The 132,979-nt window shown below is 57.0% G+C and overlaps 4 protein-coding genes across 4 annotated transcripts; all 4 read right to left on the minus strand.

Moving 5' to 3' along the window:
• Nucleotides 1–20,612: 20,612 nt before the first annotated feature.
• Nucleotides 20,613–30,078, minus strand: Crybb2 (crystallin beta B2). Its single transcript, XM_048342755.1, has 5 exons — nucleotides 30,018–30,078; nucleotides 26,836–26,954; nucleotides 24,258–24,390; nucleotides 22,684–22,826; nucleotides 20,613–20,804 (listed from the first exon to the last, which is right to left on the minus strand). The coding sequence occupies exons 1-5, from the start codon at nucleotides 30,069–30,071 to the stop codon at nucleotides 20,636–20,638; spliced, it is 618 nt and encodes a 205-aa protein (XP_048198712.1). The 5' UTR covers nucleotides 30,072–30,078; the 3' UTR covers nucleotides 20,613–20,635.
• Nucleotides 30,079–37,466: 7,388 nt separating this feature from the next.
• On the minus strand, nucleotides 37,467–40,940 carry Crybb3 (crystallin beta B3). The gene is made up of 5 exons (XM_048342754.1): nucleotides 40,858–40,940; nucleotides 40,080–40,198; nucleotides 39,345–39,477; nucleotides 38,749–38,891; nucleotides 37,467–37,686 (listed from the first exon to the last, which is right to left on the minus strand). The coding sequence occupies exons 1-5, from the start codon at nucleotides 40,933–40,935 to the stop codon at nucleotides 37,521–37,523; spliced, it is 639 nt and encodes a 212-aa protein (XP_048198711.1). The 5' UTR covers nucleotides 40,936–40,940; the 3' UTR covers nucleotides 37,467–37,520.
• A 5,291-nt stretch (nucleotides 40,941–46,231) lies between these two features.
• On the minus strand, nucleotides 46,232–101,098 carry Kiaa1671 (KIAA1671 ortholog). Its single transcript, XM_048342753.1, has 11 exons — nucleotides 100,548–101,098; nucleotides 98,993–99,080; nucleotides 94,443–97,052; nucleotides 91,873–92,007; nucleotides 54,563–54,681; nucleotides 51,669–51,903; nucleotides 50,737–50,911; nucleotides 50,455–50,579; nucleotides 49,669–49,805; nucleotides 49,001–49,083; nucleotides 46,232–47,956 (listed from the first exon to the last, which is right to left on the minus strand). Exons 1-10 carry the CDS (start codon nucleotides 101,015–101,017, stop codon nucleotides 49,005–49,007), a joined length of 4,173 nt encoding a protein of 1,390 aa, XP_048198710.1. The 5' UTR covers nucleotides 101,018–101,098; the 3' UTR covers nucleotides 46,232–47,956; nucleotides 49,001–49,004.
• Nucleotides 101,099–101,110: 12 nt separating this feature from the next.
• On the minus strand, nucleotides 101,111–119,634 carry LOC125347728 (uncharacterized protein KIAA1671-like; the record flags this gene model as incomplete). Its single annotated transcript, XM_048340701.1, has 2 exons — nucleotides 119,166–119,634; nucleotides 101,111–102,062 (listed from the first exon to the last, which is right to left on the minus strand). Coding segments are annotated over exons 1-2 (1,275 nt in total), but the record flags the coding sequence as incomplete, so codon positions are not given.
• Between the last annotated feature and the right edge of the window lie 13,345 nt (nucleotides 119,635–132,979).

The raw sequence follows: 132,979 nt of genomic DNA on the forward strand, positions 1-132,979 counted from the left end.
TCTCTCTCTCTCTCTCTCTGCAAGGTGTCTCTGGACCCTTGCTGGGTGTGCAAAGGGAGCAGCATAGCTAACTAGATGCTTCCAGCAGCCTTTTCTCATGACACCCACTGAGCTCAGGGAGCCCAGTTACACAGGCAGCTGCCTTGCAGAGCCCACCATGGGGTTGGAGTGCTTGGAAGTATGGCCTGCTGGGACTCGCCTCACTGGGGTGTTCTGAGAAGCTAAGAAGGGGGGGATAAGTGTTCTGCTGTGCCCATGGGGATGCATTATTTGTATCATGCTGGGGTGTTAACTGTTTTCTCTCAGGTTGAGAAGACATGCTCTGGTTCCTGGACCTTGCTTCTTTTCCTTTTCATCTCCCTCTCCCTTCCCCCTCCCCCTTGCACATAAGCTAGGCATGTGCTCCTCTGAGCCTTACCCCAACCCTGGCTTCCCTAAAATTTTAACTCACTCACTTTCCCTGCTTTGTCTCTGAAGGCATTCAATGTCCACCCATCATATCCTGTGCATATATGTGTGTATGTGTGTATACATATAATACACACACACACATACACACACTACTAGGGTTGAACTCAGTGCCTTGAACTTCCCAGGCAGATTGCTTCACCACTTGAGCCATGCCCCGACCACCACCCCCACAGCCCTCTTTCTGCTTTAGTTAATTTTCAAATAAATTCTTACTTTTTCCCCCTGACCAACCTGGACTTCAATCCTCCTATTTATACTTCCTGAGTAGCTGGAATGGGGCATGCCACCACATGCCACCACACCTGGCTTATTGATTGAGATGGGTGGGAGAGGGGGGGTGGCTTGTGGTCTTTTTTGCTTAGGCTGGCCTGAACTGCAATCCTCCTGATCTATGCCTCCTGAGTAGTTGGGACTACAGGCAGGGATGGTGAATGGGTGGGCTGAGGTTTGCAGACATGCCTCTGATGTGATCTATGCCTCCTGAGTAGCTGGGACTACAGGCAGGGATGGTGAATGGGTGGGCTGAGGTTTGCAGACATGCCTATGATATGGATTGGGATGGGCCCAACAGGAAGTTCACAGCAGGAGCAGATGATGAGATGTCTGAATAGCAGAATTTTTTTTTCCAGAGCCGGTTACTCATGTTCGCAAGATCACGGTGAGAGTTCACACTGAACAGGATGCTACGCAGAGGATTTGGTGAGCTCCTGTCTGTGAGGCATCTTGTTGTTATCGTGTGGACCCCAGAACAGGTGGGTACACAGTAGACATGTCTGGATATGTCACCAAGAGCTGGAACACATGCGAGAGCATCGATCATTAAAGGCTCACCCCACTCTTCTGGATACTTGTGGGGGAAACAGAAGTGGGGAGAGATGCCATCTTTGTTTTCAAAGAGCTCATATAGTCTTGACGCAGCCAAGAAAGAAGAAAGCCCACACAGACAGTGATCCAAAGAACCATCTAGAGCTGTATGAGTCAGCTTGCTTGCAGCCCAGGAAATAACATCCATTCAAATAATTTTTGAACAGTGTACTTACGGGCCCAAGAGGTGGAGTAGTTTGTTTGATTTCCATTTGAAAATTCCCATCTAAAAAGCTTGGGTCATAGTGAAATATGCACACATCTAACCAGCGCCATCTTGGCTACATGGTGGATGATAGGGAATTGGGTTTAACTGGAGCCATCTTGTCTTCCTGGTAGAGGCAGGGAAGTCCCACCCCCAAGTAATGGGCATGCCTGAATTCCTAGAGGCAGGAGCAGAGGATGCTAGGTCCTGTCAGTCCTGTGCTTTGAACTCGTGAGTCTGTCAAGTTTCCTGTGACTCTACCCCCTTATCCTGGCTCTATTTAGGCCTGGATCAGCTCGGTGGTCATTACACCATGCCTTGTGTCTCTGTCTCCCGGCTCTCCTCAGGTCACCATGTGACCTTCAGCTCTTCATTGAAGCTGATCTGGTTTACTGGCATTGTTTTTCTGCTTTGTCTTTGCTTTACTACTGACATGGCTCAGTTTTCTAACAATGTCAAGTGTATTTGAGAGGCTGCAGGTCTTTGAGACAGGAGTCCACCTACAGACGCCAGCTCTCCAAGAAACACTACCAATTCCACTTCTTAAAATGTGACTTCTTTGCTTCTCATCATACAACAATAGTAGAGGCTAAGCGTTTGGGATAAATACATCCTCAAAACTGGTTTGATGGGGGTGATCTTAATAGCAAAAGGTATCCCATCTTTCAAAAATAAATGACTCATTGTGCTGCCTTTATAATTCCGAAATGAACTTCACAGAGAATATAATCTACCAGCCCTGCAGTTTAATGGGACCCTAGACTAATGCCTTCTCTGTGATGAAGAGAGAATTTTTTTTTATAATGAAAATATATATCTCAATATATAAATAATTCACATACAGCTGCACTGTAGTGAAATAAGCAACACTTGCATTTGGAGAGATGTGTTAATGGTTTTACTTTAGAACTAACCAGAATAAAGATGGGGTGACTTGCTCTCTCACACACACAGCAAACTTCCCCCAAGAGGCCTTCTGGCTTTGCATTTCCTGCTACAACGCCTCCTGGTTTTTTCCATACTCAAATTTTGTGAACACATGCATCTCTCCGCAGATGTTTACGTAGGAAAATACATTTTGCAGCTCTCTCAAACATTCAACCCAACATTATGAACAAAACCCTCTCCAGGATCATTCTGTGGCTACATTCCAAGTGTAATTGGCAGAACACGAGATTCCCAGTGTGCAAAGCGTTCTGATGCCAGCACAAGATGCAGGGACGTCCTGCCACTGCTGTCACGGAAGAGAACTAAAGTACAATTCACAGACAACAACCTGCAGTCTCCCAAAGCACACAGGTCAATTCGTTCTGACTGCACCTGGGAAGTCCCTGCCACAGGAGCACATCTGTCATCTCCAGTCCTTGTGCCGCCACTCCACACCCAGCCCCAGGCAGCCACCAAACCCACACCTGTCACTGATGGTGACAGTGACTGGGAGCCATCTCGAACACTTCACCTCCTCCATGGTGGCCTGTCTTTACGGAGTCTGTCTTTATCTTATAAGGTTTGTTGGGAGTGTAGTTGAGGAGATAACCTATTATAAGGTTCCCACCGTGTGTGTGTGTGTGTGTGTGTGTGTGTGCACGTGCAAGTGAGCGAGCCAGAGAGAGAGAGAGCTGTCTGTCAGCAGTTCTAGGACCTCCTCTTTCTGACACCAAGCCTAGTGGATTTTTTTCCTCTTTCCAGCTGTCTCCAGGCTACCATGAAGAATTCTCAGTGTTCACCATGCATCTATCAGTTAGCCAATCAGGGATGGAGACAGGTCCTACCTACCTCTTGCCAATCAGAGGAGCATAGGTCTTGTGTCTGATTGGTCATTATTAGTGATGTTTATCAGGTCTTTTGTCCCTAAGCCAATCAGAGTTGGAGAGTGGGTGTCACCTCTGACTTAACCAGAATCAGTCATGTTTATCAGATGCCTGTCTATAAGCCAATCAGAGCTTGAAGATGGTTCCTGTATCCGATTGGCTAGCTCTTGGTCCCATGCTTATTCTGGGATGGAGATCCAGTCAACCCATCTGAATTTCTTGGGTAGAGAAAGGAGTGAAGACTTTTGAGAGAAAAGTCATTAGGAGGAGAATAAAAGAGCCTGCATTGAGTTTGCAAGAAAAATCTTGTATTCAAAGGTCACATGCTCAATTCTGTCACAGAAGCAGAGTGCTCTACCAGACTGAAAACGTGAGCTGGGATTCAAGCAGGAGCTCGAAGGCAATCTTAGCAGATAACATTTACCTGGGATAAATAGAAAGCTTTACATGTAACTCGGGTCTTCACATTGGCACATGCATACCACGGGTTTATAATGGAGGTGGAATTTGGAATCTCACTGGGAGGAAAGTGACACAAGTGGCACAGAGCAGTGCCTTTCCAGGCCACACTAGGGGTGGGAGGGAGGGAGGGAGGGAGGGAGGCCATGGCGTCATCCTTGGAATGCTGAACTGGTTCTGATGATAAAGAAGAGCAATGGTAGCTATCCAGGCAAAAGGTGAGAGCGGGTGACTAGGCAGGTGAGGGGTGGCTGCAGAAATCTGGAATGCCTTAATGCTTAAAGGCACCTGCAGACCAGAGGGAGACCCCACAGTCATCTCCAGATCCTGGGTATGAGTCCTGCAAGCCAAGAAGGGGCATCGGCTTAGGGATCCAGCTGTGAATAACAGGATGGAAGTCCCACCTGCTGTCTAGCAGACATTTCTCAGCTCTGGGTCAAGGTGGCCTGAATACCTGTTTTGTTTGGAACAACACAGAGGCTGTGTACAGTGGTACATGCCTTTGACTCCCAAATACTCAGAGATGAGGAATTCAAAGCCAGCTTGGGCAAGGAAAAAAAAAAGTAACGAAGACACCCATCTCAACCCTCAACCAACACCAGCATCCCTGGTCTCCACAGCCACGTGTTATTTTCTCAGGGCCATCTCTCCCTGACTCTGCCATAAATCTCACTCTATCTCTTTGCCATAAGGCATAATTAATTCCTTCAAGGCACAGAGAGCTGGCTCTGCTGGCTGGGAGCCAGGTGGCACACAGAGGAGCATTTTGCCACCATGGACCACTGCCTGGCTGCTGAGTCCTACCGACAGCCCTCCCCACCCCCACCCCCAGTGGTGCCTGGAGCCCCAGCCCCAGTCCCCAGAGTAGCATCTGCTACCAGCTGGGCAGTGATGTGCTCCCACAGCGACACTCCAGCCTTCAGACGCCAGGGCTGCCTGCACCCATCGCCCACATCCATCAACTGGGCCTCCACCTTGGCCAGTTATCTCCGACAGGCACCGTGGTGTTCACAGTCCACCTGCTCCGCCAGCACTGTTTATGCTCATTCCCAGATCTTTGCAAACAAATTGGAGCCGGTGGGGACGAGCATGGAATCGGAGCACCTGAGCCCCGTTCTTGAGGAGCCGTGAGGTGGAGCGGGTCCTGCCCCTGCTTTCAGACCACTGACTCTGCCAGCCAGGGCTGCAGGAGGACTCGGCCTCACCCATCTGGGTCAAATTATAGGATGGGCTGAGGCGTGAGCCTGTGAGCCCGGCTGGCTTCTGTGGTACTCATCCCCAGGGTTGATGAAGCCCAAAGCACGAGTAGGTGGTGCGTGTCTGCGATCCCAGTTACATAGAAGGCAGAGAGAGGAGGATCATTGTCTAAGGGCAGCATGGGTAAAAATGCAGTGTGGCGAGGGCATGGCACAAGTAGAACAGCACCTGCCCAGCAAGTGCATGCTATGACTTCACACCCAAGTGCCCCACCCCCCAAAATAAGAGGAAGGAATGAAGGAAAGAAGAAGGGGGGGGATGCACACGGTGCTATAAGAATGTCAGGTGAGCTGGGTGCCAGTGGCTCATGCCTGTGGTCCTAGATACTCAGGAGACTGAGATCTGAGGATCATGGTTGGAAGGCAGCCTGGGCAGGAAAGGCCATGAGATTCTTATCTCCAGTAAACTACTCAAAAAGCCAGAAGTGATGTGTGGCTCAATTGGTAGAGCACTAGCCTTGAGTGAAACTCAGGGTCAGTGCCCAGGCCAAGAGTTCAAGCCCCAGGACTGGCAAAAACAACAACAAACAGAAAGAAAGAAAAAGAGAATGTCAGGTGTCAGACTGCCCTAGAGTTGCCTGGGAACTCAAAGGGTGGTCAGAGCCTAATTAGGTGACAGGGCAGAATCCAGCACGTGGACAAGGCCCTGATGGGGCAGCTTGGTGGGGAGGAGAGTGTGTGGAAGGTATCATGGAGGACAAGCTCTAGGAGGTCAGGGTTGGACCCAGGCAGGGCCTGGCGGGGGGGCACCATGGGCTTTGAGACTGAACAGAGGGAGGCAGGGAGGTTCAGATCCATGAGCCGTGAGAGCCAGGCACAGGACCTGGATCCAGCCGTACCAGCAGGTCTCCTGATAGGGAACAGGGAGAGTTCCTGGTGAGTGGGAGCCACCTGCTCAGCTGTCCAGTCCTCAGCTCATGAACCTGGTGTTTCCTGGGCAGGCAGCAGCCCCTTCCTTGAACTTCATTCTCACCCAGGCCTGTCCTGAAGAGCCCAGCCACTCTTCCTGGTCCCCTTTTGTTCTCAGTGAAGTGTCCGTGGTCTAAGTCACAGCCGCTCTTGCGGCCCCTCTTTCCAAAACACTGCCCCACTTCCTCTTGTACAAAGATCCGGATGACCCCATGCACCATGAAAACTTGAACCCAAGTCACTGCGACAAACACCCACTCCTTACCCCACCCAGCACTCCTTCCCCATGCCTCCCTGAGCCTGGGGAGGCCCAGGAGCCAGGCCTGGGGAGGGGCCATTCCACAGGACAGGTGGGGGGCCTTCCCCACGGGACAGTGTCCCCATCACAACCCAATCCTGGACCCCCTTGTCCCCAGCCCCCTACAGCCCCGTCCCCCATTCAATCCTTCAGTGACCCTTGTGTGAAGGTGGCCTTTGTGATTCTCTTTTTCTTGCCACAAAACAAGGTGGCCCTAAAATAGGACAGGGCCTGGGCCTGAGGCCAAATGTGTGGGTAAAGTGGGTCAGTCGGGGAGGGAGCTGCAGACTGTGCCCCCAAAATGAGCCAGCTCCTGCCCACGGGCATACGGGTTCTCTGTGCTAGGGCCTGCAGCAACGAGCTGAACACTGGGCAGGCCCCACCTGCCTGTCTCAGGCAGGAGAGATGGGGGCCCACAGGTTACTGAGAAGAAACTGAGGCCGGGCACTTCAGGACAGTTGGGCAAGCTTCCCAACTTGGAAGGGGAGCTGGAGGCTTAGGCCATCTGGCATCTCCAGGCCTAGCCTGGCCCAAATTGTAGCTCGTGGACACACACACACACACACACACACACACACACACACACACACACATCTGCTGTTTCCTTTGCCCATTTGTCAATGACTTTAAGAGGTGAAAAAAAAAATATCAGCCACCAACCATTGGTTCAACTCAGATGGGTTGTGTCACGTGGGGGAAGGTGTATTTTGCTCCAGGCATGGCTGGATCTAGGTGCTCATGTGAGGTCTGTCTGTCTGCCAACAAGCAGTTCCACGCTAGGCAGGCCCTGCATCCTCATAGGAAGGCTCTTGCCCCCTGCGCGCTGTGGGGAGTGGGGGAGACCAGGCTGGGGGTTGGGGGAGTGGGGGAGACCAGGGCCTGCCCAGGTGGGGAGATCTGCATTTGGACTTGGACATGGTCTTGAGCCTTGTTGGCTCTTAGGGCCTGGAGCTTTTTCCAGCCATCTTCCCGGTTCTAAGACCCTCAGGCTTGAAGCAGAAAGTGTTGCACTGGATTTCTCAAACTCCATCTTCCTGCGAGTCTCCACAATTTACTCTGTGTGCGAGCGTGTGTGTTGCTATTTCTCTGAAGAAAGCTTACTAGGATAAACTGGGCACTTCAGGCATGGATGTATCCAGGAGCATCCTGAGACTGTCACCTCTTTGCCAGGTGTTACACAGGATTTCTTCAGCGTCAAGCACAGTGGTGCCTCCTGCAATCGCAGCATTTGAAACAGGAAGATTATAAACTTGAGGCTAGCGTGGGCTACATAGCAAGATCCTGTCTCAGATATCCAAGGAGGGCATGTGTGTGTGTGTGTGTGTGTGTGTGTGTGTGTGTGTGTGTGTGTGTGTGTGTGTGTGTGTGTCTCAGTCGGGGAGTACTTGCCCAAACTAGGCAAGGCCCTGGGTCACACACCACCAGTGCTGGGCCCCACCAGGCCCGGTGTGCTGCGCCTCCCTCCCCTGTTTCTGGCAGACAGCAGAGGTCGCAGGCCTCGTGTGGCCGGGCCCTGGGCCTCCGAGCCTGTCATTCTTCCCAGCCCACACTCCAACCTCCTCGGGGAATTCTTCCCCCCTGCTTCGGCCTGAGCAGAGACCTGAGCGGGCAGCGGGCGCGCGGCTGCACCATCTGCGGATGCGCTGCTCCGGATGCGGTGGGCGGTGGACAGGAAGGGCGGGGAGCCTGGGGTCCCGGCGGTTCTGACTCTCAGCTGGGGCTGCAGTTTCAGCCGAGTCCTCACTTAGGTTCTGAGGCTCACGTGCGTGTCTTAGGCTTGCACACCTGTGCTGTGGGGCACAGTGGGTAAGTGGCAGAGGCGGCTGTAGGTGAGGCCCCACAAGGAAGGATGCCCGCAGATCCATTCCCGTGGCAGTGCCGTGTGATCTGCAGGAAGCGTCTCCACCTCTCTGAGCCCCCTCTCCTTACCTGCTCAAGATGGCAGTCATACATACCCGACCACCCTCATAAGGGCAACAGTGTCTGCCGCCTGCCATCCATCATCTCCTGAAACCCTCACAACCGCTCGTTTCATAGACAAAAAGTGGGAACCAGAGAAGCACAGCGACCTACCCAGAGTCACACAGCCTGCGCCAGTGTGGCTAAGCCCACACACAGACCTTCTGCCACACTCAGCTTACATCGTAAATAACACACTCATCATGTCTTGGGCCACAGAGGTGGCTCCGTGGTGGAGTGCTGGGGGCGGGGGCGAGTCACGCACAAAGCCAGGCTTGCTGCACGCCTGTCACCGTGGAAGGTGGGTGTCATAAGGGGCCTTTCGCTCTAACAAGAAAACCAGCGTCACATTAAAACAAAACAAAACAAAACAAAACTTGGCAGGTGTGGTAGTGCATGTCTGTAATCCCAGCCACTTGGCAGGTGAAAGGAGGAGGTTCAGGGTCCAGGGCGTGCCCAGCCAAACCTGAGGCCCTGCCTGAAAAATAAGGAAAGCAAAAGCAGGGCGAGCGGCTCCGCACACGTGGCTCTGGGATCAAAGGATGGTGCCACCTGAGGTTTAGCTGGGGTGGTGATTGCTGCTGCCTAAGGCAGGTAGCTCTACCATTTGAGCTACACCCCCAGCTCTAGGTTTGTTTGGGTTTTTTTTTTTTTAAGATAAGTAATGTTTTTATTGTCAGGATGATGTACAGAGGGGTCACAATTACATTTCTAATGTAGTGAATACATTTCCTGTCATACTTGTTACCCCCTTCCTCATTTTTCTCCCACCTTCCCTCCCCCCCCCAACCCCTTGCTTTCATCACTTTTTTAAAACCTTCCCAAGGATTGACATCATCATTCTAGTCTACAAAGCTTATGAACTCTATGGTTATTAACAATAAAACAATTTCTTCCAGGTCGGCAGGTGATATGTGCATTTCTTTCCTTTTACTTAGTGTCATCTCTTCCTTCCTTTTTCTCTCATTTTTCCTCCTCCCCCTTGAGTTGCTTAGTTTTCTTTCATCAGTGTCCATTGCAGCTGTTGGGCCCCCCTCTCTGTATTTTTTTCCCCATTTCCCACTCATTCTGTGCCCTCCTCCCAGCTTCCCTCAGATGTTCATGTGTATACACCATATGTGAGGTAGAGAATATAGGGTCCTCGAAACACTATAAGACTAATTCAGGAGTCCTTTGCTTCCTTATCTTTGGAGTTCTTTTCAGTCTGGATATTAATTTAGGTACATATGAAGTAGTGCTGGGGTCTAACTATTTGGTGCATTTCTCCCAAGACTGTCTTTTTTGGTCTTGCTGTGTATTTGTATCTTGGGTCCTGTTTTGGGTCCTGCTTTGTCATATCTCTTTGCAAGTTGATTTTAACACCCGCATATCAGGGAGACCATGTGCCGTTTGTCTCTCTGTTCTTGACATGTCTCACTCAACATGATTTGTTCTAGTCCTGTCAATTTCCCTGTGAATGCCATTATTTTATCATTTCTAGTAGCTGTGTAGGATTCCACTGTGTACAGGTACCACATTTTTGGATGCATTCCTCTGTAGTGGGGCATCTGGGTTGTTTCCATTTGTTGGCTATTGTGAACGTGCAGCAATGACCATGGAAGTGCAAGTGTCCTTGCTGTATCTTGGATCCTGTTGCTTAGGGTAGATGACTAGCAGTGGTATGGCTAGGTCATAGGGCATTTCTATGTTTAGCTTTTTGAGGAACCTCCAGACTGCTCAGAGTGGTTGTACTAGTTTACAATCCCACCAACAGTGCAGTAGGGTTCGTCTTTCTCCACATCCCTTCCAGTATTTGTTGTTGCCTGAGTTCAGAATATATGCCATTCTGACTGGGGTAAGGTGGTATCTCAGGGTTGATTTTCTTTGCATTTCCTTTATGCCAGGGCTAGTGAGCATTTCCTCATGTGTTTCTTTGCCATTTTTACTTCTTCTTCTGAGAAGTTTCTGTTTAGCTCCCTTGCCCATTTAGTGGTTGGTTTATTAGTTTGGGGAGGGATTAGTTTCCTGAACTTCCTATATATGATGGATATTAAGCCTTTCTTTGTCTGATGCATTGCTAGTGAAGATCTTTTCAGCTGCCTTTCTAGTTTTGTAGCTATGTCTTTAGCTGTGCAGGAACTTTTTTTTTTCAAATTTTTATTGTCAAACTGATGTACAGAGAGGTTACAGTTTCATACGTTAGGCATTGGATACATTTCTTGTACTGTTTGTTACCTTGTCCCTCATACCCCTCTCCCTACCCCCTTTTCCCTTCCCCCCCCCGGAGGTGTTCAGTTCACTTACACCAAACAGTTTTGCAAGTATTGCTTTTGTAGTTGTTTCTCTTTTTTTACCCCGTGTCTCTCAAATTTGGTATTACTTTGAATTTCCTACTTCCAATACCAGTAAACACGGTTTCCAATATACTCAGATAAGATTACAGAGATAGTGTAGGTACAACCACAGGAATGTGATACAAGAACATCATCAATATTAGAAGCTACAGATACACATAGGACGTTGAAACTGTGATATAACAATTGTTTCCATAACATGGAGTTCATTTCACTTAGCATCATCTTATGTGATCATAAGGGTATAGCTATTGGGCCTTGTGATGCTCTGCTATGACTTGCCTAAACCTGTACTAATTATTCCCAATAAGGGAGACCATAGAGTCCATGTTTCTTTGGGTCTGGCTCACTTCACTTAGTATAACTTTTTCCAAGTCCTTCCATTTCCTTACAAATGGAACAATGTCATTCTTTCTGATAGAGGCATAAAATTCCATTGTGTATATATACCACATTTTCCTGATCCGTTCGTCTACTGAGGGGCATCTGGGTTGGTTCCAGATTCTCGCTATGACAAATTGTGCTGCAATGAACATTGTTGTGCTGGTGGCATTACTGTGATTTTGTTTGTGGTCTTTTGGATAGATACCCAAAAGTGGGGCTGCTGGGTCATAGGGGAATTCTATATTTAGCCTTCTGAGGAATCTCCATACTGCTTGCCAGAGTGGCTGAACCAGTTTACATTCCCACCAACAATGAAGTAGGGTTCCCTTTTGGCCACATCCCCTCCAACAATTGTTATTATTAGTTTTCTTGATATATGACATTCTTGCTGGGGTGAGATGGAATCTCAATGTTGTTTTGATTTGCATTTCCTTTATGGCCAGTGATGTAGAGCATTTTTTCATATGTCTCTTGGCCATTCTCATTTCCTCATCAGAGAAGTTTCTTTTGTAAGTCTTTAGCCCACTTGATGAGGGGGCTATTGGTTTTTTTGCGGTTTTGTTTTGGAAGAAGGTAATTTTTTTAGTTCTGCATATATTTTAGAGATGAGAGCTGTGCAGGAACTTATTTTAATGTAGTCCCATTTGTCAAGTCTCTCTCCAATCTGCTGTGCCCCTGAGATTCTGTTCAGGAAGTTCCTGCTTGTGCCTATAAGTTCTAGTGTCTCTCCTCCTCTGTCCTGCAGTAATTTCAGAGTTTCAGCTCTGATGCTGAGGTCTTTAATCCATTTTGAGTTGATGTTAGTGCATGGTGACAGGCTGGGATCCATTTTTAGTTTTCTGCATGCAGCTGCCCAGTTTTCCCAGCACCAATAGTTGAAGAGGCTATGCTTCCCTCCCCTCCCCCACCCCACATTGTATGTCTTTGGCTCCTTTGTCAAATATCAGCTGACTGTAAGTATGTGGTTTTATTTCTGGTTCTTCTATTTCATTGATCTTTGGGTCTATTTTTGTGTCAATACCAAGCTGTTTTTGTTATGATGGCTCTGTAATAAAGCTGGAAATCTGGTATTGTGATACCGCCTGGATTGCTTCTTTTGCCTAGAGTTGCTTTGGCTACTCTAGGTCTTTTGTTGTTCTATATGAATTTTGTGGTTGTTTTCTCTATTTCCATAAAGAATGCCATTGGAATTTTGATGGGGATTGCATTAAATTCGCATATTATCTTTGGCCATTTTTGCTATATTGATTCTACCTATCCATGAGTATGGGTGTCCTCTTTGATTTCTCTCTTTAGATTTTTATAGTTTTCACAAAATAGATCTTTTACATCTTTGGTTAGGCTAATTTATATATATTTTATTCTTTTTTAAGCTATTGCAAATGGTGTTGTTTTCATGATTTCCTTTTCTGCTTATACATTATTGGTGTACAGAAAAGCTACTGATTTTTGAGGATTGATTTTGTATCCTACTTTGCCAAACTGGTTTATTAGGTCTAGACATTTGAGAGTGGAGTTTTTTGGGGTCCTTCAGGTATAAGATCATGTCATCTGCAAATAGGGATAGCTTAATTTCTTCTTTCCCTCTGTGGATCCCTTTAGTGTCCTTTTCTTGCCTCATTGCTCTGGCTAAGGATTCCAGAACAATGCTGAAGTGGAGAGAGTGGGCATCCTTACCTTCTTCCTGATTCTAGGGGAAATGGTTTTAGATTTTCCCCATTTAGTATGACATTAGCAGTTTGGTCTGTCATATATGGCTTTTATTGTTTCTTCTATTCCTATTTTCTCCAGAGCTTTTAACATGAATGGATGTTGTATTTTGTCAAGGGCTTTTTGGGCATCAACTGAGATAATGATGTGATTCTTGACCTTGGCTCTGTTAAGTGGTGAATTGCATTTATTGATTTGCGTATGTTAAACAAGCCTTGCATCTGTGGAATGAAGCCTACTTGATCATGATGTATGATTTTTTTATTTGTTTCTGGATTCTGTTATCTAATATTTTATTGAGAAACTTTGCATCTGTGTTCATTAAAGAGACTGGGCTGTAGTTTTCTTTCTTTTTTGGATCCCTGCCGGGTTTGGGATAAGTATGATATTGGCTTCATAGAATGAGTTTGGGGTTACTCCCTCTGCTTCTATTTCACGGAAGAGCTTGAGGAGTGTTGGTATTAGTTCCCCTTTAAAAGTCTTATATAATTTAGTGGAGAATCCATCTGGGCCTGGGTGTTTCCTTAGTGGAAGACTTTTGATTGCTTCCTCTATCTCATTGTATGTTCTTGGTTTACTTAATTGATTTTTATCTTCTTAGTCCCATTTGGGTAGTTTATATTCCTCTAAAAATCCATCCATTTCTGTTAAGTTTTCCTTCTTTAGTGAGCATAGGCTCTGAAAATCGTTGTTTATGATTGTTTGGATGTCCTGGATGTTTGTTGTAATTTTTTCCTGTGGAATCCCTGATCTTACAGATTTGAGTCTCTTCTTTTTTTTTTTTTTGTTAATCTTGCAAGAGATCTGTAAATTTAATTAATTTCTCAAAAAAACAGCTCTTTGTTTTTATTAATTTCTTGTACAGTTTTTTAGTTTCTATCTCATTGATTTCTGCCCTAATCTTTGTGATCTCTCTCCTTCTAGTAGCTTTAGATTTACATTTTTCTTGCTTTTCTAGCAGTTTTAATTCATTGTGAGGTTGTTTACTTGAGCTCCTTCTGTTTTCTTGATGTGTGAGCTAAGGGCAATGAACTTGCCCCTCAGCACTGCTTTTGCTGTGTCCCAGAGGTTCCTTTGTGGTGTATTTTCATTTTCATTGAGTTGTAGGATTTCTATAATTTCTTCTTTAATTTGTTCTGTGATCCAGGTGTTATTCAGTAATGTGCTGTTCAGCCTCCATGTATTTGAGTAATTTCTGCAATATTCTTTGTTGTTAAGAACTAGTTTGATTCCACTGTGGTCAGATAGAATACAAAGGATAATGTCAATCCTCTCGTATTTACTTAAGTTCTTTGTGTGAACTATGATATGATCCCTTTTGGAGAATGTTCTGTGGGTTTCTGAGAAGAATGTGTACTGAGTCGTTGTTGGATGCAATACTCTGTATACGTCTGTTAGTTACATTTGGGATATGGTGTCATTTAAATCAGGCTTCTTTGCTTATCCTCTGTGTGGTTGATCTGTCTCTTGGTGAGAGTAGAGTATTAAAGTCTCCCACTACTATTGTACTTGGGTCTATCTTGTTCTGTAGTTCTGAGAGTATTTGTTTGGCATATTTAGTTGCTCCATTATTTGGTGATTATTAAGTGGATGACTGTTATATCCTCTTCATGATTGTTCCCTGTAGTAATATATAATGACCTTCTCTGTCTTTTTGAACTGATTTTAATGAGAAGTGTAGCTTGTCAGAAATCAGAGTGGCAACCCCTGCCTTCTTGCTGGGTGCATTTCCTTGGAAGATCTTTTTCTTTTTTTTCTTTTTTTTTTTTTGGCCAGTCCTGGGCCTTGGACTCAGGGCCTGAGCACTGTCCCTGCTTCTTCCCGCTCAAGGCTAGCACTCTGCCACTTGAGCCACAGTGCTGCTTCTGGCCGTTTTCTGTATATGTGGTACTGGGGAATCGAACCTAGGGCCTCGTGTATCTGAGGCACGCACTCTTGCCACTAGGCTATATCCCCAGCCCTGGAAGATCTTTTTCCATCCCTTCACTTGGAGTTTGTTTTTATCTTTGGCTGTGAGATGGATGGATCTTGATTTTGAATCTACTCTGCAGTTCTTTCTCTTTTGATAGAATTGAGTCCATTCATGTTTATAGTTATAGAGAGATGTGTTTCCTACCATTTTCCTGCTTGCCTGTATTTTGCTTCTTTCCTTTTCTTGTGTTTATTAAATTGATCTCCTATTGACTTCTATCAGATGTGGTTCCTTGGTCTTGACTGTTTTCTTCTGATTGAACTCCTCCTCCTAATATTTTCTGCAGAGCTGGCATATATTCCTTTCATTTTTCTTTGTTATGGATGTCGGGCTAGATTTACCTCCCCTGGTGAGGGGATGCTAAGCTTACTCCTTTATCTGTGCTCCCTTTCTCACCCTCTCCCCTGGCTGCCTGACCTGCAGGCAAGCCAAGGTGGAATGGGGGGAACAAGGGTAAGCCTCAGGTGCACGTGGCCGAGCAAGACCCCTTTCCTCCCTCCTGATACCCACCAAGGAAGCCAGGCGCACACGGAGTCTTGGAGAAGGCTTCAAGAGCAATCTGGTTTATTCAAGGGAGGTGCTAACAGTTTATACCAGCATGTTGGGATCCGGCCTTTAGACTTAACGGGGGGGGGGGGGGGGGAGGGGGCTTGACGCCCTTCCCCCCAAGGGGGGAATGCGGAAGCAGGCTACGTTTTCTGGGTTTGGAACCAGAAGAACTGGCTTTGCACCCAGCCCCCAACTCTCCCGCCAGCCCAGGCGCCTTCCACTCCCGCCAGCCCAGGCACCTACCTGTCCCACCCTGGCTCGGCGCTTTCGAGTGACGTTAGCTCAAGGGGATCATGTGACAGCTTTCAGACTATCGGTGTCCTGGCCTGTTGGGGTCCATCTTCCCCCCTAGATGGAAGGGGCCTGAGGCACCTCCCCCAGCTGGGGAATGCGGCCTATCAATCCTCTATACATTGGAATCCGGAGAAACCGGTCGGGCAAAGAGACCCAAAGAGACCCCCGACTTAGCTGGCAGCCAGCCTGGCGCCTACCAGCCCCGCCCTGGTTTGGCGCGCTCAGAGTGACGTAGCCCCTTGGAGGTCAAGTGACCAGCCCCTTGGAGGTCACCTGACAGCTCGTGGCCTATGGGAATCCTGGCCAACCCCCTTCCCCTGATCATCTACCCTCGCCCCTCTCTCAATAAAGTTAGTTCGCTCTCAGAAGCTGACCCGTGGTCTATGTCCGTAGCTCCCAGAGTAGGATAGCGGTCACATTGCCACGCGGGTCGCGCGCAGCCAGGACGGAGACGCCCCTACGTCTCACCCCGACAGACCTGCAGGCCGAGGGTTGGGGGAGAAGATGATACGAGGGTAATAAGAGAGAAAGGAATAAGCATTTGAGCCGGAGCAGAGAAAGCAGTCCCCACACTGGCCGATCACCTTCTCTCGGAATCATCTCCCTTTACCCCCGCTTTAATAAAGCAGTTGGCTCCAGAAGCTTGCTCTGAGACTTGCGTAGGTCTAACTTTGTTTATCGGTAAGGAGGCAGGCATGCTTTCTCGTTTCGGCCACGCGCACGTTAGGACGGTGCTGGCTCCCCCGCCCCACTGTAGCCTTATCTGCGGGCCGGGTGACTAGGGGAGAGGGTGAGAAAGGGAGTTGTAAAAAGAGTAGCTGAGTCTCGATCCCCACGCCGGGAGAGGCAACTGAGCCCGGCACCAGCAGAGATGAGGAGGAAAGGGATGATTGACCAGGAGCTGGCGATAGGCCGGCGAGCTTGTCCGTCCAAGAGCAGCTCCCAAGGACCTCCCTCATGGGCTAACGTCACTTCCATAGTACCGCCCTCTGGGCAAATCCTGCGAAAGGGGGGCACACGTGCTTGCTGGTGAGAAGTTGGGGGGCTGGTCTCAAAGCTACCCCTTCTGGTTCCGGACCCAGAAGGAGGTAGGTGTGACTTACTTCCACACTGCCCCAGGGCTGGGGGAAGGGCAGCGTCTTGGGATCACTCTCATGGCCCTTCCCTCAGTGCCAAGCTGAATCCCCAACAATGGAAAGTTTTGGTTTCTCCATTGAAAGTAAATTGTAGCTTCGCTGGGTACATCAGTCTGGGTTGGCAGATGTTGGTCTTCAGGGCTTGGATGGTACCTTTCCAGGCTCTTTTTTTTTTTTTTTAAGAATCACTTTATTATTTTTGTTTGTTTTTGTTTTGGTCAGTCCTAGGGCTTGGACCAGGGCCTGAGCACTGTCCCTGGCTTCTTTTTGCTCAAGGCTAGCACTCTGCCACTTGAGCCACAGTGCCACCTCTGGCCATTTTCTGTTTATGTGGTGCTGGGGAATTGAACCCAGGGCCTCATGTGTACGAAGCAAGCACTCTTGCCACTAGGCCATATCCCCAGCCCCCTTTCCAGGCTCTTCTTGCCTTGAGGGTTTATGTGGAAAGGTCCACTGTGATTCTGATTTTCTTTCCATTGTAGTATAGCTCCTTCTTTGTTTTTGCTGCATTCAAAATATGCTCTTTGTTTCTCAGGTCTGATGATTTTACTATGATGTGTCTGGAGGTGTTTCCTCTAGGATCTGGTCTACTAGATGTTCTGTGTGCTTCCTTTGTGTAGGTAAGGTTTTCTCTTTTAAGTATGGGGGAATTTTCTGTAATAATTTTACTTAATAAGTGTTGCATACCTCTGTCCTGGTATTCCTCTCCCTCTTCAATTCCAATTACACACAGATTGTATCTCTTGGCTTTGTCTTCCATTTCTTGAACTTCCCTTTGGTGAATTCTGAGTGGGTTTTTTTTTTTCCCACTTCTATGAGTTCCCCCCCCCCCCCGATTCTCTGATTTATCTTCTACTCCTGATAGTCTAGTTTCCATCCTCTGTGGACTGGTGGGGAGAGAGATATACTTGCAGTCCACTCCATTTTGCTGTCCTTCATAGGAACAGGATAATCAGGCAGAGGCAGCGTTGTCACCAGCGCATCTCTGTGGAAAGCAGGAAGGATGGAGGATCCAAGGCCTGCGCCATCACTCCATCCCCATCCCCAGCCTTGTCCAGCACAGGTGGGTGGACTTTCCTGACAGAAACCCCAGGTTCTGATTGGCTGACTCTGGGCAGGTGCTGGGAACTTAGATTTTAGTTTTCAGGTGGGCCTGAGGGTTCTGGTCTGTGAACTTTTCCTGAGGTGAGGAGGTATAGCTGAATCCGTTTGTTTATTATGCGTCTTTCCCTCCAAACACGCTGGGGGGCCCCAGCCTTCCCGGCCTTGGGGTGTCCCTGCCTGAGTCCTTTGCAGAAGATGGGGCATTAAGGCCCCGCCCAGCTCAGCTTCCTGAGCTAACAGTGCTCTGCTCCAATCCAGACCAGCGCCCGGAGCTTTGGGCACGGCGCTCTGCTGACACCTGGTGGTTAACCCGGGAACCAGCGGTGGATGAGGGCCAGAGCAGTGGCTCAGGGCTGCAGGAGATTGCAGGTGAGCTGGGCCTGGCCGCACCCTGGACGACTCCCCTGGGGGTGAGCTCCCACCCCATCCCCCGGGGCGCTTCTCCAATCAGATTGGTCAGCAGAATAAGCCGCAGCCACCATTATCGCACTCAGAGTCGGGGAGGCCGTCAGGGTCCTCCCCAGGCTCTCGCCCTCCCTCCGGGACTGGCATCTAGGCTGGCACCCCACCTCCCCCCACCCAGGCTGGCACCACCACTTGAGCCGCACCCACAACCCTATTTTGCTGAGGCCATTTATGAGATGTGGTTTCACTTTTGGCCCAGGCTGGCCCTGAGAGTCGGGTGGACAAGCGTGCTCCACCAGGCCCTCACTTTTGCTCTGGAGATAGGGCGGCCTCATTAACTCTTTGCCTGGCTGACCTGGAAACAAGACCTTGCCTCAGCCTTTCGTGGGTCACAGGCGGGAGCCAGGGCCTCTTAGCTTAAATCTTGTTGTTTTGTTGGACCAGTCCTGGGGCTTGAACTCAGAGCTATCGCTGAGGTTTTCCCTTCAAGGTTGGCACTCTATTTTTTGAGCCACAGTGTCACTTTTGGATTTTTGGTGTTTAATTGGAGATAAGAGTCTCACGGACCTTGCTGCCCAGGCTAGCTTTGAACTGCGATCCTCAGAGCTCAACTTCCTGAGTAGCTAGGATTCCAGGCATGAGCACCAGTGGCCAGTGTACACCCCTTTATATAGCCTCAGGTAGTTTGCTGTTGCAACCAAGGGTGGGGCCAAGCACTGCATCCATGATTATTGGCTCATTCAGCCAAGATTTTCATTGTTCCAAATTGGAGAGGCTGATCTCTAAATGGAGGGACAGACAGAGGCGTGCAAGAGGACAGGAGAGGACCCTCACGTTAGAGAACAGAGGCCTCTTGCAAAGCCGTGGTTCCCAAGGGGATGGGGTAAGAGCGAAGCCCAGCTGGCCGATCATATGCCCCGTGTGGGGTGAGGGTGGGGAGCCAGTGGAGGGCCCCAGACAGTGCACTGGGCACAGCGGGACCTGCCTCCTCTAGGGCTTCTCCCAGAAAGAGAAATCAGAAATAAAAACAGAAGCCCTGCTTCCCTCTGCGCACAAAACCACCTCCAGAAAGATGTGGTGACGCGCACCTCCTCCCTCCTCCCCCCCCACCCCCTACCCCCCCCCCTGCTGCTCAGGAGACCAAGGTCCAAGGCGCACCTCAAGTTAAAAAAAAAACAACAAAAAAACTCCAGACCTTATACTAAAATAAGAAAAGCAAAAGGGTAGAGGGGCACTGCTCAAGCAGTGGAGCACCTGTTTATAGGCAGGAGGCCCTGAGTTCAATCCCCAGGGCCTCCACAATATTCCTCCTGGGCCCCCAGCTCCATGATAAAGAATTTAAATGTGAATGGCAAAGTGTTAAAAACATTTAAGAAATAAAGTGGAGACTATATTCATGACCTGGGGTTAGAATTTCTAAAAGAAAAGAAACTACAGAATGGCTGCTCCCGGGAGGAAAGCTTGACCGTGAGAGGCATCCAAATTTCAAACGACATCAAATGACTCTGAGGAGAAGCCAGACAAACCCCGCCAGCTCCTGCCAGGAGCAGAGCCTTAGAAGCTGGGTCTCCGGGGTGTTTGGGGACCCCAAGGCCCGGGCCTCAGCCTGGCCCTGCCAGTTCTTGGAGGTGCTGCCTTTCTCCTGGTTCCCTGTGTAGTAATGGCAGGGCTCAGGGAAGCCACATGCCTGGCTGCTGTCCCATCTGTCCTATGAACCAGGCAGATGGCCTCCAATCGCTGGCCTCCACCAGCCAGAGGATGAATGAGGGGCCAGGGGACACACGGCACACAGGGAGGTGGTGCTGGGTGGGACAGCATGGTGGGTTCTGGGCTCCTGTACAAACCAACCAACCAACTACCTCCCAGGACCCCAGGGCTGACGCCGTAAGTGAGGAGATGTCAGGGAGTAGATGCACTGTTGAGGGCTGGAGCACTGGCTACCTGCTCCCTTTGGCCGACTGTGCTCACCAACAGATGGCCCCAGCGGTCAGCCAAGCCAGCTGCTTAGGAGGCAGCAGGAGTTGTGAGTCCAGTAAAGAAATGCAGGCTCAAGCTGGGCACCAATGGCTCACAGTCGTCATCCTAGCTACTCAAGAGGCTGAGCTGGAGGACTGAGACTAAAAGCCAACCAAGGCAGGATAATCCCTGAGACGCCCATGTTCAGTGAACAACCCCTCTAAAAACAAAATGAAAGCCCCATTAGAGGTGTGAGGCTGAAGTGGTACAGCATTAACCAGGGGAGAGCGCCAGGCCCTGAATCCAAGCCCTGGTACCACCAGAAAGCACAGAAAGAAGCACAGAGAGGAGGCCCTGATGCTGATGCTTGCCCTTGCCAACTCTCTCTCTCTCTCTCTCCCTCTCCTGCCTCCCTCCTCCCCCCCCCCCCCACAGTGAATGAAAGACCCAAAGAAGACACATTGCAAGGCACACTTTATTACTCCCTGGGGTGCGCAGTGGCCGGGAGTGGAGAGAAGGAGGAGGGAGGGTGGAGGAGGGAGGGGAGGGAGGGCCACGCACTAGTTGGAGGGGTGGAAGGCGCCCCGCTGGTGCCACTGCATGTCCCGGATGCGGCGCACGGACTGCACCTGGGGATGGGGTGCCCCGAAGTCACTGCTGTCCTTGTAGTCGCCCTTCTCCAGCAGGTACTGCAGCCCACGGTAGCCGGGGAACTGGTAGCCCACCCACCTGCGGGGCGGGAAATGAGCGGGGTGGGCCGGGGCCTCGCCCTGGAGCAGGCCAGGCCGCCCCTCGGCTCGCTTCCTTCTCCTGACAGGGCGCTCACCCCCGCCCCGTGCGCCCTCCCTGTGCGCCCTCCCCGTGCCAGCAGGCCTGGCGGGCGCACAGCCCACTAAAGCGCTCAGATCAGGGCCAGGTCCGGAGCGCACGCCCGGACTCCCAGCCACTCAGGAGATCTGAGGTCGGAGGGTCACGGTTCAAAGCCAGGTGGGCAGAAAATTCCATGGGACTCTTATTATCGCCAATTCACCACCAAAGAGCCAGAAGCGGAGCTGTGGCGCGGGTGGTAGAGTGCCAGCCTTGAGTGGAAACGCCAAGGGACAGCGCCCAGGCCCTGAGTTCAAGCCCCAGGACCGACACAAACGCACGCGCACACACACAACTTTCTGGGTTCTATGCGGGGCTAAAAGTTCTGTGTCCATGGGCTCTATGTCAACTTTAAGCAATGGATGGAAAACTCGGGGCGGCGTCTCTGCACTCAGTGGGCATGCACAGACTTCATCATGAAAATGAGACCATATCCCTGTGCTCAGTGGGCATGCGCAGACTTTATCTTGGAAAAAGGGACTGTGTCTCTGCGCCCAATGGGCATGCGCAGACTTCATCATCGAAAACGGGACCACATCTCTGCGTTCAGTGGGCATGCGCAGACTCCATCATGAACAACAAGGCAGCGTCTCTGCGCTCCGTGGGCATGCGCACTTTCTCGCCCTGTCCCTAAGCACAGCGGTGGGCGCAGGCCTGCGGGCCTGGGCACGTGCTGTTCCCGGGGCCCAGCCTGGGCATCAGGGCCTAGGGCCTGCGGGCTGTGCTGTGTGCGGGGTCCAGGAGACCAGCCCCACAGACAGACAGACGGACCGACGGATGGACGGACGGACGGAGAGGGGCGATGCGTGTTAGTGAGGGCCCACTTCACATATCCGGCCTCTGCATTGTGGCCGGTGAGGGAGGCACACCAGGACTACGCCTGCCGGGGACCATGGGGATTGAGGGGTGCACACTGGAACTTTTGCTCCCCAGCACAGCTGGCTCAGCGCCATCTTTCCTACCCTGTCTGGCTTCGAACCACAGCCCTCAGATCTCAGCCTCCTGGACAGCTAGGCTGACTGGCCAATCTGGAGCCTCGGCGGCAGCAGGTGCACAGCAAAGCCCACACGCGCTGGGACCCCTCGGGAGCTGGGCAGAGGGGCTGCCATGCCCTGGCCTTCCCGCCCCCCGTGGCCAAACTGGGGTCGTGAGATGCCTTCCCACGCCGCTGCCTTGACGAACCCCACGGCCCCTAGCACCCCACGCTTGACGGCTAAGAAGACCCGGAAAGACCTTCTGAAGGCCCCGGGGCTCAGGGCCTCCACCGGCCTCCTGGAGGGGGCTGGCGGCAGGGAGATGGGGGCAGGGGGGCCCTAGGGCAGGATGGGGGGGCAGGAAGATGGGGGCAGGGTGACCCCCAAGGAGGAATGGGGGCAAGGGGCAGAGCAGGGTGACCCTCAGGGAGGGATGGGGAGCAGGGGGACCCCAGGGCAGGTTGAGGCAGGGGGATGGGGGCAGGGGGCACCCCCGGGAGGGATGGGGGCAGGGGGACTGGGGAAAGGGACACCCCAGGGATGGATGGGGGAGGGGGATGGGGGCAGGGTGACACCCCAGGGAGGGATGGGGCAGGGGGATGAGGGCAGGGTGACACCCCAGGGAGGGATGGAGGCAGGGGGACTCCAGGGCAGGATGGGAACATAGGGTCCCCCAGGATGGGATGGGGTCAGGGTGATACCCCAGGGCAGGATGGGGGCAGGGGGACAAGGCAGGGGGACCCCAGGGCGGGATGGGGGGCACTCACGTGCCACTCTGCACGCGCACCGACGACACCTTCTCCTGGTAGCCATGCGCGTGGAAACTGGGCACGTCGTCATCCACGATCTCCATCTTCTTCCCCGTGAAGTTGGGGTTCTCATACAGAGTGATCTTGTGCTCCTGGCTGTCCTAGAGGGGACCAGGCACGAGTCATGAGGGAGGGACTCGACTTCCTCTTTTCTAGATGGCAGCCGCCCCCATCTCTTCTTGCTGCTTCCTGCTCCCCAGATACTGTCATGTCAGCCTTTAAGCAACTTTTATGCCATTGTAGTGGAAGAGAAGAATGGGCTCAGAGAGGTCAAGTGACTTGGCTGAGCCCCCAGAGCTGGGAACAGAAGAGTCAATAACATAGGACCCCTGCCCTGCATGTGCCAAAGCCAGTGTGCGCCAGCCCTCCCCCACAGGCCTGGAGGGAACTAGTGGCTTAGAAAGGCAGTTGGTAGAGAACGACAGGGCACTGCTGGGCTCTCCCCAACACTTCACACTCTAATAAGAATCAGGACAAAATGGAGGGACAAAAGGTGAACAAATGCAGCCATGGTACTCCCTGGGCACTGTGGAAAATAAACTCTACAACTTGCAGATGGAGGTGGGAGGGAAAATATGGGAGAGAGCGAAGAAAGGGTAACACTGGGGCTGGGAATATGGCCTAGTGGCAAGAGTGCTTGCTCGTATACATGAAGCCCTGGGTTCGATTCCCCAGCACCACATGTACAGAAAACAGCCAGAAGTAGCACTGTGGCTCAAGTGGCAGAGTGCTAGCCTTGAGCAAAAAGAAGCCAGGAACAGTGCTCAGGCCCTGAGTTCAAGCCCCAGGACTGGCAAAAAAAAAAGAGGTGACATTGCCCAAAAAGAAATGTACTTTTGCCTGACTTATGTAACTGTAACCCCTCTGTGCATTACCTTTATAATGACAGCTTTTTAATTAAAAGGAAAAAGAATCAGGATGAAGAGGTTTTAGAAGCTCCACACCTGATGTGAATGTTGATAAAGGAGAACTAACTACCTTCTCCTCCACCCTCAACCGAGATCACCCTGTATGTGTGTGTGTGTGTGTGTGTGTGTGTGTGTGTGTGTGTGTGTGTGTGTGTGTGTTGGTCATGGGGCTTGAACTCAGGGCCTGGGCACTGTCTCTGAGCTTTTTTACTCAAGGCTAGCACTCTACCACTTGAGCCACAGTTCTGTTTCCAGCTTTTTGGTGGTAATTAGAGATAAGAGTCTCATGGGCTTTTCTGCCTGGGCTGGCTTTGAACTCCGACCCTCAGATCTCAGTCTCCTGACTAACTGGGATTATGGGCATGAGGCACTTGCTCCCACCCTATCTTTTAATATTCCTATGGCTGTTTATTGAGAAGTTGCTTTGTGATAGGATTCCTCCATCCTTTCTCTACTGCCTGTGAAGGAAGCTAGTGAGGGAACTGAGGCTAGGGAGGCCCCACCTTAAGGAGGCTCATTCGGAGGCCTCAATGCCAGCAGCCAGGTGTCCTTCCTGCCCCCCCCCCACCCCGCAGGCGGGGCCACCTAGGCTGCACCGAGGGCCAGGGGCAGCTGTGAGCTCACCACTTTGATGGGCCTCAGGGAGCTGAGGGAGTCAGTCCTGCGGCTGCTGGTCCAGGAGTCCCAGCGGGGGTACTCGCCCTTCTCAAACACGAACTGCTCGCCCTTGCAGTTGGCTTGCTCGTAGCCCACCCAGCTGCGGGGAGACAGGAGAGGGGTACGGATAAGGCCTGCTCCCAGCATTCCACGCGGGCCCAGCCTGTGCACCCCCCGGGCCTGATCAGGCCAGCAAGGAGAAGCCGCATTTCATGATCCAGAACCCAGGGTGCATGGCCTTCAACCAGCCGGAGCCCATGCAGGAAACAAGGGCGAGGTCCACAAACTGCCTGGCCCTCAGTGCCTGCTGGTGCCCTTCCCTGAGGTGGCATGGGCACTGGCCAGGCCAAGAGCCAGCCTGAGAATACAAAACAAACCACCTATATTGGTAGACTTGGCACCACCAGCCAATTCCCATGTTGCAAAGGCTCCCAGCCACACTGCAGGCCTCCCTGCAAAGTCCTGGAAACTTTCTATCAAACCTCACACACATCATGACCTGATTGCTTTTCCTGCCAGTTTTAGGGCTTGAACTCCCGGCCTGGGCGCTGTCCCTGAGCTCTGTTGCTCAGGGCTGGTGCTGTACCACTTGAGCCATAGCTCTACTATCAGCTTTTTGGGTAGAGAATTGGAGATAAGAATCTCATAGAATTTCCTGCAAGCTGGCTTTGAACCATGATCCTCAGATTTCAGCCTCCTCAGTAGCTAGGATGACAAGCATGAGCCACCAGCATCTGGCAAATTGTGACCTTAAAAACAACAACAACAGCAAAACCTGGGCTGGGAATGTGGCTTAGTGGTAGAGTGCTTACCTAGCATGCATGAAGCCCTGGGTTCAGTTCCTCAGCACCACATAAACAGAAAAGGCTGGAAGTGGCACTGTGGCTCAAGAGGTAGAGTGCTAGCCTTGAGCAAAAAGAAGCCAGGGACAGTGCTCAGGCCCTGAGTTCAAGCCCCAGGACTGGCTATCTATCTATCTATCTATCTATCTACCTGTATGTATACATATACATATACATAGAGAGAGAGAGAGAGAAAGAGAGAGAAGTCAAAGTTTATACCAAAGTCCTCACAATGCTTACTTTTGAATGGTAAAGTTGGAGTCTTTGTGTGTGTGCGCTCTAAATCCTTAATTTCAAACATGAATTTTGAACAATAAACAATGGTTATTTTTTCTTAACTATAGCCTCTCAGGAGGCAGAAGGATCATAAGTTTGTTTGAGGCCAGTGTGCACTACATAAGGGGACCTTTTCTCAAAAAATAATAAAATAAGCCAATAAAAGTAGAATTTTATCTTTAAAATTCAAGATATATGTTTTTAGAAAGAAAAGAGTGGAAAATCTGTTTGAGAGGTTGGGGTGAGGCTTGGGCAGGGGGCAGGGGGCAGGGGGCAGAGCACTCACTCTGTCGGTACACATTCCATGAGCACCCCCAAAACCAAACAAACAAAAATCCTCAAGTAAATTATGTTGGTGTCTCACACCTGCCATCCTAGCTACTCAAGAGGCTGAGATCTGAGGATCATGGTTCAAAGCCAGCCAGGGCAGGAAAGTCAATGAGACTCATCTCCAATTACCCACTAGAAAACCAGAACTGGTGCTATGGCTCAAGTGGTAGAGCGCTAGCCTGGAGCAAAAAAGCTTAGGAACAGTGCCAGGCTCTGAGTTCAATACGAAAAGATAACTAAAACTCAGATAATAGCACTCTGACAATCAAGACTTCATTGACCCAGAAAGGTGTGTTCAGAGGCGGCGGCACCCTTGTAAACTGGGCATTTCCCTTGAGGGGTCTGTGCGTCTCCCAGGCTGCTATGGAACCCGGTACTTAGCAAGATCCCCTGGGCCTAGAGATGAGGGTGGCTCACTAAGGGCCCAGCACCCCATCCTTCTCAACTGTTAGGGGTCACGGGTCCCCCATTCCTTAGGATCCCACAGAGGAGGGATGACTGGAGTGCACCAGGTCAGCACGGCACCTACCATCTCATCATCTCATCACCCAGGATCATGCATGACAGGGCGAGGCTCCACAGGGAAAGAAGGCTCTCTCTCTCTCTCTCTCTCTCTCTCTCTCTCTCTCTCTCTCTCTCACACACACACACACACACACACACACACACACACGCACACACACACACAGACCCAAGCCCCAGATGTGCCCTGAAATCTGAGGGCCTGGAAAGGGAGACATGGGGGGCTCCCAGCTGGGGCTTCCTGCTGTAAACCTCCCGGGACAGAGGTGAGCCCACGGCCAGAGACAGGCCATTCTAGAAACATCCATTGGCTGTTCTAGAAACATCCAAGAAGTGTCTAGGAGCAACAGCTTACCCCCCAAAAAAGACATAATCACTCCCCTCCTCACAGGATACCCCACCACACCGAGTGTGGGACTGAGATTCCAACCCAGTGCTATTTGCTCCAAAGCATTGATTCTCTCCAAAGCCTGCCAAACCTCCCAGTGCTGATCCCCTCAATCAGACAGTCTAGGGACTCAGAGAGGGAAGACCTACCCAGCACCCCCGCCCCTGGCCCTCCGCCCTGTACGCACGGTCCAGCCTGCACCAGGACAGAGCCTGCTTTCTCCACGCCTGTGTCCTTCAGGTTGGGGCAGGGCCCGCTGAGCTCATGCGAGTGGCCCTGGAAGTTCTCCTGCTCAAACACGATGATCTGAAACGGGAGGGGTCTGAGATGGGGAGGGGAGGGGCAATCTGGAGAGAAGGGGGAGGGGGAGGAGGGTGGGAGGATTGGGGCCCTGGGCCAGGCACCTACTGAGAGTCCCCGCCTGAGACCTGGCCCACCAACTCCGGGCTGTGATACAGAAGACAGAAGTGGCCTTAGGGGTGGGTACAAGGGGCACTTGTGGGGGGCCTGGAGAAGTCATTTCCAACCAGCTCCTGAAGAGGCTGACGGGGTGCTCAAGGGGTGGTGGTGCTAGGAGGGGCTCCATCAGAGTTAGCCCTGCAGAACCACACACACCTGTGCACACCTGTGCTGTCCTCTAAGCCCCGCCCCTCGGGGATAGTCCCCCTCTGCCTCCTCCTCGTCCTCCTTCTTCTCTCCTTCCTTCCTTCTTTTTTCATTCATTTTCTTTCTTTGCTCCTCCCCCTCCTCCTCCTCCTCCTCCTTCTCTTCTTGTTCCTCTTCCTCTTCCCCTTCTCCTTGTAGCACTGGGGACTAAACTTGGGGCTGCTCACTTCTCAGCAGGTGCTCTACATGTGAGACACACCACACAGCACTGGTTGTTCCCCAGCTGTGGCCTCGCTCTGTGCCTGGTCCCAGGGGGCCTGAGCTTCCTCGTGTCGCTGGGGATGGCGGACACACAGCACCTCGCCTAGCTGTTGGTTGAATTGGGGTCTCCTGAGCTGTGTGTGCGTGTGTGGGTGCCAGTCCTGGGGCTGGAACTCAGAAGCTTGTACTCTTGCTTGGCTCTTCTGTTCAAGGCTGGCACTCTACCACTTGAGCCACAACTCCGCTTCTGACTTTTTGGTGGTCATTTGAGATCAAGAGTCTCACAGACGTTCCTGCCCAGGCTGGCTCTGAACCGCGATCCTCAGATCTCAGCCTCTGGTATAGTTGGGGTAACAGGCGTGAGCCGCCACACTGCACCTGGCGCCCCGCCTCGAGCTACTTCTGAAATGACTTCATGTCTTTTAGCCAGAGAATGAGCTCACGGGGCCCTCCATCCGAGCAACGGAAACCCCTTCCCCCCACCCCCCCTCCCCCAAAAGAAGCAAGAGAGTCACGGAGGACTCACAGCGAAGTGCTGTGGAGGAGGGCCTGTGAGAAGCGGGAACCCAGGCTGCACCCATCTCCCTGGCTGAAGAGGGGGCCTCGGGTCCCAGATGCTGGGAGCAGGAGCCGGGGGGGGGGGTTGGAGGGGGCACAGCACGGGGCGGGGGGGGGGGGCTCTGAGTCAGCCAGGCACAGTGGCGCCACCTCCCAGCACCCACTCCCACGCCTGGGATTAGCAGAACAAAGGAAGCAGAGGGAGCGGCCTGCAGTCCAGGCGCTTGTCCTGCTCTCCTGCTCACTGACCTGGCCGTGGATACTCTCACCGCTGTGCAACCCTGGGAAGAACTCGCCTGCCCTGCGCCTCACTCCCATCCACAAGGAGGAAGATCCGGCCGCCCTGAGGGCTTCTGTTTGCTGTGCTCCTGGCCTGGGAGGCTGGCACTGGCCATGCGGAAGGTCGGCTAGCCCGGCATTTGCCTCTGAGTACCATGATTACAGGATAAGATTCCCCTCACACCGTTCTGTGATCCCCAAATCTCAGCCTCCTAGTGGCTGGGGTTACAGGCGTGAGCTGCTGCGGAATCTTTTTCTAAGCCTGCACCTTGGAATACAGTACAATCAACCAGGTCCTGCGTACACGTGAGAACAGTCCACATTAGGATGTTCTGGAAGCAGAAAACTTCTAGATATTGTGTGAAGGAAAAAAAACAAACTCTCTCCCAGACAATTCTTATGTTGATTGTACATTAAAAGGCTCACATGATGGCTTACAGTGAATTTAACCAAGTGTTAGGTGAAAACGAAGGTCACCTTGTTTTCTTACTTTCTTTTTGTTGTAATGTGAGTTCTGGAAAGTTTTTTTTTTTTTTTGGCCAGTCCTGGGCCTTGGACTCAGGGCCTGAGCACTGTCCCTGGCTTCCTTTTGCTCAAGGCTAGCACTCTGCCACTTGAGCCACAGCGCCACTTCTGGCCATTTTCTGTATATGTGGTGCTGGGGAATAGAACCCAGGGCCTCATGTATATGAGGCAGACACTCTTGCCACTAGGCCATATCCCCAGCCCCTTCTAGAAAGTTTTTTAAGCATGTGGCTTTAAATGAGTTTTGAGTACATTCTCGCTGTTCTTCAAATCCACCCATGCTCATGAGTAATCTCAGGGCCTTTGCACATGCTGCTCCCCCCTTACCTAGTGTTCTCTCCAACCCCTGCCTCTGATTCTACATCACTGCTCCCTCACATCACCCAGCAGGTGTCTGGCAAACACCGTCCCCCTCAGAGGGGCCTGGGACCCCTCCCCACCGTCACCCCTATCCTGGAACCCTTCCCCACCCACACCCTACCCCACTCTGGGGAGACTCCCCCGTGAAGACTCCTCACTCCGGGAATTCATTCGCTTATTGTCTATACGTCCTCTGAGAACACAGCTCCTAAAGGACAGACAGAACCGGCGGGGGCTGGACCAGCTCTGCCCAGCTAGACAGGCACAGAGTCAGACAGAGGGGTCCCCAGGGGGACCCATTCACCCCTCCCCCCGACTCTGGAGCAGAAGGACAGGGAGGCAGCAGTTGGGGGGGCACTGACAGAGGCCTGGGCACTGGGATAAACCAACCTCCTTAGGAGGGAGATGAGATGGGGGTGCTGGCTGACACGGGGTGACTGGCACTGACTGCAGGGTGGGGGGGAAGGTGAGGGCTCAGCTTCATTTCAACTCCTCTTCACAGCCACTCTGCCTATCTGTCTGACAGAGGAGGGACCCAGGGCCCAGAGAAGTCAAGTGACCTATCCCAGGTCACCCAGGAGGGCCAGGTCTTAATATCGCATGCTACCTCCCATTCATAAGCTCCGTCTCCAATGGGGACCCAGAACCATGTCAATGCGCACATCGGGGAGACAGAGTCCCCGAGAGGGAAATGAGTGGGAGGGGCCATTGGCAGAAGGAAAACGGAATCTGTAGGAGAATAGCTTGTCCCCCCGCCCCCCTACCCCCCCCCCATGGTACCTTGGGGTTGAGGGGCTGTGGCTTCCCCGACTGGGTCTGATGATCTGAAGCCATGGTGGGGTGTCTGTGCAGGTGTCACCTGGAAAACGAGAGCAATGTAGGACCCTGGGGTGACCCCCCCTGGCTCTAGCCTTCCATGCTGACCCCCCACCCCGCTCCCAGCTCATCCTGGAACATGACGTCCAGAGGTGGCAGCTACACGCAAACCTCAGCTTCCCTTTTGACTGACCAGGCTAGCGCCAGGTGGAGGGGAAAGTGGGGTCCCCCAATAACGCGTGAAGTGAGGTCTGGGGACCCCAGCATCTGCCTGAGGTGGGCACCATGTGGGCAGAGCCCCATGGGCCGCCTGTCTGGCACTGTCAGTGTACCCACAGCATACCCCTGCTCCTTGTCCCCACCCATTCCTCCCCAAGGCCAGCCCTGGACAGGTGGAGGTGCAGGGGACCTCAAGTCCCCTCACCAATCCAGCACTCTGCCCCCACCCAAGGCCACGTCCAGCCTCTCTCCCACAGGAAAGAGAACATCAGTTAAGCAGCTGGGGAGCAGGTCAGCTGTCCTTCCTGGAATCTGGCCTTCGGGGGCTGCCATGGAGTGCTGGGCCACACATGTGCACACACTTGCACATGTAATGCACATGAATATACACATGTGCACACACGCACACGCATGGGCACATCATGCATGCACACATTCATATACATGCACACACATGCACACACGTACACATGTGCACACATACACAGAGCTGGGGGGTCCTCAGACTCAAGGTGGCAAAGCTCTATTGTTCAATGCAGGCACTGATCCTGCCACGTTGGGAGGCCACAGGCTCCCTCCTTCCCTGGGCCTCAGTGTCCCCATCTGTAAACTGGGGTTGCAATGGCACCTAAGAAGCTCTGTGAGCGGGCCTGAGGCACATGGGAGGCATGGTGCCCGAGACGCCTGGCAGCACCCAAGCCTGCTCGGTGCACGGCGCTTCTAAGTGGCACGGAGTTGGCATGGAATCAACTGTCATTGGACACCCCCCCCCCGAGCCATACTGTCCCCAAGATTGGCTACAGAGGGGCAGCCAGGACGGGGAGCAGGGGGCGCCAATGCAGCCACCCAGGAGCGATCAACGCCGCATGGCAGGCTCACCAGGACTCCTACATGAATTTGCCCACACACTCGCCAGGAGAATGTGGGTGCTGGCAACGTGCTTCATATTTACAAAGGCTGCTGCCCAGGTGCCCAGGTACCCGCAGGCCATTTACCTGTGTTCCCCACAACTGGGGAGGGGTTAGGATGACACAAAGAAAGAGTGGCCGTGCTAGCACTCAAGTCTCTGCCCAAGGTCCCTTCCAGAGACAGCAACAGCCACGCTGGAGGAGGAAAGGAGGGAAGGAGGGCAGAGGGGCGCTTACCCGGTACCCGAACACCAGCCCGCGAGTGCCCTGGAGCCCGGCTGCAGGAGGTGGCCTTTATACCTTCCCCAGCAGTGCCAGTGCCAACATGGTGATCACTGAGTGCCCAAGCACACAGGGCGAGAATGCAAGATTAGCTCTGCATCGAAGCGCGGTCAGCAAATGCCCACAGCCATTGTCTCCACACAATGCTGTCATTAGCTGTCAGACGGGGCTGCGCCAGGGTGGTCAGGCGGATGGGCATGGAGATCCCCGCCTTGCATGTGTCAGCCCTCCGGCTGCCAGGACAGGGCCGTGCCAGGTTCACAGGCCCAGTCATTGCGCCCCGGGGCATGGAGGACAAAGGGTGTCTCAGGGGCTCTGAGTGAAAACAAGGAGAGGGTGTTCATTTGGCAGAGCCCAGCATTTATCCCTCCACCTGCTCATGCATGCGCACATGTGTCCACCCATCCATCCACCCCTGGCTGTCCATCCGCCCACCCATCCATCCATCCATCCACCCACCCACCTGTCCATTCATTCATCCATTGATGTATCCATTCACTACTATCCACCCATCCATCCACCCCTGACTGTCCATCCATCCATCCATCCATTGATGCATCCATTCACAACTGTCCACTCATCCATCCACCTTTCTGTCCATCCACCTGACCATCCATCTACCTATCCATCCATCCATCTATCCATCTGTTCACTCACACATCCATCCACTCCTGTCCACCCATCCATCCATTTGTTCTTGTCCATCTATTCACCTATCTATCTATCCACTCATCCATCCATCCTCCTATCCGACCATCCATTCATATCCATCTATTCACCTGTCTATCCATCCATCCACCTCTCCATCCATCTATGCATCCACCTATCTATCTATTCATCCACTTACTCCTGTTCATCCGTCCATCCATCTACCTATCCATCTATCATTCATCCATCCACCCATTCACCCACCTGATCATCTATCTACACATCCATCCATCTACCCACCTTTCCACCCACCCATCCATCCATTTACCTGACCACCCATCTGCCCATTCATCTACCCACCTATCCACCCATCTACCTGTCCATTCATTCATCTCTCCACCCAGTGTCCATCCATCCATTTATCTGCCTGTCCCTCCACCCATCCATTCGTCTGCTGGTCTGCTCATCCATCCACCCATCTATCCATCCATTTACCCACCCATCCAATAACTATCCCTTGGATTCCAGTTTGTGCAAACTGTGTTCTAAGGGTCAGGGTCAGGCAGGAGATGGCCCCCAGCCTGGCCCATCCAGGGAGAGAAGTTAGCCCAGAAACACAGCTTGGAGGAGAGTTTGGGAGCTGGCTTGATACATTCAGAGCCTGGCCCAAAGCCAGTCATATTGTTTGGATGTGGCCTGTGATGCATAGGCCAAGGTGGGCCAGGGCCTGGGCATGCAGGCAGAGCCCCAGAGTTAGCTAAAGAAAGTAAACTTCTTCTTCCTCAGGGCCCCTGGGATCCTGGACACAGAGGCCTGGAGAAACTTCTCAGATCCCTTCCCACCACACCATGCTGGTGGGCACTTCCTGTCCCTCCCCCCACTGTACTGTACTGGTGGGCACTTCCTGTCCCTCCCTCCACCACGCTGTGCTGGTGGGCACTTCTTGTCCTCCAGTTTGCATGCCTCTGCAGACCAGGCCTTGGCTTCACCTTGAGGCCAAGGTCAGGGGCTGTGCTGAGGTTTGGGGACTGGGCCCAGGATTGCAGATACCTGCTTTCCACCCATCCACCCTCGTTCACACACACACATATGCATGCATGCACACACACAGCACACATGGACATATGTGTGTATGTTCACACTCCGATGGGAGTTCCTGAGGATTGAGGTTTGAAGCCATTCCAGGCAGGAAAGCCCACGAGGCTCTTATCGCCAGTTCACCAGCAAAATGGCTTGAAGTGGAGCTGTGGCTCAAGTGGTAGAGCACTAGCCTGAGTGGAAATGTTCAAAGACAGCACCCAGGCACTGAGTCCAAACCCTGGGATTGACCCACACAAAGAAGGTGGGAGGGAGGGTGGGAGAGGAAACTCCCATGATGCTTCTCTCTGGGACCCTCTCACCCCCAACTTTCCTTTTCCCTATCAGTCGGGAGGACAGTGCCCATTCTAAGTGCTTGTGTTCTATTCTGGGCGCTCATGACAACATGCCACAGATGGGAAAGGGGGGGCTTGAAAACAACAGAAATATAGCAGGGGAGGGAGGAAGATATGGCAAGCTATGGAGAGGCATGTGGGTTCTCCGCACAAACTGTAAGCAGGAAGACAGTAGGACGCAGGAGCCCCGTCCACCTGTGGGGTGTGCACCTGAAAGAAAAGTGTGTGTGCCCACATTTGAGGGGCCCCCATCACAAGAGTGGACAAGTGGAGAGGCCTGAGTATCCCTTGCAGGATGAATGGATACACAGTGGAACTAGTATGTGGAGCGGAATATTACTTGGCTGTTAGAAGGGAGGGAATTTTGAGCCATGTGATCAGCTGGGTGTTCCTCGCCAAGGTTTTGTGAGAGACAGTGACATGGGCACTGGAGAACAAAGAAGGATGATCTGCCTATTTGGCAGTTAGAGGAGAGAAGCTCCCAGCCAGAATGGGGCACACAGCCATGGGCCAGGAGGCCAGAGCCCTGGGGATCCATGGCGGGGAGGGCTGTGCAGGGTCATGGACACTTGATAGGACACATCTTGTCCAATGTAGTGTCTCCCAGGTTTTTAAGAACAGAACCCTGAAGCAGGTGGTGCAGCTGAAAGCTTTAGGCTTGTCAACGGGAAAAGGTTCAGTTTCACTGCAGCCCTTCTCCTGCCTCAGGATTGAAGACCCACTAGGGTCAGAGCATTTCAGTGATGGAGATCAGAACCCTCAAGGAGGCGCTCTTGCAAACCACCTGCGTGGGACCCCAATACAGGAGCTCCAACCCCAGGGAGCCCCCGCAGCCACAGCCAATATACCCACCTGCTACACCGCAGGAATGCGGGGCTTGTCTCCCCTCCCTCCCTCCCTCCCTCCCTCCCTCCCTCCCCCTCCCTCCCTCCCTTCTTTCTTTCCTTCCTTCCACTTACTTCTTGCTTTCCTCTATGGGAAAGGCCTCGGCCCTGAATGCCTAGCTAGGCCTTCTCTGCTCTCACTGGTGTTAGAGGAGTGCACCACCATACCTGGCTGTAGGCTCCTCAGATCTCAAAGCCCTTGGCTTTTAGCATGGACCTGAGCACTTTTCTTCTATAAACCATGAGGTTGATGTGAACAGAGCATGAATTTGGACCCTCTGCAGTCCTGGAGTCTGCCCGGTTTAGGGCATAGCAGGGGCTCAGAACATGTGTGTTGGTGGGCTAATTAATGAATTGAATAAAGACGAGGTGAAGACCTAGGTGCCCGAGTCTGGGCTCTACCCGGTGGTTCCCCCGGCACAGTGATTTATTCGGGGTTCTGGGAAGGAGCCGGAAGTGGAGAGTGAGGGAAAGGAGGCGGCCTCTGCCAGCGGGGGTGTGGGCAGTTAGCATGGGGTCCTTGTGGTTTGGATGGGGGAGGTGTCGGTCCTAAGGCCCAGAGCAGCCAGTAAGCGAGGCTTGTGCAATGTTGGGGGCAAGTTTCGTGGGGGGAGGCAGACTTCAGTGTTCTCTTCTGTTCGGTGTTCTGTGGTCCCTGCTGGCCTGTCCCTGGGTGTGTGGAGTGGACCCCTGCTGGCCAGTGATGGGGCGGAATGAGAAGAAACGGGGGAAATGAACCATGGAGACACTGCAGCAGGCCCGGCCGTCCTGCTCTTGGGCTCCGGAGCACGGGCTGGGGATCCTGGCTGGGCAGCGGGGGCGACCTGTGCACAAAGGCAAGGCCGGGGCCAGGGAGGCCAGGAGGACACCGGGCCATGGTTTGGGCAGGCCCGCTGCCCCCACCCCTCCAGCGGTGCTCCTCAGGACAGGAAGGCGGCCTCGGGGAGGCCGGGCCAGGGCGGCGGATGGCACCGTCGGGCCAGAGGAGCACAGAGCTGCTGGCAGCCTCAGGGCTCCCACCACCCCATGGGTCCGGTCTGTGCCCAGCCTCTTGGCCCCACATGCCCTGGCATGAATCCTGGGAGGTCGCAGGGGCAACTGTGGGGGCTGAGGAATGGTAACACACATGCATGCACACGTGTGCGCACACACACACACACGGCCGGGCAGAGGGCATCGCTGTACCGCGCATGCTCAAGTGCTCCTTGTGTGCTTGTTTCCAGCCTTGGGCGTATCTCTCGCAGTCACCAGTCATGTCTGGCAGCACATTAACACCCTGCTCTTGGGGGCACCGCTGGCTTTGGGGAGGCAAAGCATCAGCTGGTGTGGATCTGGTGTCACCCAGCCCCATAGCCTTCGACTTCCGTGGAGCACCACGGCCCATACCCACCTGGGAGCACGCCATCATGTTGGCTTTTGGAGCCCTTGGCTGTGTGACCCCCATCCCAGCATGTGGTTTACCACACACACACACACACACACACACACCCTTGCCCCTGAGCATGGTCAGACACCAAGACCTGCTGGGTGGTCATTAAGGTTTTCAGCAGTCACTTGTGAACCACTGGCTACCCAGAGTTGTCCTGGATTTGGGGGTTCTGCTGAACCCCACCTCTAGAATCAACCCAGCACCAGCCCTGGCACTGCACGTGGCCCCAGCGAGGTCACTCCCCTGCATCAGCCCCCCACAGAGCCTGGGCCATGGTGGTATGGGTGGAGATCAGGCACGGGCAGCTCCAGCCGTGTGGAGAACACAGGTTCGGCTGTGTACTGGCACTGACCATCAAGTGTGGCAGGGAGAAAGGGGGAAGAATGGGGCCTCCACCCCACACTGAGGGGTTCCCCCCCCAACCTTTCACCTGCCTCATTGTTGGGCGGCCTCAGCCATCCAAACCCAAGGCCTCCCGGCTGTGCCCGGCACACACCAAGTGTGATTCATTCTTCCATGCCAGGTTGTAGCAGCCAAGGTGTCCCGTTCCTTCCAGGCCCTCAGAGGCCTCCCATGCCCCCTGCCTCACCTGGGGAGACCCAGGGGCCAGACAGGGGCTCCGAGTGGGATGGGAAGCAAAGCCCCATGGTGCACATAGCCTAGATTCCAGCCGGCAGCAGATGGAGCTGGTTCCTGAATGGGCTTAGGAAGTCAGCCCTCGGCCAGCTGCCGGTGTCCCCCCCACCGGCCCCTTCCATCCCCACGGGGCCATGGAGGCTCCGCAGTGGTTGTGAGTGGGAACAGGAACAGGGAAAGGGTCTCTGTCCCACCCAGGCTGAGGCAGGCTTTTGGACAGAAGCCATGGTGCAGCATGGCGGAGAGGCTCCGTGACCTCAAGTCAGTGGTTAGACAGATGGGTGGATGGATGGTGGGTGGATGATAGATGGGTGAATGGATGGTGGGTAGATAGGTGGATGGATGGTGGGTGGATGGATGGATGAGTGGATGGATGGTGGGTGGATGGATGGGTGGGTGCATGGATGAATAGATGAGTGAGTGATTGGATGATAGATTGACAGATGGGTGGATGGTAGATGGATGGATGGATGGTGGGTGAATGGATGGATGGGTGAATGGATGGTGGGTAGATGGATGGGTGGGTGCATGGATGGTGGGTGGATGGATGGATGGGTGGATGGATGAATAGATGGGTGAGTTATTGGATGATAGATTGACAGATGGGTGGATGGCGGATGGATGATGTGTGAGTGTATGGTGGTAGTTAGGTAGATGGGTACATGGATAGATGGGTGGGTGAATGGACAGTGTGTGGGTACGGGATATCTAGAAGGACAGGGGCAGGTGAGTGGAGAGATGGAGGGTGGATGATGGACAGATCGATGTGTGGGTCATGAACAGATGTCCAGACCCAGACGGAGGAAGACACTGCATACACACACACAGTCATGGCGGGAGATGCATGAGCCTTGCTCAGAGCCAATGTAGGGCATCCACTCAGCCCTCGGCTTTTTCTTGGGGGCTCTCAGGACCCCCCAAGCCCAGCCCAGGAGAAGAGACAGCAGGCCATGGCAGGTGGGGGTCGGGCCCCAGGTTTATTGAGCAGATTCCGGGTGGGGTGGAGGCGGCCCTGGCTGCGGGCGGCCTCAGCTGCTGAGGAAGCAGCCCCGCTTGTGCCACTTCTGGTCCCGGATGCGGCGCACGGACTGCAGCTGCGGCTGGCTGGCGTCCCACTCGTTCCAGTGGCGCAGCTCCCCCCGCTCGAACACGTACTGCCGCCCGCGGTAGCCCGGGAACTCGTAGCCGACCCACCTGCCGGGGTGGGGGTGGGCGAGGCAAGCAAGGGTCAGCCCCTGTCCCCCACCTGACGGGAGGGGGGGCCGAGGCAAGCGAGGGGTCAGCCCGTGTCCCCCACGGCACTGCTCCTCTGAACTCTGGAATTCTGCTCCTTCTGCTGAGAGCGCTTGTCCTGTTCCCACCTTCTCCCTCTTGTCTTTTCCTTTCCACCCTTTTTTCCAGTCCTGGGGCTTGAACCCAGGATCTGAGCACTGTCCCTGAGCCTCTTTGTGCTCCAGGCTAGCACTCCACCACTTGAGCCACAGCGCCACTTCTAGCATTTTCTGAGTGGTTCATGGAGATAAGCGTCTCACAGACTTCCCTACCCAGGCTGGCTTCGAACCGCGATCCTCAGATCTCAGCCTCCTTGGTAGAGAGGATGAGAGGCCTGAGCCACTGGTACCTGGCAGTTTTCTTGTCTTTCTGCACATGGCCCTGCCCCTAGGTGGAATCAAGCTTTCTTTAGGGCTCCCAGGACTTCAGGTGTCTGCACAACTACCCTGATCACCATAAGCCTGGGCCTCATTTGCTTATCCCGCCCCTTGCCTGTCCTGTGTCCCAACACCAGGACACAGGCACCGATTGAAGGAGCAGGGCCAGGGCCAGCCCCGGGTTGCAGACCCAGGAAGTACGCCTAGGAGGGTGAGCCTATGGTGATATCATGCCCAGAAGAAGCCTGTCCTGTGTCCTGCTCAGGTGGTGGAGAGCTGTCAATCCCCACAGGACCGCGGTTGCCGGTCCTGCCACGTAGGGGCTTTGTTGTTCTGAAGGTGCTGGGGATTGAATCCCAGAGCCTGCCATATGCTAAGAAAGCACTCTACCGTTGGGCTACAACCCCCCAAAGATCTCACTATGTCATCCAAACTGGCCTGGGATTGTGATTCTCCTGCCTCCGCTTCCCTGAGCCTGGGATTCTGGGCGTGCACCACCACACTTGTCCAGGCTGTGACCAGACATAGTGTTGAATGGACAGTATGGCTGACGGAAGGTGGGGAGGGAGGCCGGGGCAGGGGCGTGTGTGAGGGAGGGATCCCTTACGTCCCATTGATGACCCGGATACTGGCCACGCGGTCCTGGAAGCCATGGGCCCACAGGCTGGGCACGTCGTCATCCACTATCTCCATCTTGCGGCCACTGAATGCTGGGTTCTCAAACAGGTGCAGCTTATGGTCTGGGCTGTCCTGGGGGGTGAGATCGGGTCCCAGGGGAGAGATGCCGGGTCACCTCCAAACCCACTGCAGGAGGGGAGGGGGACCCAGGCGGCACTCCCAGAATGGGCACGCCAGAAATCTCAAGAGCCACCATGAGAGTGAAGGGGCCTCTGGGGTTTCACTCAACCCTGCCACCCAGCCGACGGGGAAACTGAGGCCCAGAGTGGGTGGCAGACCCAGGTGCTGTGATGATTGGGTTTCCCAGCTCCCCAGCCTGTCTACTGCCCTCTAAGGGGGCTGGCCTAGGGCTGGCTGAGGGACTTCCCGCTTTAATAGGGCGCCTCCAGGCTAAGAAGAGGCCTATCCTGGAGTCAGAAGTGGGAGTCTTCCCACACTGGGCGGTGGGTTTGTGGGCTCGCCCTGGTGCTCCTGGGGGGAGGGGAAGGGCCCCACGGGGGAGAGGGATGGGAAGGCAGTGCGCACAATGTTCAGCGGTCGAAGGGACAGCAGGCTGTCGCTGCGGTGGCTGTTGGACCAGGCGTCCCAGCGTGGGTAATCTCCCTTCTCCAGGATAAACTGCTCCCCGCGGAAGGCCCTGCGCTCGAACGCCAGCCACCTGTTGGGGGGAACAGGCAGTGGCTGGGGGCGTGGGGGCAAGAAACGAGGACTGAGAGTTGCGGACTTTTTTGCGGGTCTTGGGGCTTGAACTCAGGGCCTGGCTGCTGTCTGTCCCTGCGTCTTTGTGTGCCCCAGGCCAGCACTCTACGACTTGAGCCACAGCACCACTTGCAGCTTTTTCTGAGTAGTTCATTGGAGATAAGAGTCTCCTGGACTCATGGACTCTGCCCCAGCTGGCTTCGAACCACGATCCTCAGATCTCAGCTTCCTGAGTAGTTAGGATGACAGGTGAGAGCCACCGGCACCTGGCTGAGCTGTGGCATTTGGGCCTCCCCCGCCCCATCTGCCTCCCAGGCGCGCTGTGGACGCTTGTGCATCTCGTGTGCACCGCGTGTGCACACATGCATACAGCCACACACAGCACCCTCTCTCTGCCCATGCATCTGTCGGGGGCACTGGTGGTGTGGGGAGCTGGCTGCCTCCCTCTGCGCGCCCCCAAGGCCCCGCACCTCCCAAAGACACCGAGAAACCAGCGGGTCCACGGCCCCTACGTGCGCGGGTGGGGAGACTGAGGCATGGAGGGGCTGTGTGGGAACTCACGGGCCCGACTCCACTTGGATGGAGCCCACCTTCTCCAGCAGGCCGTCCGTCAGGCTGGGGCACTCGGCCTGCAGCTCACACCGCCGGCCCTGGAAGTTCTCCAGCTCGTACAGGGTCACCTGGAAGGGAGTGGGGATGCGGGGTGGGGAGTCACCTAGCCTGCGGGGCACCCCTGCCCCGCACCCCCTGCATGGGGCGTGAGCCCCCGCCCCACGCTGCCCCTCACCACACTGCCCCCTGGTGGCCACCAGCTGCCAGGCAGGCATGACCACCGGCCAGGTGGAAGAACTGGGCGTGGACAGGGAGGGACCCAGGCGACTGCTGCCGTCCTCCTGGAATGCAGCTCCGAGTGCGCAGACTCTGAAGTGTCTGCAGACTGTCTCTGCCACCCTTGGAGGTCCCGGGATGGCCCCGTATCACAAGAAAATCAGGGGGCCGGGCCCCTCCTCTCCTGTCACCCCACTCACTCCTGGGACAGCCTCTCCTGTCCCCTCTTTCTTCCTTCACCCCGCCACCTTCACACACTCCTGGGTGGGCGATGTTACCACAGGCCCCAGAGATGGCCTGCAGAGGAACAAGCCACTAAAGGAAACTCAGAGAAGGCAATAAACTAGACCCGCATCACACAGGAGAGACGGAGCTGGAAGCTGCTGACTGCACTGCCTCCGGACAGGCAGGGCACGCATGATGTGCTACACGGGGACATCGCCGAGTCGCTAAGGACTCTGGGACGGAGGGCTGGCGGGGAAGCTGCCCCCTCCCCGATGGATGGCCTTACCTTGTAGCTACCCCCAAGGCCCCCATGGCTCTTGCCAGCCGCCGCCTGCTCCTGCATGCCCTGCTGCTGCTCCGCCATCTCCCCAGGAACTCTGGGCCTTCAAAGTAAAGGGGAAGGCGCCCTGTGTTATTCCCTGGAGCTCGAGGGGCAAGGATTTCTGCTGCAGTTGACATGATCTACATCCAACCACTCAGTCATTCAACAAACATCTGTGGAGAGCCTACCCGAGGCCCTGCAGATGAGGGGGGCTGGTGGGAGCAGAGGCGAAGGACGGGACCAGAGCTGGACCTGGCTCCCCACACCCCATTGCTCCCCCAACACAGAGCAGGGACTGAGGGGGTCTCTGCAGACTCAGCCCAGAGGCACCCCCCACCGGGGTTGCTGTGTGGGCTCTCCCCACCCCTGCCGTGTCAGTCCTGGGCCATGGACCACGGCCAGGGGAGAGGACGGGGAAATGGACGACATCAGAGAAAGCGGAGGCAGAGGCGCGGCCCCTGCACACTTGCCATGGGCCATGGGGTCTGTTATTCATTCCACAAGCAGTTAGGGAGTGCTTCCTGTGTACAAGCCTGGCCCGGACAGACAGACTCCTTGAATACAGTGACGTGTGACAGGCCCCTGCGGCTGTCATGTGGGGGGACTGGCCTGGTGGGTGTGCACACACACATGCTCACACATACACACATAGCAACATGCCACCCAGGCATCAGTTTCTCTGTCTGTTACACACACATGCACACTCACACACACACATATAGCAACATCCCACCCAGGCATCTGTTTCTCTGTCTGTCTCTCTCTTTCTCTCTCTCTCTCCCTCTCTCTCTCTCACACACACACACACACGCACACACACCCACACACCATGTATAGCAACATCCCACCCAGGCATCTGTTTCTCTGTCTGTCTTCCTCTCTCTCTCTCTCTCTCACCCACACACACACACACCCACGCACACCCACACACCCACACACTATGTATAGCAACATCCTACCCAGGCATCTGTTCCTCTGTCTCTGTCTCTGTTGCTCTGTCTCTGTCTCTGTCTCTCTCTCTCCCTCTCCTCCCTCTCTCCTCTCTCTCTCTCTCTCTCTCTCTCTCTCTCTCACACACACACACACACACACACACACATACACAGAGAGAGTGAAACAGGAGACACCTGCATCCACACCTCATTTCTCTTCCTTGGCTGCTCAATCCTTAACAGGCCCCACCCCCTGCCAGTGCTCAGGGGTTCAGAGCAGCCCCCGCCCTCTGACACAGGCAGTCACCCCTAGCACTGGGGCCAGTCTGCTGGTCATCCTGGGTCCTCTCTGCCAGCCCCACCCATGAGTGAAGCCCGGTCTGGGCCCAGGGCCAGTTCCCACCCCTGCCCCATGTCCCCAAATGCACCTGTCGCTTGGAGCCTCGGGAAGGACAGCCGGAGGGGCCCGCGCCGCACGCTGGGCGGCCTCCAGCGCCCGGCTATTTATGGCTGCATCCTGACAGCCCAGCACATCAGGGCCTGCTGAGGCAGCGTCCTGTCCGCCCGATTCCTCCCGGGCCATCGCACCCCAATAGCCAGCCCCAGGCGGCCTGGCGCCCGTCTCCTCCAGCCAGGCCTCTGAGGACTTCCTGGGGGTGGCAGCCTGGGGGGCATAGCCCTCCAGCCCCCCAAGCCTTCACTCTGGAGTCTCCATGCTACTAGGAGACCCAGCACCCTTAGGAAGGAGTTCTGAAATAAAGGGGACCCCCCAGAGCCCTCATTTCCTGCATGCTCCATGGCTTGCATTTCAAGTCACATCTCCCCAAAACTCATTGTCCAAATTGGAGGTGAATCCACTTCTACATGAGGCTGTAACGGAGCCTTCCTCATGGGCAGCGCGCACAGAGAGCAGCAAGTTTATCTTGAGGCATTCTGCACACCGGGCACCAGGCTCGTCTTGTTCTCATGGTTTGAACCTAACCCTGACGGCTCTCGGGGAGGAACTGTGGTCTCCATGCTCTCCCCGAGGGAACTGGACAGATGGGAGGAAGGAGGCAAACTACCGCAGGGCCGTGGGTTCACTCCTCCAGGAAGAGAGCTGCGCTGCTCAGCCCAGATGGTACATCTATGACAAACAGAAGAGCTGGAATTTTTAAGCATCCAATTAAGTATAACTCTGCCTCTAGTCAGTGCCTTGTGTGTGTGTGTGTGTGTGCACACGTGTGTGCGTGTGCTGGTCTTGAGGCCTGAGCACTGGTGATCCTTTAGAGTTTTGCTCAAGGCTAGCACTCTACCACTCGAGTCACAGCCCGATTTCTGGCTTTGGGGTGATTAATTGGAGATAAGAGCCTCATAGACTTTCCTGCCCAGCCCGGCTTCAAGGCCTGATACTCAGATCTGGGCCTCCTGAGTAGCTAGGATGACAGGTGTGAGCCATCAACACCTGGCCTACGACAGGTACTTAATAAGTGGTTATTCAGTAATGGAGGAAGAAAGGTGTGAATTATTAAATGACCAGGTTTCCTTTTGTAGGTTTTGTTTGCTCTGGGCTAACATTCAAACCCAGCCCCTTTGTCCATCAGCGAGTGTCTGGATTCTTTATGCACAGCTTTGATGGACACCTGACAGAAATAACTAGGAGAAAAAATATTTGTCTCGTGGTTTCAGAGGTCCCAGTTCAAGGCCTGGGTGCCACAGAGAACATGGAGAGCACAATAGGGCAAGGCCTGAGGCCCTGTCCTCCCTCTGTCACCATGGTACAAGGCCAGGTTCCTGTCCCCATCTGCTGGACACACACGGAATGGCAGTGGCGGGGCCCATGTTCCCCCAAGGACCCGGGAGCCAATGTGTGCTTGGGGTTTTGGTTTGTATTTTTCTGGTTATAGAGCTTGAACTCAGGGCCCAGGCGCTGTCGCTGAGCTCTTCTGCTCAAGGCTAGCACTCTACCACTTGAAGCCACAGTGCCACTTTCAATTTTTGAGTGGTTAAATGGAGAGTAAGAGTTCCAGGGGTGCTGGTGACTAACATCTGTAATCCTAGTTACTTAGGAGGCTGAGATCTGAGGTTCAAAGCTAGCCCGGGGAGGAACGTCCATGAGACTCTTGCCTCCAATTAACCACCAGAAAACCAGAAGTGGTGTGGTAGCTCCAGTGGGAGAGCACTGGCCTTGAGTTGAGGAACTCAGGGACAGCGCCCAGGCCCAGAGTTCAAGCCCCAAGACTAGGTGAAAAAAAAATAAAAATTTCACAGGGACTTTTGTGCCCAGGTTGGCTTTGAACCGAGCTCCTCAGATCTCAGCCTCCAAGTAGCTGGGATTGTACAGGCGTGAGCCACTAGCACCTGGCTGTGCTTGGTAGTTTTGTGAGTGCCTGCAGGAGCCAGTTTGCAACCTAAACAAAGCACTTTTGAGGGTGAGCATGGGGTCGGGGGGTTGTCCAATACCACGATGGGCACCCTGGCACCCCCCCACACTTCCTGTGGTAACTGAGCCTCCATCTTTGTCTGCATCTTTCAGGGTGCAGCCCACGCGAAGGAGGGAGGGGATGCCGACACCCCACACAGCCTGGAGGTGACAAAGAGGAGGCAGGCTGTGGTGGGGCCCCATCCCTAGACGTCCACCCCAGAACCCTGTGCCAGCCAAGCTCAGCCCCGAACCCTGTTGGCCCCTCCTGTCGCCCAGCTATGGAAAGGCAGGGACAGAGGCGCAGGCGGAGAGAGGGCAGGCCCAGCCCAGAACCCGCACACACCAGCTTTGTCCAACAAAACGTGTAACAAAGCTTTATTTGCAATTTTCAGAGTCAGATCGCAGCATCATGATACGTGGGCCTGGGGGACTGGGCGGGGGACGGGGGATGAGGGGAGTGGTGGGGGGGGGGGCTCATCATAATCAATGCAGTCGACCGGATCTCCGGCTGCTCATCCGTCATTGGAGAAACTTCTTCATAGAGATGAGGGGAAACCACCTCTTGCAAAATCAGTAGGACTCTGGGAGGTCCAGGAAGCCACACTGTGGTTTATTATTTTTTTCCCATTAAAAAATATAAAGTTCTGTTTTGTTTTCCTAGAGGACTCGGCAGTGACGCAGGCCCTGGCCATGTCTGCTTTCCGCCCGTGAGCCCGGAGTGTGGGACGCGACAGGCGGCCCCGGGCCACGCGCACACAAACCTTTGGTGGGCTCCAGAAGACATGATTAGGAAAATATACACTGTATGTATAGATCTACGCCCCCCCTCCCCACTTAACAAAGGCCCACAGCCACTCGGGAAGCGCTGGACCTCCAGGGCAGCGGCGGGAGTTGGGAAACGACAGGAAACATCCTGCATCCGTGGCCTGGTCCATGGTGTCCCGCGGGTGGGACATGGTCAGCATCGCAAGCCGCCCGCGAGCCGAGGGCCTGGTGTGTGGGCCACAGGACGCCACCAGTGATTGTCACCGTCAGTCACAGAAGACGCCACCACACACAGCGGGGCGAGGGAGGCCTCCACCACCGGCACTGGTCTCCCAGTGGCCCATCCTGGCTCCGGCAGCTAAAAGGGGCTTTGGTGGGATGGGGTCCTCGGTTTTCAGTCACTCCAGGGGGTACAGCCTGGGGGGCTTCAGGGTGAAAGAGCTCAAAGCACAGGCTGAGAAGGCGACGATGAAGGCCAGGGCAGGAGAGGATCAAGCCTCAGGCCTGCTGTTTTCCTTCCTGGGTAGCTTCCTGCCGTGGGTCTCACTTCCCAGACACAGAGGAAAGTGCACCTGGGTGCAAGCGGAGGGTGCAGCTGGCTCCCCTGCAGAAGCTGCGGCCTGGCGGTCTTCACCCAATCCCACCCCTATACCGCCCTGCTCCCAGGAAGCAGAGGGGAGGAGTCCGGGAGGAGGAGCAGAGGGGAGGAGCCACAGGAGCAGGAGCAGAGGGGAGGAACCTGGGAGGAGGAGCAGAGGGGAGGAGCCCAGGAGGAGGAGCCTGCAGAGGGGAGGTCCCCCACCATCCCAGTCTTTGTTCTGCACCAGGCCCTCTCCTCTGAGGACAGCACTTGAGGAGCCTCACAGAGGGGTGGGGGTGACTTGATTGCACATGGATGATTAAGGCATATTATACAAGGCATAGTAAGGGGAGGCAGATTTCCAAAGGTGAAGGGAGGAAAACTTAACAAACCTGCATGCAGCCGGTTACCCAGCCACAGGAAGCTTGCCTAGTTCAGGAGAAACTGACAGCCGCTTGCCTGTGTGCCACAGCTCCTCAATTGGTCTTAGCAGGGCCCCCTCAGAGGTGACCAGCACCCTGACTTGGGGGGGGGGTCACAGTGGGCCTCAGAGGACAGGAGGACCTGGCCGGGTTCCAGGCGGATGGGCAGGGCCCATCCACCTGGAATCAAATGCGCCTGTCAGCCGAGCTGTGCAAGGATCCCCGCTGAGTGGCTTTTCCTCACCGTGCGTATACCTGGGACAAAAACATGGCTCACTGGACATAGAGCATCCTGCAGGGTGCGAAGGGCAATTTCCTGTCCCCCAGGGGAAGGGGGGATGTGGGTTCAAACACCAGCCACGAGCTGAAGGGGACTTGGCTCAGAAAACCACTCGATATCAAAACCACGGCAGAGCATAGGATAGGTCTTCAAAACAAGCAAGCAAGCAAGCAGTTCTGTGGAATTCCATCCCCCAACAGCCACCGGGAACGGACTAGCCCTGAACTCGGGAAAGGAGGGAAATACAAGCTGACACTGAGGTGGGCTGGCCCCCCAACACAGATCGGCAAGGCTGGATGGGTGGCAGGGCCCTTGGGGGCAGCGGGGTGTGTGTACACATGTGCAGGTACGTGTGTGTGCACACACTGGGCTCCGCTGTCCACGGTGCTGAACACAGGTGTTTGTTGTGCCTGGAGAAAATCAGGACTTGCTATCACTGCCCACCCCACCTGAGTGGGAGAAAAGCAAGAAAGGAGAGATGAAGGAGGGAGACAAAACAACGAGAGAAAAGGAGACTCGTGGGGAGGTGGGCAGGGGCAGGAGGGTGAGTTTTGACACTTCTTGTAGTGATGCAACGACTAAGGTGGACTCCGAGCCTGACGAAGTTGGGGGACGCGGGGGAAGCGAGCCCCTGCAGCGGAATCTAGCCAGTGCCACACGCGGGGCCTTCTGGGACACGCGGAGTTGCAATGTGGAAGGCTGCCATTTGTGAGCCCAGATTCTGAGGGACAAAGGTTTCCTCCCAGAAATCAGAGCCCCGGTCAAAGAACCTGGGGGACAGCTACAACTTTTCAACAGCTTGGAGAAGAGTAAGGTAACCTCGAATGGACACTCTCAAGCCCAGGACTCGAACTCCCGTCTCCTCATTGCCTAATATAGCATGTGTCCACGTCAAGTTTCAAAGAGGATTGGCTGAATTATTGCTTCATCGCCTCCAAAAGCCAACAAGCAGAGTACGCATGATGGTACGCACGGCGCCCTATGCAATGCAGGGACACACACCGGAAATGGGAATCTCAGAGGGCATGTTTCAGCTTGTCAAATGCTGAGAGGAAGGAAGAACTGGTTAGGGAGATTTTTCTTTAAAAAATCAATCAAAAGCCTAATGGCAATATCCTGGGCCAAGACCCCTGCAGGAAATGAACAAGTGGAACTTCCTTGGAGATGTCTTCCGGGAAGTCTGGCTCCGGGGAGCAGGTGTTTTCAGGCGTATGCAGACGACGACAGTCCAGCCGCAGAGGACGACGCCGGGGCTGCAGAAGGCATCGGAACACGGTGGGAACACAAACTTGTCTTGCTGAGACAGGGTCTCCGCAGATCAGCCCGGGTCTGGCAGGCACGGAACTTGAGATCCAGTCCTGCTTCAGTCTCCTGAGCGGCCGAGATGACGCCTGTGCCCTGCCCTGCCTGGCAGAGGTCGCAAACGTCTACAGGCAAAACTCCATCCCTCTGGGATGCTTGGGGGGAGGAGTGGCTGCTTCCCTCATGGCTAACAGGAAGTGCTGTCTGCAGGGCCCAGCAGGTGACTGCAGAGGGCGGGCCTTCCTGTGCAAGGTGTCTGCAGGCCACAGGAAGATCCAGGCACATGACGCTTGGCGCAGGAAGTGGCCGTGGCCTCCTCTGAGGGTCTGATGGTCACAGTTAAGGCTTCGGTTGAACAGGGGCGGTGATGTCCCACACCTGGAGTGGAAGGAGCAGTCGGGGTTCAGCAGAGGGGGCATTCCCCTGACCCCCCCATTGCCCTCTGTCACTAGGCCTCCAGCCTTTTCCGGGGCCTGGGTGTGTGACACCATGTGGGGGTGTACACTCGGCGTGCAGGAGTCCCTGGGTTCCATCCCCAGCACCACCACCAAAAGAACAAGGCCAGGTGCCAGAGAGGCCATACGCCTGTCATCCCAGGTATGCTGGAGGCTGAGATCTGAGGAGTGAGGTTTGAAACCAGCCCAGGAAAAGAAATCCAAGGGATTTTATCTTCCATGAGTCACTGAAAAGCTGGGAGTGGAGCTGTGCTTCATTCAAGGGGTAGCATGCCGGCCTTGAGTGAAAAAGCAAAGTGAGAGCCAGAGGCCCAGAGTTCAAGCCCCAGTACTAGCACAAAAGGAAAATGAATGGTTTCTGTTTGTTTTAAATTCTTTCTCCCAGGAATGCGTCCCTTACAATTCTCAAGTCAGGAGGAAATCTGTCAGGGAGCGGGAGGGGGAAACGGGAGGAGTCTGATCTCAGTACAAGAACTCTGACATTTGAGGGTAGCTTGGAGCTTCTGTTTTCTGGAATGGGTTGCAGGCAATGACCTTCTATCCTGGATTTCAAAACCACCACAAAGAAATGAGCCACAGTTGAGGTGAGGGGTTGGCTGAGCCCAGGATGTCCCTCACACTGCAGACCCGAGCTGCTCACAACACTGCCGCACACTGAATGCTGGTACCAGAATCCGAACTCAGGCTCGGTGCTCCCTACTTTCAGCTATTGCCCAAACTTTGGCTGGTAAATTGGAGGTGGGAGTCTCACAGACTGCTCTGCCCTGGCCGGCTTTGGTCTCCTGAGAGGCCAAGGATTATTCGTCAGGGCCACTCTTGCCTGTCTGGCTAAATTGTGTTTTAATTTTAATTCAATCACACCATTTGCACATGAGTAGGCCAGCCATGTCAGGGCGTGCATCCTGATTCCAGGTTCAGCCTCTGATGTCCCCCCACTCTCCCCAGGGCACTGGTGGCACCCGCCCACCTGGTCACGCTTGGTTCTCACACAGGCTCTGCCTCTTCCTGGACTTCAGCTCCCTCAGCCACTGGGGAGACGACTCTTCCGACCTGCAACCATAAAGCCGTCAGGGGAGCGGGGCACCAAGGGGGCGAGGGGCGGCTGTCCCTGCTGAGCCCAGCACAGCCCTTGCGGCACGGTGGCAAGGCCTCTGAGCCTGCACAGGGAGCACGGAGAGCACGGGGAGCACAGCCCCAGCCCTGGAGGAGGCTGTGAGGTGGGGGGCCGCTCGGGCCCAGGCTGTATGTGCAGGGGAGGTGGGGCCAGCAGGGAACTGCTCTCCAGCTGACTAACCCCCCCAGCTTGCCCTGGGGTGCCCCCCCATGCTGCCCCAGAGGGGGCGAGATGGTGGGGGTACCTCAGTGTCCCCTCAAAGGCTGCACTGGTCTGTGACTCCAAACCACAGATCTGGTTTATGGCTGGGGTGGCAGGAAGGAGAGGAAGAGAGCCAGGGGCCCCGGGAGCAGAGCTGCTGCTGCCTGGTGGAAAATCAGACTCCTGGCCAGTGTGGAAGCATAGTGTGGGGATGCCAGGCTCTCCAGGATCTGGAGCCACGAAGGGAGGCGTCAGTCCACCCCGCTGTCCCTCCCATCGTCCCCCATCCACAGCCCCCCTCCTGGTCCCCAGCCACTTACCTGTCGTCCTTGTCCATGCTGGAAGGCAGCACACGGCTGCCCAGCACCCCCGGCTGGAAGGGGGATTTGGAGGTCCTGGGGGTCCAGCAGGGGGTCTCACTGGGACTGTCCACCTCCGGCCTTTTGGGCAGCCGGGCCTGGGGAGAAGAGGCTGGGGTGGAACAGCCTTCCGTCTGGGGAAGGCCTCACTCCCTGCGTCAGCAGATGCAGGAGCCCTGGCAAAGTGGCACCCCCAGGCTGAGTGAACCCAGGCAGGAACTCGGGGGTCAGAGCAGAGGCCCGGCAGGGGCCCCCACAGAAGGTAGATGGTCAGACCCAGAGAGCACTGGCCGGCACCACACCATCCATCGCCTCTGCCTTCCAGAGAACGCCACATGCAGACAGCATGCACGTGTGCACACACACACACACACATGCATGCACACTCACGGACACACACACACACACGCTGCCCTCTGACACCCACTGGCGTCCTGTGAGCTCCTGTGCTCAGAGTCAGCAGAGACCTGCATGGCCCTGACACAGTGGTGTCAGAGAGGGAGAGGGAGGGAGGGAGGGAGGGAGGGAGGGAGGGAGGGAAGGAGGGAGGGAGGGAGGGAGGGAGAAAATGAGGAAGGAAATGAGAAAGGAAGGAAAGCAAGAAGGGAAGGGGGAAAAGAAGAAAGGAAAGGAGGGAGGGAGAGAGGGAGGAGTGGGAGGAGGAAGGGGGGGGCAGGCCTGGTGCCTTCAGCAGGAAGGGAAGAGGGAGGGAGAGAGGAGCGGGAGGAGGGGGGAGGCGGACAGTACCTTGAGGGCTGCGGGGCCCATGCCTGGGAAGGCAGGTGTCCTGTGCAGGTGGCCGGGCGGCGTCTGCTCCGCTCTGGATGGGCTCTCCTCCTCATCCGACTCCTCCCTCCGGGGCGACTTCTCCTCTGTGGCAAAGCAAAGGCGCCAAGTGACCTGCACTGCCACACCACGCAGGGACACACCACGCAAGGAGGGCCTCCCCGGCTGGGAAGTTCTTCCAGGGTTTAGCCTAATTCCTGCCAGCTGCTGGGTGGTGGTGGTGGGAAGGCGTGGCCTCTGCACCTGTGGAGTCCTTGAACATCCAGGCGCTGTGTGCCTCCTCCTCCATGGGCCCGCGGCCCCCCACCTCGCTGGAGCGGCTGCGCAGGGTGTGGGAGAGGGTGGGGGCCCGCCGGCGGCTGCGCTTGCTCAGCTGTGCCCGTGTCTTCAGAGCGCTGGAGTCCAGGACTGAGGTTTGCTGCAGGGGTGGCAGGAGGCAGGGGAAGGAAAACAAGGCATGGAGCCGACAGTGGGGGCTCCGCCTGGGGGGAGCTCCAAGCTGCACAGACAGCACTGGGGGGCAGGGGGGCTGCACAGGGGGCTCCACTGCGCACCTGGCTAAGTCCTCCCATCCTTCCCCTCTTCCTCTCCTCCCCTCCCTCCTTCCTCACCCTCCCCTCCCTCCTCAGGTATTGGGCCTGGCCCAGGCCCCTCTGCAGGAGGCCTCTGCTCTGCTCCATGGTGGGGTGGCCCTCCAAGGCGAAGGCTTTGTGTCTCTGCTCTCTAAGGCGGGAGGCCAGGGCGGCCTGAGGCCGGACGGAGCAAAGCCCCTGGCAGACCGCAGCCGTGGCCCCACCAGAACCCTGCAGCGCTGTGGGTGCTGAGGATCAGAAAGGTGTGGGGAGCTTCTCCAGGACACACCGAGGTGCCTCACTTGCCTGGGCAGGGGTTCCCCATGGGAAGAACCCCCCCCACCCCGAGGGACAATTCAGGAGTTGCCTGATCCTGTGTCTGTCTTTCTCGGTACCAGGGAAGCTGAGATGGCTTGCAAGCCTCAGACTGGGAGGCACAGCTCAGAGTGCCTGCCCCGCAAGTACAAATGGCAGAAGAGGAGGAAGAGGATCAGGGGAGAGGGGGGAGGGGGGAGGAGGGAGGAGGAGGAAGAGGAGAGGAGGGGAGGGAGGAGGGAAAGGGAGAGGAAGGGGATGGCCCCTGGCCTGGCCCCCAGGACTCACACGGATGAAGGGGAAGTGGTCCACCGGGCAGGCAGGGTGGGCGTCTGGCGGCAGAGCCCCCCCGGGGCTGTCTGTGGTCTGGGGCTCGGTGCTCTGCGGGCCCCTGAGTTGGCCGTGCTCCTCGGTGGGCCCAGGCGGGGAGGAGGGGGAGGACGGGGAGGAGAAGCGGCTGCTGGAGAGTTGCCTCTGCTCCACAGTGGCACTGCCATCTGGAGATGGGGACTCAGGGGCCAAGCTGTGAGAAGGGACCGAGAGGCTCCTGAGAACCGGGTGCGAGTTCAGGAGGGGTGGGCTGGGCTCCGTGGATTTGCCACACTGGGCAACCCCGCCAAAGCCTCCTGGCAGGACACACACGCCGGCCTGTGCAGCTCATGGTGCCCCTCGGGCAGGCACGGGGGTGGGGGAGTCTCCTGGTGCCCATCACGGCCTCTGTGGCCACTCCTGGGCCAGCCGGCAGCCAAGGGCGGGGCAGGCTGAGCTCCCACTGTTTGGAAGCAAGAAATGTTGTACAATGTCCTGCTGACAACCTCCTGTCCATCCAGCATGGATGTGAGAACCTTTCAGACTGGAAGGTGGCTTAGTGGTAGAGTGCTCGCCTAGCATGTACGAAGCCCTGGGTTCAATTCCTCAGGACCACATACACAGAAAAAGCTGAAGTGGCTCTGTGGCTCAAGTGGTAGAGTGCTAGCCTTGAGCAAAAAGAAGCTCAGGAACAGTGCCCAGGCCCGAGTTCAAGACCCAGGATGGGCAATAACTAATTAAATAAATAAATAACAGCCCATTCCTCAATGCTCTTCACAGATGTGGCGTGTGTGTGTGTGTGTGTGTGTGTGTGTGTGTGTGTGTGTGTGTACACACGCACACCAGCCCAGAGGCTTGAACTCAGGGCCTGGGTGCTGTCCTGAGCTTTTTCACTCAAGGCTGGCACTCCACCACTTGAGCCACAACTTCACTTCTGGCTTTTTGCTGGTTCACTGGAGACCAGGGTCTCACAAACTGTCTTGCCTGGTTTGACTTCAAACTGAGATCCTCGGATCTCAGCCTCCTGGGTAGCTGGTGTCCGGGAAGATAGGGTTGGGAGACCTACTGCAGGGCTCCCACGGATTACCTGGTGTCTGGGATGAGGGCCAGCCCACTGTGAGCAGGGGCATCTCTCAGCCTCCCCACTGGCCCACAAGGACTGCGCAGTGTCAGACCCTAGAGCCCTACAGTCTGACCAGGAGAAGCCTGGAGCTGTGATCCTCCTCCTGCCTACTGCCCTCTTGTAGCTGGAACTGCAACTATGTACCACCACGCCTGGGCTATTTGTTAACATGGGGGCTCACGATCTTTCTGCCTAGAGAAACTTTGGACTGTGGTCCCCCTGATCTCTGTAGCTAGGTTTACAGGCAGGAGCCACCATGCTCAGCTCATGAAATTAAATATTAACATTGAAGACAAGCACCCTGAGGCATAGAGCTATGACTTCATTTGCTGGAAAGGACAACAGAAGTCGGTGGAGCCCAGGCAGCCTGCTCCAGGACCAGAATTCCTGGCTCTCCCTCCTCCTCCTCAGACCTCTGCTCACAGGGACATACTCGGGTCCCCCTTGGATCATGGGGACCATGTAGGAAATGAATAAATAAGCCAAACTATGAACGCCTCCACCACACGCACACCGCACGAGCTGCGAGGCAGGACAGGTGAGGTGAGCTGAAAGGTGGGCCTGACCTAAGCAGAACTGTCAACTCTGGCATCTGCACATGTGTCATGCCTCCGCCCCTCAGGGAGGAGGATTCCATGACAGACGGCAGGTAGCAGGTAGGCGGGACTGAGACAAATGCCCAGGCTGAGGGGCAGCATCGCCGGTTCCCAGGATGGGCAAGGGCAAGGAGGTGCAGTACCGATGGAGGACAGCAGGGGGCGCCAGACACCGGGAGACCCAGGCGGCTAGTTCAAGGCTGGTCACGGTGGTCCTGAGCTAAGAGCTGGGTGCTAGGTCACTTAGCAGATGGGCAGAGCTGAGACCCAGGTCTCTTCAGGGATAAACTCCCCACTGCTGGCTTCCTGTCCCACCAGGCAGGGCGAGAGGGTGAATGTTCACACGTGTAAACCACCCGTGATGGGCTCTGGTCCTGTGCGGCAAACACCCTAGCTAGCTCCTAAGCATCAAGCACTGTCTTCCCTGGGGAAGGGAGCTATCACTGGAAGACCACAACGCACCCCTCCCTGGCCACGCCAGCTAGGCTGGGTGGATCCACACTGCCTGGCTCCCGAATCCAATTAAGGCTCCATGACCTGCAGCCATTGGCAACAGCCAATATTTTCTCCCAGCCAGGCTGGCATCTAAGGTCCCACCACCCACAAACCAGACACAGCTTATAAAGAAATATGAGGTGGGTACAGCGACACATGCCTGTACTCCCAGTCCTTAGGAGAGAAAGCAGGAAGACTGCAAGAATGAAACCAGGCTGGGCTGTGCAGCAAGACCCTGTCTCCAGCAACAACAACAAAGGCCAGCTATGGTGGCTCACACGTGCAATCCCAGCTAGCCAGGGAATGGGCATGGTTGCCCAGGCTCTGAGTTCAAGCCCCATGGCCAATGAAGAAAAGTCAGAGTGTGCAGCTTACATGGGTCACACTGATGTGCTGGCATGTTTTTCTCACTTTACAGGAAGCCTGGGACCCGTGAGGCCTTCACCTCCTGCCCCACGGTCCCCAGAGAGCCCTGACCTGCTTTCTGCCTCTGGATTTGTCTCCCTTCACGATGTCACATTTCACTTTGTTCTTTGCACTCATAACAAGCCGGCTTTCCACTTTCCATTACAAGGAAGCCGTGAGCGTGCCACCTTTGCCATGTGGGGCCCCGGTGCACCCCCCCCCCCCGCCCCTCTGCCTCCCCGCACCCGCCCTACCTGTCCCCGCTGGAATGCGGCTCGGCCCACGTGCTGTCTCGGCTGCCCCCGTCCTGCACCAGGGTGTCCGTGTCCTTGGCCTCGGGGCTCCGCCGGGAGAAGCATTGCTTCAGCTGGCCCTGCGGAGGAGAGGGGACGTTTGAATCAGGGAGGCGTGCGGCGCATCCTGGACACGCAAGTCACCATGCGTCACCCACAACGCACAGCTGCCCTCCTGGGTGGGGCTGGATGCTGGGGAACCCAGCACCCCAATCTGCTGAGGCGCTGCAGGGAGCAGGGCGCCCCGTCTGCGGCTGGGGAGTCATGGAGCCCTCCTTGGTGTCAGCTCATGCCTCAGAGAGCAGCCGGCTCCCCATGTTTCCATGTCACAGGTCTGCACCTGCGCCACCTATGCCCCTGCCACCCACCCTGTGGCCCTTCTCGCAGCCCGGCAGGCAAGGACCACCACAGTCCCCACTTTCACCACGAGGGGGGCAGGTACACGGGTGGGGTGACTCACCCCAAGCCACACAGCCGGCAGTGAGCCCTCGCCTGGAGCCCGGTGTCCACCCCGGGCCGCGGCCCAGCGCCCTCACTGGAGCCCGGTGTCCACCCCGGGCCGCGGCCCAGCGCCCTCACTGGAGCCCCGCGTGGGCTCCACGATGACCCTCATCTCCTCCACTGTTTATAGGACAGCGAAACACACGCTCCTAGCTTTATCAACAAAAGGGGCAGCCAGCTAGACTTTTTCAGCCCTGGGGCGGGTGTTGGCTGATCCCTGATCCACAGCCTTCACACTGAAGGGCTGCAGGAAGGTGGGGGGCTAGGCCGCCACTCCCAAACCCCAGGCTGTGCTATACTGCATGGCCTCCTGTAGTTGCTGAATAAGTGTGTGTGTGTGTGTGTATTTCTGCAGTATTGTTCCTGGCAGTGGGCAGATGTGAGCTTCTAAACCAGGAAAGGTGATGTGGTGAGGGAGAGGTGGGAGAGAACACTGCACCCGGGGACACAGGGATATGAGGATCCTGAGTCAGGCAGAGGCTCACAGCTGACAGCGCAGTTCCAAGTAACCCAAGATGCCCCGCCAGGGCCCCAGCAACGCTACACCCAGCCGGTCAGGGAGCTGTGTGGTCACCGGGCATGGCCAGCCAGGGCGGGGGACACCTGCTTGGGGTCAGGGCCGCCAAGGCCTGCAGAATGTCCCAGCCCCGGTCCAGGTTGGTCTGAACATGCGGTGGGGGGTGGGTGAGGGGTCTGAGCCAGATGGCACTTCCCAAGGCTGCCTTGTTCTCCATGCTCTGGCCAACACGGAGAGATGCCGGGGCCCCAGGAACCGTTTACCACATGGGAAAACTGAGGACCAAGCAAAGAGAACCTGGCATATGGTAAATGCCGAGCAAATCATTGGCAAAAATGGGTGGGAGGGAGACAGAAGAGTGGAAGGAGGGAAAGTTGGGAGGAGGGAGGGAGGTAGAAGGAAGGAAGGTAGAAGAGGGGGAAGGGGGAGGTAGGGAGGCAAGGAGGGCATCCAACTAAGAGGGAGTAGATGGATGGGTGGATGGAGGGGTGGATAGATGGATGGATGAGTGGATGGGTGGTAGATGGATAGTGGTTGGATGGATGGATGGATGGGGAATGAGGCCATCAGACCCATCTCCCAGCAAACCTCAGGTAGAGAGCCCACAGAGCCATGGGCAGGTCTCAGAAACCCTCAGTGGATACATGAAGAGCCTGGCTGTGGGCAGCCTGAACCAGCACCCTGGCTGTGCCGCGGGCCAAGGCGGGGCAGGCTGGCAGGGAGGATGGCTGCCCCGCGCCAGCTGTGCCTCCAACCCCCTGGCCCTTGCCTTTCTCATCTGTAAAATGGAGCAGGAGAAAATTTAGGGCACTGGAGGGAGGAAGGATTCTGTGCAGTGTCCAGCCACCAGCCAGGGCTCGAGCACGCCTGGCACCAGCGCACGTCAAGATGCCGATGGTCACTGTCCAGATCCTCAACTTTGAGCAAATGCAACAGCACCACATGGCAGCCGCTCTGCTGCCATTTGGCTAAGAGCAGAGGGGCTGCCGGGTGCGGAGGGGCAGAGGCTGTGCGCGCAGCCCGCCTGCACCGGGCAGGTTTGCCTTCTGGGAGGAAACACCCCCCAAAGTTCCCCAAGGGGGGCATTCTCAAAGGCTACAAACAGCAATGACAACTGGGCTGGATCCCCGGTCTCCCAGGCCCGGTCCTCCAGATCCCAGAGGCCCCGGGAGCCCCCGGGACCTGCGGTCTGTGCTCTGAGGACTGGAGGTGTGGTAGAGAGCCAGACACGCACGAGCAAGGAAGCTGAGAGTGCAAGGCCCTGAGTTCAAGTCCCAGTGTGGGCACACATGTGTGCACTCCACATGTGCACACGCATACACACACATGCACACACACACTAATCTCTAGGCAGGACGTGAATATAGAAGCCCTGGGACCTACTTGGGCTTACATCCAGAGAAACTCATCGTGGAGTGCAGACACCCCATGTCAAGCATACCTTAATGTGTGTGACCCACCAAAGGGCAGCTCTGCACACGCAGTGGCAGCCGTGGGCCGGCGGCTGGGCAGCACCACCAGCACCGGCATGTGTGTCCATGTGTGTACACCGTGGGGCCCCTCGCACAGCACGGTGCACACAAAAGGCCCCAGGCCCACCAATGAAGCCCACAGCCATCCACACAGAGACCCACAGCCACTTAGGAAGCCCTACTGTGTGCCAGGGCCACGGTCACGGCCCCTCGTGGCGATCATTGGCTGTCATTCTCACAGCAGGCTCTGCCACGGTGCCTTTTTGCGGCTGAGGGAGTGAGGGAGCTGCGCTCTGGGCATCTAAACAGGAATGACAGACACGGCCATGCGCACAGCACCTACGGCATGCGGAGCCACCATACCTCAGCCGCCGCTGTTACCCCAGGAGGAAGCCGAGAGGGAGGTGCCAGCTCCAGCCACAGCTGGAGTGCACGAACCAGTAAGAAGGTGAACACATCAGTGGATGAATGAATGACCAGTGAGTGATGAATGAATGAACAGTGGGTGAATGGCTGAATCAGGAATCAGCAAGTGAGTCCGTGAATGCGTGAATGGGTGAATGTGTGAATGACCCCACAAATGCCCCTCTGCCTGTTCTGCTAGCATCTCAATGGTGTTGTTTATTCCTTGGGAAATACCTGAACCTTCCTGACTATGGCAGGCCTGGCTGCCCCCAAATAAATCCTGAAACCAAATCCTAGTTAAACTGTGGAACGGTATTTCTATAAAACGGCAAGTGCAGAATGGCGACACCCCATGAACAGCATGGCCAGCATGAAATATAGACAAGATTGATCCTCAGAGAAGCGGGGAGCAGGGGACGGGGGACCCCAGAAAATCAGGGATCCTCTGGGGGAGGGAGAATGGAACACACATCTCTTCTGTGGAAACAGACACTATTTGGATCTTAGTGTGAAGCTTTCTAGTGAGCTCTGTAGTGGAGGTGGCTGACACGTGTGGCAGGGGACAGGTACAGAACCGCCACCGTGTCCCCTAGGGAACAGCTTTTGGGGGCCCTGGGCCATTGTGTGCCAGTGGGGACAGAGGAAATGGAACAGGAAAACTATGGGGAGTGGGGATGGGGGAGGGGTGGGGAGGGACAAGGATGGGGGAGGGGTGGAGAGGGGCTGGGGGGGAGAGGGAAGGGGCATGTATGGGGAAAGGACAGGGGTAGGCGAGGGGCAGGGGAGAGGAAGGAGCAGGGATGAGGAGGGGCAGGGAAGGGGGAAGGGCAGGGAAAGAGGTGGGGCAAGGATTGGGAGGGGCTGGGGAGGGGCCTGGAAGGGAAGAGGTGGGGATGGGGAGGGGAAGGGGCGGGGTGATGGAAGGGGTGGGTAGTGGGGAGGGGCTGGGGGAGGGACGAGAAGAGGGAGGGGCGGGGAGTGGGAAGGGGCAGGTCCCTCTCTCCCTTCTTTTGTATTGTGTAAGGCTGTGGCCTGTGGCCTGGTAACAGGAGGTGAAAGTCAAGAAATGTGCAACTTCAGGTAAGCCCACCATTGTTTCCTGTCCCAGCACCTCCTCTTCACAGACCGGGTCTCCTCTCCCTCTCTTCTCCTCTCCCCCCTCCTCCTCTCCCTCTCCCCCATCCCCTCCTTTCCCCCAAGCCCCTCTGAATCCTCCTGGAGGGTTCCTAAAACAGCCTAAGCCACATTTGACTGCATTTTCTTTTGAAACCAAGTGCCGACATATCTCTGTCCTAGTTTATTTCAGGCAAGGGATCAACTTGTCAGGCGACAGCTCAGCAGGCAGCGAGCGTGCTTGCACAGGTGTGAGGTTAGGGGCGGGCAGCGTATGGGTGTAAGTGTGAGCTGGGGTGGGCAGCATGTGGGCATAAGTGTGAGCCAGGGGGTGGCAACATGGGGGTGTAAGTGTGGGGCAGAGGGCAGGCAGCGTGCAGGTATGTGTGTGAGCTGGGTGGGCAGCATGTGGGTGTGTCAGTGTGAGCACAGGGTGGCAACACGCAGGTAAATGTGAGGCCGGGGAGGGTAGTGTGCATGCAGGTGTGTGAAGCAGGGGATGGCAGTGTGCAGGGGTAAGTGTGAGGCAGGGGATGGCAGCGTGCAGGGGTGTGAGGCAGGGGCGGCGGGCAGGCACTGGGCCACTCCCTGTTTTACCAAACTCTCCAGCCCTGCCCCACCCCCTCTCTCTGGCTGCTGGCAGGCCCCCGCTGGGTCACCATCCATGGGACAATCCCACCACCGCAGTGTCACACCCACACCCTCTGCTCACTTGGCATGGGCGTGGCACTAAAGCCAGGGAAGGAAGCATGAAGGCTGATGGAGACAGGAGAGTTGAGCTCTGGGCACAGCCCGTCCTTGGCCATGCTGAACTCCTGACTGAAGGGGGTGGGCACGGGCAGGCTGGAAGGGCAGCGGGTACGGATGGCATACACGCTGGGCAGTGGGCAGGCTGAGGACAGGGTCCAGAGCCAGGTGGAGATGGATGGCGGAGCCCAGGAGGGGACATGGCAGGGTGGGGCCACCTCAGGCTCAGGGCCCACTGCGAGGTGCCATGGCCACCTCCTGGAGGAGAAAAGTCAGGCTAATGTTTCATCACCGGAGCCAAAGGCTCAGCTTCCTCCAGTGCCCAGCCTAGGGCTGTGGACACAGACCTGCCCAGGGCCCAGGGCCTCCTGGGCTAACTCACAGCCAGACCTCTGGCCTGCCCCTCCTGGGCTCACTCGGGGCAGAGCCGCCTGTCCCATGTGTCCTACCAGCCCCCAGGTCTGCGCTGATAGGGCAGTCAGGCACGTGAATCAACACGTACGACTGCACACGGGCCTTGATCGATGATCTCAGACAAGAGCCAGGCACCGATGGCTCATGCCCCTCATCCTAGCTACTCAGGAGGCTGAGATCTGAGGATCGCAGTCCAAAGCCAGCCCCAGCACGCTGGAAACAACCTTCCTGTCCCAAGCCAGCAGGGCCCTGCCACATAAAGAGCACGTGACCTAATATCCGGGGCACGCAGCCTCAGAACAACACCACAGATCTACATCTGGTTGGTGTGAGGAGATCAGAAGGCTGTGAGGCCACGCAGATCCTCCTCCCTCCACCTCCCGTCTAATCAAGATTACAGGCATGCACCTCCACACCTGGCCTGTGGGGCCTGTGGGATCTACCTGCATATACAGCCTGCTGGAGTAGCATGGACTGAGGGGTGAGGAGACTGGGCAGGGCGGGGGGGGGAGGGTGCTCCACGGCCTGATTCAGGCAGGGCTGAGGATGGGGGCAGCTACAGAAACGGGGGCAGGGGGACATATGACCCCATGGGATGCTCAGACAACCCCTGGTTTCCCGGCAGGGTCCCAGCCCTGCTGGAGGAAGTGCAGGGGGCTCCAGGGCCCACCTTGGAGAAGGGCAGGATGAAGGATGCAAGGAAGGAAGGTGAGAGGCTGGGGGTACCAGGGATGAGGCAGGGAGGAAAGGGGAAGCGACCAGCATCCCCGAAAGTCATCTTCTCACTCCTGGATGCTCCCTTTGGAGCTAGGACTTCTAGGGATTGTGCGGCTATGGCAGAAGCCAGAAAACAAAACTGCAGCAGAAAATGGGAGGGCAAAATAGAGCCGTGTGGGAGGAAGGAGGGGAAAATAGGCCACCATTTGAGCATCTAAGACTGCAGCGTTCCTGTTGCTAAGCAACCAGGCCTCCCCCCCCACCATGGTCCAGGTACTAGGTCCCACCCCCAGTCGTGTGGTACAGGTGCTGGGGTTCCACCCCCAGTGGTGCAGGTGACCAGGGCACAGGGATTGCTGATTCCATGATGTTCAACTCCGACTTTCTGCTCTGTGAAACCAGGATCCCAAATGCCAAGGCTGACGGGGAATGGAAAATAAGAGTGGGTTCAGTCAGACAGAGCTGGGCTGGAAGTGTAGCAGGCCCTGGCTGTGTGACATGGCTAAGTCAACTGACGTCTCTGAGCTCCAATTTCTTCACGGAGAAAGCAGGAGGCAGAGTGCAGAGGGACAGAGTGTGAGAGGAGGGGTACATGCATTCCAGGCCACGCGGCCTCCCCATACCCCAAACCCCCACATCCCCAAGCCCATGGAAGACCCAATCTCCTTCCTCCTTTTCAGCGGAGCCTCTGGCAGCTGCAGAGCCAGCAGCCCTGGGCCAGCTTTGCAGTTCTGCTCAGGGGCCCAAATTCAAGGCCCCTGTCAGGTGCGCGCCCCCAGCTGGGCGACCCCCCATAGGCCACGTCTCCCCTGAGCCCGACCCACACCTGTGCAGGATGGTGACCACACCAGCCTCATCTGTGGGTACAAGGCCCCAATGCTGCGTGGGGCACTGGGTAGGTACACTGCAGGCCCTCAACATGTGGGGTCACTGTGGTTTCTGCCACGTTGTCCTCCCGTGGCTGTTGCTCAACCCTCCCTGGTAAACCAGGGGCACAGACTGAGGAGGGCACCGGAAGGAAGAGCTCACTGTCATCTGGGGGAGCTAACACCCCCAGACAGATGGCTGGGGGGGGGGGGAGGCAGAGTCTCCTCCTCCCGTGGGCTGTTACTTTCATGACATGGAAAAGGTCATATTTCTCCAATTTAGGCACTAATTACTCACACATCAAGTTCAGATTCTTTAGACAAAAGAGGGGAAAAGAAATCTGGAAAGTGTGAGGGAGGAATCGGTGGGGGGGGGGGGGGGCAACACTGCCGTTCCGCACCCTGCAAGACCAGCAGGACCACAGGTCCTTGGGGACTCTGGCACAGCCACACCCCATGCAGCCACAGACCACACCGTCAGGGTCTCTGGGGCACAGCCTTGCCCCACGCAGCCACAGACCGCACTGTGACACAGTCCTGTATGATGATGTCACCCACGTCACAGCATGGTCGCTGTCCTGGGCTGACGTTCCCAGGATGAAATCCCTCAGCTTGCATTTCTCAGGATGTGGATCTGTCTCTTCTAAGTGCCACACAAGTGGGATAGAACAGACATCAAGAGGGCCGGGCCGGACACAAGAAGAAAGAGGCGCTGGTCATAAGGACCACATCAGCCCTCTGTCATGTCCCTGAGTGGGCTCAGGACTGAGAAACTGAGTCAGAGAAGTGGGGGAGGGGAGTCTGCCCCAGGCTGTGGAGCTGTTCCCAGCTGTCTGCTCCACCTCTCTGGACCTCGGCCCCTGCTGTGTGTGCCAGCAGGGGGCTGGGGCTCCAGGGCATGGTGTGGTTTTCAGCAAATTGATAAGAAATGCTAAAACAAACCAAAAAACAACAACAACAACAACAAAAAAACCCTAACAACAACAAAAAACCCAGAAGTGGTATGTTTGAAAAAAATAAAGGGGCTGGGGATATAGCCTAGTGGCAAGAGTGCCTGCCTCGGATACACGAGGCCCTAGGTTCGATTCCCCAGCACCACATATACAGAAAACGGCCAGAAGTGGCGCTGTGGCTCAAGTGGCAGAGTGCTAGCCTTGAGCGGGAAGAAGCCAGGGACAGTGCTCAGGCCCTGAGTCCAAGGCCCAGGACTGGCCAAAAATAAATAAATAAATAAATAAATAAAGGAAAAAACACTGGGTCATCTGGTTACAGGTTCTTTCTCCTCTCTCCTTCTCCATCTCTCTCTGTAACACACACGCATGCACACTCGTAGGCATGCATACACACAGCTGGACACCCCTCCTCTCCTCAAAGCTCTTCTTGAACCGCCCTGGAGCCGCGCCCAAGCAAGCTGGTTTCAGGCACTCTGGCACCCTCGCTCTTTAATCCCCAGTTCTGCTGTTCCAGGACACCCACCCCCGCCTACCCCCCCACCCCCAAGCTTCAGTCGCAGCTGGAGGCCGCCAGGCTCAAACTGCAATCAGCCCCCCGTCCCCCGGGAGGACGGCAGGAATCCCCCATCCCCAGCAACACTCCGGAATCCATGCTGAGGGGCTGGAGGAGTGGAGGGAGGGCTCAGCGAAGACCCCACCACGCCGTATGACATCGCCCTGCCGTGGGGTGTCCCCACTCAGGTCAGGAAATGCCCCTCTCCACGAAGGACCCAGGAGAATGGGAGTCAGGCATCACGGGGGAGGTCTGTGACCTGTGTGTGCAGAGCTAAAGATGCCCGCTCTTGTGCCCTTGTGAGTCCCCGATTTCTAACTGGGATTTGCCAAGGGAGGCTTTGCCCCAAGCACAGGCCTGAGTCCCGCCTGGCTTGGCCCCGGGCCAGGGCTCCTTGTAAGGCCAGACCCTGTCAGCTCCTGGAATGGCACAGCCCCTGTCACCTCCCGCACAGGAGAGCGGCCACCGCCACGGGTGGGTGGGTCCCTAGGGAGAGGCAGGCAGCATCACCCAAGTCATCTCGGGACACCAAGAGGCCCCACCCACCCCTTCTGAGAGGAAAACGCCAGAAGCACAGAGGCAAATGTCACCTGCATGCCACCACCAAGCCAGGAGGAGGTGGCAGAGCTGGGATTTGAACCAGGGCCATCTGCTTGCAAAGGGAGACAGCTTGGGTGGGAAGAGTGCTCTCCGGGGCCGGGCATGGCCCCCGTAAGTGTGATGCACGGGTGGGAGCTGGCCAGGCGCCAGGCACCAGACACACCCTGGGCACCCGTGTGCTCACATCCCAAACTCGGTGCAGCGAAGCCCAGGAGCTCTGGGGGGACGGGGAGGGCGTAGGCCCAGGCCTGCCGTGGGCTTCCCGGGTGTGAATCATTACCCAAAGACCCTTCCAGAACACTCTGCCTCGCTGAACAGGACACACAATCTGGAGTGGCCTAGGATATGGCCGGGTATGCATTTTGCACATGTGGGGCACAGGGCTGAGGGGCTCAGGGCTGAGGGGCGCAGGGCTGAGGGGCGCAGGGCCGAGGGGCGCAGGAGCGAGGGAGCAAGGATGAGGGAGCAGGGCCGAGGGGAGCAGGGCTGAGGGGTGCCACAAACCCCCTGAGGGAAAGCCATGCAGGGCACGGCAGCCATCCTGCACGGGGCCTGTAGTTACCTGTCACACTCAGCCCGATTCCATGCCCCCCCCCATTTGTCCTGGCCTGCTCCTAGTCAGGGCCTCAGTTTCCCCAGGACAGGCAGGCTTTGAGGCCGTGGGGGCTGGGAAGCCAGGGGTGACATGTGGCAGGCAGCCGGGCGGGGGTGGGGGGGATAATGTGGCAGGCAGCAGGGGGGGGGCTGTGGCAGGCAGTCCCGGGGTTGGGGCATGTGGCAGGAAGCCCCGGGGTGGGGGCATGTGGCAGGCAGCCCCGGGGTGGGGGCATGTGGCAGGCAGCCCCGGGGTGGGGGCATGTGGCAGGCAAGGCAGCGCCCCGCTCTGAGCAGAGCCGGGACACCCGGGCGGCAGTACGAAGTGGAGCCCACGCCCACGTTCTGACAGCACCGGCCGACAGCCACCTTCACGCCTCCTCCGCCTGGAGCAGGACATGAGGCGACTTCCTCAGCAATTTGCCTTCTGGAATCTTCCACAGCGCTCAATTAAGTGCTCATAGTGTGCTACGGCGTGTGGTCCCCACCCAGCTCACACACAGACAAGCTCAGGCAGCACCCCGGCCGGGGTGAGGAACACTCTCAGCACCCACTGGTTCATTCACTCACTCGAGTTGGCTCAGCCAGCCATTCACTCACCCCCCCCCCCACCCCAGTTCCCTCAGTCATCTACTCAGGCACCGCCATTCATTCAGCCGTCCACCAGTGCTTCCACTAATTCATTCCTTCGTTCAGCCATCCATCAAGTCATTCACTTATTCATTCATCCACCCCTCAGTTCGAGCACTCAATCAATAGTTCACTCATTCATTTACTCACTCCTCAAGAAGAACGTTTACCGAGTGCCAGGCCGGGAGGATGATTGGGGAAGGGGGCTAAAGGAACTTTCTGGGATGGTGGTAAGGTTCTAGGTCCTCACAGGGGTGGCATCTGCACACACAGACCCTTTACAAACTCCACTGTGGGCCGGATGCTCAGGGCAGGGATGGCCAGCCAGAGGCCCTCGGGAGGGAGGGAAGGGAGGACAGGGAAGCAGAGCCGGGGGTTTGGGGGGGAATGGCTTGAAACTACTGAGCACTCACCAGGCTGACACCAGGTTGTGACACCACCAAGAGCTGATGGATGGGGAAACTGAGGCTAGCTCCAAGGAAGGGGAGGTGGGGATCGACTCTGAGCTGATTCACTGTGGAAGTTCTGATGGGTCAGTTGCACATTTGTAGGGAAACTGGCCCAGAGCAGCTGTGCCGCTGGGCAGGGCATCTGGTGGGTTTCCTGGAGACTTCACACTGAAGGCTATGGGATGCACAGACAGTAAGTGCTCAGTAAACATGCCAAGCGTGAGACTCACTCGGCCTCGCTTCAGGAAGCAGGGATCATCCGTCTATCCCTGACTCGCTGTGTGACCCCAAGTGGGTGACAGCCCCCCTCTGGGCCTCAACTTCCCTTGCTCTTTACCCCCTGGAGGGGGCATGCAGGAATGGCATAGATCCAATCCCGCACCAACCCTGTGCCTGGGCAGCGGCCTGCACCAGCCTGTGACTCTTCTGCAACTCCTAGGGGTGGTAAATCTCTGTTTGTCCTCCAGGGCGGCTGCTTTTGTGCATGCTTCAAACTCAGTGCCAAAGGTTCCAGAACCTTCTGGGCTCTTCTTGCCAAGACATCTCTGGAGGGTGGGGAAGGCAGCTGCCTGGACATGATCCTTACCTCCACCAGGCAGAAGGAAAATGCCAGAAACACAAGAAGAGGCTCTCCGCTCACCGACTGGAAGCGAGTCAATGAAGGATGGTGGTGTGAGCGGCTGGGTGCTTTCTGGCTTTGGCACAAAGCAAATATTTGGGCTCCTGAGCCCGGGGGAACATGGGGCTGGGAACCCAGCGAGCCATGAAAAGTATTTCTAACCGCTGAAAAACACACACGCCCACCCCCCACCTTCCTTACAGCTCATGGTCCCCCTACCATCAGGAGGATGTAAGTTCAAAGCCAGCCCGGGGACACAGTTCCACGGACTTCCCTGTCCTGCGGACTCTGGGCCCCGAGCCTCTGGCTCTCAGCCTCCTGAGAGCTGGGAGGGCAGGTGAGCCGCCAGCAGCCAGCCTCAACAGGCCTGGAATGCATCTGAGGACGGCTGCCTTCCAGCCCCACGTGCCCGCGTCCCCACCGCGTGGGTCAGGGCTCGCTGCGCAGGACCAATGCTTGATGCAGTTTAATGGACCAGCAATCACTGGGGACCCCAGAAATGGCTTCTGCTCTGTGGGGGGACAGTTTAAGTGGCTCCAAAATCCCTGAGACGCTCAGCCCTCAGGTGGGCACAGAGCTATGGGAAGGGGGGGCACCCAGCACAGCCCCTGGGGAGGGGGCATTGACTTTCAGCGGGGCTCAACAGCTCACCCTGCCCACCCTCAGATCATCACTTACAATGTGTAAGCGCCACCCAAAGCTGCATAACAAATAGCCCCACAACGAATAGGCTCAAAACAGGTTGGCAGTGGCTCACGCCTGTCATCCTAGCTCCAAGGGAGACTGAGAATGGAAGGATTCTGGTTCAAGGCCCACCCCGGGCAGAAAAGTCTCCACAGCGGGAAGTTGGGCAGAAGTCCAGACCCCATCTCAAAACTAAGCAGTGGAAAATGGAGGTGGCGCTGTGGCTGAAGTGGCAGAGTGCCTGCCTAGCAAGTGCAAAGCCCCGAGTTCAAATCCCCAGTGCCACACATTCACGCACATGCATGCACGCGCACATGTGTGTGCACACCCACCCCCAACCACAGCCTGGTAACCCACCCCCGCCATGCATTAGAGACCACAAGCCCTTCCCTTCCCCAGCACTGGGGAGGGCTGACCCCAGGGGCAGCTGCGGGACTTTGTGGAGGGGCCAGTGGTGACCAGTTGTAGAGCATGGCCATCACTAACAAATTACAAATATCCAATGAAATCTGCCAGGTAAGAAATAAAGATGATAAATACTCAAGTACTCATTTTATTTCAGGGGTCTCAGCTTGAAGGCCAGGCTGGCCTTGAACTGGTGGTCTGGCAACTCCTGCCACAGTCTCCTGCTGGGATTACAGGTGTGGTGAACCACCACACTCAGCCTTAATCTTTGCTTTTTAAAAAATTTTTGCCAGTCCTGAAGCTTGAACTCTGGGCCTGAGTGCTATCCTTGGGTTCCATTTGCTGAAGGCGAACACTCTACCACTTAAGCCACATCTCCATTTCTTGCTTTAACTGGAGGTAAGAGTCTCACGACTTTCCTGCCCACGCTGGCTTCAAACCCCAGTCCTCAGGCCTCAGCCTCCTGAGTAGCTAGGATTACAGGTGTCAGCCACCAGAGCCATGCCTATGATGATTTAAAAAAAAAAAAAATATATATATATTTTTTTTTTTTTTGCCAGTCCTAAGGCTTGAACTCAGGAACTGGGCGCTGTTTCTGAGACTCTTTATGCTCAAAGTTAGCACTCTACCACAGCGCCACAGTGCCACTTCCAGCTTTTTCTCTTTATGTGGTGCTGAGGAATTAAACCCAGGGCTTCATGCATGCCAGGCAAGCACTCTACCACTAAACCACATTCCCAGGCCCTGTGATGATTTTTATAAATATCCAAATGCCCTTGGCAGAATCACAAAACAAAACCTTCACCACCCTGGAGGGGCCTGGCACAGTCCACACGCTGATCACAGACACCATAGCAAGAAAGAATATGACAGGGCTGGGGATATAGCCTAGTGGCAAGAGTGCCTGCCTCGGATACACGAGGCCCTAGGTTCGATTCCCCAGCACCACATATACAGAAAACGGCCAGAAGCGGCGCTGTGGCTCAAGTGGCAGAGTGCTAGCCTTGAGCGGGAAGAAGCCAGGGACGGTGCTCAGGCCCTGAGTCCAAGGCCCAGGACTGCCCCCCCCCCCCCAAAAAAAAAGAAAGAATATGAGATCCTGACCCCTCTCCTCCCACGGACCAGAGAGCGTTTCTCCAGCTACAAACCTAAGCCCCTCCCATCTTTATCATGTCCAGCCCCTCCCATTGTCAGTGTCCAGCCCCTCCCATCTTCACAGTGTCCAGCCCCTCCCATCTTCAGTGTCCAGCCCTCCCATCTTCAGTGTCCAGTCCTCCCATCTTCAGTGTCCAGCCCCTCCCATCTTCATCATGTCTAGCCCCTCCCATCTTCACAGTGTCCAGCTCCTCCCATCTTCAGTGTCCAGTCCCTTCCCATCTTCACAGTGTCCAGCCCCTCCCATCTTCATAGTGTCCAGCCCCTTCCCATCTTCACAAAGTCTAGCCCCTCCCATCTTCACAGTGTCCAGCCCCCTCCCAACCTTCCCTGGGACTGGCAGCGGCCCACACTTCCTTCCTGTCCTTTCCTACTTCCTGCCCAGGAAGTCCCACATCTGTCCCAACAAAACTTCTGAGGTTTGGAGCTGCTGAAAGAGAAATAAACCAACACAACAAAGGTCCTGGGGTCACCGTGGGGTAGAGGGACCAGTATGGGCCTCTGTGCAGGCTGAGACCCACATGCAGACCCCACCCCAGCAGGCAGCCCCATGGCCGGACAGGAAATGACTGGAACATCCAACGGATGGTGGGACAACCCCGGCTCCACGCTGCCCAGGGACCACGGCATTTGCTAGACACGCACACATTTCCTTTAGGTTCGCTGGTGGTGTGATACCAGGGCTTGAACTCAGGCCTCACACTCTGTCAGGGCTGGTGCTTTAACTCAAGCCATGCCTCTAGTCCAGCTTTGTGCTGGCAAACTGGAGATGAGCATCTCACAGACTTTTCTGCCCAGGCTGGCTTTGAACCTGGGGATCTCAGTCTCCTGCGTTGGCAGGATTATAGGTACAAGCCATTCTTTTATTATCATTACTATTTTTTAGAGGATCAAAGGAAGCAGGAGGTGAGCAACTGTTTGGGAGGGGAAGGGAAAGACAGGAAGGAAACTGGCCCGGAGCCATGGTGGACTTCCTCCATGGGGGAGGACTGGGTGGATTTTGTTTTCGTTCCATTTTTCCTGTGTACTCCCAGGGCAAAATGAACACTGGGGGCAGGGGAGCGATGCTGGCGTTCTGTCATGCACGCCAGCCCCCTCATGCAGGTCCTGGGGCTCCCCCGTCCCCTGCAGTGGCACCTGCGCTGGGGCCTGGCATTCTGTCACACACCAGCCCCCCTCCTGCCTGTCCTGGGGCTCCCCTGTCCCCCGCAGCGGCACCTGGCTGGGGCCCCTGCCTTGGCCCTTGGGGTCCACAAAGAGCCCTTTGTTCTCTGCTGACATCATGCAGAAGGGTGAAAGGAGGCCTGAAACGGGGTGAGGCCAGGCCCCAAAGGAGGCCACCTGCCCAGCCTGCCCAGCAGGAGGACAGGGTGACATCATGCCAGCCCTGGGGCTGCGGCCCGCACCACACCCCAAGGGGCAGCCGGAGATCAGGACACCTGGCCAGGTGGCTTTGGACTTCCGGTCAGGAATGGCGATGAACAAACCTGCACGGTGTCGCTGCTTCTGGTCTCAGGATGTCACTCAGGCTGGCCTCAAACTCCCCATGCTCCTGCTTCCGACTCCCAGTGCAGGGATTACAGGCATGGGCCACGAAGGATGCCCTGCGTCCATGACTGCCAATCCTGATCTGTGAGGCTGGAGTGGAAATACCTGAAAAGCGCCCGCGTGGGTGCTTAGCGAGCAACTTGGAGTGAGAAGTCGGTGCTCGCGGGCGTGTGGGGAGCTCGCACTCGAAGGCGCCACGGCCAGCCGGGGCTGGGGCACGGCGGAACCCAGGAGCAGCTCAGCCATGCTCCAGCCCAGCAGCAGTGAGCTGCGACTCCGACCCCCAGAGCAAACCCACCGCACAGATGGGGAGACTGAGGCTGGAGCTGGCGGTTTAACCTGGCTCTCAGCCATTGGGGGCCAGCTGAGGGCCTTAGTCCTAACCCACCATCCTCTTTGGGGGACCCAGGGGTCTCCAGGGGTCCCACAGACCCCAGCTTCCTGCTAGGCTCTGACTGGAGCCCCCTCCCCAGCACTCAGGCCTGTGGGAGCCTCCACGGGTGGCAGCCCCCACGGGTGGCAGCCCCCAGGCCTCTTCCTGCCTTTCCTTTCCTCCTCTCCAGCCTCCCGGAGGCTGGCAGGAACATTTGGGGGTGCACCTCTGAGGGTGTCCCGGCCTGCCATGGAGCCCACACATGGCCAGGCTGAGCGACCCAGCAGAGATAAATCACGTTCAAGTTCACAGAGGGCCTCAAGCCCCCTCCCCCCCATCCCAGCTATGGCCATTGTTCACGCTTCAAAACCGGCCCTGCCTCCCTAAGACAAATATTTGAGGGAAGCCTAGCGAGCTTCCCGCTTCCATTGGAAAACTCGGAAGAGAGAAGTTGGTTGAACCAAGAACTTGTGTGCACATACTTGGAAAGTACAACACGGAGAGGGCAAGCAGACACGAAAGGTCACCCAGCTGGGCCCTGGCGGGCTGCACCTCAGGGGCGCCTTGAGGTCCCTTAGTTGGGACATGGGGATGCCAGCCTGTGCCCCCCCACCTCAGCACACGCCTACGCCCCATCGCCATCCCACCTGTGTTTGCAGGGTCGGGGGCTGCACTGAACAGCACCAAATGGCCACAGGCCAACATCATTCATTCATTCATGGGGGGGGGGGGGACTGGAGGCACTGATGTGTTACAGGGCCATGCGGCACGGGGATCCAGCCCAGGGCACTCGAGGTGAGCATGGGGTGGGGACAGAAGCAGGCGAGCGGAGCTAGGGTCACCCACCCCTCGCATGGGACCAGAGGACCAGAGACAGAGACACACAGGCGAGGCACGGCCCTGCTCGCACACACTAAGACACACAGGCGAGGCACGGCCCTGCTCACACACACTAAGACACACAGGCGAGGCAGGGCCCCCACTTGCACACTCACACCCCACCCGTATCAGACTCAGAAGCCCAGACCTGCAGGACGAGGGTCCCATTAGGGCCTGGGCTCCCTGCCCACGTGGGTGCCTGGCCTGACTGTGCACCCCCTGGCCAGCCTGGCCAGCTGTGTGACTTGGGGTGTGCGGCCCCACCTCTCTGGGCCAGCAGAATCTCTGCTCTTAGGGCCAGGCTGGGCCCTGAGTGCCGCTCCGGTCAGTCCGTGAGGCCATCGGGGAGGGAGATCTCAGGGTACAGACAGCCTGCCACGGCGGGGCAGGAGGCAGCCCCGGGGTCCGGGCTGGAGCCAGGGCTCTGTATCAGGGTGAGGACGAGATCAACTCTGCCCCATGCCCCGGCAGTACACAGCATCCATGGTCCCCACTGGCCTCCAAGCCCTCGGGGCCGCGAGACACGGTGGGGCCTCTCAAGCAGGCCTAAGGCCCCTCCCAACGTGGCCACTCACACTACCCCCGCATCCACATGCCCGGGCCCCCCAAGCCCTTTCCTCCAGTCACCACACCAGACCCCACTTCACTACAACAAAATGACGGAGCACGGCGCCGTGGCCACTTGGCTGTGGGCCGGGAGGGCGAGGCGAGACAGAGCAGGTGTCTGCTAAGCCTCCCTAAAAATAGGGACCGGCGGGGAGCGTGTGGGCCGCGGGCCGGAGCGGCTGCGCTTAAATCCAGCACTCAACACCCCAACCCTCAGCTGCCTGGGTCCCCCAAACCCCAAGTCTTTATCTCCTCCAGTTCAGGAGGAGGAGCGGTAACTCCCCCCCCACCCCCAGCCCCAGACCGGGAAACTCGGCTCTGCAGACGGTGACACGGTGGTGGGGAGTCCCCCACTACCACATGGACATTCATAAAAACAAGGTGGCGCTTACACAGTCCGGCGCCTCGGCATCCGTGTGCCGCCTCCTGAGGGACGAGAAGCGCTGCTGGCTCCGGGCAGAAAAGCGGCGGAAAGATTCTCGGCCCCGAGAGGCCAGGTGTCGGAAGGACGAGGTGCGTTTGAAGGGGGTGCGGCCGGCAGACTCCCCGCTGGCCCGCTCGTGGCTCACCGTGGCGGTCACCAGGTTGAGGGCGTCCTGGAGGGACCTGCGCATGGTGCCCACCCACTGCGTCATGTGCGACTGGGCCACGGTGAGCTTGTCCCCCAGGTAATCCATGAGGCCCGCCTGGAGGAGGCTGCGTCCAGACACGGAGAGCACCGACTAACACGCCGGCGGCCTGGCCCCACGGTGAGCTGCAGGGCACAGATGGAAAACCCAGCGGTGCTCCTCAGCCAGAGCAAGAGTGGCTGCACTTGGCTGAGCTCGAGGGCCGGGGGAGGGGGGGAGTGCCAGGGAGGGCCGGTCCACGCTGGATGAGCCCAGAGCAGTGGAGCTCCGCCACTCAGTCCAGGGCGTGACAGTCCCCAAGGGCTGGGGGTGGGATGGGGCGTGGGTGCCCCCTTTCCTCCAGGCTGGCGGGCCCTGGCTGCTTCACACCCCCCCTCCCCAGCTCCCGGCCGCTGTCCCCGGCCCACTGTCCTGCTGCTTCTGCTCAGGGCCAGGGGCCACTCACCTGACCCGGCAGGTTTTCTGTCCTGAGCTAGAGTCTGTCTCTAAACCTGGCGGCCAGCAGGAGGCCGCTCACTCACTTCCGGAGACAGCCCCCCCCACCCCAGGGCCCGGGGGCCGGCAGAGCAGTGGATGACATCAGCCTCAGCTGGGCGGGGGGGGGGGGGGGGGTCGACGGCCCAGGAATGCAGGAGGGGCCGGGGAGAGACGCAGCCGCTGGAGCCAGAGAGCCAGAGCTCACGTCCCTCTTTCTGTCCTGTTCACTGGCTCCCCCACCCAGGTCCCAACTGCTAGCCCTCCCTCGGGACCGCCAGGGACCTCACATGCTGCCCGCCTCCTGTCTCTGCAGTGGCCTGACTGCGCAAGTGGGGGGCATGGACGGGGGAGACGGGGGACCCCAAGAGGCCTGGAAGGGCTGGCAGCCGACTCCAGGCGGCATCCTGGGAGCCCGTGGCGTGGCTGTCGGTCCTGGCTGTTTGTCTGTCTGTTGGTCTCCCTCTCAGGTCTCTGTGGGTGTCTCAGGCTTTCTCCTCCCGCTTGGCTCTGGGCTTCCACAATCTCATCTCATCTCCTCTCTCTCTCTCTCTCTCTCTCTCTCTCTCTGACTCCTCCTCTGCTCCCCTCCTCCCAGCCCTCCCTGGAAGGCAGCTGCAGCCAGGAGCCAGGTGAGCCACCCTGGACGTCCCCCCAACACAGGAGGTTCTGGGCTGGGCTGTGTATTTTGGGATGGGGTGGGTTGCCGTGGCAACCGTGGCCGCGTTGGCCCGTCCCAGGCTGGCAGCCTGCCCTGCTCCGCCCCATGCGGTCACGTGAGCTCCGGGCTTTAACCCTTATGGAGCTGGAGGACAGGGGAGCCCACAAGCCAGCAGGGTGTGAGGATGGGGGTGCACGTGCATGGAGGGGCAGACTAGAGGCTCACCTGCTGGAGGCGCTTTCCCACAGTAGGGACTCAGAGCTGTAGAGGCCCCTGCCTGAGGCCACACAGCCAGGAGGCCACACAGGGGCACAGGGGCCGGCCTGGGCTGCGTTCCACAGGCCTGCCAGACCCCCCGCCAGGGCTTGGTCAATCTGTGTTGTTCCAATGCCACCTCTGATATCCAGATTGGCACGGCTGCCCCACCTCCCCAGCTTTGGAACGAATATTGGCTGGTCAAAGGCCTCAAGAGAGACCCCTTCCTCTCCACATTTCTAACCCACTCACTCCTTCACAGACCAGATGGAAGGCACAGGTGGCATGGATGGCACCCATGGGCATGGGTGGCATGGATGGAACCAGTGGGCATGGGTGGCATAGGTGGGCAAAGGGGGCATAGATGCACCAGTGGGCATGGGTGGCCAGGCACAAGTGTCACGGGTGGGCATGGATGGCACAGATGGCATAAGTGGGCACGGATGGTGCCAGTGGGCACAGGTGGTACGGGTATGCACGGATGGCACCAGTGGGCATGGATGGCACCAGTGGGCACAAAGGCTTTGCTATGCAGGTCTCTGTCCCAGGGGCCACAGGGTCAGGAACTCTTGGGACCTGATTGTTGGGAATGAAGAGGCTTTGCTCCCTGGCGCAGGGCCGGCTGGGCGGAGCCAGAGGTCAAAGGGGGAGGGGCAGGGAGCCCAGAGCCCGTTACAGTATTGATTCTCTGTTCATCGCCCACTTCTGCCGTTGTTTTCATTTTCACTTATTTATTTTTGCCAGTCCTGGGGCTTGAACTCAGGGCCTGGCTGCTGTCCCTGATCTTCTATGTGCTCAAGGCTAGTGCTCTACCCCTTGAGCCACAGCGCCATTTCTAGCTTTTGAGTGGTTGGTTGGAGATAAGAGTCTCACGGGGCCTTACCTGCCTGGGCTGGCTTTGAACTGTGATCTTCAGATCTCAGCCTCCTGAGTAGCTAGGATGACAGGCGTGAGCCGCCAGTTTTATTTTTAAAATCTAGACTGAATTAAAATACGGCCTCACTTGGCTTATTGTCTTGTCTTTGCTCACTAATGATCGCCTACCCCCTCCCCTGCCCGCACACTGAAGCATCCGGCGTGATGGCGGATTTGAGATTCACTCGCACACACACAGGGACATGCACATGCACACACACACATGCATGCACACACACACACACAACTGCCTATTAGCTGTGTGACCCCGAGCAAGCTACTCAACCTCTCCCATTGCTGCATGATGTCGCTGCGCCACCACACCAATGACGTCACAATGTACCCTATGATGTCACGCATTGCATCATCCTATGTGATGTCAATGCCACACACCCTGCGGCCTGAGCCTCCCAACAGCGCCACCTCGCCTGGGCTCTGCCTGGGCTCCCATTCTACAGGCGGAGACTCAGGGCCCAGAGAAGTGAAGCCGCTGGCCTGGGGCCACACAGTGGTACCCACCAGGCTCACTCCGGTGTGGTCCAGAGGCCATCTGGGCGTGGCTGGAGGGCTGGGAGGCGGGCACAGGGAGCAGAGTGCGGCAGAGTTGGGGCCCCCGGGGTGCAGTGTGCTCCGACTGTGGCTATAAACAGTGCCAAGCCTGCAAACTGGGGCAGCCTGGGGCCCCAGGGGCACTGATGTGAACGCTGTTCTCACTAGAAAACTCTCCGGATGAGAAAGAGAGAATGCGATTAAGAGGGAGAAAGAAGGGGGAGCCATCCATCCATCCCTTCCATACACGAGGATGGGGGAACCTGAGCTGGCTGCGGAGGGTCAACGAACTGTTGCCTCTCCCCACCGCGCACGGCAGCTGCACACAGCAAGTACCGCCCCAAATCAGAGCATGTCCGTCGTGCATTCACTCAACAAACCCCTGGCTGGTCACCCTAACAGCTGCATGCTGACCCTCAGCCGTTCAGGAGGCCCCCGGCCCCCACCTCAACCACGTTGCACAACACTGAGTCCCAGCACCTGACCCACTGGGTGGCCTCCGACCTGGAGCACCACAGGTGGCCTCTGTCTCCCGGGCCAGGAGCCCTCATGAACAGATGCATGAGCTATGAGAAGGGTTGGGGAGCCAGGGGCTGGCAGCTCAAGCCTATTGTCCCAGCTACTCAGGAGGCTGAGATCTGAGGATCATGGTGTTCAAAGCCAGCCCCAATAAACCACCAGAAAACCTGTAGTGGTGTTATGGCTCAAAGTGGTAGAGCGCTAGCCTTGAGCTGAAGACCTCAGGGACAGTGCCCAGGCCCTGGGTTCAAGTCCCACAACCGACAAAAAGGGAGGACAGGGTATCACCATTCTCTCTGCCCATCTGCACAACAGATGAAGAAACTGAGGCCCCGAAGGAAAAAGTCACTGGTCCACCCCACCAGGTGCAGAAGCTGAAGCCTCTAAGCCCAGCAACTTGGAGGCAGAGAAGGAAGGGTGCAAGCTGCAATTCAAGATGAGCCTGGGCTAAAAGAAGTTGGTGTGACCTCATCTCAAGTGCCTTACTCCAGCTACCAGGGGAACCAAAGTAAGAAGATCACAGTCTGGGCCTAAAGTGAGGCCCTGCCTCAAAAATAACCATCAAAAAGGAGGCTGGAGGCATGGCTCAGTTGGCAAGAGCACCCGCCTAGCCAGCGTGAAGCCAAAATCAAGACGTTAACAGTAGTCTGAGTGGAAGGTTTGCTACCAGAAAAACAAGAAGGCTGCCACTGCACCTACCCTCACAGGGGAGGCCTTGAGGAGTGGAGGTGGGTCAGAGCCGTCCTCTAGAGGGGCTGCTAGCCTCCCTCCCACGGGAGATACAGGTGTGACTCTTGGCTGTGCCCAGATGAGGAGCAGAGGGGCCCACCTGAGACTCGCTGGGTCCCAGCTCTGTTCCCAGCCCAGCCTCAGGCTGGCCAGTTAAGGGTGGAGGACAAAGGCAGCTTTCTCAGTGTGTGGGAGCCACACAAACAACGGGCAGGAGCGGGGTGGGGGGGGGAAGGGAGAGAAGGAGGGGAGGGAGGGGAAGGAAGGAGGGAGGGGAGGGAAGGAGGGAAGGAGGCAGCCGCCCCTCCACACCCCTGGGAAGGCAGCCAACCAGGCCAGGCAGCCCAGGCAAGCTGGGGCAGCGCTGGGGGGCGGTGGGGGGCTCCCCTCCTTTCCCATCTAGGCCCTCAATAGGGTGAGGGTGGGGTTCAGCACAATCACAGGAAATGTCTGCAAATTCAACAGCGAAAGTTTAAAAAATGAACAAAAAAAGAACCTCCCACAGGACCAAGGCCAAATAAGCTAACCTAGTGCGGGCTGGGATCAAATCTCGATTTCACTGCTGGTGTGCTGGCACTGGGTGGCCTTCTGCAAGTGACATAACCTCTCTGAGGGGATGTCTCCCTACCAGGGCTGCGGTGAGGACGGAATGAAGGAATCTACACAGAATCCTGCTGGGCACTGCAGAATGCAGCTATATTTCCAAGTCTGGGCAGGGGAGGCCCTCAAAAGCCAGGGAGAGAGGCCCCAAGACACCAAACCTGCAGTGGCCTCTGTGGTTCCAGCTCTCCAAGCACAGAACACGACCCTCCAAGCGTCCCATTTCCCCAGCATTGGGTCAGCACTAAAATGTACGGCCACAGAGACAGTGCTGTTCTTTATTAAACGTGCTGGTGGCTCATGCCTGGAATCCTAGACACTTGGGGCCCCAGCCCTGCCTGGCAAGAGAAGTTTCTGGAGCTGAGGGCCGGTGGCTCACACCTGTAATGCTAGCGACTCAGGAGTCTGAGATCAGAGGATCGCAGCTCAAAGCCAGCCCAGGCAGGGAAGTCCACGAGACTCCTATCTCCAATAACCACCAGAAAACCAGAAGTGGCACTGTGGCTCCTGTGGTAGAGTGTTAGCCTTGAGCTGAAGAGCTCAGGGATAGTGCCTATGCCTAGAGTTCAAGCCTCATGACACAAACACACAAACACACACACACATATATGTGCACATGCACACACATTCACACACATGCACATATACATATTCACACATACAGACACGCAGATATATGTGCACGCACATGCATGCACACGCACATGCACACACACACAGCTCCTGAAAGCCCTTCTCACCCCGCTGCTGGCTCGGGCTCATGCCCGTCATCCCAGCAACAACCCTGGGAAGCCTATAGGAGGCGGGGTGTGGTTCAGGTGGCAGAGCACCTGGTCCTGCGCAGGTGTGACCAGGAGTTAAGCTCCAGGAGGGAGGGCTGGGCAGAGAAGGAAGAGGCTGGGAGGTGGGGGGGAGGGTTGGAGCTCAGGGCCCTGCAGGGCAGGCCTCGGGGTCCTGGCTCCCAGCCCAGTGATGAGCGGGCGCTTCAGCTCCTCTGCTCTTCAGCCACACAAGCCTGTCTTGCAGGGAGCTGCTGAATGGAGTAGCAATGGCGACTGGGCCCACCAGGGGGCGACGAGCAAGTAGGCTGGGGGTGGGTGCGGCTCAGAGGCCACGCCCACTGCCCGAGGCCACATCCACAGACCCAGGTGGGCTCTGGGCCTCCACATCCCAGGCCCCTCCCGAGGCCCCGAGCTGCACCCCAAGACAAGCTGCCTTTGCTGTGGGCAACATGGGACAGAAAGTCACGGAGGCCCACCCTGGCAGGCACGGGGGCAGCCTGGGAGAGAGAGGAGGGGTGCTCTGCCCCCCAAAACAACACCGAGACAGTGAGCACCCCCTACCTTGGCTGATGCTTGGCAGTCTTCCCAAGTCCCATCCACAGATAAGTAAACTGAGGCTTGGGACCAGCCTGTGACTTGGAGAATAGCCAGAAAGCAGCTGAGTCAGGCTGAGCTGGGTACCTGCTTCCCCCTTCCCCCCAGGACAAGCCCCCCCCAGGTAAGCGCCGGCTTCCCTCCCCCCCAGGAGCCCTCCCCCCAACAAGTGAGCGCCTGCTTCCCTCCCACCCAGGACAATCCCCACCCAAGGCAAGCACCCGTCCCCTCCCCGGTGGGTCTGTTTCCCCCAGAGAGCAACCCGGTGCCTGCCTTCTACTGGGGAGTGGCGGCAACGGCGGGGGAGGCTGGGATCCATCCAGGCTGTGGGGGTGGGGGAGGTGCCAGGCCCACCCATGCCTCAGTTTCCCCAAGTGCATAATGGCCCTGGGATGAGAGGAGGGGCACTGTGGGGAGAGTGGGATCACACCCACCGGATCTGGGTACGACAGGAGGGGACGGTCCCACTGCTATTTTTTAACCCGGTTGCTAAGGCAACCACAGCAAGCAGCTGGGGGCGGGCGCACAGGGCGCAGGCCTGGGCTGTCTGCCCACCTTATCTCATCATGGAGGGGATTAAGTGACTCCCTGGGCGGGGCGGAGGCAACCTTGAGCTAGGGTTACTAATGATCTCAAATAGAAACCTAGTCCTCCTCCCGGAACCCCAGCAGAGAAGTGGCTGCTCACAGCGGAACCCCAGCAGCGAAACGGCCCTCCAGGATGCTCACGTCGGAACCCCAGCAGCAAAGCGGCCCTCACGTCAGAACCGCAGCTGAGAAGCCGCCCTCAGGGACCTTCACAGCCCAGCCAGGCACAGGAGGCCCGGCCTTGCCGGCTCCGCCTAGGCACCCAGGCACTATCCTGGGGTGCAGGGTGCTCCCGAAGCCAGGTGGGAGGCTGCGTCCACTGCACTGGCGGCCACCAGGACTGGAGGTGCCAGGCAGCACACACGGCCCTGAGGTCCGGCTTCAGAGTCAATGCAAAGTGGGGGACACGAAGTGGGACTGGCCTGGGACCCAACTGCAGGAAGTCAGACCAGAACAGGGAAGTGGCGAGCGGAGCAGTGCGGCATCCCCCACATGGCCCACATGGCCCAGGCCGGCCAGGACTGCAGTCCTCCTGTGTGTGTGCTCCCCGTGCCACCCCTGGGGCTCCCCTGAGGCTGGGGTGACGCCCCGATGGAGTCCTGAGAACCTCAACCTGCCGTCCTTCCTTCCCTCGGTCCCTCCGTCCCTGCCTCCCAAGTGGCTGGGATGACAGGCTTGAGCCACTGAGCTCAGCCTTCCGCTGTACTTTCTACAGTGGTGATGAATGAGCTCCTCCCAGGGCCACCAGGCAAAGCCGGCTGGCCTTCCCCATCTCCGCCGCCTCTGTAATATCCCCACAAATCAGAGGAGTTCCAGCCAAGGCATCATTTTAAAAAGTTGAAATGAGATTAAAAAAAAAAAAAAGACAGGGCAACCCCTCTGCCATTGTATATGCAAAAGAAAGGCAGTGTTCATGGAGCCAGAAGCTGCCACGGCCATGGTCACTGCGGTCACACAGACAGACAGGCAGACAGGCAGACGGACAACACAGTGTTCAGAGAAGAAGGAAACGTCCCGCTTGGTGGGTGAAGCTGGGTGACATGAGGCAGACATGGAAAGCAAGCACATGGAAGGGCCTGGCTCACGGGGGAGCTCGCAGTCAGCCTCACAGACAGCGAGCGGGTGACCATAGTGGGTAACCGTCAGGGGCAGGCCAGAGAGGGTGACCGTCAGGCGCAGGCCTCAGGGGGTGACCATAAGGGGCAGTCTGGAGCAGGTGACCATCAGGAGTAGGGCTAAGGTTTCTCCCTAGGCACCAGCAAAATCATTTCACTACCAGATGTGCATCAAAACCCCACATACTTAAAGCTGGTTATAAAACATGGGCCAACCTGGCTAACAGGGGGTCACCAGACAATCAGTGAGGCTCAGGGCCCAGTGACACTGTGAGGGGAGGCCGGGTACCCCAGCTCAGAGACACACAGTAGGGGTGGGGCCAGATACCCCAGCTCAGGGAAACACAGTGGGGGACAGGCACCCCAGCTCAGGACACAAAGTGGGGACAGGCACAGCAGCTTAGGGACACACAGTGGGGGAGAGGCCAGACACCCCAGCTCAGGACACACAGTGGGGACAGGCACCCCAGCTCAGGGACACACAGTGGGGGAGGGGCCAGACACCCCAGCTCAGGGAAACACAGTGGGGGACAGGCACCGCAGCTCAGGACACACAGTGATGGGGGCACCCCAGCTCAGGGACACACAGTGGGGGACAGACACCCCAGCTCAGGACACACAGTGGGGGACAGACACCCCAGCTCAGGACACACAGTGGGGGACAGACACCCCAGCTCAGGACACAGTGGGGGACAGGCACCCCAGCTCAGGACACACAGTGGGGGCAGGCACCCCAGCTCAGGACACAGTGGGGGACAGGCACCCCAGCTCAGGGACACACAGTGAGGAGGGGCAGGCACCTCAACTCAGGACACACAGTAGGGGGGCAGGCACCCCAGCGCAGGACACACAGTAGGGGGGCAGGCACCCCAGCGCAGGACACACAGTAGGGGGGCAGGCACCCTAGCTCAGGGACACAAAGTGAGGAGGGGCAGGCACCTCAACTCAGGGACACACAGTGGGGGGCAGGCACCCCAGCTCAGGGACATGCAGTGGGGGGACGTACCCTAACTCAGGGACGCACAGTCGGGGCAGGCACCCCAGCTCAGGGCAGTCGGTGTGAAGCCCCTGAGGGCTTCCCTTCCTAGGAAAGATGACACTCCACCTCCCAGCAGCTCCCAGCTGTCAGAGTTGAGCACCAGCTCCAAGGCCTGGTGAGGGGACACAGGCACTGTACCCCACCCTGGAGAGGCAAAAGCTGAGGGGTGGGGTTGTAGCCAACTCCAGCCACACGGCTCTGTCACACACAGACCACCGCTCAAGGAACTGGTACATGCCCATCCTCCGGGCAGCTTCTATGGAGGCTGCAGGCACTGGTGCCAGGCCCTGCGCCTGATCACCCATCCCACGGGATGTGGGTGATGGCAGAAATTCCTCCCCACATCACATCCAGGAGACTTCAAAACTGCTTTTCCTTTATGGTCCAGATGGGGAAACTTAGGCTCGAGGAGGAAAAGACCTGTCCCCATCACATGAAGGGTGGTGAGAGGCAGAGAGGAGCTGTGGCTCTGTCCACCCTTCCCACACCGGCCAGGCTCCTTCCAGACCCAATCTTGCAACCCACCACTGGCAGGGGCTAGCTCCTTTGCACATAACCCAGGCCCTTTGCATGTGTATAGAAGTTTTCCAGGATCACGTCCCCCAGAGTACCAAGCACCAAGTACTTCCAATCCAACATGCCCTGCGCTCCAATTCCTTGTGCAACTTTTAACCGTCAACCATAAGCACACCAGTGTCAGGGGAGAACCCACAGTCACAGGAGACCCCCATGGTTGGGAAGACCCCACAGTGAGGGGAGAGCCCACAGTCAGGGGAGACCCCACAATTGGGAAGAGCCCATGGTCAGGGGAAAGCCCACAGTCACAGGAGACCCCCACAGTTGGGGAGACCCCACAGTGAGTGGAGAGCCCACGGTCAGAGGAGAGCCCACGGTCAGGGGAGACCCCACAGTTAGGGGAAACCCCACAGTCAGGAGAGACCCCACAGTGAGGGGAGAGCCCACGGTTGGGAAGAGAGTCTGTCTTCTTCCCATTGCACTGAACATTTGACCCGAGTTCCACACCAGCACAGGTCCACGGATTCCAGAACCACGAACTGTGACCCCTCCAGATTCTTATGCGAGTTCCCCGAGACTGCTTGCCGACTCAGTTACGACAGCGAAGGCCAGGCCCCCACCCAGGCTGGGAGGAGTGGGGTGGGGGTGGGACACTAGTCTCCCAAAGTTGTATTTTTAGGAACTCCAGAAAGTTCTGTGTGTGTGTGTGTGTGTGTGTGTGTGTGTGTGTGTGTGTGTGTGTGAAGGCATCGGAAGCATTTGCAAACATTCAGAATGGGGAGAAATCATATTTTCCAAGACTTTTCCTTCTGGGCATTCTCAGGGCAGTAGCAAATGTTCCAGAAACTCCTAGACTGACCTCCAGGACCCGCTCCCAAAGGAGGGCCTGTTCACACACCCTGCAAGGTGTCCGCAAACCCACGCCCAGCCAGGCCCACCTGCTTGTGTCAGGGGTGAGGAGACAGAGACCCAGAGAGGGCAAGCAGCTGGCCTGGGGTTGCACAGCACATCTGCCTCAGCAACCAAACAAGCTTTGGGAACCGTGGACCCACACACAAGGCACTTCCACAGGCTCCCCAACCAGGGCAATTCAGCAGAAACAGAGAGCTGTCCCTCTCCCCGCACCCCCCATCTGCTCCAGTAAGGAGAAAATTCAGTGTAATGGGAGAGGGGGGCTTTCCCATCTTGGATAAGTATGCTTGGGGGAAAGACGCCCAAATCTATTATTTCCACAACACGAAAGCAGCCGAGACGTGCTCCCACCCTACGGAGCCAGGGGACCCCCTCTCAATGAAACCACACTCGAAATCCAAGACACGCGGCTGGGCTCTCAGGCGCACACGGACAAGGCCCCCATGGGTGCCCAGGCCTGGACGCCCCCACAGGGCAGATGTAGGGGACCGCGGGTCCCCACACTCCTCCTTGACTCCCCTCCCCCAGGTCCTCCCCCTCTCCCCATGCCCTTCCCGTGGTGGAGCCTGGCCACGGGGAGGCGGCGCAGGGTCCCAGACGGCCCCACTCACCCACAAGGTGCCCAGCAGCTTGAGCAGGCTGGGGCAGTAGTAATACTCCATGGCCACCCAGCTCCACCGCACCACCAGCACCACCACACCGCCAGCGCCACGCTCCGCTCCCGGCTCCTCCCCGGGCCTCCTCCCGCCCCCGTCCACCGCCCCCAGAGTCAAGTTCAAGGCATGAATCATTCAACAGCAGCCAGGCTTGCAGCCACAGCCACGTGGCCACCGCCACGCGGGCCGCCTGCCTCCCCACCTCCCGAGAAGCTGGCTCAGGCCCGAGCTGGCCACAGCCCCGCTGGGGAAGGGGCTCAGACTCCAGCCCACACCCAGAACTTAGGAGGTGTCTCTGTAACTGCTTCCTGAAGAGCAGTGCACCCCCACTCCCTCCCCTCTGAATGAGACCTGCAGAATGCAGTCATCTGGCAGCAGTCAGTCAAGACCGGAGGGCGGGTCTGCTGTGTGCTCAACTCTGACCCCCATGGGGCCCTGGGAGCCAGGCATAGGGTGTCTTCAAGCCCTGAAGGGCCACAGCACAGACTCAGGGAGGGGATTTCACAGTGTGTCATGGGTAGGGGGAGGGCGCTGGCTCAGTGTGCTGAGTGGTGCAATGGCTTGCTGTGGGTCACTGGGCTCTGACTTAACGTCTCTGTGCCCCAGCTCACTGACCAAACAAAGGAGGAGGGAAGGAACAGCAAGTGGAAACCTCAGGCTGGCATGAATAGTGTAGTGGGCATAACTAAGACCATCTGACAGCCTCCTGCCACCCTCAAAGGGCTGCAGGAGAGGCAGAGGGGACCCCTGGACCTCAATCAGTGAGAGCTAGGGGGCCAGGAGAGGGGAGTCATGGTCCACAGAGAAAAGCTCTTCAGAATGGGGCCTGGAATAGCTGAGCACAGAGGAAAAGGTGCAGCCCTGGAGGGCTTCTCAGAGGAGGTGGCCTGAAGCTGAGGCTTCAAGGACATTCTTTTAGATGTTTCTCCACTCAAGTAGAAGATTCACTATCTCTGTGAAGCCAGAAGTGACATTTCTATTCCCTGTCATTCTGGGGGTACCCATGCCTCCCCCATAAACCAAAGACAACTTTTCCCAGAAAATCATTTCTTGGTCAGGAAGGTAAGTAGGACACCAGGGTTGTGGGCACTGCCAAGGATTCGCGGGACCCCAGGACCTCCTGGGCACCAGGCTCATGAGATAGAAACACACCAAGGCCTAACAGGACGGGGCAGAGCCTGGCACACATTGAGATTAATTCCTGAGCTATGCAGTCACTGGACCTAAATGCCCGGGAAACAGAGGCTGGTCACATTCTGACGAGAGGCTCTGACGTAACACAGATGGAATTCAAGGCTGGTAACTGCTGGGTGCCAGTGGCTCACATCTGTGATCCCAGGTACTCAGGAGGCTGAGATCTGAGGATTGTGGTTCAAAGCCAGCTCCAGAAAGAAAGTCTGTGAGATTCTTCTCCAATTAGCCACCAAAAAGCAAGGCTACTGATATGGCCCAAGTAGTAGAGCACCAGCCTAGTGAGCAAACCAAGTAATTGTGAGGCCCTGAGTTCTAACTCAGTACCTTCAAAACAAAACAAAAATACTAATAATAAGAACAAATGTGGCTGGGAATGTGGCTTAGTGGTACAGTGCTTGCCTAGCACACATGCAGCCCTGGGTTTGATTCCTCAGTACCACATAAACAGAAAAAGGCCAGAAGTGGCGCTGTGGCTCAAGCGCTAGAGTGCTAGCCTTGAGCAAAAGCAGCTCAGGGACAGTGCTCAGGCCCTGAGTTCAAGCCCCAAGAGTGGCAAAAAAAAAAAAAAAAAGAACCAACAATAGAAACAGGTCTTCTCCCTGCCCCCTGGTGGTCGTTTCTGGTCACTGCACAGGAAATGTGGTGGTTCTGGAAGACACCTAGACCCTACAAGAGGCAAGAAGCTGTGACTGAGCATAGCTGAAGCTGGTGCCCTGGGCCAGAGTCCCACCTGCTGTCCTCCCCACCCCCATTTCACTGGCCTGTCACCTCCCAGACCTGCAACCCCCAGGGCCCCGTAGGTTCCAAGGACCCCTGAGGACCTCATCATGGCTGTCCCCACTAGTGCCTGTCTGCCTATTAGCCATCTGGCTGTCACCTATCTATTCTCTTCTAACATTATTCTATTCTATTGTCTATTCATCATCTGCCTATTTTATTCCATCCTCTATTCATTATCTGTCTATTCTATTCTATCATCTAGTCTATCATCTATCTATTCATCATCTGTCTATTCTATCACTTATTCCGTCATCTATTCATCATCTGTCTATTCTAGTCCATCATCTATTCATCATCTGTCTATTCTAGTCCATCATCTACGTCTTTATCATCTGTCTATTCTATTCTATCATCTATTCATTATCTGTCTATTCTATTCTATCATCTAGTCTATCATCTATCTATCCATCATCTGTCTATTCTATTCTATCATCTATTCCATCATCTATCTATTCATCATCTGTCTATTCTATTCTATCATCTATTCCATCATCTAGCTATTCATCATCTGTCTATTCTATCACTTATTCCATCATCTATTCATCATCTGTCTATTCTTTTCCATCATCTATTCATCATCTGTCTATTCTAGTCCATCATCTATGTCTTTATCATCTGTCTATTCTATTCTATCATCTATTCATCATCTGTCTATTCTATTCCATCATCTAGGCATCCATCACCCGTCTATGCTATTCTATCATCTAGTCTATCACCTATCTATTCATTATCTCTATTCAATCATCTATCAATTCGATCATCTATCTATTCTAGTCTCTCATCTGTATTCTATCATCTATTCTATCAGCTGTCTTTTCTATTCTACCACCTATTGATTCTATCATCTATCTATGCTTGTCTATTATATATTCTATCATCTGTCTATCCTATCACCTATCTATTCTGCTCTATCACCTGTCTATTCTATCATCTGTCTATCCTATCATCTCTATTCTACTGTATCATCTGTCTATTCTACCCATCATCTGTCTATTCTATCCCATCATGTATCTATTCTATCCTATCATCTGTCTATTTCATCCTATCATCTGTCTATTCTACCCCATCATCTGTCTATTCTATCCCATCATGTATCCATTCTATTCTATCGTCTTTCTGTATTTGCTCTAGCACATAAAAATGACAATTTCACACTCAAATCCACAACATCAATTCTGCTTGGCCAATGAGACCCCCTGCTTTGGACCAGGAACCAAAGAGATGGTGACTTCCCTGGATGGCCCCTTCCCCACCTGAGCTCTAAGGCAGCTCCAGACACAGGAACAGCAAAGTCCTTGGTGGATGCATGCTGCTGGGGAAGTGGGGGGGCGGGTCTGACATTTGGGATTCAGCACAGTGACCTCCCTCCTTCCCTCTCCCTGCCCATTTTTGCTGATACTGGGGCTTGAACTCAGGGCCTGGATGCTATCCCTTGAACTCAGGGCCTGGATGGGCCCACTTGAGTCACAGGTCCACTTCCAGCTTTTTGCCAGTTAATTCTCCAATTGAGTTATAAGCTATTTTATATATATCTTATCTCTCATGAACTTTCTTACTTGGGCTGGCTTTGAACACTGATCCTTGGCTCTCAGCCTGATTAAGGAGATGTGATTGCAAGCATGAGCCATGGGTGCCCAGCTAGTGTGGGAGATGTGTTGGGCAGTTTGGACCTGGGCTGTGTGTTGGGGTCCCCCTCGGCACTCCCCAGGCCATGTGGACGCCTGGGACCTCCCCAGGCAGCCTCCCCCAGGGGTCACCTTTCCTACTCGCCTGTCAGGACTCCACCCCATGGTTCCCCGTGAAGGACAATGGCCCTGCCCTCTCACTGGGTTAGTGGGGGACACAGTGCCCTCACTTGCCTGTCAACCCACAGGGGCCTCATGCATTCAGCAAGCATTTCCAGTGTTGCCAACTGGGCACCGATGACCACCGGGTGGTATGGAGAGCCATGGCCAGGCTGGGACCTGCCAGGCTGCGATTCTAGAATGAGGGGAGAAGGCTGAGAGATGGATGGGAAATCAGCAGACAAGCACAGGAGTGTCAAGCCAGGGGAGATGGACACAAGGGCATGGGGCTCGACAAAGGATGGATGCAGACAAGAGCCCCAAAGCAGAAACCTCCCTAACTGCCATCAACCACCACACATCTACCTCAGTGGGTATTTATATGGTAGAACATCACTCAGCCACAAACAGGAATAACGAGCTGGTGGCACACACCTGTCATCCCAGCAATGTGGGAAGCATAAACAAAAAGATGGACGTCTAGGCCAGCCCCAACACAAGGCAAGACCATCCCTGAGCACTTGCCTAGCATGCATGAAGCCCTGGGTTCGATTCCTCAGCACCACATAAACAGAAAAAGGCCAGAAGTGGCACTGTGGCTCAAGTGGTAGAGTGCTAGCCTTGAGCAAAAGAAGCCAGGGACAGTGCCCAGGCACTGAGTTCAAGCCCCAGGACTGGAAAAAAAAACAAACAAACAGAGCCCAAAGGGCTGGGGGTGTGGCTCAGTGGTGGAGCACTGGCCTAGCAAGTACCAAATGATCCTGAGTTCAAATGCTACCAAAAGGAAGGGGTAGTGGGAGGCTAGTGAGCAGAGGGTATCGTTGGGAGGTGGTGAGAATTTCTGAACTTGGTGGTGGTGATATGCCGGGCTAGATTTATACCTCTCCTTGTGCGGAGACGCCAAGCTTTATCCTCCTAACTGTGTTCCCTTTCCACTCTCTCCCTTGGCCGCCTGACCTGCGGGCAGGCAAAGATGGAATGGAGGACATGGGTAGCCTCAGGTACACGTGGCAGCGAGAAGCCCTCCTCCTACCTATACCCGCCAAGGAAGCAAGGCACGCGTAGGCTCTCGGAGAAGCTTCAAAGAGCTGTCTGTTTATTCAAGGGAGGGGCTAATAGTCTTACAGCAGTAGTGACGAGCGAAGGGAGGGATTTGACCAAGAGCTAGCGATAGGCTGGTGAGCTTGTCCATCCAAGAGCAGCTCCCTGGGACCTCCCTCACGGGCTAACGTCACTTCCCACAGAACCACCCTCTGGGCGCCTATACGACACACGTGCTCGCTGGTGAGAGGTGGGGGCTGGTTTAGATCTACTCCCTCTGGTTCTGACCCGGAAGGAGATAGGTGTGGCTAGCTTCCACACAGCCCCAGGGCGGCGGGGGGAAAGGCAGTGTCTCGGGACCGCCCTCTCCCCCTCAATGCCAAGCTGAATCCCCAACAGTGATAGATTTACAATTCTGAACACCAAAAAGAAAAGGGAAGAGAAGAGAGGGGAAGGAGGGAGGGAGGGAGGAAGGAAGGAGAGATGGAGAAAGGTGGCGTGGCATGGCTGAAATCTCAGCCAGTGTAGGCAAGACTGGAAAATGGCACAGACACTGTAGAAAATGGTTTCACCAATGGCTCCTCAAAGAATGAAAAGAGGATTCCTACAGGATTACAGGATATCTCCCCACACACGGATACCCAAGAACGCTAAAAGAAGAGACACAGTGTTCTGAAAGTCACGGAGGCTAAAGGGTGGAAGCAGCCCAGGGTCCAACAAGAGATGAATGGAAAAGGCAGCAGAGGGATATGGTGGACTATCACACGGCCCTGCAAAAAGAATTGAACACCAACCTGTGCTACAACTCAGATGAACCCTGAAGCTGTTTCATTGCATGACATGCCAGGCACAGAGAGATTGTGTGTGTGTGTGTGTGTGTGTGTGTGTGTGTGTGTGTGTGTGTGTGCACTCACAAGCACATGCACATACCAGTCCTTGAGCTTAAATTCAGGGCCTAGGCGCTGTTTCTAAGGTTTCTCGCTCAAGGCTAGCACTCTACCACTTGAGTCACACGTCCACTTTCAGCATTTGTCCAGTTAACTGGAGATAAGAGTCTCATGGACTTTCCTGCCTGGGCTGGCCGCAAACCTGGATTCTCAGATATCAGCCGCCTGAGTAGCTAGGATGACAGGCGTGGGCCACCGGTGCCCAATGAGGGACAGGTTTTGTATGGTTTTACTTATATAAATCTAGAATGGGAACATTTCTCTTAATCACAGAGTATAAAATAGGATGGAGCCTGCCAGGGGCTGGGAGAGGAGGAGGAGGAATTGGTACCTAAAATCTACCATCGGTGTGGGAGCGTGAAAACCTGTGTCGATGGCTCTGGAAATGGAGCCAGGGCGAGGGTGGCCAGTGGCCTGAGATGCCAACCGCAGTGGATTTTATGTGGTTCATATCAAACCAGCACCAGATTTCTTCAGAGTCCCTCCTGTTCTCCCTGCTGCCACCAGAGGGTGCTCCAAGCCCCATGTCTGGTGCATCCAGGCAGGGGGCCGGGGATAGGGTGACATTCCCTGGTTCCAGGACACCTTTCTTGAGGAACACCAGCCCCTCAGGCCGACACTGAGACCATCCTCTCCCCAACCCCCAGCTCCCATGATTCAGCATCAAGCACAAGCCCCAGGATCTTGGCATTTGCTTTTCCCTGGGCCCCATGTGCTCCAAGTTCTTCTGCACCACTGTTTCCACAGCCAAACCTCCCTCACATCCTCCACCAGGTAGGAAACAGCCCCCAGCCGTGTGCTCCGAGCTACCTCTGACTTCACCTTGTATCCGTCGCTTTGTTCTGAGTTTGGCAACTTGTTTAATGTTAGGGGCCCCAGGAGGCAGCAACTGCCTCTGACCTGCGGCTCTAAGGGACACGGGCAGCACAGGACACTGGAGGGGCAGCTGTGCAGGTGGGGATAAGCCAGTGACTAGCCTAGAAAGGGAGGGAGGAGGAAGGGCAAGGGGGGGAGGGAGGGTGTGAGGGAGGGAGGGAAGGAGGGAGGAGAGTAATGGACAGATGATGGACGGAGGAGGGGTGGGCTAATGAATATTGAGACAAATTTTGTACACGGATAACCACAACGTTCTCCCATTGCAAACATCTCGGGCACGGATGGGCACCCGCCTTGGGGCCCTGGGAGCGCCATCTTTCTGGCCTGGCTGGTTCTCATCTAGAAAATGAACCTCTATGGGCTGAGCTCCGAACTTCCCAGCTCCCAGAGTTTCCAACCAGCAGGGAAGCAGAAAAGAAACAATGTGGGGACTGAGTGTCTGGAGAAGTGGCAGCCACCCTGGCACCATGAGGCTCTGGGCCTTGCCCACACCCGGCCAGCAGCCATTCTGATGGCACTGTCAACCTGGGACCCAGCTGGGGAACGGCAAGTGGCCATCGTGGGAAGGAAGGACAGGGCCACACTGCCGGGAAAAGAACACACGTGGTCCTCTTATGCGACACAAGCCTCTCTCCATCCCGCGCATCCCTCAGGGCATTCGTCCTCTGTGGGCAGTCACCCACTGAGGCATGGCAAACAGCATTCCTCAGGGTCCCCTGGGCCACCCCGGGGGAGCAGGGGAAGCCACAGGGGCCAGGACCCCAGAACAGCTCTGCAAGGTCAGCCTGGCAAGCTGCAGCCTCTGTCTGAGCCTGTTTCCCTGTTAGATGGTGGGAAAAAGGAAGAGGAGGGGGCTGGGAATATGGCCTGGTGGTAAAGTGCTCGTCTCATATACATGAAGCCCTGGGTTCGATTCCTCAGCACCACATATAAAGAAAAAAGTCGAAAGTGGCACTGTGGCTCAAGAGGTCAGGCCCTGAGTCCAAGGCCCAGGACTGGCAGCAAAAACAAAACAAATAAACAAGAAAAAGGAAGAGGAGGAAGAAGGGAGGAGGAGGAACAGGAAAAGGAGAAGGAAGTGGAGGAAGAAGGAGAATGGGGGAGGGGAAGCAAATGCACCCATGAAGCTGAGGCACTGAGAGTTCACCAGCCCCTAGGGGCCTCCTTCAGAGCCCACAAACACCATCTCCTTACAGAAGGGGAGAGGCAACGCCCAGGAGATCAGCTAAGTCCTAGGCCCCCTTGTGGCCACCCCCAGGACTGCAGGCAGGAGCCCTGAGGCTCCCAGGTCAGGAGGGGGTGTGGCTCCGAGGACCTGGGGGAGGAGACAAGGCAAGCCCCACCTCCCCAGGCCCTTGAGTGACCCAGGAGGAGCCTGGGGCTAGAGGACTCAGGGAGGACTCCTGCTAGCCATCTATAGAGAGGCTTGAAGTACTGTCCTCGCTGTAACTTTCACACAGGCACTAAGGTTCAAGCACCAGCAGGTAAGGCCATCCCTGGGCCTCGCGGCAAGCAAGGCCATGGCCTCCTGGGGGTCAGGGGCCAGGAAGGCTGCGGCCTGCAGGAGGAAGAAACCGAGGCAGGGAAGCTGGAAGGCTGGATCCAATATCACACGGGGGTCATGGAGGTGGCTGGGCTGGCCTCACCTCACCCCCCAGGACCCTTGTTTCTGAATCCTTCTAGAAACCAACCAGCAAGCCTGACCCACAGAAAGAGAGCCCCAAGCCAAGGGACCAGAGATGCCACATCACAACCAAGCAATCACCACAACTTCTGGAGGAGCAACCCATGGTTGCCAGGGACCACAACGAGCCCACCTGGGCCCACCCGGTCAGTGCAGTGGACATGGTCTCCCTCTCCCCCCAGCCAAGGACTCAGAGGCCGGAAGCCACCTGAGGCTGCCCCAGGCACCATGCAGAGCTCAGGTGAACGAGGCTCACCATGTCCCTAGCCACCATGACTGCTGGTACCGGGGCACAGCCTGTGCCAGGCCCACCACACGGCCCAAGAACCAGGGAGCCACACCCAGGACTCAGCTCGAGAAACCACAGTGCAGAGGAATTCAGCACAGGGCTCCACATCTCCAAGACAACCAGACCCAGGATTCGAACCCAGAACCTTCAGACCCCAGAGCTTCAGGTCCTTGCAACCACCATGCTGTCCACAGTTGGGGTGGTATCCCGCCAGGGCGTCTCCAGGCCCCCCTGTGGGCCTGCCTGCCCTCTCCCCCTCAGGCCACAGCCAGCCTTGCCCCCCACCCCCACCCAGGACACCAGGACCACCAAGACCGCACAACCTGCCCTCAGGCACCACTCACCATACACGGCCCAGCCCGCTGCTCCTTGCAGAGGCTCTGGCTCCTCCGAGGCCCCGTGGCCCTGGGCGACAGCGTGCGAAGGGGATGCTCACTGCCCCCGGGGCCACCACTGTGGTCCGCACCCCATGGGGACACCTGAGAACACAGGAAAGGGCCACGTGAGTGTTCCTGTGTGCAGGCCAGGGCTGCACACCCAGCGACCATCCTGGCAGAGAAGAAAAGTCAACTTCCAGCCGCACATCTGGGCTCTGGGTGCTCACAAGACTGGGCCCTGTGTGGCCTCAGGGAAGCATTTCAACTGCTCTGTGCCTGCCAGGGGCCAGGAAGGGCAGTGCCACAGTCCAGCCACAAGGGGGCAGTCCTGATCCTTGTGTGTGCCCCCCCCCACCCGCACAATGGGGAGGGGTGTCCACAAATGCCAGCCGCCCACCCTCCTTACAGTGAGGCCAACCACTGAAAAGCCGATGGGGAGCTGTGGCTCAAGTGGTAGAGTCAGGCTCTAGTGGGAAGGGAAAATGAGACCATGAGGTCCTGAGTTCTAGTCCCAGGACTGGGGGGGGAGGGGGGGAAGAGAGAGACAGAGACAGAGAGACAGAGACAGAGAGAGAGAGACAGAAAGACAGAAACATGGAGGTTTTCTAGGGGCTGAATCCAACATTGTCTAAAATGTATCATCATGTGAATTTTTTTTTAAGAAAATAAAAAGGCAGGTGAACAATCTGTGGCCAGCAGAGATATCGAGCCCAAGAATTGTCTCTTGGAGTTCCCAGAAATTGCACAGGGGTGGATTCCAGCCGATGAGGCCCGGCTGGGGTCCCTCACGTCCCCATGTCCCTCCACCTGCCACCCAGCACCCACTGGGTGGCCACTGGGACCACACAATCTTTGTGAGGAGGGAGGGGAATAAAATGGAGCTACAGGGCTGGGAATGTGGCTTAGTGGTAGAGTGCTTGTCTAGCATGCATGAAGCCCTGGGTTCCATTCCTCAGCACCACATACACAGAAAGAGCTGGAAGTGGTGCTATGATAGAGTGCTAGACTTGAGCAAAAAGGAGCCAAGGACAGTGCTCAGACCCTGAGTCCAAGCCCCAGGACTGGCAAAAACAAAGAAAGAAAGATAATCAACCTACACCTTCTGCAAGAGAGGAAGGAATGAAGGAGGGAGGAAGGGAGGGAGGGAGGGAAGGAGGGAAAGAAAGTAGGAGAGAGAAAGAGAAGGGAGAGAGGGAGGAGGGAAGGAAAGGAGGGAATGAAGGAAGAAGGGAGGGAGGGAGGAGGAGGGAGGGAGGGAAGGGAAGGAAGGAAGGAAGGAAGGAAGGAAGGAAGGAAGGAAGGAAGGAAGGAAGAAGGGAGGGAGGGAGGGAGGAAAGAAGGAGGGAGGGAGGAGGGAGGAAGAGAGAGGGAAAGGAAGGAGGGAATGAAGGAAGGAAGAAGGGAGGGAGGGAGGGAGGAAGGAGGGAGGGAGGAGGGAGGAAGAGGGAGGAGGAAGGGAGAAGGGAAAGAGGAAGAGGAGGGGGGAGGAAGGGAGGAGTGTAATTGTGGGTGGGGAGGAGTACAGGGACAGAAAGGGAAGATATTCGGCAACGTTTTCTTTCGATCCTTTAAATATTTTTGGAGCCTTAGGAAAATATTCTCACTTTTAAAATAAATCATTGAAGTAAATGAGAAAAAAATAATCAGGCCTGGGGTAAAGTTTCAGAAACTGTTCAGGAGAAAGAGAGAGGGAGGGGTCGCTGGTTACAGCCACATTCTTTGGGGGAACGGACCCTCTCCCACGAGAGCTGCGGTGGGCTGAGCCCAGTGACGCATTCCTGGAGACCCCACCAACCAAGAGGAGCGTGGGAGACCAGGCATGGTTTGACATGAAACGTTAGCTAGGCCCCATCTCAGGGGGCAGGCCAGGCACAAGGCTCACGCCCTGTAATCTCAGCTGTGAGGAAGGTAAAGGCAGGAGGACTGTGGTCTGAGGCTGACCCATGGCTGCACCCTCGGCTCTGACCAGAAGACGCCAGCAGCTGGCTGGGACAGTGCCAAGTGCCCTCCACGCAGCCCAGCAGCCTGGTGAGTGAGAAGCCAGCACACAGGGCACAGGGGGGCATTTCTAGGCTTCTCCTCTCCCGCTGCTCCCAGAACAGGAGCCCAGAGCGCGGTGGGTCACTCACAGGAGGCCCAAGGCCTGAGCTCCCCCTCTGCTCATCTCAGGATGGCTGCCTGGGAGACAAGGGTTCAAATCCCAACTGCCCCCCAAACCCCTCCCTCAACTTCCAACTTTTGACCACCACACCTGGTCTGCATGGGCCCCTTCAGATGCCTGGAACCTTGATCCTTCCCATCTCTGCCTCCTGGTAGCTGGGATTACAGGCATGCACGGCTATGCTCAGCTTCTCTTAGTAAAGGAGACACATTGGCTCAGGCCCAGTTGTCACCTGTCGAGTACTGGCCAGAGGAAGCAGCAGGTGCTACGTCCAGCGGGGCCTGACCTTCCATCCGCCACAACCCCCGTCCCGCAGGCCCACCAGACTCATGCCATCCACTTTACAACTGAGGAGGCGGGCAGCCTGGACACTCACCGGCGGGCTGTCCGGCACGCGTGGCTCCCACCGGCACGCCTCCACCGTGGCCTGGGACCCGGCTCTGGGCTGCTCCTGCCTCCTCTGCATGGCCTCGTGCATGGCGGCCAGGCCCGTGCGAACGCTGGCAGGGGGCCCCTTTTCAGAACAGGCCCTCTTCACATCCAGCGGCCTTCTGGGGTCACACAGGGTGTCGCCCCAAGGAGCCAGGCTGTCCCCTGGCCCCCGCCTGGTGGGTGTCCTTGGGGTGCCTGTCTTCGGCTCAGCAGGGGGCGACTTGGGGGACAGGCGGACTCCGCTGCCAGGGTCCTCATGGCCACAGGGCTTCGCCCCAGCCGGCTGGCTCTGGGTCTTCGCCCCCACGGTGGCGTGTCCTTCCTCAGTGAGGGCCAAGGCTTTCTTCCGGGGGCTGGAACCCGCGGGGGCTGGAGCTGACTGGGGCAGGCCCCACAAGGGAGAGCTGGGCTTTGGGGCTGTGGGGGTCCCCGGGTCTCTGATCTGCGGTTTACTTGGGCCAAGGCTGGGGCTGTCCGCCATCGCAGCCACGCCGGCTTGTTCACAGGGACCCTGGGCTTCAGGAGCCACGGCGCCGGGCCGGGCCGGCCTCTCCCGGGGCAAGGTGCCGGCCTGTGCCGTGGGGCTGGGCATCGCAGGCGGGGCCTGGCCGGAAGCCCCGATGGACTTGGCCTTGTACTCGGCCATCAGGGAGTCGAGGTCCAGGATGCTGGACCTGTAACTGTCCTTCATCTTTCCAGGGAAAGTCTCGCTGATGACTTCGGTCTTCCTCCGGCTCGGCTGACCGCTGGCTCTCGGGTGGCTCCTTGGGGCCGGAGGGGCATGGGGGGCACTGGGAGTGTTTGGGGTCACCTTGCTCCAGCTGTCTTTCTTGGCGTTCTGGGAAGCAGAGCCGTCTTGTGAGCCGGGTGGGATCCACAGAGCACCCACAGGCAGTGGCCTGTTGCTGGGACGGCCCCGTACCCCATCCCCCACAGACCAGGAGCGCTCTGTGGCCTTTGGAGACCTGGGTGCCATCACAGGGGGGCCACCTCCACTGCCCTGAGCCCAGGGCTTGCTGCTTGAGGGACCCGATGGCTCCTCCTGATTCGGAGAAACCAAAGCAGACGGGCAAACGTGAGGGGATGGAGGCAGGGCTGTCTTTCTAGAATGTTCCAACAAGTTCTCAAGCCCTGACTTCACCATGCTCTTTACCTTCTGAATATCTGGAATCTGGTAAGTTACTGCAAAAAATGTGGCCTGGGGCTCTATGGGTGACCCCAGAGGCCCTGGCGAGGCTGGGGCCTGCAAGTCGCCCGTGGTCACCCCACGCATCTCTGGGGGCTTCTGGGAGGCTCCAGCTGGGGTGGACAGAGGACCCGGGTGTCTCTGCTCCCCCTTGTAAGAGTTCTCTGAGGGGAGGAAGCGGAAGACATCGAACTTCGTGTCATGGGGCAAAGTCCGCCGCCTCCACCTGTCCACTCTGGGGTCCCCAGGGTGGGCTTTCCGCAGCCTGACCCCGGCCTCTGCCCTCCGGGCCAGCTGTGGGTCGCCCTTCACAGCAGCTGGGAGGGGCTCTTCAGCCTCCAGAGGCCCACGAGCTTGGGGGTCACAGGCCTTGTCCTTGACCCGGGACTGAGGCTCCGGGGCCCCCCCCTGCACTGATGCCCAGTCAGCTGGGGAGCTGCCACCCGCTGGCTTATGTCCAGCCCTGTCCGGGCCCTGGCGCGGGTCTTCCCAGGGGGCAGCTTGGACCACCTTGGGGGAGATGACCCGGGGAGCACAGGGCTCCTGGCTGCCTGCCACCGCGGCACTGTGCCGGTGTGCCACCGTACCGCTGGCCCACCTGGGTGACGTGCAATTGCTCCCAAGGGAGTCCTCTGGCTCCCGGAAGTCAAGCTTTGGCCCACCACTCTCTTGTCCTCGAGCCTCCCAGATCAAACTGGCCCTGTGCACAGCACCCACTGGAGCTTCGGGCCCGCCCTCAGGGTCAGCAGTGGTGACTTCCTGGGTCAGCCGCTGGCCTTGCAGTGAGCGTCGGAACCTGGCACTGCGCAACGTCACTGCCTTGTCCCCCACGGCCGTGGTGACAGCCTCACTGTGAGCCTTGTCCCCAATGGCATGCACAATGTCCATCCGAGGCTCCACCCTCTGCGTCCAGGGGAGACCGGCCGGGTGCTTGGGGAGGGAGGCCTGGCTGTCGCCGTCTCCCAGGGCTGGCTTCTCCAGCACCGGCGCAGGACACTGTCCAGATGCACAGTCGGAAAGTGCAGCCTGGCCCACCGGCAGGTCCTTGCCCAGCCAAGAGCCTCTTTTGGGCCTGGCTCTGGGCCCTGAGCTGCAGGCATCAGCCCCGCCCCAAGGGTCTGGGGCTGAGAGGTGGGCGCCCTGCTCGGCCACAGAGTGTCTCTCTACGTGGTGCTCAAACACGGTGGCCCACACTGTCTGGAAGCCCCCCTCGCCTTCCAGGGACGCCCGAGGAGTCTGCCCCGGGCCGTTAGTATCCTGGCTGGAGCTGGCTTGGCGCTCTGTCTGTCTAGATGCCTTCTGGGGGCCCCCAAGCTTCCAGGGGCTTCGTGGGGTGGGAACGCCATCCACGTTGCACCCTTGTTTCTGCTGGAAAAAAAGCACACGGCAGTATTAGAGGACCGGAGGGGAAGAGGCGTGGAGGCTGAAATGGCTGCTTTTCCTACAAAAACCGCGCGACCCTAACACACTAAAGGCTCTGCACATGGGTGTGAGTGTAGGTAACAGGTGGGGCTAGGGGACAGTGCCGTAGGTCTAGGGTGACTTCATTTTATTTACTTAGTGGTTGATATTTATCTATTTATTTGAGTATTTATTTAGGCAGTGCTAGGTTTGGGGTGTTATTTTTTTTAATTTATGTTTTTGTTTTGTGCCGCTCCTGAGGCTTGAACTCCGGGCCTGGGCATTGTCCCTGAGCTTGTTTGGCTCACTTGAGCCACAGCACCACTTCCAGTTTTCTGAGTAGTTTATTAGAGATAAACGTTCCAGGAACTTTTCTGCCCAGGTTGGCTTTGAACTACACAGGATCCTCAGATCTCAGCCTCTTGAGTAGCTAAGGATTACAGGCGTGAGACACTGGTTTTAGATTCTAGGGCCTCACATTTGCTAGGCACATTTGCTTGGGCCAAGCCATGGCAGCTACTTGCACAGCCACGCCCCTGCTGGAGCTATACCCCATCTGCATGGCCATGCCCCTGCCAGAGCCATGCCCTACCACAAAGCCACGCCCCCTAGAGAGGAGCCATTCCCCATCTGCATAGCCATACCCCTGCTGGAGCCATGCCCCAGCACAAAGCCACGCCCCTTCCCCAGCCATGTCCTACCACAAAGCCTTGCGCCTACAGAGGAGCCATTCCCCATCTGCACGGTCACATTCCTGCGGAAGCCCTGCCCAGAATGAAGCCACGCCCATCGGAGGGGCCACACCCCCATCTCATGGCCCTCTGAGGAGCCACGTCCCTACTGGGAGGCCCTTTTCTGCTAAGCCACGCCTCCGGTCCTTATTTACTGCATTATTTTTTTCAATTGCCATCCTGTGTAGATGCCTGGATCAAGATCTGCCTATTTATTCTTCCCGCATCACTGAGGAGACAAGCACTTGCCAAAATGCCAGGCTGTTGTAATGGGATCTCTCATTTATGCTTAACCTAGTCTTGAACTGCAACCCTCCCAATCTCCACCTCCCTGGAAGCTAGGATTACAGGTATGAGCCACCAGCTAATCAAGCTGTCAATAAAACCCACAAAAACTAAAACCAGCAAAGTATCAACCACAAACCAGTTATACCTAGCAGTTATTTTGCAAGTTCTTCCTTATTAAACAGGCAAGAGAAAAGTCATTTTAATTTCTTTTTTCTGGGTGGCCAGCAAGGTAAGGATTAAGCAATCGTTAAGAAGAGAACATTCTACTAAAGTTTAGCGGTTTAATAAAGCAGAAGCTCAGCCGGGCGAGGCAGCACAAGCCTGTAATTGTAACTCTAGTTGGGAGTTAGAGATCAGGGATCATGGTTGTAGGCCATCTGGTGATCACAAATTCAAGAGACTTCATCTCAACCAATGACTGAGTATGGTGGGAAGCACAATGGCTGGGCACAATGGCATAAGCCTGTCATACCCCGTCCCCAGGGATAGCCCGACAGTAAAGCAGGATTATACCTTGAAAACAACCAACGCAAAAAAAAGGAGTGGGCAGTGTGGCTCAAGTAGTATGGTGCCTGCCTAGGAAGTACAAGGCCTAGAGTTCAAGCCTCAGTTATGGCAAAAAATAAATAAAACAGGAGCTCCTAGAGGCCACACCTCTTCTTTGCACACCCACTCTGCTTTTGCACACCGAAAACAGAAATACATGATGGCTTCATTTGCAAACAGAATTTGACACTAGAAGGGAGAATGCCCCAGCCTTAAAGGAAAAACGTGTCTTCTCATTCATGTGAGAGTCGTGTTGGAGGTCTGCCAGGTCACCGACGCTCTTTGTCCACAGGTAAAACTTCACACTGGGAACCAAGTGATGGCAAAACATCCATGGCTTACCTTTTCTCTCTGCTCGCCAGGAAGCTCCCCGCCCAGCACGGCACATTTCTCATATCTCATCTCACTGCTTGGCGCTGAACTTGAAAACCTGAAACAGAGATGAAGGTACATATGTGGGTAGAATTAAAAGCTGTGAGGCCCCTTAGCCCAAACCTCACCATGAGCTCAGGAGCTCAAGGAAAAAAGAAAGATTCCTGGACATCCTTAAGCAACACTGCCTCCATTTCCTTGTGGAGAAAAAGGAGGTGTCCTTTTCATTCACCCAGGAGAAGGGCCTACCGTAAGCAGAGCATCTCTGGCATGGAAGGGAGCTGCGGATACAGGGGAGCCAGTCCCAACTGCAGCTGCTTCTGGCTGTGAGAGCTCAGCAGGGTGTGTGACCTCACCTGAGTTCCTCACCTACAAACTGGGGATAATAAGCATCTCCCACTCTCCTCCACAAGGCAGATGCTGGCTGCCCGTGACCCTAATAGCTACATGGAGGCGTCCGGGGAAGACTAAAGATGCCTGGGGAGAGATAATTAATGGTTCTCCTTAGCAACCCTGGGCATGGCCAGACGCCTACTCTTCCTGCTCTGCAAACTGGCCAGTGACTGGAGCAGTGGGCTGTCACGCATTGGGGAATGTTGTGAGGACACTGTCCCTGCCACCCTGGCTGACCAGGGTCAAGCTAGCGTCTGTCTCTGGGCCTTATGTGGCCAAGGTATAAATTGGTGGGGGGGGAGGGCGTCTAGAACCTTCGAGGTATGTGGCTGAAGCTTTCTGAGATGTGGGGCTGGGAGGTCAGGGCTAACTCTGGAGCCTCAGTTTCCCCGTCTATCATACAACCACATGCACCATCACCCCACCCTACTCCTGCCACAGGCACACGAAGCACAGTGGTGGGGTCCCCAGCACAGTGGTTCCTTGTCTTTGCTGTCTGAGCTCAACTGTGCTTCTGAAAACTTACCAAATCATAAGCCCTAGAGAAACTGAGGCAGGGCCTCTTATGGGCCAGTGGGGTGGGGTGGGGGGGTTGTTACTGGGTAGTCTTTCTGTGTGATTCCAACAGGGTGATGTGGGCCCTGCTGGCTGCCCTGGTTCCCAGGGCATACCGCCCACCCAGGTTCTGCCCCTGCTGCCCCTCCCAGGACAAGGCATGTGGCGGCACTGCTCTGGGGCTGGAGGGCACCCAGGAAAACACAGGGGAGGTGGCAGAGGCCGGCCAGGCTTAGAGCCATCCCTAACCAACAGGATTCCCTGATTGGCCAGTGTGTTAAGGGCTTTTGCACTGATTGGCCAGCATATTATATGCTTACTCACTAATTGGCCAGATTTATTCACTGATTGGCCAGCATATTACGGGCTCATTTGCTGATTGGCCAGCATATCACAGGCTGCCCTGGAGTACAGTGGATGGTTCTGCATTCCCTGCGTTTTAACCCTGGCCTCAGCCTACTCCAAGATAAAGCCTCCAAACTGGAAGGGGTGAGGAGAGGGGATCGCCCAGGCTACCCCGGCTCTGCTGATCTTTGTTTCTGGAACACCCATGGAGGGCATGGGATGTGCCACTTACAATTTGGTCAAATCCGCTGACCTCGGCCGTGCCTGGAGTGCCCTCTTCCTGAGCTCCACCTTCTCCTCGGCACTCTCAGCAGCCCAGCCTTTGATCCGTGCCTGGACACTCACACCCGCCTTCTCCAACTCCGGTGCTGCCGGAGGAGTCTCAGGGGCGGCCATGGTGGCTTCAGAACCTACAGCCGGCACCAAGGCCCTCTCTTCCTCAAACAGACTCAGCCGTTTCTTGACGCTGCCCGTTGACATCCACTCTGCCCCCAGGGAGGCCTCCCGGTCAGCCCTTCTGCTCTTGGCCTCAGCGGGTCCCAGACCTCTTCCTGGCCAGGAGGGAGGGGACTCGGGCACCTTTTTGGGCTCGAGGTCCAGCCGGTCTTTCTCTTCCTCAGGACTCTGGTCCCCTCCCAGGATGGCCCTGGCGGAGACCCCGGGGGTTCTGGGGCTGCCCCCCTCCACCCGTTTCAGGAGCATCTTCTCCTTCCGGTCTTGGATTTTCTTGGCCACTTCCCGGAAATCTGCATCCAGGTGCAGCAGGGAAGTTGCTGCTGGCACAGGGCCTAACCCATCCGCTGCAGGCTCAGGGCTGGCCCCTCCCGTGCTCCAGCCCTCCCCTCCGGCCCCCTCGATGGCTGCCTTCCTCAGCAGGACTTCCCTGCTCTCAAAGCGGGCTGTGAGGTCCACCGACAGGGGCCGGGGCTTCCGGACCCACGTCTTCTCAGGAGGGTCCGGGGGTGGCTTCCCGCCCAAGCCTGGCCCGGGAGGCAGCAAGCCCTCAGTGAAGATGGCCGACACGGGCCTCCTCTTGGGGCGCAGCCGGGGCCCAGGTGCGTGGCCTGCCTGGTCCTCCACACTGCTGGCCTTGGGTAGAGGCCGGGCCTGGGCCTCCTCCTGCTGTGGGGGTGCCACCGATCGGGCATCTGGGGACAGGGGGGCTGGCCAGGGGAGGGTCCCAGGGAGCTTCCGGGTGGGCAGGGCCGGCTTGGCAGCAAGCTGGGGCCTGGAGCTGCAGGGTGGGTTGTGGGGTACACCTGCGCTGGCCGCTAGACACCGCTCACCAGTGCCTGTCCCCACCATGGGGCCGGCACTGTGGCTCTCAAAGGCGGACACGGCTTGCTGTAGACCTGAGGTCTTGTGGGGTGAGGGCGAGCTGGCCCGGGTGGCCTCCCCGCCTCCCGCCTCCTGCCCCGCCAGGCTGGGCATCCTGCCGTCCAAGCCCCGCAGTGCTGCCTTGGGGACCCCAGCGGGCCCAGGCCTGGGGGGACCGGGGTCTCTCCCGTCGAGGCCCTGCTCCTTGGAGAAGGGTCTAGGAGACAGGCGTGGCAGCGGGAAGCAGTGGGCCGAGCTCCGGAGGACGCAGGCCAAGGGGTCCCGGGCCGGGTAGAAGTATGTCTGCTTCAGGGTGTCGTCCTTGGTGAGGTCCCCGAGGCCTGGCACGGCGGTGAGGAGAGAGCCCACCTCCACCATCGCTACGGCGGCAGACCCATGGGCTCCCAGGACACCGCCGGTGGACAAGCGACTATTACAAAAGAGAAAAAGGAGAAAACACAGGTCTTACTTAGCAGGTCGCCTCGATGCAGGCTTGGGACGGGACCACTGGGAGCCTGGCCCAGGGCATAGGGTCCTCACTGGCCCTCGGCCCGCAGGGCAAGCGGGGAGGGAGGGGGAGGGCCAGGGCAGGCCTCCTCCCACAGGCACCAAGCTCTCTAGGCCTTACCACACTCAGGGAGACAGAGAAGGAATCAGCACAGAGATACAGAGCAGTGGTCTTGAGCATGCCCAGCAAGCAAGAGGCAATCCCAGGATTCAAGCCCAGGTCTGCTTCCATGCTGGACCATACTCTCCTCACAAAAGGTGGGGGGGGGGGGCGGGGGGGGAGGGAATCCATTCAGTCTTCTCAATATCCACTGCTGGCCCTCCATCCCTGCCTGGAACAGTCAGCACAGAGCAAGTGAGTGAGCAGCCTCAGCTCACACAGCCCTGAGAGGCAGGCTCTCCTGGAATCCCGGGGCATCTGGCAACCCCACACACGCCCCAGCCACCAGCCCTGCCGGGCTGCCCCTCAGCTCACAACACACACACACACACACACACACACACACACACGCCCCAACCACTAGCCAGGCCAGGCTGACCCTCAGCACCCATCCTCCCTGCCCAGCCTTCCAAACATCACAAAACAAAATTTGCTGTCACTTTTCTTTTCTTTTTGTCAGTGTGGGGCTTGAACTCAGGGCCTGGGAGCTGTCCCTGAGCTCTTCAGCTAGCACTCTACTACTTGAGCTACAACGCCACTTCATTTTTCTGGTGGTTAATTGATATGAGTCTCATGGACTTTCCTGCCCAGGCTGGCTTTGAACTATGATCCTCAAATCTCAGCCTCCTGAGCAGCTAGGATGACAGGCCTGAGCACCAGTGCCTGGCTAGCTTTCACTTTTCTATGTCTGCTGGTGTTGAACCCTTAACTCAGGCTGGCTGCCCTGCTTTCTGGGCCCCAGTCCTCTAGCACGGGCCTGTGGAGGGGGATGAAGGACAGGGGCCCAGAGAGGCTGCCCAGCTTGCCCACAATCACACAGCAGAAACTCCACCTCCAACCCTGACCCACTCAGTCCTGCCTTTTTAGGCCAATTCCTAAGTCTTTTCTGACCCTAAACTGTGACAGACAGCTGAGCATGACCCCTAACCCCCCCCACTCCTGCTGCCAGCATGTTCCTCCCCAGCCCCCCATCTTTGGAGCCAGGAGAGGAGAAGGGGTTTTACTTGAGCACCAGCCTCCAGCTCTGACTCACCAGCCTGCAGGAGGAGACGCAGGCGGATTCGGATATTTTTATTTTGTGGTGCTGACAGACTCCATCTCCTTCAACCCAGACACAGCCTGAGGGGCAGAATCGGAGGTGCTGGGAACCGAGGGGTCCACCTGCGGAGCCCCCCAGGCTGAAGCCCGTGGTGCCCAGTGTCCTGGCCTGCACTGGCCCGGGCACCAGAGGGCAAGTGCCGGGCGTGACCCCTGCCCGGGGTCTCCCAGGCCCTGGGACCTAGGCCGACTCAGAGCAGAAGGAAGACCTCCGGGCAGGGCCCAGCACTCCCCGCGCCCAGGCCGGGTGGGCAACCCACTCACTAGCATGATGAGAGCACGGGGCCGGGCAGTGGGGACCCTGTGGGAAACCCCCTGGGGCACAGCAGGCTGGGCAGTGGGGGCCCCGGTCAGCACTGTGATCACCCCCCAGGGGCACAGCAGGCTGGGAGGATCCGGAACGGCCCAGACCCCTGAGCCTGCCGGCAGGGCAGGCACAAACAGTAAGAAAGCACTCTGGCTCTCATCACATGCACTGGCACCGACTCCAGCTCCAGCATTCACACTCCTTCTACTCTGCAGCCTCACACATGCACACACTCAGCGCACATGACTGCCACAGTGCACACTCCATGATCGGGGGATGGTGGTCCCGCCTCCCATGGACCACTCACGGGACACCCTGTCCTCTGTCCAGCATTGTTTGTACACCGCTCCGGAAGGTCCCTCCATGCTACCTCAGGGCCTTTCCACCTGCCCAGCCACCGGCTGCTTGTCTGAGCCACAAAGATGCAGACTCACCACGGAGACCATAGCTCAGATCTCTCTGCCCCCTTCCACCCAGGCACCAAGCCCTCGGCTATGTTCACGAACAGCATGGACGCCCAGACTCTCTCGGCAGGACTCAAGCTCAGGAACACAGCAATTTGTGTTTACTGTGACAGGGTCCCCGGCTCCCCATTGGTGCTACGCCCCCGATCTCCAGCAGGTGGCAGGATAGTCCTGTCCCTACCATCACCAAGTGCACAGATGATGAATGGGTGAACGGGTTCATGAGTGAGGGAAGGAGTGAATGGGTGGTATCCACACGCAAGTCCTGGCCCATGGCCCCACAAGCCGGGCCGCCGGTTCCACGCCAGCCAGCACCAAGCGTGTGTTGCCCAGCCAGGGCCACCCCACTGTCCTGCCGGTTACCCGGCCACACGGGGCAGCACCTGCACATGGGGGGTCCACGGGCTCAGAGGACGCCCTCCGGGGCTGCGCAGGGAAGGGCGGGAACAGAGACTGGGCAGGCCTCAGTGCCGGCACCAGGCCTGTTGGGGATGTAAAGAACCCCAGAATCTGAGGAACCCTGGCCCACGGGGGGAGTGGGGACTGTGTCACTGGGAAGGGGTATCAGGGGCTCTTGACCCCTCATCCGCATCCCCCCACCCGTGCGAATGCGCACTCCCCACGCGCACGGGCTCCGCCACCCTCCTCTGAGAGCGTGGCATATGTTCATGCCGAACACCAGAGGCCCACGCACGGCGCGGCCAGCTGCTGCTGTTCCGGGCTGGCCCCGCTCCTCCTTCTAAATACATCCGTGACGCACGCATGGGGAGAGAGCGCCACACAGGCAGCCGGATCTGGTGTGCATGCACACACATGCCCCTGCGCATGCAGTGCTGGGCTTGAACCCAGGGCCTCGGGAGCCACACCTCCTTCTTTCCCAGGGGCGACCTCCATGGGGACCCCTCCTCCCCAGCCTCCCACGCAGCGGGGAGGCCAGAGTCTGATGGACTGGCAGGGGGTCTCGCCATCCACCCATCTACATTATGTCCACCCACCCCCCCCCCCGTGCCTGTCCGTCCCTCTGTCCTGGACCCTGTGCTCCCTGGGCCCTCTGTGCCCAGTACCCCCATTTTTCCACTTCCAGGAGCCTCCAGCTCAGTCGTGCCGGCTCCATAGGCTGTACCAGTGGCCCTCTGGATCCTGAGAGGCCTGGTCCAGGCAGGGCTCGACGGACCCAATGAGGGAGTGGGTCAGACTACAGGAAGCGCCTCCCTGCCTGGCCTTGGTCTGTGAGACGGCCTCCCCCACCCCCCCATGCACCGCCAAAGCAGGATCCAGACAGCCACCCCCAAGCCCCAGGCCACGCAGGCTGCCAAAGCAGGATCCGGATGGCCACCCTCGATGCTCAGGCCACACAGGGCTGGGGGCCACAGGAAGAATGTGACAGCCCCTTCCGGCAGGTTCTGCAGTCCTGGGGTGGGGTGACCTCAGGCGGAAAGCCCTCATCCAGACACTGGGTTTGTTTTCTTCCTTCCCTCACTCCCTCCCCCCTTCTTCCTTTCTCCCCCCCTCCCTCCCCCCCTACCCCCTCACCCCGCCTCCCTTCCTTTCCAGTTTCTCTCTCCAGATCCGGTTCATACAGGATCATCTGTAAGCCAAGCCCCGCCCGCTGGCCTCCTGGCTTTATAAATAAAGTTTTATTGGAATGCAGCCGCAGCTGTTCCTCTCCATCATCCGGGGCTCTGGGTGAGCGACCGTCACCCACAGAACACGTGGGCCGAGCAGGTCGCCACGTTTGCTGTGGCATTTCATGCACAAGTCCGCCAACCCCCGCCCACGACTGGACCACTGGGAACCTCAAACCATCCCACTCCCCACTGCCAGGGCACCCCCACTCCATCTCCTTCGGATTTCTATCGCTCCCTGGAATTGTGGCCATTCCAATAATGCCTGCCTGAAAATAATCACTTCCCAGCACAAAGTGCACGTGTGTGCGTGCACGCACGTACGTGTGATTTCCCTGCCACTGGGGCCATGCCCCAGCCCTTATTTTCTGTGGTTTTCTTCTTCTGGAGTATTCTTGCTCTTATCTGAGGCTATCCTAGACCCAGGCTGTACCTAGCCTCCCGCGCAGCTGGGATAGCTGACGTGTCCCACCACACCCGGCTCGGCTGAGATGGGTATTGCTGACCCCTTGCCTGGACTGGGCCTTGAAATCTGACTCTCCTCCAGATCCACCTTCTATCTCTGGGACTACAGGCGAGAGCTGCTGCACCCAGCCTCAACCCACAATAACTGGTGAAGGAATGAGCACAGCTATGCCCAACCTGGCAGGTTCTGGGGTTTGAATTCAGGGCCTGGAATGTGTGAGGCAGGTGCTCCAGCTGCGGAACCACGCCTCCTGCCCTGACTTTTGCCGGTCACTTTTTTATACAGGGCGTGTACCTGGGCCCACCCCACCTGTTCATCTTCTCTCACGGCCTACTGCCTCAGGCAAGATGTTCCAGGGCTCCCTCAAAAGCGCCCCACGAGGGCAGGTCCTGGCCACACGCCGACTTTCAGCTGGGCCTCCACACATGGTCTGCCCACAGTGTGTGAGGCCCGCGTGATGTGCGTGGGACCAGACGGCCCCCTGCGTCCTGGGAGAGCGGCCTAACTCAAGGATGCCTCTTCCTGGACACTGCTCTGATTTCCCAGAGGCCGTGTTTCCCACACCCTCTGTTTGTCCTGTATGGAGGATGAGCCTCAAGCGCTGACCCAAGCCCAGAACCCAGCAGCGGCCTGGCGCGGGGCACAAACATCAGAATGGGGGTGTGCTGGACTCCTCGGTGGATGGAGGCAGCCCACTGCCCTTCCCTGTCCGCAGAGTGAGACCTGAGAAGTCCTCTCAGGCGCTGCCTGGAGCCTGCGGCTTTCCCACTCAAGTCTCTAACCTCTGCTCACCTCCACCTGAACATGGAGAAGGCGGCCCTGAGCTCAGACCAGCAGCCTCTGTGGAAGCAGATTTCCATCCTTTATAGGGAATGGTGTGGTGGCACATGCCTGTAATCCCAGCCACTCAAAAACAGAAGTGGGAGGATCACCGGCTATACTGGACCCAGCAAAAGCTCAAGACCCTGTGTGAAAAACAAACTAAAAGCAGACGTTGCTGGGGATGTGGCTCATGGGGTAGATGGCAAGCCAAGTAAGGGCAGGGCCGGGGTTCAAATCTCACTACCATCAATTTTTTTACAAAGCAGAAAAAAGTTATCCTTTGCATCTCATTGTTTATAACTGCACTGTTACCTTCTCTTTAAGAAGATGATGCCAGTTGCATTTCTCATCGATTCAGCCACCCACCAAAGGACCCTTTAGGGAAACAATTTTATTTTTACTTTTGAAGACAGGACAAGTCTTGAAAACTAAAATGGCTCAAGGGTGAAAGTTCATGCCCTCTCTGATGAACTTGAGCCAGGGAAATGGAAAGAACACAGGGAGTTGACAGGGCGGGCCGGAAGCCGCCCAGCCCTCAGACACACTGGCTTTCCTAAGCTTCCTCTACAGCTGGGAGTGGCTGCGTGACCCGCCTTTGATCCAGTGCACGTGCACACATGCACACACACAAAGCACGCACACAAACGCACAAAATACAAATGATTTCCAAGGAGCCTTTTGCCTTACTGATAAAACAGGTAGGTGCAGCTCATGGTATGATGAACGAGGGTGTGATACTGGAGTTTTGGCAGCCATCTTGGAGCCATGAGAACCACCCGTCAACACTCTAAGAGCAGTGACACAGAGAGGAGCCATTTCGCTAACTCCAAACTGCTCCCCACACAGAAGGATGTTATGGGAAAAAAAAATGAAAGCATTTGTACAAACCACTGTTAGGGTCTCTGTTCCACCCAGGCACAAGTATTCCTGATGGCCCTGGAACTGGGGCAGAAGCGAGCTGAACAAAGGACGCATCGTGGGGGCGAGGCTGTGGATTGGGGCCCTGGGGAACCATTTTGCCCCTCAGGGGCTAGTTTTGTGTGGGGGAGGTTATTTTTGGAAGTGCTGAGGTTTGAACTCAAGGCATTGTGTTTGCCAGGTGGGCGTTCTACCACTTGAGCCAGGTCCCCAGCCCCAAAGCTCGGTTTCTGAGGAAGCCCTGGGGAGGATTCTGAGGAAGCGGCTCCCCCTCATCCCTGTTCCTCCTCCCCCGTCCCAACCCTCCAGCACCCAGGTCCCAGGGCTCTGGGCACACACCAAGGCCTGGGCCGCTGCTGCTGGCACAGACCCCATGGACCCGGGAGCCTGGGGCTGACCCGCCGGCCGTCCCTCTGCTGCTTATCCCCGGGGTGCAGTGGTACAAGGACTCACTCTGCTCCACACACTGGGGTCAGATTTCTTCGGGGTGGGGGGGGGCTGTATTGAGTTTTAACTGAGGCTCCTCACTTGCTAGGCAGGTGCTCTACCACTTGAGCCATGCATCCAGCCCCTCTTACTTCCATGATTTTTGCTTACGTAGGTATCACGTGGACGCCGGGATGGCCTTGGACCTTGGTCATCCTATGTCTCTCTGGTAACTGGGATGACAGGCACCTGCCACCGTGCCCAGTTTATCAGTTGAGATGGAGTCTCATTAACTTTACAGCCTGGGCTGGGCTCAGCCTCAATCTTCCTGACCTCTGCCCCCTGAGTCGCTGGGATTATGGGCGTGTGCCACCGGTGCCACCCCTGCTCAGCCACACAGAGACCAGACACCAGGCCACAGCCCTTGCTGTGTGGCGTCCTGTCACTCGCCCACCTGGGCTCGGGGCACAGAAGACGGTCCTGTGAAGGGGAGAGGGCCGAGAGCCCTGGCTACCTGGGAGGGGTCCATCACAGTCCCCGAGGGAAAGGGGGACCCGAGACCCAGATCCGGGAAAGGCAGGGCCACAGCCAAGCAGTGCAGACACCCAGAGAAATCTCTAGAAGCTGGAGAACCCATGGCCTGTGGGTGGCTATGAAGAAACGCACCCAGGACAGCCCAATGCTGCCCTCTGACCCCCAGAGGTGTGAGGAAAGGAGGCTGTTTCCTGCCATGCGGCCACGCGCACAGGGCACAATGCACACAGGCACAGCCAGTAGGGAGAGCCCAGCTGGAGGGGCAGCACAAAGCCAGGGGCTGCCCAGCCCACACAGGCCCAGCAAGGCCCGTGCCTGGCCTAGATCCCACTAGATCCCACCCTGGCCCAGGCCCCACCCAGATCCCACTAGATCCCACCCTGGCCCAGGCCCCACCCAGATCCCACTAGATCCAGCCCAAGCCCTGACCCAAGGGCCTTGTGGTCCCCACCCCCACACCCAGGCCCAACAGAAACCTGGACCACACACTTTCCTGCTCAATGTATGCTAACAGCACTTAAATCCTCAGTACCTCAGCACCTTTAACAGTACCAGGCTGGATTTCATACTGCGCTTCCCACTACTAAAATTCAAACATCAGTGAACAAAAACCAAATCACACTTTAGACTCCACCTCTGCCTCTACCTTCAACTCCCATTCAAGTGCCCCTCAGGAACGGGCACCCACGTATCTTACTGGGCAGCCCAGGAGATTTGCTCATGTGGCAGTGCGCCCTGACCATCCCCTCCTCCCCCCACTACTTGGGAGGCAGAGGCGGAGGGGGAAGGCAGGAGGCCCCAGGTCTGAGGCTGGCCCAGACAAAAGCTCACACCCTACCCAAGTATAAATGAAAGGGGGCAGGGAGGGCATGGCTTCCGTAGTAGATCGCTTGCTTAGCCAGATCAATGCCCCAGTTATCACACACGCACAGACATGTGCACACACACACACACACATGCACACACGTATTCCATTGAAGAGCACTGAGCCCTATCTACACACAAATGTGGAAACTGAGTCTTGAGGAAACACGTCCCACGGTCAGAGCCTGGCCCTCCTGCCCTCTCCTGGCCCCGCTGCGGGGCTGCCAAGAGTGCTGACGTCCTGGAAAAAGGCATACTTTGCGCTAATTGTGGGGAGGCCGCTGAGTGGAAGCGGGGTAATGAGGGGGCTCAGGAACGAACCACCACGTCAGCCAAGGAGCAACTGGGGCTCCCTGCAGCCCCATGCCCGCCTGCAGTCACCACCACCACCGGCTCAAAGTCTCACTCCAGACCGGCAGAGTAACATCTCCATCCTGGTCATCACTGCTGGCGAGGGACATGCTGAGGACCCTGACGGGGGTGGACAGCCGAGGGCCCAGAGTGGGGAGGCACAGCCAAGGGCCAAGAGGGAGCTCTGAGGACAGGGAGGCTGCACAGGGGGGTATACAAGGAGCAACCCCAAACAGCCACCAAGCATTCTAGGCACAAAAACCCCAAAGGACCTAAGACACCAGCCAGGGCACAGGGGTGGGAAACACTTGTTCCGGGCCCAGGTCAATTCCCACTGCATAAACCATCCCTCCACATGGTGTTGGGGGCTCCAAGTCGGGAAACGTGAGGCTGTGGAATACTCAGGTACAGAACAACCCTGAAGGCTAGCTCAGCCGCCAGGCAGCCCGCCTCAAACCATCCCCCAACCCCACGCTGCACCTCCACTCCAGGGACCCACAACCCCAAACACACGAGAGACTCAAGACACAGGCACAGGAGGGCAAACGTACGGGAGGCAGAGCTTGTGAGGTGAGTGTGTGTGTGTGTGTGTGTGTGTGTGTGTGTGTACACAAACAGGCATAGGGGAAGGGCTCACTGCCCTTCTATAAAAGACACACTCCAGGCCAAGAGCCTGTGGCTCACACCTGTAACCGAGCTACTCAGGAGGCTGAGATCTGAGGATCACAGTTCAAGGTCAGCATGAGCAGGAAAGTCCGTGAGATTCTTATCTCCAATGAACCACAAAAAAAGCCCACCATAAATGGGGTGGTGGCTCAAGTGGTAGAGTGCTAGCCTTAAACAAAAAAGCTAAGGGACAGTACTCAGGTCCTGAGTTCAAGCCCAGGACACACACACACACACACACACACACACACACACACACAGACCGAAACATCCCTGCTTCTCAGCTATCAGCTGTGACCCCCAGGGCCCTGGGTCTAGGGAGAGCCCCTGTGAGCCCCCAACCCAACAAGCAGTCCTGGAGGAACCACTGGACAGATAGGGTCAGAAAGCCTGGAACAAGCATTTGCCACCCCTGTGAGCCCCTTCCTGACCAACTGTCCTAAGCTCAGCACATAGCGGTGCCCTCAGCTCCCATCCCCAGCTCACCCTGACCAGTCAGGTGAAGCGCTCAGAGAACGCCGGATGGTGGCCAGGAAGCCCGGCTCCTCAGCCCGCCCGGCCCCACCGTGCCAACGCCGAGTGCGGGCTGGGCCACACTAACGTCCTACAGCTGAGTGACCCTGGACAACGTGCTCGAGTGCTCTGGGCGTTGGCCTGGTCCCGCCCCCGTGTCCCTTCCAGAGTCAATGGGCCTGCAGGAGCACAAGGAGGCAGAGAATATGCCCAGCCAGGGGCTCAGACAACACAGAGCGGTGCACCCCCTGACCACTGCCCAGGGAACATTTTCTGCAGACCATCCTGGATCCCCATGGGCTTCCTGGTGCAGCTCTGGGCTGGCACAGCACAATTTTCTCTCCGCAGCTCGGGGCACAATAGAAAGTTCTATGATTCCCCCCAAATGCCAGCATAGCAAAGCCCAGAGACTCCCCCAGAAAGCCATGCTGCTCGCCAGCGCACCCTAGTGGAAGTTTGGCCTTTGGGGGGCAGCCTATGGCACCCCTCTTTCCTGGAAGGACTGGCTCAGAACACCCGTCTCCCAGTGTGACACACAGACTGTGAAGTGGGCCACAAGCCACCACCTGCCCATCCTACATGGTTTCCGTGGGTTCCCTTGCTATGTTTTGCCTCAGCTGTGGTGATTTCTTGCCCTACGGTGTGCTGGCACTCACCTCCTGTGATAAGCACACATGTGTTGGGCCTCACACTGGTGAGGAGAGGGAAAGGTGATGCTAACAAAGGCCTCGCTGGGACAAGAGTGCACGCATGAACAGGAGGTGCCAGTGGCTCCACAGAGCAGGTAAACCGAGGAAGACTTCCTGGAGGGGGTGGTCAGATCGCAGGATGGAGGGCCGGCCAAGGGAAAATCAGGAGGTCCGGAGTCTGAGAAGCTCTTGAGGCTGGGAAGAACTGGACCTCTCTCCCAGGACGGAGGGAGGCAGGGGAAAGAGCCCAGGGCAGGCCACAGCGTGCAGTGGGGTCTTGGCAGCTGGATGAGCTTAGAGGCCCGGCCTCCATCTCCGATCTGTGCTCCAGAGCAGGGCAGGTGGCGTTACAGCCCACTCTCCAGAAGCCTCCCCTCCCCCAGGGCAGGGCTCATATGTCACCTCCCTCCCCCAGGGCGGGGCTCACATGTCACCTCTCCCATCCCACCTGGAGGCGGGGGGGGGGGGGGGGAGACAGAGACCAATGGCTGGCACGGAGGTTAGCGTGAAGGAAGGCAGATTACGGCTGGCAGGTGCCCGTGATGTCTAGACAGCTTCCAGGAGCATCTTAATGCTCAGACTTGTGCCCACACCACGAGGATTCTGAAGCCCTGCCCAGCCAGGTGCTGGGTGGCTCACACCTGTCACCCCAGGGACTTAGGAGACTGAGATCTGGAGGGCCACAGTCTGAAGACCAGTAGAAATGTCTGCAAGACCCCCTATCCAATTAACTAGTAAAAGAGCCAGGCTGGAGGGATGGCTCAAATGATAGAGTGCCTGACGAGTGAGCCAAGAGGCACTGAGTTCAAACCCCAGTACTACCAGATAAAAGAAAAAAGATAAAGGAAAGAAGCCTCCAGTCCCTTGGAACAGACTCTGCTAAGAAGACACAGGAGAATGCCCGTGGTCTTTTCCTGACCTCCTACTGGGTGCCAGGCCCTGTCCCAGGAGCCCAGCTCACAGGTGTGAGTAGGCAGCTGGCGAGGGCTCTACCCGCACACAGCGGGTGCTGCCTCAGTCCCGGATTGTGTCCCTCAACTAAACAAAGCCACCGCCACACCAACGACTCTGAAAGCTAAGGTACCGTCTCCCCACAGCCCCCCACTCCCAGGGGAGGAAGGGCCACCGTCCTTGAGCTAAGCCCCGGGGACAATCTCCACCTCAGCTTCGGGTCCGGCTGGCTGTGGCCCGGGCAGGTCTACCTATGAACCACCATTGGGATCCTTAAAGCAGGGTCGACAGCCACACACCCAAAATGCTGCCCGCTATGCCCCGGAGGGCATGGATGGGGGGACGCCCTAGCCCCGGCCTTGCTGGGTGAAGAACCCTGGCCACCCAGCCGGCTGACACCACCACCTGGGCTCCGAAATAAACTGAACTGAGATTATTAACACCACCACCACCACAGTGTAGCCACACACAGAAGAGGAAGGAGGCAGAGGCCCTGTTGGCACAATCTGGGGTGAGCCTCAATCAGCAAAGCATGGGACTTGAACCCTCAGTGGCCATGTGCCCCGTGCAGAGCCACGGACATTTTGTGACTGTGGCGCAGGTAAGCGGGTACCAGGCAAGGAGACGGGAAGACCCCCAGTGAAGCCAGGAGAGCTTGCGAGGCAAGCTGAAGCCAGGAATGGCTAGCTCCTCCAGCTCGGCCTGGACTGACCTATCCCCCTAGCTCAAATACTTTCCTTCCCCCCCCCAGACCCTCCCTTTCCTGTGGCTGGGGTCAGTCTTCCTCCTACACTCTCCCCTAGAGCTGACTTCCCCCAAGAGCCCCAGCCAGCGCTGAATTCTGGAATGCTCTTTGTGAGAAACCATGGGCCACGCTGTGTGGTCCCCACAAGGGGGGGAGAGTCCGGGGCACTGAGAGTGGGAGGCAGGGCAGGAGCCACCCTCAAACCTGCCTATCCCCAAACCCTGCCAGTTCCATCACTCTGCCAAGATACACACATGAAGCACCTACTGTGTGCCAGTGCATGAGACAAGAACAATAAAATGACAGCCTGTGTGTTTCCAAGTCAGCCACTGAGGCCCTGAAGGCCTGGGAAGGAAGCTTCCAGACAGAAGCACGAGGAGGCCAGGTTAGGTGGAGAAAGTGAGACCAGAGAAGCTGGATGGGAGCTAGAGTCCCGAGGGGCCTTCAAGGTGGGCTTCAGCAGGACCATGGCACATGGGAGCCCTGGGCCCATTAGGGAATAAACTGAGGCAAGAGAGCCTTGCTCCTCGAAGTTCACAGTGTATACCGTCTGATCCCAGAAAAGGATGGGTACCCACAATATGGCCTCTGCACTCAAGCCTGATAGTCTGAGTCCTGCAGGTACTGGGTAAATGGTGGGTGGATAGTGAACACAAGTCCTGCCCCATGTGGGTGGGGCATCCACCAGACTGCCAATGGGAAGGTAGGGTAGAGATGGATGGATGGATGGATGGTGGATAGATGGATGGACAGTAGATGGATGGACGGATGGATAGATGGGAGGATGGATGGGAGGATAAATGGATGGATAGACGGTGGGTGGGAGAATAGATGGATGGATGGTGGATGGATGGATGGATAGATGGGAGGATGGATGGGAGGATGAATGGATGGATGGATGGATGGTGGGTGGGAGAATGGATGGATGGATGGATGGTGGATGGATGGATGGATGGATGGTAGATGGGTGGATGGATGGTGGATGGATGGATGGACGGGAGGATGGATGGATGGTAGATGGGTGGATGGGAGGATGGACAAGTGATTGCATGGGTAGATGGTCAGGTGGTTGGATGGGTGGATGGATGGGTGCAAAGCTCCCCTAAAAGCCCCAAGCAGACCCAAGGATGATCCAAACTTTCTCCATGCTGCAAGCCCAAGTCTCACACCCCCAGGGGCGTTGACATTTTGTAGGCGCACAGCTATAACACAGGATGTGATTCATCTCATCCCAGGCCTTCCGCTGGGAAGAAGGAAACTGGTGCTCAGATCCAGGACCAAATTTAACTCCCTTCTCTACATGCCCCCCACACCCAAGCCCCTCAGACATGTGCTGTGGGGGCGCCGCCTCCTCCGCCTGGGGTCTGGCCAGGGTGGGCTGGCATCAGGGGTGACTACTTGCCCTTCTCCACCCCACAGCCCCTGGAAACAGGACTGGGAGAGCCAGTGGCCCTCAGAGAAGGGGCGTGCCTGCAGGAGGCTGCTGTTTCGGCCTTCTCGTGGCTGCCACCTGCAAGGTCCAGGGAGCACAGAGGAAAACAGAGACCCCGGGAAACCCACAGCTGCACACCCCCAGTCCCAAGTCCCCAGGGGGACTCACGGACACCTTTGCCCACTCCTCCTGTACTGGACGCAGCCCCCAGAACACGGGGTACATGGGGCTCCTTCTCCTGGGAGGCCTAGCACTATGGTGGGAGTATAGGAATGGGCCTCATGAAAGGCTGCAGCGGCCTCAGGCAGCTGACCTGGTGGGTTGGGGGCTTGCCCTGCCAGGGGGCACCTGCCCCTTGGGTGGCCTTCACTCTCAGTTCTCCATGCCCTGGCCGTATGCTCCTGGGAAGATGGCTCAGCCTCGCTGGGCCTCCAGTCCCTCGAGGGATGACCTTGCTCCCTGACCTGGATGGGGGTGGGTGGACAGATGCTGGGGCGCAGCCTGCTTAGGCCACTCCCCACCCCCTAGACTCAATCTAAGTTTCCCCACAGACCCCTCCAAGGCCTCTCCACAACCTGAGCCCCAAGACCGCCCCCCCCCCCAGCACTGACAGCCCCGGGGCCTCAGAGTAGGACTCGAGCCCAAAACGGGGTGACCATGGAGTGGCACTGGATCCGGGGGACCCTCACTCCATGACTGTCATCTGTACAAGGAAAAGAGGGGTCCAGCATTCAGCCACAGCCAGGAGAGGAAAAGAATCGCTGGAAGTGCAGGAAGCCGTGGGAAGAAAGGCCATTCTCCAGCCTGGGCAGGCCCCGCCCACAGGGCCCATAAATCTCTCCTGGAGGAGCCCCCTGGATGACTCACACCTATAATCTCAGCTACTCAGGGGTCAGATATTGCAAGGATCAAAGTTCCAGGTCAGCCCAGGAGGAAAATTCGGCAAGGCCTCATCTCAACCCACAAGCCCGATGTGCTGACTTACAGCTGTAATCCAGCTATGCAGAGGGCAGAGGTAGAACAAGGATCATGGTCCAAGGCTAAGGGCATGGCTCAAGTAGTAGAGCACCTGCCTAACAAGTTTGAGGCCCTGAGTTCAATCCCTAGCACCACCCAGAAAAAGTAAAACTAAATGTGGCGGAGGCCCTGCAGAGGCCCAGCCCTGGGGTCAGCATGGCTTCTACCATTACATTAGGGCAGAGCTGTCCATGTTACAGTGCACATGGGGAAACTGAGGCTGGCCACCGGAGATTCTGAGTCACAAAAGGACCCCCTACAGACCCATCATATGACGGGGTCCCCCTGCATAACAGGGACCCAGCCTCAGCACCCGCACAACTTCCAACAGCCCAGCCACGCCCGCCGTGACACCCATACGCTAGATGAGGAGGAGATGGGATCGGAGTACAGGTGCAGCGCCTGCTCAGGCTCTGCCCAGCCCTCTGCTGCCCAGACAGGGCCCAGGCCCGGGCACAAACCTGGGGCTGGGAATTCAGGCACCTCCCCCTCCACCGCCAGCCCCCCTTCCTGGGCAAGGTGACCTGAGCAGGGAGCCCCACCCCCACACCCCTCTTTTGTTCCCTCTCCAAAAGGAGCCAAGACCCAGACAGACGGTGAGAGCTGCCATCCAATGCCCGGCCTGGAATTCTGCCACCTTCTAGCCAAGGGACCAGGGGACTGAGGCACAGGCCCCCCAGGGAACGGCCCAGCCCGCTGTCCCCGCCACAGCAGGAACAAGAGCCCAGAGCTGCGCCCTCGGGGATGGGGGAAAGGACCTGGCCCTGGAGACCAGGGGCAGGATCCCCCGTCTGCCCTGCCCCGTGCAGGCTGCCTGCAAACACAGCACCTGCCAGGCCTGGAGCACAGACGCCCCCAGGAGCCCCAGAGGGGCAGTGGGGAGCAAAGATGGTACAGGGAAACAGGAACTGCGTCCCCACCACAGGACAGACACCAAACGCCACTCCTGCGTCTCACCAGTTGCCCCAGCCAGTCTAGACTGTGTTCCTCCCGTGTATCTGTCCCATCACCACAGAGATGACAGGCATACCCTATCATGCCTGACTGCTTCTGTTAAGATGGGGTCTCAAGAACTATGTTTCCAGGGCTGGCCTTAAACCATGATCCTCTTGGTCATAAGTAGCTAAAGATTACAGGCATAAACCACTGTGCCCAGCTTATTTCCATTTAAAAGAAGAAGAAAGAAGGAAGAAGAGGAGGAGGAGGAGGAGGCCTGGAGATTTATCTCAGTGGTAGAACTGTTTGCTTAGCATAGGTGAGACCGTGAGTTCGAGTCCCAGCAGTGCGATAATAAATAAACGTGTGTGTGTGCGCACACAGGCACGCACAATGACTTGAAATGTGGTACGACTACAAAGGAGTAGTACTCAGGAATAAAAAAGAAATGAAACACTGGTATATGTCACATCATGGTGAACCCTGAACTCCTGCTTCTCAATCAGTCACAAAAGACCAGGTGCCGTACAAATCCATTCAGATGAAATGTCCATAAGAGACAGGTCCACAGAGGGCAGCAGAGATGGAACGGCATTCTGTGACCCTAGGAATGTTCTGAAAATTGATCACAGTGCTAGTTGCCCCATGTGTGAGAACCACTGAACTATACACTTTGAGCGAGATGGTATGCGAATATATCTCACTAAAGCAGTTATTTAAATAGAGACCAGAAAAACAGCCAGGAGCCAGTGGCTCACACCTGTCATTCATGCTACTCAGGATACTAAGATCTGAGGATCCTAGTTCAAAGCCAGCCCGGGCAGGAAAGTCCCTGAGACTCTTATCTCCAATTCATCAGTGAAAAGCCAAAAGTGGAGCTGCAGCTCACGTGGTAGAGCACCAACCTTGAGCAAAACAGCTCAGCACCCAGGCCCAGAGTTCAAGCCTGGTGGAGGCGAAGGTGGAGGCCAAGGTAGAGGCCGGGCCTCAGCCCCATGCCCCAGGGGGGCGGGGGAGAACCCTAGCCCTCACCCATAAGGTAACATCTCTCCACCATGCACCCCTTGTGACATTCACTGGTACAAATCTCACTCCAATCCAAGCAAGTTTGCAGGTGCAGCATTCTTTGAAGGCCCAGAGGCTCCCAGGGTCTGGGCTAGGGCATTGCTAAAGCCAGGGTACAGGGGAGCCAACTGTCACAGCATTGGGGCATCGGGACAGGGGAGAGTGGCAAAGTTACCCCAGGAGGAGGCCCCTGCGCCTGCCTCACCTTGCCCGGGTGGAACGTTCATGCCAAGAGCCCCAGACCACACACGCAGAAGCCATAATTGCTACGATGGTGGGGATGGTTGACCTCCCATGGGCCAGGCATGTATCCGACACACCATGATGTGTGTGCTTGCATGCACACACACACACACACACACACACACACACACACACACACCCTCTAAGAAGCAGGCTACACTGTGGTATTAACTGCAGTCATTATGATGCCTCAGGCAGACTCACTGGATTACTGAGATGATGCCTACAGTGGGTTCAGACTCAGTCAGCACTGCCATTAATGGAATCAGGCTCAGTCAGCCAGCAGCACTGCCATGGGTAACCTCAGGCTCGGGCAACACTGGCATCAGTGGACTCAGGCCCAGTCAGAATTCCCACTCAAACTAGTCTCAGTCGACATTGCTGTCAGTGGACTCAAGCTCAGTCAGCAATGCCACTGGTAGACTCAGGCTCAGTCAGCACTGCTACAAGTAGACTCAGGCCCAGTCAACACTGCCAGTAATAGACTCAGGCTCAGTCAGCACTCCCATCAGTGGACTCAGGCTCCGTCAGCACTGCCATTGTCAGTGTAGATGTGCTGGGTGACAAAGACGAGGGGGAGGCACTGAGCACACACCTGCCAGCCTGTACACAGTATGGCTGACATCCCTGGTGCCTGAGCCTACGTCCCCTCATTTCACAGAGGAGCAAGTGCACTTCAGTCATGCGAGATCACAGAGCTAGTGATGCCGAGAGGGTCCCAATGCCCCACTCACCTGTGAGAGCAGGCCATCACCACTGAGCCCTGTGGCACCCAAGCCCTCTCCGCTCTGGCCTTCCAGTCCCCTTGGTTGTCAGGCCTTGAGGCAGCGGCTGCCTCGTCCCTCTTCCCTGGGACGGAGCCGGTTCTCCGGAAGCAGCAGCAGCTCCGGGCTGGTGAGCTCAGCTTACTTGGCCGCCTCCGGCCCGCTGGGACGGGCCAGCGGCTTTGCCTTGGCAGGTGGCCAGGCCCGGGCAGGGACAGGAAGCCTGGGGTGATAGAGATCAGGGCTGGCGGGGGGGGCAGGGGCTGGGTCCGTCCCAGCAGGGGGGCCCTCATCCCCACACGCGTGTGCCACAGGAGTGCCTGGCCTGCGGTGTGCACGCACTGTGTGGCACAGGCGTGGGCACAGGGTGCCCTTTGTCTATCCCGTTTCTCAGAGGAGACAAACAGGGACTGGCCCCCCGTCACACAGGACTGGAATCCACGCCCACCCGAGACACAGGGCTCAGTCCACACACACTCTAGAGACCAAGCCGAGCAGCATGGCGCGTGCCTGTAACCCGCAGCACAGCTGCCGCTGCAACTGGCACGGCGTCCCCTCGCCGGGGAGGCTCAACCGGGGTCACTCGTGGGCCCCCGACGGAAGCTGGGGGTGAGGACCAGGGCTCACCCCCACTCTGCTGGGTCCCCTGGGGTTCCCAAGGTTCTTCCCCATTTCTGGCCGCTCTGCCTCCCTCCATGGGCTCTGCTCTTGAAATGAATGTAAGGGGGGGGGAAATGGAGGTGTGGGTCAAGACAGGATGGAAGCCAGGCCTGCAGACCCTGGGCTGCCTCCTTGGGGGTAAGGTGGTCCTCACCAGGCCTGTCACCCATGTCCTTACCCAGGTCCTAATGTGCAGCGATGGGGCTGAGAGCAAGTGGCTCATGCCTGTAATCCCAGCTACTCAGGAGGCTGAGATCTGGAGGATGATGGTTCGAGGCCAGTCCAGGTAGGAAAGTCCACCAGAATCTTATCTCCACTCACTGGGAAGACAGGGGACACAGGCTGGGTCTGAGGAGCCTCTCCCGTCAGAACCCTGGCCAGGCTGCTCTGGGCCTCCTTGTCCTTCTCCAGGAAGGAGAGGCCCTGCTCTGGTCCTCCATCAGTGCAAAGATGAAAGGACCCATCATTCCCACAGGGAAAGTGGGCTGGGGAGGGGCTATTTCTCCTAAGGAGCCCTGCACTTTGTGGACCCGGACTTCCTAGCCTGAGCCCATGGCAGGAACGGCTCTGCCTCACTGGGCTCCATTCCAAGACTATAGAGGGCCTCATGATAGCAACCACCTTAGACACTGTGAGGATCGGACAAGAAGACACATGACCCAGCACCCAGCACCTGCCAGGCAAGCACTGCTCTTCTGCACCCTGCCTTTTAAAGAGCTGGTATGGATTCTTCCAGAAGGTATAGCAACATAAAATCTGCAATCCACTATTGAGTTGCCCTTTTAGTAAAAAGAGAGGGAGAGAGAGTGAGAAGAAGGAAGGAATGGAGGGAGAGAAGGGAGGGAGGGAGGGAGGGAGGGAGGGAGGGAGGGAGGGAGAGGAAGGGAGGGAGGGAGGGAAAGATTCAGAGAGGGAAGGGGCTCTCCCAAGAACACACAGCAAAGAGGCAGGCAGGTCCTGGGACTCAGGAGGCCTGGAACTTTCTAGTACATTCTATGTGCTCCATCACAGCCTGATTCCCGGTACCATGCATGATGGCAGATCCACACCCAGTTCTAGAAAGGCAGACAGGCTGAGGTGGCCGGGACTAAAGGTAAGAAGCAGTTGGCCACTGCCAGGCCGAGCCCACCCTGGCTCTGTCAGGGCAGCGCAGGGCAGGGCCAGGACGGCGCTCATAGGCAACTCTGGTGTCCCCTGCCCAGGGCAGGACCTCACTCCCCTCGGGTAAACAGGACAGAGGCCGAGCTCACAAGGAAGCAGGACAGAAAGAAAAGAAGCCATCGTGACAGCCTGGAGCCGCCGCCCCAGCCCAGGCCTTTGAAAATAAATACAGCTGCTGCCAGGCACTGGTGGCTCACACCTGCAGAGCCAGACTTGAGCAAAAAGCCAAGGATAGCATGCCCAAGCCATGAGTTCAAGCCCCAGGACTGCTTGTCTGACAGGCCCCATCCCGAGCCCCGTCCTCTGACCCTGATTAACACGTTTGTTTTACTATTAACGTATTTCGGGGCCTCGCTCCACTCCTCTGTAAAACTTGAACTGCTCTGATACGTTACCACCCCTTCCTCTTTCCTCTTTTGACAGCACTGGGTTTTGAACTCAGGGCCTTGCACCTGCTAGGGAGGTACTCTACCGTTTGAGCCATACATACCCAAGTCCTTCTGTTTGCCTTCTGCTGTGTGTGTGTGTGTGTGTGTGTGTGTGTGTGTGTGTTCTTTGTTTTTGTTTTTTTGAGACAGGCTGTCATGCTACCTTTTCCCCAGGATGGCCTCAAACTCAAGAACTTCCTGTCTCTGCCTCCAGGATAGCTGGGATTACAGGTGTGTGCTACCATGCTTGACTGTCCACCAAACTTGTGAAGGCCCAGCAGCCAGGACAGGAGCCACTTCTCCTCTGTCACCTCCAAGGGGAAAGATGCTTCCTAGATGAGGAACTGCACAGAGAGGTGGAGCAAGCCACCCAGGGTCACACAGGAAGCCGTGCCTAAGCCACCCCAGACTGTACCTCCCCATCCAGCTCCCACCAAAAACCAACCCTGGACACACACCCCCAGGAGACTCCATCTGCCCCCAGCCAGCACAAGTCCCCAGGCTTCCACCGATTCCCTGGCTGAGCCGGCTCAAGGCTGCTCCAGGATCGGGGAGGCCAAGGGCTTCCTGTCCCTCCAGAGAAGGCAGCAGAGGGAAAGAGCACATCAGCTCCCAAGTACCTCCCTCTTCACCCTGCCTTGCAGGTACTGTGCCCCTCGGGCGGGGAGGCAACCTCTGAGTCTCCACAGTCACACCGAACAAGCCATTGCTTGGCTAGCGCTCTACCACTTAAGCCAGGCTTCCCTCCCAGATTTTGGCTAGATTGTTGGAAATGAGTCTCACAGACTTTTTCTTCTGGGGTTAGATTTAAACCGTGATCCTCCAGATCAAAGCCTGCCCCGCGAGTAGCTAGGGTTATAAGCATGAGCCATCAGCGCCCAGCTGGAGCTGAGATTTGAGTTCAGGCAGTCTAGCTCCAAGTTCCTCACCTGTTTCCACCCTGTGCCAGCAAGTGCCAGCCACTCCCAAGACTCTACCGTGCACCTGTGGCTGCAGGCTGGGACATGTTTGTTACACAGAAAACCCTGACAGATACAAAGTTTCTAGGACTTACTGTGTACCTGGCCAGATGCCTTCCCACACAGTGCCTGGAAAGACAGGTTAAAGGTGAAGTGACAGAATTCTGGGCCACCCACAGAGGGCCACCTTCCCTGCAGTGGGATCAGAGATGCTTGGACACAGACCTGGGCAGGCTGGAGAAACACTAAACATGCAACACTTTATCCCAACTGTTGCCACCTGCTCTGGAGCCCACCCTCCTACCCTGTCCAGGAAACACATGAACAGGGGTGCTTCATATATTCCTAAAAAATTCATTAATAGAAAACACTTAAAGAGCCACTAGCACTGGAGGCTCACGCCTGTAATCCCAGCCACTCAGGAGGCTGATACCTGGGGATTGTGGCAGAAAAGTCCCCATGGAGCTCGAGAGTTATCTGCAATTAACCACTCAAAAACCAGAAGTGGCACTGTGGCTTGAATGGTAGAGTGCTAGCCTTGGGCATGAACTGGCTCAGGGACAGCACCCAGGCCCTGAGTTCCAGCCCTACAACTGACCAAAATGAACTAAAGCAAAACAAAAAACAGGTGAGGGAATGGGTCAAGAAGTAGAGCGCCTGCCCAGCAAGTGCAAGGCCCTGAGTTCAAACTCTAGTACTGCCAAAAAAGCAATACAGCGTTTAACAGATAATGAATGGAGAGAGACAGGCAGGTAGGCAGGCAGGCAGACACAGGGGTCTAGGAAGGGTGCGGGCCTCTGGTGACTAGGTGTGGCTCTGGGTGTCACCCCTGCCCTTGACAGTGACTGACATGTGCAGCAAAGGTCAGAGGTCATGCTTGCTCTGGCAACATAACTTCTGCTCTTCATGGAGACGCTACAGAACACTGCAAAGGTCACTTAAATCAGCAATGACAAGTCCAGTGCGGTAACTCCCAAACTCCTGACCCAGAGTCCAGCCCCATCTGCCTGTGTGCTGGCCTCCCACACACCCAGCCAGGGGATTCCTGGGGACAGGGGAGCCTCTGAATTTTTCACAAGCCCAGAGCTCTATAAAATATTCATGGCATCCAAGGAGAAAAATTACAGAGGGGTGGCTGTGCCTGCCGCTCCCTCCCCTCCACTGCCACCCACATGGGGGGGGGAGGGGGGCTTCCACATGGCCAGCAGCTCAGGGTTCAAATCCCAGCACCTCCACCCCCAGATAGGTAAGTGTGTATGTGTGAGTTGTGTGCACGTGCACGTTGCGCACACCTGTCCTGGGGCTTGAACTCAGGGCCTGGGCGCTGTCCTTGAGCTTCTTTGCTCAAGGCTGGTGCTCTACCACTTGGGCCACAGCTCTATTTTCCGCTTTTTGCTGGCTAATTAGAAGCAAATGCTTCACGGGCTTTCCTGACTGGCCGGGCTTCAAACGGCAATCCTGGGCTCTCAGCCTCCTGAGCAGCTAGGTTCCAAGCAGGAGCCACCAGCATCTGGTTGATTAGTGCCCCTTCTCCCCATATTTTTTTCTTTTTTATGAGGCAGAAACTGAGGTTCCAGGAGAGGGGTGGCTTGTCTAGCCTCACACTCCTCATCAGAAGGTGCAGGCGGGGGATGGGTTCCCAGACAGTGATTTCCCATCCTTCTGTACCCCAAACCTCCCACAGCCTGGCGCTGGTGCATGCCAGCGGTCTCATGCACCCAACACACCCGGGGGCTGGGCCCTGTGTCCTTTCCAAACCGCCCTGCCCCTCCTCCGGCTTGTCCTTAAGACTCAGCTCAAGTGTCACCTTTGGTCCCCACAGGTGCAGTGCCCACACGACAGGCTGGGCCAGGCACGGCCTGCATGGTGCACACTCCCATGACGGGCCACACCACTTGTGATCACACCCTAGAGACCCCCACCACAGCACGGCATCACCACCACCGTCCTCACAGAGCCCACCTCCTCACCTTGTCTGCCCACTCTGCACATTCGGGAGCTGAGTCACAAATGTGAGCACCATGCCCAGAGCCACAATCAGGAAGGCTGGCCTCCTCCGGGAAGCCTCCCGGAGTTTGCTCCAGTTCCACTGCAACAGCCCTGTCTCTCCTGCCCTATGCCCAAGTGGCTCCAATGGCCACAAAGTGCATGCTGGGAATGAGCCCATGTCCCACTCCTGACAGGTGGCTGCCCTAGACCTGGCAGTGTGAGTGGGGAGGAAAGCACCCTGCCACTCCCCAAGGACTTCCCAGGCCCTGAGTGGGCATCACCAGTGGGCAGACAGTGGGTGCCAGGGTGGGTCTGGTGAGTGGAACGGCACACCAGCTTCTGAATGAATCAGATCGCGAGCAGGGTCGCCAGCCAGCTTTCACACCACCACCTGATTACCTCAGCACCTTCCTATCCCCCACCTTCTTCACCAGCCCAGGGTTCAGAGCACCTCCCACCGTGCCCTATTGCCCAGGAATAAAGTCCAAATCGCCAAGCATGGCCTGTCCCAGCCAACGCCCCACATCTCTAGCCTGCTACCCAGTGTGTGCTCGAGGTCTTCCGTCTTTGGGGTCCATGACGTCTCTCTCTGCCTCCCAGCTACCAAACGGTCCAGGAAGCCAAGCTACCTGAATTCTGAGCCCCTCCTGCCACAGACACAGCCCGTCATCCCCCGCCACATCTGCCCTGTTTTCACAAACACCTTACCCCCTTATAGGCTGGCTGCCAGCCTCTTCTTTGACCCCCCTCTTGAAATATAGGAAGGAAGGAAAGAAGCAAGGAAGGAAGGAAGCAAGCAAGGAGGGAGGGAGGGAGGGAGGGAGGACAACAGACACATCTCAGGCAGCCCAGGCTCTTTCACTGAGTTCACTGAAGACAGGATGACAAATAGCAGTAACCCCCCCTCCATGGGAGGGGTAAGAAGCAGCCCTCAGAACCCCCCTAGGGGAGGTACCTAGTGCTTGGAGCCAGCCAGCAGGAGACAGCAGGGCCAAGGAGGCCTAACTGCTCTAGAGCTAGACCCTCCATAGCTGGGGAAGGCAGATTCTGGAGTACCACAAACCACACAACATCTGCTGACTGTAGTAGCTGCTCAATGACTGCTAGCTAGAGGAGCTGCCAGACTGGGCAGCACAGGTGGGTGGAACACAGCTCAGAAACTGCACCCTCAGGAAGCATGCAAATCCTTTCAACTCAAAAAAAGGAACATGGAGACCATGGCCATATCTACCCCTCTATGGGAAGGAAGGAAGGAAGGAAGGAAGGAAGGAAGGAAGGAAGGAAGGAAGGAAGGAAGGAAGGAAGGAAGGAAGGAAGGAAGGAAGGAAGGAAGGAAGGAAGGAAGGAAGGAAGGAAGGAAGGAAGGAAGGAAGGAAGGAAGGGAAGGAAGGGAAGGAAGGGCCAAGGTCCTGGGGTGATGGAGCGTCTGTAGATCGTGTGTGTAGAGGGGAGTTGGCCAAGGGAGACAGGAGCCTCCAAATGCGCGGGTTACTGATTATCCCACCCCTGTGCGTCTCTCCCCCAGAGGAGGGGCTTGGCGGGGCGGCTCACTGGCGTTGAGACGAAGCCAAGTTAAACACCCAGTCCTGCAATAAGGACCGCGAGCCGGGCCGGGAACCCTCGGTCCTCAGGCTCCAGGCTGCCCAGAGCAGGGACGCAGGGGCGCAGGGTGTGAAAGGGAGGTCAGAGAACAGCCCCGACCTCCTCCTGCTGGCCTCCTCCCAGGGGTCCCCCCAACCCCACCACGTTTCGACCAGCAAAGATGGTCAAGGTCACCGAGAAACTTCAAAGAAAACCTTTTCTTTACAACAGGTCCAGTGCGCTCGGTGCAGGGCTGGGGCCGGGCCGGGGCGGGGGACCCCGGGCACCCGGGCGCGCGGAGGTCACACCCCGCTCCCGCCCGGACCCAGGGCAGAGTTTCAGGGCGCGGCGCCCAGCTCCGAGGCGGACGAGGCCGGGAGGGCGGAGAGAGGTCAGGCTCGGGGTCCCCGGGCGGGGCGGGGCGCGGGCGCAGGGGCCGGGCGGGCCAGGGAGGGGCGACGCCCCAGCCGCCCCCTTCTCCCGCTGGATCCCCCCGCCCCGGCCCTGGGTCCGCCCGCTCCCTCGTCCACTCGGGTTCTCCGACCTGCACGGACGTCCGGATCTCAACGGCTCCAGGCTGGGATCGCCGGAGATCCCGGGCTCCAGGCCACCAGATTCCCGGCCGGGGCCGACCCCACGGCCCGGCCGGCGCAGGGGAGGAGAAGGGGGAGGAGGTAAGGGGAGGGGGAGGGGAGAAGACCCCACCTCCGTGGCGGCGAATATCCACCCGCCCTCGGTCCCAGGCGAGGATCCAGTAGAATCCGGGCCGCCGCCAGATTCCTCCTGGGATCGACTCCCAAGGCTCCCGCCCGGAGGCGAGGGATCCACCAGCGCACGGCGCGAGACGGCCCGGTGGGATCCACCCCAGCTCCCCAGGCGGGGATCCGCTCCCGGCACACCCGGAGCCTGGGGATCCACTGGGTCCCCGCCTCTTCCTCCGCCAACTTTGCCAACTTTTCCCTCCAGGGCCTGGCCAGGGAGGAACTTGGCGGCCCCGGCCGCCGCGTCCCCCGCGTCCCCCGTGCTGTAGCGGCCGGAGACCCCGGGCCCCCGAAACCCCGAGGCGCTACCCACCCCCCGCACCCCCCCCCCCCGGCGCCGCCACCTACCTGGAGCCCCGCGCGCCCGCGCCGCGCCGCCACCTGCCCGCCGCTGCCGCACCTGCCCGCCGCGGCGCGCGCAGCCGGGCCTGCCGGGGGCGGGGCTTCAAGCGGGAAGCGCCCCGTCGCCGTGGCAACCGCGGCGGGCGGCGCCTGCGCGCAGAGGGCCGAGGCGGAGCGTGGCCTGGGATCCCGGCCTGCCCGCGGGCGCCTGGGCCGGGGGCCGCCCCACGGGTCAGGGGTCGCAGGTCGCGGGCCCGGGGCGTGGAGGGGTTTGGGGCGCCGCGCACGGGGCAGTGTCCCCGCACGCACCCCGGCCGATCTCCAGTCACCGACCCCGCCGGCGCCCCCGGGAACCCGGAGAGGCTCGGCGAGCCCACCTGCGGCCCCGCACGCCCTGCCCTCGCGGTGCCCGGCGTTGAGGAGGTCGGGGGGGGGGGGGGGGGCAACCACGGGCCGGGTCGCCTGTCCGCAGGGAGGCGCCCGCCGCCTCTCCTGTCACCGCACAGCCATGGCCAGGACCCATCGCTGGGCGCTCAGTACGGCCCCGCCTTAGTCCCCCGGAAAGCGGGGCTTTGGCGAGGGCGGTGTCTCACACATGCAAAGAGGAAATCATCGTGTGCCATCCGTGGTGTACGTGTTTGCTTTTCTAGAGGGTTCAGGAGGGGCTCCAGCTCACAGCCGACTCCCAGTTCCCGGGACAGGGACAGGCACGTAGTAGGCACTCAAGGAACAGATGCCGGTTCTGTGCCCGGTGTGCCCCCGTTGTGCCCCTGACAAGAAACATCTGCCTCTTCTCCTCGACCTTGTGGGAACTCGACGTCTGTCCTGGGCAAATGTCCATGAACCAGGTTCTGAATGTTCCAGATTCCCAGCTCCAGGGCCAGCCCTTCCCTCCCTCCTCTATCCCGGAACACACGGTGGAGGGGCGGGGGGGGACTGCTTCTGAAGCTCACCCCGGGGACCCCACAGCCCAGACGTGTCCTCGGTCGTGACCACCACTTCCATCCGCATTCTGCAATCACGGAACCTTCTTCCCAGATCAAGGGTTGGGGGCGACCCAGGTGTGAACTACAACTCCCAGCGTCCTCCTGGCCACAGGGGCGGGACTTCCTGGCAGGAGCACCGGTGGGGGGGGCCGCCCCGCCTCCCCTTGCATTCCTGAGTCCTCCCGGCCCGCACACACCCCGGGATTATGCCGGGTAACCAGGCGTCGCGTTCTTCCTCACTCCAGAGCCAGCCTGGCTCTTCTGCCCTCCCCTCGGGGTCTCAGAACCCCGTCCCTGCCACCTCCTCCTGCAGGGAGCCTGGCGGGCCTCGGGGTCTCCGCCTCTGCAGTGACGATCCGCGGGCTCTCGGCTCGCGGCCACCGAGACCAGGGACTGGATTTTAAGTCGCATCACTTCCATTCGAGGATACACAGCCCACCCGCGGGAGCCCGCGGGAGCTCAGCAGCCCGAGTGGGTGGTGCTCAGTGACTGGATCGGTCTCCCTCGCAGGTCGCCGGCTCCTGGGAGGCCAGGTCTTCCTGGGCCGAGTCCCCTGGGGAGGGGGACAGGGGGACGTCCCGGGCCTCCTCTGCTGTCCCCCTGGGACACCTCCCCTGCTGTCCCCAGGGGACGCCTGGGCCTCCGCTGTCCCCCTGGGACACCTCCTCTGCTGTCCCCAGGGGACGCCTGGGCCTCTGCTGTCCCTCATTAGTTTAATGACCGCCTGTCCCTGAGGGCCTCATTCTAGCCTCTGGTCCTCCCAGACACACTCCTTGTGACCTGGGAGGCCACGTAAGCCGGAAGCCTCTGACCACTCTGTGGGTGACTTGCCTGCTGCTTTTCTGGTCTCACCTGCTAGACCATAATGTCCCTGCCCCAGAAACGCGCTCTGCGTCTGAGCCAGAGCTGGCACGCCACGTACTTACCCAAGTCAGTGTGGAATAAGTAGTTCCTGTGCTTCATGACAGGCTTCCCAGAATCCTAATGCACGCTATGGTTTCTAGAAGCCCCATACTGGGCCTGTGCTGTCTCTTTAAACAATGCAGCAATCCTATGAAAGATGCTGAGGGATCTGAGGCTCAGAGAGGTTAGGTAAGCTGCCCAAGGTCACACAGCTGGAATCTCAGTCTGGCTCCCTTGGAAAACAGGGCCTGAGGCAAGTCTTGCCTTCACTTGCTTTTTATTGGGGATGTGATCCCAGTCTAGCAAGAGTGAAAGGAGAGAGACTTGGAGGTGGGGAAAGAGGCAGAGAAAAAGCATGCCTTAGAGGAAGCCTGATATGGTGACATATACCTGTAATACCCCACTTGGGGGGGGGGGCTTATGCAGGAGGACTAAGGGTTCAAGGCCCATATGGGGAGCCTGACCTAGGTAGAGAGACTGTGTCTGAAAAAGTAAATGATTAAAAACAACAACAACAACAGCCAGATGCTGGTGGCTCATACTTGTAGTCCTAGCTACTCAGGGGGGCTAAGATCTGAGGATCATGGTTCAAAGCCACCTCAAGCAAGAAAGCCCAACAGACTCTAATTAACCAAATTACCTCTAATTAACCAACAAAAACTAGATGGGGATATGGGGTTCAAGTGGTAGAGCACCAGTCTTGAGTACAAAAGCTCAGGGGCAGCACCAGATCCTGAGTTCTGACTTGACTCTGGGGAATTTATGGTCTCCAGGAAAGAGCTGCAGAACACAGAAAAATAGATAAGCCAGTGCTGCAGACTTGAAGAATGGGGGCAAAACAGAGACAGTGGTAGCAAGACTTCCTGTGCCTGGTGTTTAATCACGGATCAGTTCAGCCCTGGTGCCCTGCCTGGGAAACCCCATATCCTCACCCCTCCTCCACTGGGGCCAGCTATGCCCTCTTTGCCAGCAGCCTGAGTGAAAGTGATCTTGGGACCTGGGAAGAAACACACACACACACACACACACACACACACACACACTCACACCTGCTGTCACGTGCCTGGCTTTGTTCGCATACCTGAATCTTTCCCTCAAAAGGAAAGAGACCTTTTCTAAGCTTGAGTTTCTGTCCAAAGCTGGATCATGGGAGGCAGCTGATCAGGAAGGAGTTGATCTGGAAGCATGGGCCACCTAGGTGAGGAGGGGTGGGGGAAGCAAGACTGGGCCCAAGCCCCGTCAGGGGCAGTCATGAACAGTAGTGGTTTCAGGAGTCTCTAAAATTACATAGCAGTAGTGAACGAAGGCAAAACAGAGTCTGAGTTGGGGGTACATGTATGATTTTAAGTCATATTTTAGTGCTTACTGGGGTTTGAACTGAAGACCTTGCGCCTACCAGGTAAGCTGTCTACCATTTGAGCCACATCCTCACCCTTTAAATTGGATTTACAAATTCCTATATTCATTCCCAGTGTTAAGTCTGGCTAGTCTAAGACAGTGCTGTTCTTTTGTAGGTGGGGAGACTGAGATTCGGAACTCCTGCATAATTTGTCCCTGGTGGCACCGCCAACCAGCTTGGACATACCAGGCTGAGCATTAGGCAAAGGGATGAAAGGAAGAGTGACTCTCCATGCCCAAGCAGATCTCCTGGGTGGGTGGGAAGATGGATGGATGAATGAATAGATGGATAGAAGAGCGATAGGTGGATGGATGGGTGGGTGGATGGAAGATAGGCGGAGGGATAGAAAGGCAGGTGGGTGGAAAGATGGGTGGATGGATGGATAAACAGATTGATAGAAGGGTGAATAAGTGAGTGTATGGATGGATGATGGATGGATAGATGGGTAGAGGGTGTGTGGATGGATGGTTGGATGGATAGAAAGATGAGTTGGTGGATTAAGTGGATGGATGGATGGACTGGGTTGGCAGGTGGAAGGAAGGAAGGAAGGAAGGAAGGAAGGAAGGAAGGAAGGAAGGAAGGAAGGATGGGCAGAGGGTGTGGATGGAGGGTGGATGGATAGAAAGATGAGTTGGTGGATTAAGTGAATGGATGGGTAGACTGGGTGGGCAGGTAGATGGGTGGGCGGGTGGGTGGGTAGATGGAAGTGCATATCTATCTTGTCCACTGGATGGGCAGGTAGATGGGTGGGCGGGTGGGTGGGTAGATGGAAGTGCATATCTATCTTGAGAAAAGAGGCTTGGTGCCCCCAGTATGCTCTTGAGCTGTGGCCCAGGGCAGGGCCCTGTGGGCTTGGGCACGGAGGAGTTGAATGAAGGGCCGATGTGGAGCCGCTGCTCAGCAATGAGGAGCTGGGTGTCGGGAGAAGAGGAGCACATAGACTGGAAACCCCAGCCCTCCAGAGACTCCTGCTGGCTGGCTGGCCTCTGTTCTTTGGGGCCATCTGTGTCTTTGCTATGGCAATGGGTGGGCAGACACTACCCCAACCCAGGAAGCCCCCAAGGCCGTTAGACTCATTGGCTGTTGAATTAAACTCTTAAATCTCTGTAGGCTTTGGGTGACCCGTCAGAATCCCAGCACTGCAGCTCAGTCCTTAGACCCGCGGTCACCTGGAGAGCCAGTGTGCCAGTGTGCCAGTGTGTGTGTGTGCACCTTCTTGGAGCAGCAGCTCCAAGTGAGGCCCTGCCCCCCTCCCCCCAGCGGAGAACCTGGGGAAAGTTGGCTGGGGTGGGAACTGAGGGGGGGGGGAGGAAGTGAGGGACGGGTGGGGGCAGAGCTTGGCAGGGACGTGGTGCAGGCCCCATTTGGGTTTCTGGCCACCCACTCTGGTGGCTTGGTTCCCCCGAGTGACTCTGAGCATTATCTGGAGAGTAGACCTCGTGTCAAGGTCACAAGCGCCTTGGAGACGCGGGTCGGCTGGACAGAAGCAAAGCGGCTGGCAGGGCCTCTCCCAAGGGACCTCCTCTCTCCTGTGGGCAGCAGCTGGGCAAGTGTTGCCATGCCAGTCCCACAGCGGAAAGCCAGCGACTTGACCCCGCCCCTCCCTCACCTACGGCAGCCTTGCCCGAGAAAGCTCCGCCCCCATCACTGCACGTATGGCGGCCCATCCTATGGCTGATGTAGGAAATGGGCAGATCCAGTCCCCTTCCTCTTTCTACCTAGCCACCCAGTCAGTGACATCCCAATCCTCCCTGCTCCTGATTTTAAATTGGAGAAACTGAGGCCTGGGCTACAAGGCAACTTGGCCCAGGTCCCACCGCAGGGAAAAGGCGAGGGGCTGCCTGGTGTCCGAGGCCAGGGGTTCTGTCACATGGAAAGCCCAGGCCACAGTAGAGGCTCCTGAGTACGGCCAGGCCCCCTACTTGGGACCCCCTGTCTGCCCTCAGCAGGGCCCCCCACCTCTGCTGTCACCACTGAGGAAAGACGTGAAGGATTTTAGTAAATTTTATTCTTCATTGAAAATCAGTATCACACCTTCCATGGTTTGAGAGTGCCCCCCCAGAAGTTCATGTGCTGTAAACTTAAGCCAGAAACTCCTAGGATGGCAGGATTTGGAGTTGCAGATGGATGGTGGATGGGTGGATGGTGGGTGGATGGATAATTAATGATGGATGGTGGATGGATGGTGGATGGGTGGATGAATTGATGGATGGATGGCAGATGGATGGTGGATGGGTGGATAGTAGATGCTGGATGGTAGACGGTGGATGGATGGCGAGGAATGGATGAATGGATGATGGATCAATGGATGGATGGATATTGGAATGGCGGATGGATGGATATTGGAATGGCTGATGGATGGAGAGATGATGGATGGATGAATGGTGGATGGATGGTGGATGGATGGATGAATTGATGGATGGATGTTGCATGGATGGATATTGGATGAATGGATGTTGGATGGATGAATGGTGGATGGATGGATGGTGGATGGGTGGATGGTGGATGGGTGGATGGTAGATGGTGGATGGATGGGCGAGGGATGGATCAATGGATGGACAGATGGATAGATGGATGTTGAATGGATAATGGCTGGATGGATGATGGATGGTGGA

The sequence above is a fragment of the Perognathus longimembris genome, chromosome 3, assembly GCF_023159225.1.
Source record: "Perognathus longimembris pacificus isolate PPM17 chromosome 3, ASM2315922v1, whole genome shotgun sequence".
NCBI classification, from domain to species: Eukaryota; Metazoa; Chordata; class Mammalia; order Rodentia; family Heteromyidae; genus Perognathus; species Perognathus longimembris.

Coding starts and splice junctions, on each gene's coding strand:
- Crybb2 (XM_048342755.1), bottom strand. CDS start 30,071: ATGGCTTCAGATCATCAGACCCAGTCGGGGAAGCCACAGCCCCTCAAC. Junction 24,391..26,835: donor GTCCTGGTGCAGGCTGGACC/GTGCGTACAGGG, acceptor GTCTCCCCGCAG/CTGGGTGGGCTACGAGCAAG. Junction 22,827..24,257: donor CCCTGAGGCCCATCAAAGTG/GTGAGCTCACAG, acceptor GGTCCCCTCTAG/GACAGCCAGGAGCACAAGAT.
- Crybb3 (XM_048342754.1), bottom strand. CDS start 40,935: ATGGCGGAGCAGCAGCAGGGCATGCAGGAGCAGGCGGCGGCTGGCAAG. Junction 40,199..40,857: donor GCCTTGGGGGTAGCTACAAG/GTAAGGCCATCC, acceptor ACTCCCTTCCAG/GTGACCCTGTACGAGCTGGA. Junction 39,478..40,079: donor ATCCAAGTGGAGTCGGGCCC/GTGAGTTCCCAC, acceptor TCCCCCCAACAG/GTGGCTGGCGTTCGAGCGCA.
- Kiaa1671 (XM_048342753.1), bottom strand. CDS start 101,017: ATGCTCCTGAAACGGGTGGAGGGGGGCAGCCCCAGAACCCCCGGGGTC. Junction 97,053..98,992: donor CTGGCGAGCAGAGAGAAAAG/GTAAGCCATGGA, acceptor CTTTTTTTCCAG/CAGAAACAAGGGTGCAACGT. Junction 50,580..50,736: donor GATGTTCAAGGACTCCACAG/GTGCAGAGGCCA, acceptor GCTTTGCCACAG/AGGAGAAGTCGCCCCGGAGG.